Source organism: Brachyistius frenatus, unplaced genomic scaffold, assembly GCF_029030835.1.
Source record: "Brachyistius frenatus isolate BFR_SWC_R1_liver_20210118 unplaced genomic scaffold, ASM2903083v1 Contig_16, whole genome shotgun sequence".
NCBI classification, from domain to species: Eukaryota; Metazoa; Chordata; class Actinopteri; family Embiotocidae; genus Brachyistius; species Brachyistius frenatus.
In genome coordinates this window covers 38,892-179,530 of record NW_027210615.1, presented here as the reverse complement: position 1 = coordinate 179,530, position 140,639 = coordinate 38,892, and the positions used below count along the sequence as shown (strand labels likewise).

The 140,639-nt window shown below is 40.3% G+C and overlaps 12 protein-coding genes and 4 non-coding genes across 19 annotated transcripts in view; 10 read left to right on the top strand and 6 right to left on the bottom strand.

Annotated features, from left to right (window-relative positions):
- LOC138618399 (piezo-type mechanosensitive ion channel component 2) overlaps positions 1–3,796 on the top strand; it is a 34,157-nt gene extending 30,361 nt beyond the window's left edge. The window contains exons 51-57 of the mRNA XM_069694138.1: positions 1–136; positions 545–637; positions 1,232–1,401; positions 1,894–2,010; positions 2,498–2,577; positions 2,795–3,017; positions 3,454–3,796. The exon at positions 1–136 is cut by the window's left edge and continues 53 nt beyond it. Coding sequence (XP_069550239.1) covers positions 1–136; positions 545–637; positions 1,232–1,401; positions 1,894–2,010; positions 2,498–2,577; positions 2,795–3,017; positions 3,454–3,709 — 1,075 coding nt within the window. The 3' untranslated portion in view covers positions 3,710–3,796. The remainder of the gene's footprint in view (positions 137–544; positions 638–1,231; positions 1,402–1,893; positions 2,011–2,497; positions 2,578–2,794; positions 3,018–3,453) is intronic.
- An 875-nt stretch (positions 3,797–4,671) lies between these two features.
- On the bottom strand, positions 4,672–6,499 carry atp5f1e (ATP synthase F1 subunit epsilon). Its single transcript, XM_069693791.1, has 3 exons — positions 6,399–6,499; positions 5,944–6,065; positions 4,672–4,852 (listed from the first exon to the last, which is right to left on the bottom strand). Coding segments are annotated over exons 1-3 (156 nt in total). The 5' UTR covers positions 6,431–6,499; the 3' UTR covers positions 4,672–4,850.
- A 1,045-nt stretch (positions 6,500–7,544) lies between these two features.
- LOC138618228 (PRELI domain containing protein 3B-like) lies at positions 7,545–13,700 on the top strand. Its single transcript, XM_069693815.1, has 6 exons — positions 7,545–7,634; positions 9,306–9,474; positions 10,387–10,476; positions 10,629–10,699; positions 10,932–11,034; positions 11,121–13,700. Exons 1-6 carry the CDS (start codon positions 7,603–7,605, stop codon positions 11,235–11,237), a joined length of 582 nt encoding a protein of 193 aa, XP_069549916.1. The 5' UTR covers positions 7,545–7,602; the 3' UTR covers positions 11,238–13,700.
- Positions 13,701–13,798: 98 nt separating this feature from the next.
- bpifcl (BPI fold containing family C, like) lies at positions 13,799–21,443 on the bottom strand. 2 transcript variants are annotated; one of them, XM_069693813.1, is made up of 16 exons: positions 21,282–21,443; positions 20,993–21,171; positions 20,725–20,836; positions 20,340–20,471; positions 19,602–19,757; positions 19,456–19,519; positions 19,267–19,327; positions 18,814–18,905; positions 18,455–18,631; positions 18,225–18,284; positions 15,336–15,503; positions 15,155–15,222; positions 15,034–15,076; positions 14,898–14,961; positions 14,532–14,608; positions 13,799–14,436 (listed from the first exon to the last, which is right to left on the bottom strand). In XM_069693813.1, the coding sequence occupies exons 2-16, from the start codon at positions 21,090–21,092 to the stop codon at positions 14,377–14,379; spliced, it is 1,434 nt and encodes a 477-aa protein (XP_069549914.1). In that variant the 5' UTR covers positions 21,093–21,171; positions 21,282–21,443; the 3' UTR covers positions 13,799–14,376. The 2 variants fall into 2 exon arrangements, with proteins under 2 accessions (XP_069549914.1, XP_069549915.1); XM_069693814.1 differs by having other exon boundaries at positions 20,993–21,132.
- A 533-nt stretch (positions 21,444–21,976) lies between these two features.
- Positions 21,977–25,569, bottom strand: LOC138618226 (vesicular inhibitory amino acid transporter-like). The gene is made up of 2 exons (XM_069693812.1): positions 24,760–25,569; positions 21,977–24,027 (listed from the first exon to the last, which is right to left on the bottom strand). The coding sequence occupies exons 1-2, from the start codon at positions 25,147–25,149 to the stop codon at positions 22,840–22,842; spliced, it is 1,578 nt and encodes a 525-aa protein (XP_069549913.1). The 5' UTR covers positions 25,150–25,569; the 3' UTR covers positions 21,977–22,839.
- A 9,098-nt stretch (positions 25,570–34,667) lies between these two features.
- actr5 (actin related protein 5) lies at positions 34,668–39,669 on the top strand. Its single transcript, XM_069693811.1, has 9 exons — positions 34,668–35,051; positions 35,686–35,924; positions 36,111–36,280; positions 36,563–36,780; positions 36,939–37,100; positions 37,722–37,826; positions 38,029–38,168; positions 38,459–38,591; positions 38,824–39,669. Exons 1-9 carry the CDS (start codon positions 34,668–34,670, stop codon positions 39,145–39,147), a joined length of 1,875 nt encoding a protein of 624 aa, XP_069549912.1. The 3' UTR covers positions 39,148–39,669.
- Positions 39,670–45,278: 5,609 nt separating this feature from the next.
- Positions 45,279–50,655, top strand: ndufa4l2a (NDUFA4 mitochondrial complex associated like 2a). Its single transcript, XM_069693808.1, has 4 exons — positions 45,279–45,458; positions 48,412–48,497; positions 49,400–49,460; positions 49,614–50,655. The coding sequence occupies exons 1-4, from the start codon at positions 45,417–45,419 to the stop codon at positions 49,668–49,670; spliced, it is 246 nt and encodes an 81-aa protein (XP_069549909.1). The 5' UTR covers positions 45,279–45,416; the 3' UTR covers positions 49,671–50,655.
- Positions 50,656–53,167: 2,512 nt separating this feature from the next.
- LOC138618223 (serine hydroxymethyltransferase, mitochondrial-like) lies at positions 53,168–62,757 on the bottom strand. The gene is made up of 12 exons (XM_069693809.1): positions 62,642–62,757; positions 61,391–61,588; positions 59,530–59,609; positions 58,493–58,693; positions 57,237–57,318; positions 56,983–57,105; positions 56,622–56,761; positions 56,232–56,394; positions 55,943–56,042; positions 55,337–55,492; positions 54,960–55,067; positions 53,168–54,668 (listed from the first exon to the last, which is right to left on the bottom strand). The coding sequence occupies exons 1-12, from the start codon at positions 62,672–62,674 to the stop codon at positions 54,541–54,543; spliced, it is 1,512 nt and encodes a 503-aa protein (XP_069549910.1). The 5' UTR covers positions 62,675–62,757; the 3' UTR covers positions 53,168–54,540.
- A 618-nt stretch (positions 62,758–63,375) lies between these two features.
- Positions 63,376–68,193, bottom strand: LOC138618224 (neurexophilin-2-like). The gene is made up of 2 exons (XM_069693810.1): positions 68,031–68,193; positions 63,376–64,221 (listed from the first exon to the last, which is right to left on the bottom strand). The coding sequence occupies exons 1-2, from the start codon at positions 68,106–68,108 to the stop codon at positions 63,379–63,381; spliced, it is 921 nt and encodes a 306-aa protein (XP_069549911.1). The 5' UTR covers positions 68,109–68,193; the 3' UTR covers positions 63,376–63,378.
- A 1,527-nt stretch (positions 68,194–69,720) lies between these two features.
- Positions 69,721–69,839, top strand: LOC138618409 (U5 spliceosomal RNA). The gene has a single exon (XR_011310726.1). It is a non-coding gene; the product is annotated as a U5 spliceosomal RNA (small nuclear RNA).
- A 1,216-nt stretch (positions 69,840–71,055) lies between these two features.
- On the top strand, positions 71,056–71,174 carry LOC138618408 (U5 spliceosomal RNA). The gene has a single exon (XR_011310725.1). It is a non-coding gene; the product is annotated as a U5 spliceosomal RNA (small nuclear RNA).
- Positions 71,175–72,388: 1,214 nt separating this feature from the next.
- On the top strand, positions 72,389–72,505 carry LOC138618413 (U5 spliceosomal RNA). Its single transcript, XR_011310729.1, has one exon. It is a non-coding gene; the product is annotated as a U5 spliceosomal RNA (small nuclear RNA).
- Positions 72,506–72,948: 443 nt separating this feature from the next.
- LOC138618411 (U5 spliceosomal RNA) lies at positions 72,949–73,065 on the top strand. Its single transcript, XR_011310728.1, has one exon. It is a non-coding gene; the product is annotated as a U5 spliceosomal RNA (small nuclear RNA).
- Positions 73,066–77,019: 3,954 nt separating this feature from the next.
- stac3 (SH3 and cysteine rich domain 3) lies at positions 77,020–82,850 on the bottom strand. Of its 2 annotated transcripts, none has more exons than XM_069693806.1 (13): positions 82,516–82,850; positions 81,584–81,623; positions 80,979–81,057; positions 80,286–80,442; positions 80,096–80,193; positions 79,857–79,917; positions 79,108–79,205; positions 78,854–78,920; positions 78,553–78,602; positions 78,344–78,426; positions 78,141–78,192; positions 77,907–78,044; positions 77,020–77,643 (listed from the first exon to the last, which is right to left on the bottom strand). In XM_069693806.1, exons 2-13 carry the CDS (start codon positions 81,589–81,591, stop codon positions 77,536–77,538), a joined length of 999 nt encoding a protein of 332 aa, XP_069549907.1. In that variant the 5' UTR covers positions 81,592–81,623; positions 82,516–82,850; the 3' UTR covers positions 77,020–77,535. The 2 variants fall into 2 exon arrangements, with proteins under 2 accessions (XP_069549907.1, XP_069549908.1); XM_069693807.1 differs by having other exon boundaries at positions 82,655–82,850.
- Positions 82,851–84,052: 1,202 nt separating this feature from the next.
- On the top strand, positions 84,053–100,524 carry mbd6 (methyl-CpG binding domain protein 6). 2 transcript variants are annotated; one of them, XM_069693804.1, is made up of 13 exons: positions 84,053–84,285; positions 85,253–85,470; positions 86,595–86,734; positions 87,850–87,952; positions 88,448–88,619; positions 90,152–92,530; positions 93,003–94,018; positions 94,595–94,703; positions 95,332–95,477; positions 96,452–97,219; positions 97,394–97,446; positions 97,910–97,976; positions 99,008–100,524. In XM_069693804.1, the coding sequence occupies exons 3-13, from the start codon at positions 86,619–86,621 to the stop codon at positions 99,014–99,016; spliced, it is 4,938 nt and encodes a 1,645-aa protein (XP_069549905.1). In that variant the 5' UTR covers positions 84,053–84,285; positions 85,253–85,470; positions 86,595–86,618; the 3' UTR covers positions 99,017–100,524. The 2 variants fall into 2 exon arrangements, with proteins under 2 accessions (XP_069549905.1, XP_069549904.1); XM_069693803.1 differs by having other exon boundaries at positions 99,004–100,524.
- A 1,148-nt stretch (positions 100,525–101,672) lies between these two features.
- Positions 101,673–124,083, top strand: kif5aa (kinesin family member 5A, a). The gene is made up of 29 exons (XM_069693805.1): positions 101,673–102,283; positions 107,317–107,404; positions 107,493–107,566; positions 108,017–108,121; positions 108,312–108,360; positions 108,507–108,562; positions 108,681–108,768; positions 112,558–112,682; positions 112,900–113,004; positions 113,890–114,038; positions 114,962–115,110; positions 115,244–115,422; positions 115,605–115,673; positions 115,801–116,007; positions 116,650–116,796; positions 116,941–117,129; positions 117,297–117,414; positions 117,531–117,592; positions 117,922–118,031; positions 118,236–118,337; positions 118,627–118,687; positions 118,781–118,852; positions 119,107–119,211; positions 119,604–119,820; positions 119,969–120,143; positions 120,245–120,324; positions 120,529–120,568; positions 120,924–121,009; positions 121,410–124,083. Exons 1-28 carry the CDS (start codon positions 102,155–102,157, stop codon positions 121,000–121,002), a joined length of 3,129 nt encoding a protein of 1,042 aa, XP_069549906.1. The 5' UTR covers positions 101,673–102,154; the 3' UTR covers positions 121,003–121,009; positions 121,410–124,083.
- Positions 124,084–140,639: the final 16,556 nt, after the last annotated feature.

The window sequence follows — 140,639 nt, the reverse complement described above, 5'->3', positions numbered from 1 at the left end:
GGGAGGATTCATCATCTTTGCTCTCATCAGCATCATCTGGTTCCCGCTCCTCTTCATGTCATTGGTCCAGTCAGCAGCCGGAGTGACCAATCAGCCAGTGGACGTCTCCATCCAGCTCAGCATCGCAGGATACGAGGTCAGGGCGGATAAAAGTACAACACACTTTGTGTTAACTTTGATATTTCAACTTTTAGTGTTTGTGTGCCTGCATGCTAAAACACTGAAGCTAGCTGGTTGCTAATATTAATATAAAAATGCAGGCTTCTTTCTAAAGTGAAACAGCATAGTATAAACTTACAAACGATAAAAGAATGCAGATGTGATGTCCTGTCCTGCGTTCGTCATGTTCATCATTTAACACAACAAACACGTTTTATTTTGTCCCCAACCAGAAAATAAAGCAGCCACTTTATTTCAGTAGTACCATGGTTTAGTGACATTTTTCCTAACTGCGTTCAGGTCAGCATCTGTTTCTGCAATGGATGTTTTATCGTGAGGAGTTATATGTATTTATTCTCCAGTGTTTCTTTGTGTGTGTTCACAGCCTCTGTTCAGCATGAGTGCCCAAGAGCAGAACTTGGTTCCATACACAGAAGCTGGATTCAACAGACTCACCAAAGTTTATGCGACTCATCCAGTGAGACACTTTATTTTACTGTAAAAACAACAAAATCATCTAGATCTGAGACAAATATTTAATTCAACTGCTCATCAATCTTTAAAAAGAACCACAGATTTATCATAAAAATAACTGTCTTAATCATAATCCTGGCTATGACCACAAGGAGGAGCACCTCTTATTCACTACCAACCGCTACCAGCACAACTCAGCAGAAAACTGCTTGGCCTACTTAATGTCCAAAGATACAATTGGCCTTTTGCCAAAATGTGATTTTCTATACTTTCTTACAACAAATTAAGTTAAAGATTATTACAATGAAATGAATATAATATTTAAGTATGTACAGTATACTTGCAAGTATAAACAATATAAATTATCCAGATGTCTTACACAGATCTGATTTGGACCACTTTAACTCATTAAGATGTGCATTTCATATCACCTCCATGATATATGAACACAAGTTTGCTGACAGAAATATTGTTAGTTATCTCATGACTTGTGGAGTCATAACTGCCCTAATATCAAACATGTTAAGTGTCTCTTTAGAACACTGCAGTGCATTTAGTGAGGATATATCATCCTATACTCTCTCTTTCTCTCTTCCAGTCTGCCATGCAGTTCATAATGAACTATGTAGCGGATGACATTGTTGTTGCTAAGATCAAGAGTGATGCCAGTCTGCTGTGGAGCATCAGCCCGGCCAGTCGAACGGCCATGATACAGGAGCTCAGCAACTCCTCTTACATATACATGACTTTACGCTGGACGCTGCTCAGGTCAGTCTGAACTGTGTGCGTGCGTGCGTGTGTGTGCACGCGCGCGCGTGTATTTAACATACAAATTCCCAGAACAGGTTCTTCTCTTCTTTTTTATTCTGCTTTGTGTTTTGATCAATTTGTCGAACCAAAGAAAGGAAAACTAATTTTCTTCAAAGTACTTTTACTCATAAAGATACAGATAAATAGTTAATGTGTGAACGGATATGAACAGTTGTACATGGAGTCCACATACTGTGTATGAATGTGTGTATATGTGTATAATACTGTCACACTCATCTCATGGAGTTTCAGATATGTAGTAATCCTGCTCCTACTATACAATCCTCGTCACTGTTGCCACAGAAACAAAGTTTATTTTTGTCAATAATCTTTATATGAATCTCTGTTCAGTAACTGCATTTTGAAATCATTTGGCAGCTCTTTGCATCGAAGCACACTGCACTGAACAAACTTCGGCGCATGTGACATGCTCCCTCCTTCTCTCCTCAGGAACGCGTCCATATCGATGAATGCAGAGACGGTGGGAGAACACACGGTGAAGTTTGAGGACAAGGCCTTGAGGGAAGCGATCGTCCAAATGCTGAAAGGCAACAGCAGCAAGCCTGTGTGAGTGTCAGTCGATATATATATATATATATATAAACAAACGTGCTAGAAAGGGCTTCAGTTAAGATCAACTCATGTATACACAAATTGTTGTGAGCCCAGCTGCAGCTCATCTGTCTGGCTATGCTGGGTGAAGCAGTTATGGCTCGATCTTCGGCTGCATTTATGCCGCTATTGATTTGTCTAGCTGTACTGTAACTATTTCAACCTACGGTGCTTCTATGAAACATGTGTTACTATTACAGCACAGAAAGGTCAAAGTGTTGTAACTGCACCGACCTGCACTGGTCACATTCAGTGGTTTTCTACTAAATGAACCTTGTCTTGTATTATATCCTAATACAGCTCAGACCTTTACCATAGATCACAGGGAAAGACATTTTATTGAAAAGGAATATAAAACTTAATGTGAGGATACACAGACATAGTCTCCCCCCTAAAAAATTTTTTAATAAATGGTGTTGAACAAACCTTTTCTGTCCTGCAGGATCATTCATTCTCTGCTGCCAAAGTTCCTCAGGGGTCGCAAAGGACCAGAGTCCAAAATGGCAACCAGGATGAGTGTAGGTTAGTTACTGTTTGTTATACTGTACATCGACCGTATTGTAGATTATTTTTCTATTTAACTGTATTTTACTTATAATATCCAAAGGAATCCATCTTTGTTTAAAGGCTTCAGTGAGTTCTGGGATGTAGAAATGATCAGCTGATCAAAGTGATCGGCCCTTTTCCTCTCATTACTGTGTAAAACACTCTGATTTAACCGCAGCATGTCTTCCCTCAGAGTGGTCGGACCGCCCAGACCTCCAGGCGCTAGCTTTCTTCAGGCCCATGTCAATCAAACTTCAGCAGGTCAACGGGACGTCAGATGATGAGGCAGGCCAGTGGTGGGTGGTGGAGGAGTGCTCGCCAGTTCTCACCTTCGAGCACAAGTGTCACAGCATCGAGATCGTGGTGATCAGTGATAAAGTCAGCCCCGCCAGTCTGGGCTTCCTGGCTGGACACGGGTAGGTGACAAGACCTGCACTTTGTGAGGAAATCATTCTTCTCATGAGTGTGTCATTTAAACACTACCCGCAAGTACAGTGAAAAGTGTTCAGACTGGTGTGCATGCTGTCGTTCACTACTGTGGTTTGCAGTGGCCAAACTTTAGATTTTAAACATTCAACTGTAAAACTGGAGAGCTGTTGATACTCTTCTAGACGTCAGTGGATTATTGTAGTTACTGTTTTTATATTTGGAAAGACATTTATCTTTTGAGGTTTTAATGTGACTTTCTTTGAACATTTCAAACGGATGTTTTTGAGAGCATTGTAGTGATCTCTTATGTGTTCACATTAAGTAAAAAAAGAAACAAAAAACTGGAGATTGTCTCACTGCAGGGAAATTGTCATATCTCCCTTAGAGACTTATTTGACCTTGTATACTCTTTCTTCACCGCAGTATTGTAGGCCTCTACATGTCAGTGGTGCTGGTCATCGGGAAGTTTGTTAGGGAATTCTTCAACGGGATCTCCCGGTCCATCATGTTCGAGGAGCTACCGTGCGTGGACAGAGTCCTGAAGCTCTGCACTGACATTTTTGTGGTCCGAGAGACGGGAGAGATGGAGCTGGAGGAGACGCTGTTTGAGAAACTCATCTTCCTCTACCGATCGCCGGAGACCATGATCAAGATGACCAGAGAGAAGAAAGACAGCTAAGGGCTTAGTGACATGTCAAGGTGTCCAGAGAACTCCTGTCACTCTAAAAGGATGTATTCACGCAAATAAAACACAAATGGAGCAGGATGGACTTCTGATTAGAGAATGAATTAGTTGTAATCATGAACCATGCTGAAGGGCCCCTGATTAGGATTTTAAAACCCTCTTAAACACTGACACTAATCTTGACCTTGACCTTCATGCACAAGGCAAGCAGAGAACATTTCATACTTTGTTCAGTAAATCATTGCTGATATAAAATAAGTCTGTTTTAGTTTAGTTAAGTTAGTATTAATGCTAAAACATGACCTTACTTTCCCTGATTGGATTAGGAACTGATTAGGCTTAGGTAGATACATCATTACTGAAGGATTCATTTTCCTGATGTGTCAGTTAAAAGACATTTCAACACCAAAACAGCAAAATGAAAATTAATTTCTTTAAAGGCCCATATACAGACAAATCCTTTTAACAGTAACATGTTACAATAGTTTGAGACATTTGACCACGACCCCATTTGATTTTTTATTTTATTCACTTTATTAATCCCCGAGGGGAAATTTCTTCTTTTTTAATTTAATTTAATCTAAACTGTGGTTAAATGAGTTAAAAGTCCCTGCCAGTTGTTATTGGCTATATTTATTTGATGAATTTTCGCCCCACTGGGCAATGCATGCATTTCTAATGGTTTTTCATTCAGGTTCTTACTGTTGTAAAATAGACATCTCATTCTTAGAATGTTATTGGATAATAAATCATTGATATAATCATGGATCAGCACACAACACACACCTCTGTAAATACCATGTGACTATGTAGACTACCGCATCAATTTATTTATATCAAAATAAAAGTTGTTGGACAAAACTATGTCAGAGTCTCATTCTGCAGTACTATAAATACTATTCACCAACAAGGCAATAACACAAGGAAACAGAATATATTTCCGATATCCATCTTTAATACAACTTTAATTACAAATCAAAGGGAAAACAAATGCAGTATTATTCAGGTCCCCAGTCTTTATAACACAACATCACGATGTTATCCAGCATTTCTTTCCTTCTCCATGTTGTGTGGGACAGGACGGTGACAGGACATCACAACCCCAGGAAAAATGATCTACATCACGGTCTCAACATCCTGAAGAGAAAACAGAGCAGAAGGATACAAACATCACTGAACATATCCACATGAACATTAATTTAGCTACTTTCATGTTTTGTTACATCCACCAGGTGACGACACCAACAGATACAGAAACTAACAAACAGTAAGTGTTACTCTGCTTTTTAAAAATTACTTTTTCATTAAAAAAAAAAAAAGGATGACTTTATAAAATTTTAGGAGTTTCCCAAGATGAAAAAAAACATTTGCATTTTATTCCAGGAGAATTAGTCTAATTTGTAAAGATTAGAAATCTGGTTTTAGTGCTGACCTCACCTCCCGTAGACACAGACAGTTGATACTATTTTGGTTCAGAAAGTCTTGTTCGATGACAAACAACAACTCTAACATCTATGATTTTTATCCAAGTTCAGTAAATAGTAAATCACTTAGTCTAAACAGACCTGGAGAAGATGACTATTTACCAAAGTCTCCTTTGAGTGTACAAACTTTCATTCACCTACAGCATGTATTCATTCATTCATTTAACAAATCAGACCTTTACAACTGGAGGAAAAAAACAGCCAGCACCTGCTGAAGTCTGCCACAACAGATGAAAGGCAATTAATTAATTTAAGAACCATGTCAAAATGTTTTGGTCATTTCAAATTAAGATTACTTTATATTTGCATTCCAGATAGTATTTTATTATTATTATTATTATTATTATTATTATTATTGACAAGTGGAGTTACTTTGCTGAAGATTTAAAAAAAAAAAAAATTTAGGAACACCTTCAGGAATCTGAGGCATTATGTATAACTGTATATTGTTATATAACAAACAAACTCGCATACCAAGTAGTTCCTCCAATATGGTGCTTAACTATCTTTGTGTAACAGTAATTATAACCCAATATATCAACACAGCAGTCTAAAGGGGGCCATCCAGCATGATAAATAATGTCCCTCTGACTCTATGTTTGATCAACTGTTGTCCCAGCCCTGTGAGGCTGAAGTGAAACCCTCCTCACGTCTTCCTCTCCTTGGTCGTACACGCTGCCAGGGGGGCATTACTCGTGATCAGAGGATGCTGCGTCGGTAATGAAAGCTGTTTGAGGAACTCACATGCTGTTTTGGGCTTGAGGACTTTGACGCTGGCTTCTGCGGCTTTTACTGCTTCGGTTTTGAACTGCGGCTTGAGCGCAGCGCGCACCGCTCCTGCGCAGATAGCAGAGAAGCGGATGTAGCTGCGGGAAGGACACACTTGTTATAGCCGCATGCTAAAGAACAAGCAGCACTGACAATGACTACACTGGAAAAGACAAGCACAGCCACTTCTTTAATAATAATATTATTAGAAAGGTTCCCATATTGTGCAGTTATTGTCTAACCGTTAAGTTGCTGGAAAAGCTAAAAGGAAGCCAACTAGCTATGTAGCTCTGGGAAGGATTGAATGACAAGGACATCACAAACACGTGGGAGAGGATTCAGTTATTATAACAAATCCTGACGCAAATGATACAGTCAACATTTAGCACAATGCCTTCTCTGTAAGTACATATTTATCTAGATTTTGTTACCTCAGGCCTGCCTGTCTCCAGTACGCAACCATCTTGACTGTGTTGTAGCTTCAAGGACAGTGCGGGCGTGTACGTGATGACGACATTTGAGAGACGCTCAGTATTTTCCCCACCCAATAAGAACGACGCTTGTTCATGATTGACAGCCAGGCGGTAACTTGCCCCGCCCCCGAAGGAACAGCGCGACCTCTCAAAAACGCAGACAAACTGCTGTGAATCACAATCCTGCGGATGACCGGGATATTTATTGAGCCCATTCAAACACAACGAAGGCTGACTAAAGTGCCACACATTCAAACAATCAGATCGATTTTAACGGGAGAGGAAATAAGCAAATAAAAACACAATTAAATGAAAAAAACAAACTAAACTAAACTAAAGCAGACACATGAGGATGTACAAGATTTGAACACTGGTTGAAAACGTGATCAGTGAAACAGGGCTGCCCCATTCAAACATTTATTCACAAACAACAACAACATTTTGAAATGAATACTGCATAGTTCTCCTATACTTAGGGGGAATTTGGTTGTTTGACTTGGAGTGATGCTGCTGATAATATTAATGTCCTGTAGGTATTTATTCGGTTGGATTATCGGGTGTGTGAAGCCAACCCCCTAAAAATCCCGCTTTTGGTAAATTTGGATTTACTTTGAAGTAGATTTAGATATTATTTTGTTAATTTACTGGGTTAGTATTACAGCTATTTTGAATATATGTAATTGAAATGAATAGACTCCAAAACCACAACTACAACTACTTTATATGACTACTTTACTATTGTAGTAAATACATATCGGCAGCTTGAAATGTAGAGTGGAGATGCATAGATCTAAAACTGAGAAAAAAATGTGATCCAGTAAAATACACATTTATTTCTTACACATTTAGGCCTTTTCAAAGATGATAAAAAGGCTTGGATCTAAAAACAGTAACTTTTGCTGCCAATTAAATGTTGTAGACTCAATTGCCCAATATTTATGAAAAAACATCTAACCAAAATGTCTCAAAAACATAGACTGTATAAATAAAGATTTTGTTTGGACCAATAATCGATGGTGCAGTACCGGCCTCCACCAGCGGGGGGTGCTCGCTGCTGAGACTCCATGAAGACTTTCTTCTTCAGCCTCGACTTCCTTCCTCACGTCGGTCACGCTGTCATTAAGTCGCCGGCTCCCGGGCCCTGACGGAAAAGCCTGCTAAAATGAAGATCTGGGCGTCAGAGCACATTTTCAAGTGAGTATTTCCCGATGTGTGACGATGTCTTAAACATATAAATAACCGACTTCCTCCCAGTTTACGTGGTTCTCTGGTGCTATCCGCTGTTAGCAGCCGGTTAGGTAACTTAGCACAAACATTTTCCGTTATGTAAGACTCCATATTTAATAAGTGACCTCTAATTTTTCCCTCTTCTGTTTGAGGTTTTCAACATTGTTGTGTTTTTGTGTATTTTTTTTTTGTACCAGAAATGAGCTGCTGGTTCGACCCGTTAACTTTTGAGGTTAGCTGTGTGCTGCTAACCTCCAGGCTAACTTCGGGTACCGGATGCTGTGGTTGGCTCTCACCTCGGTGCATCATTTTGAAAGGCTTTATTTTGAAAGGCTTTATTTTGAAAGGCTTTATTACAACAGATGCGCGTGCTTTTCACGTGTCTTGCTCTAATCACGGGGATGGGATGATCTGCTCTGCGATGTCAACGCGCCGAGCCGCAGATATTCTCCTTCATCGACCTGTCATCCTGCCCGTCGGACAGTCACACATGCTTCACAAGGGTCGGCATGCTTTTGTCCGCCTCTGGAGGTTTTCAGATGAACCTGTGGTGGTGATGAGAGTCCGGAGGAGGCGTTCCTCCTCCTGCATGTCTGCAGCTGTTCAGTCCTCCATTGTTGTTCTGCTTCAGTCAGTTTTAGAAAAATCTTTTTTGGTAAATTGCAATGTCACAGACAGTATGGCCTCCAAATATGCTCTTCATGGGGGTCCTTTTCTTCAACATACGGTGTAATCTTACAAATGTACGTGTCACATTTGACCAGGCATTGCACGATAATTAACATATAAAAATCACTGACCCATACATGCTATTTCATTTGTGAATCATTGACAAATTCTGGGTTGTCAAGTTGACCATCCATGCTTTTATATTGTCCCGGCTAGATGAATGTAATTCCCTTTTCACCTGCATCAGAAATTCCTCCCTGGACCATCTACAAACGGTCCTTAAGGGACAACAAGGCTGTTAACCAGGTCCAGCAGAACAACTCGCATTACAGCGGTCTTATTTTCTTTATGTTGGCTTAGTTTCCCATCAAGATACGGACTAGTTTAAGGTTCCTATCTTGCTAAGACAAGAACATTAGACTTAAACAAAAGTTGATCATGTCTTTGAAGTTGTTGCCTCGACACTGTAACGCTCTTCCAATTTATCTGCTGTCTCGGTTAATGTTTTGAAAAACCCGCGAAGACTCATTTATTCAAGTCATATTCGAGTTCTATTGTTACTGCCGTTTCTTTTTTGCTGTCTTTATAATGGATGAAACACAATCATGGTGATTTACTATTTTTAAGTGGTGTCTGCATGACGCAAATAGAGAGAAGTTATTAGTTTTTTTGCAATATTTTGCTCGGTTTACCGACAGCATACGAAGTTATCTTGCTCAGTGGGGAAAATTGATTTCCAGGGTTTCATTCATTCAACATTTTGTCATGTGTATTTTAGGAATGTATTCTGTTTAATTGTTGAGATTAGAAAACCAGATACTAAAAAAAGGGTTTTGTGTGAGTTGAGGAAACCGTACTGTGTCACAGCCAGCTAACATTTAGTCATTTTCATCTTCAGTATTTAGCCAGAATGTTAAATGGCCTTTTTGAATGTGCTGTTTTTAAATGTTGATATTGTTTTTTTAACAGCCACCCATGGGAGACGGTGACCAAGGCGGCGATGCAGAAGTACCCCAACCCCATGAACCCCAGTGTGTTTGGTGTGGACGTCCTGGACAGAAGTGTGGACACAGAGGGACGGTTACACAGCACCAGACTGCTCAGCACAGAGTGGGGGCTCCCAGCCATGGCAAAGTCTGTAAGTTAGAGGATGAGAGAAAAACTCCAGCTGTAGGATTTTGAATTGCAATCATTGGCCAGTTTATTAGGTACACCTTGCTATCAATGGGTTGGACCACCGTTTGATTTCAGAACTGCCTAATCCTCCGGGGCATCGATTCAATAAGGGGCTGCAAACATACCTCTGAGATTTTGGTCCGTATTGACATGATAGCATCACACTGTTGCTGCAGATTTGCTGGCAGCACCTTCATGATGTGAATCTCCTGTTCCACCTCAAATGTGCTCTGTTGGACTGAGATTTGGTGACTGTTGAGGCCATTTGAGTACAGAGAACTCAGAAACAGAGTCTCATCAGACCAGCCAACATTTTTCCGTCAACATCTTCGACTGCTGAATGTTGGCGAGCCTGTTCCATCTCCAGCCTCAGTTTCCTGCTCTTAGCTGACACGAGCGGGACTCTGTTGTTTTCCGCTGCTGCAGCTCATCTGCTTCAAGGTTTGACGTGTTGCGCAATCAAAGATGCTCTTCTGCATACTTTCACTGTAATGAGATGTTATTTGAGTTGCTGTTGCCTTTCTATCAGTCAGGCCGTTCTTCTCTGCCATCTGCCATCAAAAAGGCATTTTCACCCAGACAAACATCATTCATTGGATGTATTTTATTTTTCGGACCATTCTCTGAACTCTAGGGATGGGTTTGCGTGGAAATCCCTTTAGAGCAACCCTTTTTGAAATGCACTCACCAGCCCGTCTGGCACAAACAACCATGTCATGTTCAAAATCCCTTCTGATGTGTCGTTGCCTAAATGCACGAGTTTCTGCCACGTGATTGGCTGATTAGATATTTGCTTTAACGAGCAGTTGAACAGGTGTTCCTAATCAAGTGTTTTTCCTTTGTATCCAGCCTGAGTTGTGTCCTTTTCCTGCAGATGATTGGGGTAACAAGATCATGCACATACGTTCAGGAACACTCAGTCGTAGACCCCAAACAGAAGACCTTCGAGCTCAAATCTACAAACGTGAGTACAACTGACAAATACCACTTTTAAGAAGCTTGATACTCATATTAGGTGATACGTGCTCTTCAGTTGGAGCAGCATCTCTTAAATGAAATGTGAACACTGTAAGTGTTGTAAAAAAGGCTAATTCTAACTTTATTTTGTCCCTCCAGATCTCCTTCACTAACCTGGTGTCTGTGGACGAGAAGTTGACGTACAAGCCTCATCCACAAGACCCACAAAAGTAAATGACCCAATTTTTCTTTTATAAATGTCAAATGTCTCTTGCGTATATTTTTTTTTTTACTATTATTTTGTAATTCTGTCCTAGATGTGTCCGCTCGGACCTGATTATTCTGGGTTGAAGTTAAATTGCTAAAGATTATTGATGGTATTTTAGTTTTACTTGATGATGGAGTGGAACAGATGAAACGGCCTTTATTGACCGTTTGTGACCTGTGTGATTGTGTCTTCAGGACGGTGCTGACACAGGAGGCTCTGATCAGTGTGAAAGGTATCAGTCTGAGCAGCTACCTCGAGGGTCTCATGGCCAAAACCATTTCTGTCAACGCCGGCAAGGTGAAACTGCCTTTAAAATCTCCTTTTGAAAATATGGCCTCTTCTCATAACAAAATCCCTGTCGCTAACGCTTGTGTCCGTGTCAGGGCCGGGAGGCGATGGAGTGGGTCATCAGACGATTAAACACTGAGATCGAGGAGCTGGCAGCCACCGCTCGAGGTTCCATGCGCGTTCCCATGGCAGCAGCCGTTGCAGACAAATGATAGAGGCCTTCTCCGCTGCTTATTATACCATCATGAACCGATGGACTTCTCAGACTTTTTCCCCTTAAAGGGGATCTCTCACCTCATCTGCCAACACAGCCTAATGACCACAGCCCCATCAATATGCCCTACGTATGTATGTTTGTGAGTGTTTGTCACAAGAACACAGTTTGTCCTTCGTCAGTAGTCTGCGCTGACAAGTCTTTTTTTAAACTTGATGCTGCAGGCAGTGACGGGGAGCGTTGAGCTGATGACAGTTTAAAAACACAAAAAGGGTTGAATTGGACAGCACTTGAAGCTCATCGGACTCAGTCTTGTGATGTGAAAGATCTTTTCTTTTCTCTTTTTATTCACACTGTGCCTCCACATCATTTCATCTTATCTTTCCCTCTCCTCTTCCTCCTTTCATCATTGTTTCCAAATCCTGTGGTGACTACAGATAAAATGGCATCACGTACATCTCTGGACGGAGAACTGAACAAAATATCTCAAAGCCAAATGCCACCAATGCAGACGAACTCTTAGAAAATATAGAAGTAAGTTGCAAACTATATCAGCTGTCCATAATGTGACATTTAAAGCAGCGGGATTTTTTTTTTTTTCTCTCTCCATTGTCATGGAAGGTCACTTCCTGGGCAACGTGTATTTCTTTGAAAGGTGTCTTAAGTATTTGTGTCACGCTGAAAGAGCTTGAAACGGGGCAAATTCTCTAGAAACTTAAGCTGAGCTTTGTGGTCAGCAATTCCTTTTTTGGTAATCTCATAAATCCCTCCAGGACCTTTTAGGGCCGAGACTTGGCTTTGAAGTTGTCGGGCTTCTCCTCACCTTTGACCTTTACTGGATCGTTTTTGTTTTTCAAATGTAGAAATGAGTTGTGCTGCTCAGAGAAAGTAGAACTCGGGTCTTCTGGCCAGATCTTGGTGCCAGTTTGTGATGTACGTGCATGGTGCAGGATCACGATCAGTTTTCTTACTGTATGATCCAAAAGGTGCAGGTGCAGGTCTAAAGCTGTCCGTACTACAGGAGCAGAGGATGCTGATCAAGTTTTGTACTGCAAATAAGGCTTTTTTTCGACTTGTTATTTGACATAGAAGCATTTTATCAAGTGGAGCAGTGTTTTAGATAAATTTGCCTTTGTTGGTACCTTTTTGATGTTGAACTACTAATCTATATATATATATATCTATATATAGATAGATATCTATATAGATGTCTATATAGATCTATGTATATAGATATATATATATATGTCTTGTCATTCTGGTCTTTGGTTTAAAAAAACAACAAAAAAAAACGTTATTTCCTGAAGTCTCTGTTATCATTTTTCTTACAGTGATGATGTTCGGTGTAGTTAAATGTTACAGTATAAGAATGTGAATACTTGAATGTTTAACTTATTTTCAGCATGTGAAGTGGCAGAAAGTCCTTGAAGGGTGCCAATTTAAAAAAATTAATGGATATATAAATAAGTAAAGTGTCGTGAATGCTCACCAGTGTTGCAGGAGGAGCCCTGCAGGGTTACGTTCAGGGTCACTGACTGTGTCGGCATGAGATGTAGAAATAACGGTACCATTTTAGTACCCCAAAACACTTGATATTAACTTAATTTGGGAACATGAAGAAACCCACTCTGTGCATTCTGACCACTTCATCTTACTGTCTTCAGATATTGTTATTTATGTTATTGGTGAATACCGACAAAGGCTGTTAAACTGATTTTTAAAAGCTGTTAGCTTGTGGTGTTTTGCAAGTAGCAGTGCAGTTTTTATACCCCATAGAGGACTCGGGTGCTACATAGTTGACCTTGGTTCAGTGTCCTATTAATTTATCCAAACCCATATTATAACCCTGTAACACTTGTTTGATCTTCTTTCTCTTCTTCCTCTTAATATAAAAACTAATGAGGACAGTGCTACAATACCACATCATGTTCCAGGACCTTTTTAAGGCACCAGCTTGGCTTTAAAGTTGTCAGGCTTCTCTTCACCTTCTTGAGGAGGTTCTTTGTGGCTTGACTCTGAACTTTACAGTAATAGGGTTTGTGGTACAACTAAAGCTACTTTACAGTGTTAAACTGTCCCCTAACAGCACCACGAGTCTTCCAGGATGCTCCACAGTCAGAAGATCTCTGTATCTACAGGACACCGGCCTCTTTCACATCTGCTTCCAGTTGAACTGATCTTGTTCATAACCCTCTGTTCTGTTTAATGTGTTGTCCAGCTGAGGATGGTTGTGTCTAAAGTCGGTCCTGGTCCGATCAGCCGGTCCAGAATCCACGCAGAGTCCAGTTTCATGAACAAAGTGTGATGTTTTTCTATGGGGGACATTTTAAGACCAGTGGCTGTAAATAGGCTTGTATTTATACTTTGGTGGTGTTACATTCCAAGAATGTGAACATGTAACAGAAACTAAAAAGCGCACACCGATAGATTTCAAAATAAAGAGATGTCATTGTTTCATGAATTATGATGGTGATTGAGTTTTTTTTTTTTTTTTTTTTTTTTTTTTTAAGTGTATCAAAGTTCAAGTAATTTAAATTCAGTACAAGTCAAATCCTGCCCCCTCCATTATTTTGCACACTGCTACAGTACACAGTTATACGCATATTTTTTAAACTAAACCCTGGCGGTGGTATAAACAGTCGCACACAGCATGCTCGAGCAATGCCTCATTTTTCTAGCAACAACAGGTCAGACGCATTTCTAAGAAAATCAAAACGAATATATTCAGACTATTTTACTGTATAGGTGGAAATGTATTTCAAAATAATTCTTCTGAAGATGATGTTTTTGAACCTTTACTCAGGGAAGGCTTACTATATATCAATAAGAGTCTGGAAATGTTTGCAAAAATATTGTATTTTATTCATTATTACGAAGATTTTTTTTATTTAAGACAGGATACATTCACTGTAAGCATTTATTAATTTGAAGTACAGATTTAATATTTGTTAATTGGACGTGTGTGTAGATGTGTAAATTAAGTCTGAATTTTATTTGTATATTTTATCTACAGCCCAGGCTTGGGTAGATTTTTTTAATCGTCAGTGCTTTTGCTATGTGGGACATATTAAAATACATTCAGTTTGTTTACAGTCCGAGTCTGAACTGAGACAAACAACTCTGATGTTTGGTGTCTGTTAGTTGAAGCTTCTGTCCGTTAGCAGGAACTCTGCATCTGAAGAGATGGCAATAAATCCCTGTATGGAATTAAGACAAAAGTTAGCACGCGGATGTTTTGTACTCTTAAACAAAATCTCATTTAATTAATGTGTACTCTTGTGATGATACTGACCTGCTCCATCTTCAGAACTGAGTTGACCAGCTGTGCATATTTCATTCTGGGTAAAATGATACCTTTTCCCAGTTTTTCTGAAATAGAAAAGTACGTAGGACAAGGATGAAGTAGAGCACACATTTCATCCAGCTACCATCCAGTATGTCAGATCGGTATGTATTTATGCACTCATACTCTGGGGAAAAAGCTTTGTGTCCTTCTGTGCTGCTTTGGTTTACTGTGAAGGTGATCGGGAGTGGATTCATATGTACAACTTTGCAACTAGTCTTTCCAGAGAAAGGAATTTTAGTAGAGAACTGGGTGGTGACTGAAGTAGAAAACAGAAATGAGAACTGAACCCAAAAAGATGCTGCATACACTCACCGTTTAGTTTAATCAAGACGAACATCTTCATCCCTCCCTTTACCATGACCTCCAAAGCATCAGTCTGCAAAGAGAAACATGCTGTGCACTGTGGTCGATCTAAAATGAGATGTATCTTCTGTTATGTGTCATTTACCTTAAAGGTTCCCACTTCACTCGCTGCCAGGGTCAGAGTAACACTGAAAGAAAGCATTACTTTAAGTTGGAGTTGGTAAACTCATGCTCAGCTGTGCATTTTAAACCATTTCATTGCTTACTTATCCATCGTCATGGAGCCCTTCAGTGTTTCACCAGTAATCCACATTTTGCCACTGAATTTTAAGTCCTGGGGAAAAAAAAGATTTAAATTAGAGCTGCAACAAGTGACTATTAGAAAAAGGTACATGTACTGTGTTCATTCTGGCCCATAGTGAAAGGCCAGGAAACAAAGGTACTTACAACATTGAGCGTGAACAGTGGGATCTGAGTACCATTTGGCTCCATGGCAATGGCCTTCACAACACTCTGGACGTCGAGTTTAACAGCACCAGGCTGGAAGGAAAATATTGGAGCCTCTTTGCAATAAATCTTCAGATTCATCAGCAGACCTGGAAACATCTTGGGAAGCTGCAGGGAGGAAAAAAAATTCCTGGTAATCATCGGTCTAAAGATACCTACTGTACTGTGGCATTATTAAGATTTGCAAATCTTAAACTGTTCACATGATTTGTTTTTAATTGTGGAGTGGGGTTTGTTACAGTTAATATAGGATTACTGGTTGGCTATATACTCTACCATAAGTCATATACTCACAAGTTTTCCATCAGTCATAAACAATACTTGTCAGAATTAATTGCTCAATACATTTTCCTGTATCCTTTCAGACTTCATAGGAAAAAAGGCAGTGAAGCGGCAGAGAAAGGAAAATGTGTTTTCTTCAACAGTCAGCCAAGGCAGTGAGAAGTACGCCTGCAGGGTGCTGCAGCACCTCCTAGCGGTTAGTAGAGGACCTGCAGGTCCACAACTATTAAGTTAAACTATTCAATGAAAAAGTTCTGTTCATTTTTTGTTGGTTATGTTCCTATCCAAAACCTATTCTGATTTCAGTGAGTTGTTACTGGTGGATATTTTCAAATATTTTACGTTAAAGGTCAGACTGACCGCTCAAAGGTCGGAGGTTACTTGCGCGGCAGCACAGCAAAATGGTGGCGCAAAAGCGGTTTTGTTTATGGAGCCATCAAAAAGAACAAAACAACACTTGACAGCAGGAGCTGACAGACCAGTAACCTCTGCAAACTGTTAGCCAGTAAGAGAGCAAGAAGCAAACATTTAGGAGGCTGGCGTAGAGGAGGAAGCGAATGCTAACGGAGGCCGAGTGCAACGAGCTAAGAAGGTTTAGTAAGTTCATTTATGTTGGACTGTTATAACAACAGCAACTGAAATTCAAAGTAAAGTGCTTCACTAAGGCATGAAAGGACATTAACCCCTCAGAGACCGGCCAACGTTACTGTCTGTCAGACGCTTAAGATGGTCTGTGGTCGGCCTCTAAGGGGTCAAGGTGTAAAAACACAACAAATAAATTAAACAGAATCGAGAAATAGGAAAGTAAAACAGGGATCGGATGCCTCGTACAGAAGACTTAAATACCTCATTAGCCTATTATGAAGTTTAACTATGTCAGTAATCGATACTCTTATATTCAAGATATTTTGTCCATCTGTCTTTCAGAACAGTCACTGCACAGCTGCTGTTGTATCACGTTTGTGTTTACGTTGTGTATGATTGTGGTCATAGCCTGGTTTGTGAGTAAATAACAGTGTATGTGGTTGCTGTTTTATCATCCATGTTTTCTTGTGTAAATCTGGTCCCCAGATGTTGTTTTGGTACGTGTGTGTGTGTTGCCTATATTTTGTGCAATTTTTCTTACGTGATTGTTTTTCCTTTTTAAAGACAATTATATATAAATTGTCATTTATATATATATATATATATATTTATTTTTTTTACATACATGTGGATGATGCATATTGCATCACGCTTGCAGCAGTCCCCTCTTAAAACATGCTCCCTCTGCGATGCAGTCAACATCGCAGTTTGTCTCTTGGTAGCAGCAACGATTCTCTATTTTGTTTGCAATCTTTCTCTTGTCGAACAAAATTTTTCTGATTACAGTACCTCTGTAGTTTATCTGATTTTAATTGCTAAATGCTTATAAATGTTTTCTTAGTAAAGAATTTATTTCTTTTTAATCATTATGTAAAAATGTACAAAACAAAAGCCCAATAGAAGAAGTTGAGTTCATAAGATAAATAAAACAGGAAGTGGAAACTAGGGTTTGTGCAGAAATGAAAAGATCAGACTGAAAGAAGCTTTGACAGCTGTGGTTGTGTGTCTGTTAACGTGACATTAGGAACGTCAGGTTTTCCTCGACTGGTTTCTGCTCCCTGCGCAGCACTGAGACTGCTCTGGTCACTAATGACTTTCTGCTTGCAGACGACACTGGCCTTTACTCCGTTTTAATTCTGCTTGATCTCAGCTCAGTCGTTGACACAGTGGACCATAATGTCTTAGTCAGTCATCCGAAGAAGCACGTCGGCATCAGTGATGATGAGGCTTTGGTGTTCTGAAAATAAATCCTTGACCAGGCTTGGGAGAGACTTGTTGTGTGGAAATTAGGTGTTATGTGTGTTTTTTTTTTTGTTTTTTTTAAAGTTCCAATGTAGCCTCATAGACACTCAGAGAACAATGTAATGGATTTCCCAAAGAATCATCTGTTCTCATAGAGCCAAAGGACCAGACACAAAAGATCACTTTCTACTACACGGATCCTGTGGACTCGTCGGTTTGGGGGCAGCACATTCTGCATTTGGTTAAGATATCGGTGAAGAGGATTTTCTTTATTGTGTTCCTGTTCTGTAACTGAGACATGGACGAAATACTTGCTGTCTGCCGCCATATGTACAGAATACTTGAACAACAACCTGTAGGTTTTGTGTGATGAGGAGGATTTCCATGGCCACGTGACTTAGCAGCTTTAATTATGATTATGTTTTATGTCTTAATGTAGATTTTTGATGGCTGTAGATTTTAAATGATCATATATTAGAATTATAATGTGATGCTGGTTGATTTTATTGATGATGTTTAATACTGTTGCCATGTGAACCACAACGCAGTCAGGCAGCCGTTGGAGGAATTTGAGGGATGATCTCCTTTTCAGGGCTGTTTTCTTAATCAAGTATTCTTCTGTCAGATCTGTGAGCGTCACATAAAGCACTGTACAGACACAGTGAGGTGATACAACCTCCTCAGTGTTGCCACATGTAACCTTGACACAGACAAACTTACCTGAGGAATCACCTGTCCCATGTAGCTGGTATTCAGTCGTAAGGGAAAACGTGGAGGTATCTGAGACAATAAAACATTTCTTAAGCATACATTGTTCAGGGAAGACAACGATCAATATTTAACCCTAATGTGGTGCATAAATGGACTGTTTTGATTACAAAGCTGTTCAGAACTAAAACTGTCTTGCTTTCTGCTCATCCATTTCTGCTCATCCTTCTCGGTGCACTTACCATGCTGTCATTGATGAGGACCTGAAGCAGCCCAGCTGAGTAGTATCCATAGGAGGCGGAGTTCAGAGTGAAATCAGACAGGCCCATTGACAGCATGTAGGATGGCTGCTCAGGCATGGTGAAGGGCTGGGCCTCAAAGGGAGGGCTCATATGAGTTTTGATACTGTAGAACTCCCCCTTTAAATAAAGAGTTGCACGGGATCAATTACAGATATTGATTACTTTTTGTTTGTTCCTAATCATTTTCACATGTTTTGTCACAAGATGACGTTATAGATTACGGATGTTATATAGGTATGCAGATGTGTATATCTGTCCAAAGGTCAGCGGATGTCCAGCCTGTATGTGTGTATCCTTACCTTAAGGCCCAGATTCAGACTTGAAGCATCAATGACAGGTAGGCCGGTGAGAGCAAGGTCAAGAGTAAGAACTTGATCCACATCAAAGGAAACTGAATGGAAAACAATTAATTTGTGTTACCCATTCATAAAAATGAAATCCTGATAGTTGTAACATGTCTCATTCAACTGGTATATAAACCAACCAGCCACAACATTTAAACCACTGAGAGGTGAAGCATTAAGTATAATACAACAGCCCAGCAATAAATCCCTTTATGAGGATTATAATGTTCAGTTATTATTCAATCTGATTGAAAGTGGTGTTCACTGATTTTATTAGGTCATTGTGCAGACTATAATTTGTGATGCCGTTGACCTGGACTGCATTATACTGAGAGGTGTTCCTCATATTTTGTCCCTCCATTTAAATGAATTGTGTTGACTAAATATTAGGGGATTTTGATGTTATACCGTTCATGAACTGTAGATGGTACTCCAACCTGTCAATGAATTCACGCACAGCAGGGCAGATCTAAAGAGGAAACCAGACAATGTCCTGTAATATTCACCGCTGAGTATCTTTGCAATGTTTCACCAGAGATGAGCATAAAGAGAAAGTCTCTTCTGATACATATGACAAAGATGTAGAGAAACACTCACTTTGATCTGTATTTCACTTCTGATATGTCCCTTGAAATGGTCCACAAAAGGCTGGAAAATCCAACTATTAACAAATGAAAATGCTTGGCTTATATTCTGACATCATAATTACCCCTCTGCATGTCTCTTTCTCTTTTCTACTGTACCTGGCTCCACCATGGAACTGGATGTCCACATCTCCAACCTGAGCGTCGCAGCTGACACTGGAGACAGACAGGTGTCCGTCGGGATCTCTGCCCAGCTCCACTACAGAGGTGACATCCATACTAAATATAGCCATATCAAATTGTCCCCCATCATCTCTGGAAAAAAAACAAAAAAAACAGCACAAAGACAGTGAACGATGGTGAAAATGTATTCATACAAAAATTGCCTCCAAAGCTACAGAACCCTATGTCACATGTTAAACCACTGAACACTGTTCATTTCTTAAACTTATAACAAATCATACACAGTGTTTATTTTAGATTATACCTCAATATGAGCCTCTTTTATTAGAGAATAGTCTGTTTTTCTTATTTTCTTACTAATAGTTAAACTATTCAGGGAAGTTCAGATTGCAGACCTAATAATACCCCCAGTTCGCTGTTGCTTTGATGTTTAATCATTAGTTATAAACAGATCAAAAACGTGGCATAAAAAAAGCAATGGGAAAGGACAAGGAGACAACAAAATCACAGATGACAACAAAGTATGCGCCAGTACAGTTTTCAGATGCTTTATGCATACTGATCACGTGACTTTCTTGCTGGCGGTAACAAACCACTGATCACTGTCTCCACAGCTACTATATTCTGGGTAATCTGACTGATTTGATTAAAGATAACATGGCATGTTCTGGTTCGAGGTGTTTACAGACACGCCAGAGATTAGGGAACACTCACATTATGCCAAAGTGTGTCATCCACCCGCCATTTAGTGCAACACTGAGGCCTGACATGGAGGCTTTGAATCCTGTGTTGTTCTGAAAGAACTCAACAGAAGGCTCTGGAAAGTCACACTTTGTTATGGTGATCCTTGAACACACGGAGAGACAGAAAACAGATTTAACACGTGAAGTCACAGATCTGAGTCGTGTAAATAGGTCATATTATTAAAATCCAGTATACGCATACTGCTGCTGACTTCAATTGCTAAATTATTTTAACAAGATTATTCACCCTGTTGTTCAAAGTATTCACGCTTATAAAAATTTAATCTTGAACTGGGATATGAATTTGTGAACGAATTTGGAACCAAGAACATCCATAACATGAAGTGTAATCCTACCCTGTTAGTGTGTAGTCTATGCTGCCAATGTAGATGTTAATTTCACCGCTGATGTCAGGAAGAGTTACTTTATCCAACTTCTCCTGAATCCATCCTGCGCCTGCGTGCTTCCCTGCAACAAACGGTACGTCAATAAAGTTCTGGTTGTGAATGAAACTTGTATCATCATACAGTTGGGTACTTTATGAAAAGGCTCCTATAAATACAAATAAACCAAAAAACCCTGCAAAGTCATTTGTTAAAAGACTTATATCTCATGTTGTCTTACCATATTGAAGCCCTTTGTTGGTCAGGATGAATTGTATCGCAGGATTTTCTCCATGGGTACAAGAGAGGAGTGCGAGCAGCGCTACCACTGATGGGAGCATTTTGCAGGATCCTCTCTGGTGCAGAAGCAGCACTACTGCACTGAACAGAGCGTTTCAACAGAAATGTAACCGTGGAACTCTGCAAAGTCAAAGAACCACTGAGACATTCACTTTTTAGTACAAACCATATATTCTAAAATCAAACATCCCGTTCACAATACGCCTGTTTAGTGACGTTATGTTGCATACCTGATACGCAGGGTGAATTAGGAAAACTGAGTAGAACGAGAGCTCCTGAAGTTTGTTCTACTGGTGAACGTGGATCTTCTCTGCTTCTCTGTGCCGTGTATCTGCTGTAGATCTAATTTCCTGAGAAGTGAAACTGCACTGACATCTGATAATGGTTGAAGAAAGACTGTGTGTGTGTGTGTGTGTGTGTGTGTGTGTGTGTGTGTGTGTGTGTGTGTGTGTGTGTGTGTGTGTGTGTGTGTGTGTGTGTGTGTGTGTGTGTGTGTGTGTGTGTGTGTGTGTGTGTGTGCGCTCATTCTGAGAATAGAAGCAAGTTACGGTTTACTAACTTATAAAAGGAAGTGAGAAATGTCTCATGACTTTCAGAGTAATTGGCTTTAAAGTTTCAGAGAGGCAGACGTGTGAGATCAAGACTCACCAAGTCAGTACATGACTTCAAAAATATCGAGCTGACTACTGCAGGGCCACATTTTTTTCACAGTATGCTACAAAGTGTTTTGGAGGACTTGCACCCTGTCAAGAGTTATTGAAACTGCAAAATGGATATACATGCTTTGCAGCTGGAAGCTCAAGTCTTCTTTCTGAATGTTCATCTGGACGAAAGAGGAAGCTTAAATTAGGGAAGTTTAACAAAGATCAGAAAAATAAAAAACAATCAATCATCCCTTGAGCAAGGAAACATTAAAATCACCAGCCATAAAATATTTGATTTATTTATCTCTTAATTTCAACAAATACTCTTTATCTCACACACCATGATTAGTTCCATTAAATCACAATTAACAAGTTCAGTAGGAACATAATATTATCAGACAGACATATATATATATATTTTTTTTTTCATATAACACAATTAGGACCCACTTGCTTGCACTTGAATTCACTTCATCCAGAATGACACTTGAAACACCGAGAAAACAAAACGAGCCAACAAAGACTATAGGCATAAGAATAAAACAAAAACCACACACACAAAACCAATTGAAAAGAATAGTTCTGTTCAAACCACTACACATAAGTTATTCATGGTTTATAAAGCACCATCTGATTTGATGGGTGCCTTTTGTCTTATATTTTCGCTGGAGTGGGATTAATGATATCTAGCAGCTCAAAAACCAACAATAACATATTCACTCCATTTGTTTTTCACATATTTCATTCCCCAGATATAAACACATACACACTCACAGTTAGACCCATGACGGGCATTTTCACTGGCTCTTTGCATGAAGACTGATACCTGGACAAGCTTTTTAATGCCCGCATCATATTTATAATCACCTCCTGTCATGCGGAGGCGGTGTTCCTCTGTCCACTTAATAAAACACGGTTTCTGGAATGAGTAGACTACTTTACACTATGACTGTAGAGTTTATTATTGCACATTATCACGAAGGCAAAATAAAAAGATGTACATTTCACACAAATAATCCTCCTCATGAGCTTTTATGTCACGTGGTCGATGTGATGTTTTCGTGTAAGGTCTGCGTCATGGCAGCCCTGGCTGAGCGCGGCGTTTTACGACATCACCAATCAATAGAGGTCATCTCTGAAGCTCTCAGTCGTGGATATTGTACCTGAACGCCTCAATGAGCCCTTCAATCGAGTGAATTAAGCCAGATATGGCGCATATGCCCCCGATAACAAAAATGGCAACGTCGAAGAAGACGTGGTGCCACAGGAGATTTCTCCACTGGAGCTTTAGGTGGAAGAGGCTAGGCAAGAGGAAGCACAGGCCGGCGCCGGTCAGACTCCCAGTTAAACCCATAAGGAGGGCAAAATGGGGGACGAACACAGCCATGAGCAGGGTGAAGACTACCAGGCCTATTCGGAGGCCCAGACCCCATGATTTCAACTGCCCACCAGGGCCGTAGCAGTCTGGAAAGAGGGCCCTCCCGCCCTCCTGGAACAGTGATTTCTCCAGGACTTCAACTGCAGCGAAGAACGGCAGCGGGTAAGATAACAGCGCCTTGGAGACGAGGAAGAGGTTCACCACAGCCCGGATGGTGGAAGGCAGGTTATCCGTGATGACCTCCTTCGTGGTGTCTGCCCATGTCAAGTAGGCCACCAGGGCGAAGAGGCCCTTGAGGACGCAGGCAGCGATGTGAGTCCAGTCCATCATGCAGTGGAACTCACTGGGCTTCTGCATGTTTCCCTCCAGGGAGGGGAGGAAGATCTGGGAGGTGTAGCTGAACACGATGATGCCGATTGAAATGGGGAATTTCTTCACGTCGATGTAAAACTTAACCTTCTCCCAGGCCCACTCGCGCGCCCTGGAGAGGCAGTAGGCAATCACGAGGACGTTGATGATGAAGTGTGCCACTGTGCAGAGCAAGCTGAACTTGGACACGGCCTTGAGGTTCTTCAGGAACGCGCACGGCAGGAGCGCGGCCGTGGCCACCACAGACCAGGCTTTCTGGGAGACGGGAAACCCCGGGAAACTGTTGTACATCAGGTTGCCGCTGACCACAACGTAAAGAATACAGGTCATGACCAGCTCGATGATCTGAGCCACGTTCACGACGTGGCCGCCCAGCGCTGGGAAGCGCGGCGCGCAGCAGGCGTTGGCGATGTCCACGTAGGAGTCCCTCACGCGCACTTTGATGCCGTCCTCGTTGTCCTCGTACAGACACGAGATGAGGATTTTGCCGGTGTAGCAACATACCACGGCCGCGAAGATAATGAGGAAGAGGCCGAGGTAGCCGCCGTGGAGGATGGCGTACGGCAGGCCGAGGACGAACATGCCCTGCGGACAGAGGAGCGTGGTTGAGTGGTAATGGACGAGGCCCACATCGCAGTGACAGGCCGAGATAACCCAGGCATGCAATGACAGCCCCGCACAGCTCACATCTTACATAATAACACCAACAAATGATATCCTGAGCATTAACGCATAATTGTGTGGTTTATTGTTCCCAATGTCTGCAGCGCATTGATTCTCTCATTCGCTGGGCCTTTAAAAAGCCGTCCGTTCGCTTGCGCAGACTTTAGATCAAATTATAGCGTTGAAAAGACGATTTAAAAACGATTTTGTAAAATCCGTTTGATTAAAACTTTAATTTGATGGCGACGCTGATAAGCACGTGAGTGCCTTTCAGCCTCAGGGCTATCAAAGTCAAACAGGCCCTGCCTGCAGCTCCACTGATAAAAAGATTTGAATAAATAAATTCCTTACAAAGGATTTGCCCCCCAAAGCAGGCTTAATCGTTGAATTAAAACCTGCATTTAATTATAATGCAGGCCTACTAATAGGCCACATTTAAAAGCTCAATATTTTTTTTTTCAGCAAAAATAAAGATGATTTTTCTAATCTCAGATCGTGTGTAAATATGCGCATCCCCAGAGCACTCTGTCTCCTGGACCTAAAATATTAAACGGTGAATCAGAAAATCTTCAAGGTGACTTTTTGTCCAGTTGCAGGCCTGCTGCATGCAGCATGCTATTTTTGCACTCATAAAAGTAATCAAATTAATCCTACCTGAATGGCGTTGGTGACGTTCCAGCCAGCTTCCCATGTCGTGATTTTTGGCTTATCCTCGTCCAGCGAGCCTCCTGTCTTCAGGGAGGGCCTCGGGCCGGTGCCGTCCCTCTGGTAGTGGCTGTCCCCCTCCAGCTCCCCCTCTCCCTCCCCCTCCCCCTCCATGTGTCCCCCTTCCTCCTCTCCCTGAAGGACATCCATTTGCATTCCTTGTCTGTAGTCATAATCCAAGTCGTCGCACTCGGCGAATCCCAAACCCTCCTCGTCCGTGGCGGCCTGGAAGCCCAGACGGGCGAACACCCCGCTGACCTTGGCCTGAGATTTGTTGGACACCGTGTGGGCCGCATTGGTCAGTTTGTTGGTGAGCTTGTGTCGGATTAGGTGAGCCATCTTTATGCGGGAGAAATTCGTTCTTCAGTTAAAAAAGATTTTGCCGAGTAAAAAGCGCAGGTACAGATGCATGCAGGGTGATTTCTTTGCTCTGGAGCTGCTACAGTGAAACCATGCCTGTTGCCTCTTAGATGTCGTCGCAAAGTAAGCACCGTTTCACACTGACCGTTAAAAATCCTCAGCCTCTTTTCTTGGTTTGCTCATCCATATTACTCCCACAAAAACATTCCTTGGCTTCTGCCTCAACGAAGAAACGCCCCCCCAACAAACAACAAATATGTCCTCATTTGTCTTAAAACGAACAATGTGGCATTTTTTTTTCCAGGCAATCTTCTCAGTTTGGAGTCCCGTCGGTGACAGCGCGAGCGCAGGAATCTCTGCATCACCCAGAGAGAGGAGCGTGCACGTGTCCGCATAGAGTGCCAGTGTAATGGGCTCGCGCGCGGCAGAGCTGTCACGGGTGGCAGAGAGAGAGAGAGAAGGAGAGAGAGAGAATGACTCTCCACGGGAGTTTACCGGCGGAGTGATCACGCGGATAAAACGGTCAGGCCGTTTAAAGGCAGCAGTGTTACAGGATCGGCCATGACATCACACATGAATGAAAACACCAAACATGTCACCTGCTTTCACGCTGCATTCTGTCAACAGGTTCCATCAACAGACAGAAGGCGTCATGCGCGTCTCCTGAATAAATGTTTTATCAAAACTACTGCATTAATTCATTAACATATATTGAATTAGAAACTATATTTTAAATGTTTACATCGGTCTACAATTGTTTTTGCATTACCTGCAATTCCGCATTTACTATTAACACCATACATAAAGGAGCCATGCAGCCACGGGCCGATAATAATAATAATAATAATAATAATAATATCGTCGATTGTGTAAAATCAGTCCTTTTTTTTGTGCAGAACGCAGCGTAACCTACTCCGAGGCTGCGCACAGTCACAGACACACACGTCTGTTTTTGTTTTTTTCTGTATAGAGGTAAAAGGCCTTGTGTTTCACGGAATTGTTTTTTCAAAATTATAGCATTCTTGCCTACAGACAATATTTTAATGAATTTCCCCAAAACGTTTTTTTTTTCTACATAATAAAAGCGAAATTAGAGTCAAAAATATAACTGAAATATTTCCACATAAAACATTTAAAACAAATTCAGAATGATTAAATGAATGGTGTAGGCCTGCTGTTTGCTAATATCTGCGTGTTTGTTTGGATGTTTTCCAGCATGTATGCAGCCACAGATTTTATGTTTCCTGCTCATTTAACAGCTTGATTCCAGATGAGCATGTTCAGCCGGCTGTGCAGGATGCAACTCGTTGATGATGTGATGCGCGTCGTGCAGCTGGCCTGCAGAGCACCGACAGCACCACGGACAGCTCCTGAAACACAAACACTCCTCCTCAGCCTCCTCTAATTTTAACACACCATGCAATTCCGCTTATATTAATTATTGTCTTTTACTGGGCGACATTTAAAGATATTGACAAAAGGGGGAAAAAAAGATGCGGGAGTTATTTCTTCCCCACCTCAGCTCTAATCCTTGGGAATTACGAAGTACTTCGATTTTGCCTCCGTATCTGCTGTGACACGGCTGAGCAAAACTGTCATCCATTTTTTTTTTTTTTTTTTTTTGTAGCCTGCTTGCAGAAATGTAGCCCACTGTGGCAGGAAGGCTGGAAAACCGAAGCATTTCTCTCTCATTCCTGCTTAAAAAAAAAAAAAAAATCGCAAAAATGTGAATTAAGTAAACATTTTTTTCTAAGGCTCATTAAAATGATCCAAAAAGGATGAAGAAATGCGAGCCAATATTTTACGACCAACATTGTAAGACAAAAAAAAAGAAATAACAGACGAGAGGTCTAAATTTAGAAAGCAGCCAGAGGACAGAGAAAGTTCCGCATATTTTCATGCTTGGCTTGGGCTGCTTTGCCAGCTGCTATTTGTGATCATGCCAGCACAGTGTTTGTTAGTGGAGTGTGTCTCATCCGTGTCTGAGGGTATGTGCGTGTGTCTCTGTGTGTGTGTAGGACGGTGAGGAACTCGGGAGAGTCCTTGAGGCATCTCTCCCTCCCCCATCACATGCACAGTCCCCGGGCTAATGCTGGGACAGAGGTTCGGCTGCAAATGTCACAGGCGCGCAACACGAAAGCCAAAACACGCAGCTTCATCCGAAATCTGCAAAAACGCAACTGTCTCCAAATCCGGGGAGGAATGTGATATTAAACAAAGACATGCAAAAATAATGAAATATAAAACGAATCTGAAACAACTTAACGTTGGAAAAAAAATATACAGCAGGCTGCATTAAATTCTCTCCAACATGATAGATTTCTAAGCTACTTTCTCATGACAAAATGGGTTTTCAGTCAGCTTTTCTTTTTTTTTTTTCTTCAGAAGACTTTAAGATTGGTTGCTGGGGCGACCAGTTTAGCTTTTAAGGCTACAAAGAGAAGGATTAATTCAGCCTCCGTGTGTGTGTTTATGACTGAGAGACTGCAAGAGAGAGACACTCAGAAAGGGGAGTGTATGCTTGCAGCAGATTCATTGTGTGTGTGTGTGTGTGTGTGTGTGTGTGTGTGTGTGTGTGTGTGTGTGTGTGTGTGTGTGTGTGTGTGTGTGTGTGTGTGTGTGTGTGTGTGTGTGTGTGTGTGTGTGTGTGTGTGAGTGTGTAGGCCTGAAATACGGAGAGGCTTATAGCCTCGTCTAACAGCCATGCAGTGCTGACTGGGAGCAATAATCTCTGATAGTTGCCATGGCCACAGTAATTGAACAGGGTGTGTGCATGTTGAGATTTGAAGGAAAAGAGATGCTCTCAAAACACATTTCGCACGGTTTTTTTTTTTTCTTAATGCCTTTATAGAGGGAGAGTTAAACGCATTTAAGCCAATCCATATTTTTTTTCTGACTGTAGCCTAAAGCCTCCTGTTGTGAAAATGTGTTTTTTCATAGGCTAACAGAACATTTTGTTCGCATTTGCATTAAATCTGGATCAGGTAGGCTGACGTGCTGATTGGCTGATGTTGACCATCGTGTTTTCAAAATACTTAAATCCTGGAAATATTAGGGCTTCGTACAAGAATGAATTGTTTAAAATTACAAGTCGGACACCTCAACTTATTTTAGTCATTTTACTTCATCATGTTGCTGTCACGCCACCTATAGGTGAATTAAAATAACATTTTGCAGGATATTTTGCAGTTACGCGCAAATCATCTAAATTTGGTTTGTTACATTGTTAAACATATTCCTACATTTAAAAAAAAAAAAGGGTATTTTTTTTAATTTGTCACAGCAGGAGGTAGGCCTAAATTAAATCAATTATGGCTGAAATAAATTTTGCTGTTTCAGTTTTAGGGTCCTGGGGTTTTGCACGTTGGCTCGTTGCCATACAGTTTTGGCTTAATGGGATATTTAAAGAAAACAAAAGCATCAATTATTTCACCCGGTTCTTTTCCCCAGTGCGTGAAAAAAATACCGTTTTGTTAAAGCTGATGGTGTCAAAGAGATGCGTCTAAAAAACACGCGCACATTGTGCCAGATGTCTTGTAACAATCACCGTAACAGGAGGAGGTCAACCCAGGACTGACACCTGGGAGACAGGTGTTAGAGGACATGGCAAAGCAAAAGTAAATGTGGATTTCTTAAGTAATTTACGTGACGTAACTAACGCAGATCAAGCAGTATTAGTTCCTAAACCGAAACAAACGGCAACCACGTTACATTTAGCACAAACCGTCATCTTTTCTCAACCACGTGCCTTTTTGTTGTTTGGGTTTGAAAGAATAACCTACTAATGGGGTTTCAGTATTTTGTTTAAGTTTTATACACTCAACAATTAACTGTTTATTTAAAAACAAAACAAGCAAAAAAGGATCATTTTTAGACATATTGGTGATGGAAAATAATTTTTGGCTGTAGTTTTCTAAGATGGGGTAATACAAAAATTCCCAAGGTTTTTGTAGTTGAATACTTTATCTGACAACAAACAAACTTTACAACAAATAAGCTCAATGTAAACAATAATGAACCGAAGACTGGGGCCACAAGATAGACAGTCAAAGACCCGCTGTTGATTTTCTGATTCATTTTCAATAATATTGCTACATAGACTTGTAGGCCGTAGCCATTGGTGATCTGGCTTTTCATTTTTACATAATAACTTTGGATTTAGTCAGTTGAAATGATAAGTATTGCCAGTAGAATTCTTCAGGTGCAGCTCAGCTAAACATTAATTCTCCACACAGGTCTTTGTTTGTTGATTTCATATAAAACAAAAAGCCTGTAAAAGTATGCCCACGATGGTGTTAAAAACTCTGATGATCCATGTAGAAGATGGAAGATGGCAAATATAACACTATCTAACACAAGCTTGGCTTCCCCAAACATAATAAAGATTAGGACATAAACCAGTATTGCTAGTCTAAACTCTCATACTGTCATCTTTGCTCCCACAGAATGTTTTTTTAATGTAATCTGTAGCCTCACAAGACATTAGTGGTTTGTGATGATCAGTGACTTTGAATGTAGCTAAAAGTAAGTTATTGCTGTAGTAAAGCTAGTTAGCCAGGCATGCTAAATGCATCTTATTGAGCTGAGTTTTGGCAATGTTGGTCATGTTAATAGTTAATAGTTAATAGCTGATTAGATTTGAAATGTCCATCACTAACAGATATCACTCTCAAACTCTTAAAATCCTCAGTATTACTCTTATTTGAACCACACTCAATTTGTTATGTGGCTGATCAGGCCTTTCATGCTTGGTAGCTATCATTGGACAGTTGCAGTTCAGAGGCAGGGTTTAGGGAGAACAGCCTGCTCAATCAGCCAGGGTAATCAACCACACCTGTGTGTGATGCAGGGAACAAACCTACTCCGTTTCAAATTTTTGATTTCTAAAGACAGTGGATGGACATATTAGAAATACATTTTACACACACACTGTCTCACACATGCACACACACAGACACATACATGAATGCATGAATAGTGACAGGTGCACAAACACATTAATCACTCTGTGGCCCAAAAAGATCTGCTGGGCTTACAGGGCCAAAGTCTGAAGAGAGTGGTAGTGACAGACGCAGTGAGTGAGTGTGTGTGTGTGTGTGTGTGTGTGTGTGTGTGTGTGTGTGTGTGTGTGTGTGTGTGTGTGTGTGTGTGTGTGTGTGTGTGTGTGTGTGTTTTCAGCATGTGTGACGAGAGAGAGAAAAAGACAAAGAGACTGAGTTTACAGTGCGTGCGTGTCTGTCTCTGTCTCTGTGTGTGTGTGTGTGTGTGTGTGTGTGTGTGTGTGTGTGTGTGTGTGTGTGTGTGTGTGTGTGTGTGTGTGTGTGCGTGTGTGTGTGCGCGCAGGCGTGACAGGGTGCAGAGGAGAGTCGTGGAGGTTGCAGGGGGTTTTGTCCGCAGTGTGGCTCTGATATATCAGAAGTGCTCAGAGTCAGGGTTGTTACATAAACTGGGCTCTCCTCGTCCTTCCTTCATTCCTTCATACACACAGAAACGCACCAGCGTCGCCATTATTTCAAAGGACATTACAATTATGACATTAATTTCCCAGAGATTTACCCTGGCTATAATCATAATCCCTACTCGCCTACACCTACCCCACCCTAATCTTAATGTTCTCCTAAATTTAAACACAACATTTTTTGGATTTAGCCTACAATATGGAACTTGCATTTTGTAGCCAAAAGAGAGTCGAATCCCCAAAATGTGACTACAAATACAGATTCATGCGTGCACACACACACACACACTGTGACAGCTGTCACCACGTGCACACACATTGTACGATTGTTGTCTTCCTACAAATGAATGCCACAGTGCAAAGTGCCCACTTGATCTTGAGAGTGTTAATCTGTAACCAATCTGTCCACTGTAAATAGCACTTAAGACTAAATGATTAAATTACGTATTAGATAAACAATGTAGAACATGAAGTAGTGATAAAGTTTGCTTTGGCAATACTTTACTTAATTATGATCTTGCCAGGAAAAACACACCTTTGATTGCTAATCCTATTGCGACATCATAATGACACAAGACAGCATGTTAAATGACAAAAAGCAATGCCCTGTGTTTCTAGTATTTGCACTGATGTTAACAAAAGAAAGTTCTGCGTTGTCAGGACAACTGAATACAAATGCCGTGACTCATTATCACACACATAATCGTCACGGGCAGATGTTTTTCCCTTCTACACGTTGTGCAAGAAAACAGCATGTTGACACTGAGAAGTCTGTTTCTGTCTGCACAAAACAGCATTTGAACAGCAGCTGAAAACCCTCAAAATGCTGTACCACTCCAAAATAAATGAACAAATAGGACATTGAATAATTATAACGTAACAAATTAAAATACATTTCTAAATCATCTAATAATTTGTAAACATTTAACATTTTTACCCTATCTAAGATAGTTCCCCCTCTGTTCCCTCCCTGTCAGTGGGAACCAGCAGTCTGTTCATTCCTCCACAAAATGGAGGCTACTTGGCATCACGCGTGGCAGTCCCAGAGTGCTTGTAGCCCATTAGTTCCCCTGTGCCTCATCACCGCTGCCTAGATGACAAGCACAACAAGCAGAGGGCTGCAAGCACTGTGCACGGACATCGGCACGATGTCACGTCTTGTCTCCGAGGAGGACTGAACGCCACCGTATGTGTGTGTGTGTTTGAAAGGAGAAAAGCAAGTGTAATTATTTGAGTTTCTGGCTGTATGTGCATGCATGTGTGTGTGTGTGTGTGTGTGTGTGTGTGTGTGTGTGTGTGTGTGTGTGTGTGTGTGTGTGTGTGTGTGTGTGTGTGTGTGTGTGTGTGTGTGTGTGTGTGTGTGTGTGTGTGTGTGTGTGTGTGTGTGTGTGTGTGTGTGTGTGTGTGTGTGTGTGTGTGTGTGTGTGTGTGTGTGTGTGTGTGTGTCTTACCACTGGGTATGTAACCATGTGTGTGTGTGTTTGAGAGGTTGAGGTGACCCAGATCTGCTTATTAGCATCAGGAGGAGGGGGATGGCAGTCACTTAGAGCTTTGTGCCTGAGCAGTGAACTGTGCTCGTGCTTCAGTGACGCACCATCATGCTTCATACTGTAACCCCCCACCTCCCAACACACACACACACACACACACACACACACACACACACACACACACACACACACACACACACACACACACACACACACACACACACACACACACACACACACACACACACACACACACACACACACTCCTTCCTTCATCCATTTCATCTTCTGCTCCCAAACATCTCTGCTGTCCAGGAAATAAACCCATCCAAAAAACAGAAAATGTAATCTTTCTACATTCTCTTGTAGGCGAAAGAAAGGCAAAAATAAAGGCAGTATTATAAATGCATAAATCATAAATAAGATAATCAAAATAGTATAAATCAAATGTTTATGAATAAATAGGACTGTTTGCTATTTTCCTACATTTAAATATAGGAGTAGATTAAATGTCAATGAAGATGTCAATGTCATCTCTTGGATTTTGATTATAATTCAAACGTTCTCTATGGTGACAGTGGCTTTGTAAAGATGGCTCTGCATAATCATTTTTGCAGCATTGAAGGGGCTTAACTGTTTAACCAGCTTGTGTGCAATCTAAAGTATTTCAATTTGCAGATACAGTATGCACGGGCTAAAACCTGAGTAGATATTGTAGTTAGGAAAACAAATTAACCTGATTTTTGATTTGTAGAAATAGGTGGACACAAAAAATAAAAACATGTTTTTGCGAGAAAAAAAGATAATTCACACAAACTGCTACTTCCACTTTAATGCAGCAAATCAGGCTTTATGGTTTTTAAGTACAGAAAGCTACATGGGACTTTTTTTTTTTTTTTTTTTTTTATCAGCAGCAACATTTTCCTATTTTGTTCCTATTTGTTCATTGGAGGACTTCACTGCACTTTAAACCACATCCATTTGACAATATATTATTAATCTGTTATTAATAATTCATCATTACAAATGAGTTTAGGGCTGTTCAATTTACTTTACACATTCAGGATAACTAAAATACAAATTGTGTTAGACGTCCAGCATGTGCACTGACTGGCTGATCTGAATGGAGGCCGACTGGGACGTACAGCAGCTCTCATGTGCAGGTGTCCCACATAACCAGCTGAGGCTTCGCCCGGTCAGCTGAGAGTAACAGGACGGCAGACAGAAAGAAACCAGGGATCTCAGGGCCTCAGGGAACATGACTGTTTACATGGTTTCAGTTGCGGTTCGGATCGGCAGAATAACCAGTTGACCCCAAATTTGAGGTAATGAGTGACAGTAAAAAAGATGTCAGTGAGAGTTGTAACATTTATTGTAGTTTGAGTAGAGATTCAAAATGTCTCTCTCGATAAATGGTTGGCTAATTTGATGACTGCATCATCCAACATAATTAAAGGAGTCTACACTACAATTTAAAATCACATTCTTATAGCAAAGTGTGGCTGCCAAGCATGAGTTTGGACCGACTGGCCAAATAATAAAGTGGTACGATTTAAGAGGGAAAGTAAAAAAAAAAAGAGTATTATTCCGAATCAAATATCAATACATTTTTTTCGACACAGAATTTTTTTTTTCACTATTATTAGACGTGACAATTCTATACTTGTATATGTGCCTTAAACGATAATTAGACTATCTGAGAGTTTGTCTGCCAATAATTCACAAATATACCCATCTCATGTCTGTCTCATCCCACAGGAATTTAGTGTAGTGTGACCTCTGGTGGTAAAAGGTCGAACTATTTTTAAAATTCACCTTTACTGTAAATCTTATGATATACCAGTGTATATAATATATATAAATAACGTATACACTGTATATAAAGCCTTGGTTGAAGGGTAGACAAAGTGAATATTAAGCTGAAAGTTAAAAAAAAATTATTAAATAATAAAATGTTGGAAACGTTTTGTTTGCCACACTTGTATTATTTGTAAAAAGTAAAAACAAAACGTATTTAGTCAAAACGTCTATAGTATATCCATCCCTTATCTATACCCGCTTTATCCTGAACAGGGTCACGGAGGGGCTGCAGCCTATCCCAGCTCACTTTGGGCGGAGGCAGGTTGCACCTCGGACAGGTCGCCAGTCCATCACAGGGCCAACACATAGAGACAGACACAAACAAAGACCATTCATGCTCTCATTCACCCCTAAGGGCAATTTACAGAATCACCAATTAACCTCACATGCATGTTTTTGGATGGTGGGAGGAAACCAGAGTACCCGGAGAGAACCCAGGCAGGCACAGGGAGAATATGTAAACTCCTCACAGACCGGCCCAGGCCGGGATCAAACCCAGAACCTCCTCGCTGTGAGGCGTCTATAGTATATATGTTTGCTTACTTTTGCTTAAGAGCTACGCCGATTGATTTTTCTGCACAATACCGTTGGCGGATTCAATCGATTGAATGATTAAAAACTGCTGGGAACTGTGTGTCGGAGACAGCAAGCCTCCACCCGGCTGTATTTTGTAGTGACACATATCCAAAATGGCGTCCAAAGAGAAACCGGTATGCCAAATCTTCTCGTTTCAGGACACTAAAACGTCCCCTGACACACTTTTTGAGCTCCCCGCACAGTGTTTAAGCCCCACACCGGTCCCGATAGTGCTAGATAACGGCTCTTTCCAGACGCGTGCCGGCTGGGCAGCTTCAGGGGCGGAGTTGGACTCTCCGCAGCTGCTCTTCAGGTCGGTGGCGGCGCGCAGCAGAGGGGCTGCACGCAGCGAGACCCAGATCGGTAACGACATCCCGAACCTGGAGCCGCTGCGGTGGCTGCTGAAGAGCCAGTTCGACAGGAACGTGGTGGTCAACTTCGAGATCCAGGAGCTCATCTTCGACTATGTGTTCACACACCTGGGCATCGCTTCAGAGGTCAGTGGTGGACGGTGTGATGCGTCGCCCATTTCAAATATTAAGACAGCTGTGGTACTATGTTTCTTTACTTTTCCCATTAACAACTCCTTAAACAGAGCAGGAAAGTTAGTGCTAGTTGTAAAAAGGTAGTATAAGTTTTAAAACCATTTGACATACTATTGATTTTATTTCTTAAAGTCCCCCGATGTGCAAAATTGTTTTTATTGTTTAATTGTTTTACTGTGCGTGTATGTTCAAAAGTGTTTGACGACCCTCAACACTGTTTCAAAATGACATGATAACTGATTTCATTGTAATTGATGTTTTATTCATTGAGAGTAACTGTCTATAATAATGTAAACTGATTAATCACCAGAAGTCAGAATAACACTCCTTATCTGGAGTGTTTGGTATCTCCAGATAAGGAGAGGCGTCATCTTCATCCTTGAGACCCGGTACAACAACACAGAATAAAACAAAGATATTCAAAGGAGCTGAAATGTGTGTTTGTGTTCAGTGCTGAATTAAAGTATTATAGGATTCATGACAGTAATGCATTCTGGTAATATTTTTCCATTATTGTTTTATATTTAATTAACTCATAATGATAACCATATAATAAACAAGCCTCACTTTCCCAATGCTTTTGTAGGGAAGCATCGAACACCCCATTGTGCTGACCGAGGCGCCCTGCAACCCGCTGCAGTGCCGGCAGATGATGTCAGAGTTGCTGTTTGAGTGCTACGGCGTCCCGTACGTCTCCTACGGCGTGGATGGCTTGTACAGTCTCTTCCACAATAACACTCAGAGGAACCTGCAGCGACCACACACGGGTATCGTTCTGTCCTCAGGTTACCACTGCTCACACATCCTGCCTGTTATCAACGGCAGGTGAGGACCAACAGACAAAGACAACTGCTTCTGTGTTGTATTTATCCTTTCAAAGTTTGTATTATAACGTTGTTATGATCTATACTATTTGTCCTTCTTCCCTAAATGTTTTGACACTTTTTAAAATCGATCATCAGACACTTGGTTCTGCAGTCAGTTTAGTTTTGATATGTTTTTTTATTTGAGGTTGGATGCAGTTAACTGTAAGCGTGTGAACGTGGCCGGGAGCCAGGCAGCGTCTTACCTGCAGCGCCTTCTGCAGCTCAAGTACCCAGGTCACCTTGCTGCCGTCACACTCAACCGCATGGAGGAGCTGCTACATGAACACAGTTACACTGCTGTTGATTATCATGAAGGTACAGTATGTCAGTACAAGCATGAATGTGTACATTTGTTGATGCATATCTCAAGACAGGTTTACAACTCAAATAATTTGCAGCATCAAATACATGTTTTAGTTTTTGAGCAGCTGAAATAACATCAACAAACTGCACACATATATTAATGTTCTCCTCCTGGCTGGTAGAGAAAGAGGTGTTTGTTAATAGAAGGAGCTAGAAGAAATCACAGACTTGCAATTATCCTCTTTCTTCATTCCTTCTTTTCATTTCTTTGTATTTCCTCCTCGTTTTCCACAGAGCTGGAAAAGTGGCGCAGCCCTGAGTTTTACGAGCGGGAAGTTCACCGTATGCAGCTTCCCTTTTCGGGTAAGGTGCCGGGCGGCTGTGTGAGCGTGGAGGAGAGGCAGGAGAGACGAGCCCAGCAGCTTCGACGACTTCAGGAGATTAATGCTCGCCGCCGGGAGGAGAAGCTGCAGCAGGACCAGGAGAGGTTGGACAGACTCATGGAAGTACAGGCAAGGAACCTACTCTCCTTTACAAAGAAAAACTCTGAGAAGACAAATCGTTCTTCTAGGAATTCAGATGTTACCGTTTCTACTGTAGCAGGATCTATAAAACTGTATTTTTCAGTATGATATTCGATTGTAAAACACTGATCGTTTTGTGTGTGCAGGAGCTGTTGGAGGACGGCCTGTTGGATCAGTTTCACAAGAGTCTGGTGGAGCTCAACATGGACTCAGCTGAGGAGCTGCAGTCCTACATCAACAAACTGCAGCTGGCTGTGGAGCAGGGCAGACAGAAACTGCTGCACGACGGAGCAGAGGGAAAGACGGAGGTAGGTGCTGCTCGACCAAACTTTCAAAATAGAATTAGAAAGTCTTGACTTGTTATTCTGCAATTTGCTGTGTTCACATTTTCACAATTTGGATCGTCAAAAAGAGGTAAAAGATTCCCTCGGTAGCACAGCAGTTAATGCAAAGAGATGCACAGATTATATCTGTTCTTTGTTGAGTGGTTGATATGAGGTTACTCTTAAAACCCTTTTTTGAAATTTAAGATGAATTAATCTATTAATTATTATGATGGATTCTAGATTATATATATATTTATATATATTTATATATATATATATATATATACAACCTGTGTTTAAGATGGTTTCTATGTGTGTACTGTACTTAGATAAAACCTAGCTATGTAAATGCTTCAGATGATAACAGTAAGGAGGAAACCAAGTGGTGAAACTACATGCTACTCTCTTAAAAAAAATGACGGTAACTGATCAACTTGGAAGCCACTGAGCTGAAGTCAAATTCAAATGATCCAATAATTAATTAGGAGGACGTGTCATTGCCATGACTGTGCTGTGGGGCTCTACAGGATCTGTCCTTGTGTGCTGAGCCTGTTGCACTACAGCTGACATGAAGCCTGAGGCTGATCTGTCGCTCTCTGCCAGGTGTCTGAGCTGGAGCAGCCGATGGACGAGGGAGATGGAGTGGCGCTGATGGATTCTGACTTCCCTGAGGACACACTGCCAGAAAAACCTGCTAATGTGGTTCAGGTAGTGGCACAGGGACTCTGGGACTTTTCCAATAGATATTTAGAGCCTTATTAATGCTGCGCAGGCAATTACCTGATACAGTAATATGGTATGTGATAGAATGTGTGAGAAAACTTTTCGTCCGGTTTTCGGTTTTTGTGCTTAACTTTTCTAATGAAACATTTCGTGTCAATACTTGTCATAACTTTGATCCTTTCTCCAGCCCATGTTCAACATGGCGGAGTACCACCAGCTGTTTGTGGGGACGGAGCGTCTGCGGTGTCCAGAGATCCTGTTCCAGCCCTCGCTGACAGGAGAGGACCAGATGGGACTGATGGAGACGCTGCAGTATGTCCTAGCCAGGTAACGACACAAAATAACAGGTGCACACACAACCAACAAGCACACATACTGTATGCATGTACAGTAAGGTGTGTGTGTGTGTGTGTGTATATATATATATTATTTATATATATATATAAATAAATAATGTATAGGTATACATATAACTTCTCGCTAATAAAATCATGCAGATACACAGATAACACAAATCCTCTCCACATCTCTCTTTGACTTTATCACACAAACAGGACATTATGTTTTATATACTCTGATATATTCATGTTTTCTTACTTCCTCTCTGCCACCAACAGGTATACTCTAGAGCAGCAGGAGGCGCTGGTGAGCAATGTGTTTCTGACAGGAGGGAACATGCAGTACCCTGGGATGAGGGAGCGGGTGGAGAGAGAGCTGCTGGCCATGAGGCCCTTCCAGTCACACTTCAAGGTACAGCCAAAATGCAATTCATGTTACACAAAATTAATACATAATCACCACCTTGATATACTAACACACAAACATACAGGTGGAAAAGCCGAGTTTATCAAGAAGTCAAGTGAAAAGTAAAAATGTGAATTAAGAGAAAATCTAAACTCCAGAGATAAACTACCCAAATCATTTTCAGATAGGTGGTTTAGATAATCTGGAGGTAACATCCTACAATTAAACTCCTGCACAGGTAACCATGGCATCTCAGCCGGCCCTGGACGCCTGGTATGGAGCCCGAGACTGGGCGTTGGCTCATCCACCTGGAGGAGCAGCAGAGGGCTGGATCAGCAGGCAGGACTATGAGGAGAAAGGAGGCGAGTATCTGAGTGAGCACTGTGCTTCTAATGTCTTCATTCCCATGAAGATCGCTAAACCAGTTCCTGCTCGCCCTGCTGAGCCCTCCGTTACCACACAGACATCTACAGGTGCTTCTGCTGCCATCACCACGGTTACATCTGCTCTAACCACCTCCTCCTCTACTGCTGCGGCTGATGTCACCATGGTTACCACCTAAACAGATCTCAGAAATCACCCGTGTCTGATGTTCACTGAATTCCAGAAATGATTTTGGAAGGCTGGTCCTGTCATGCTTTTCAACGAACAGCTGTGAACCGGTTCTTTTTGATCAGAGGTGAATTGTGCTGAAGACGTTGGTGTTTGATTCTGAGGGGCAGAAAATAAACCTCCATGTTTATTGATGAGGTTTCAGAGAGATGGAAGCTGTCCTGCCACAACACAATTGTAACGATACAACAGTTTATGCGCAGAATTATAAGATGCAGTGGCAGTAACTGTTTTCATCTTTTCATACTCTCTGGTTTTGAGTTTTGAGAGTGCTCAAGAATCCTGTGACTTTTGTAATTTTGTAACTGTTGCAAAATGTTTATTTTATTTTCATTACGCTTGGCGAAAGCACAAGAGACTGTTCATATTGAATAGTCATCAAATTATGAAGTTAAAGTTCTAGTGGGAATATTTTGTGTAATATTGTGTACATAGAATTTCTTGTTTCTGTTTTAAAAAAAATATATTTTCACTTGTGGAAACATCTGCTTGATTTTTATTGATTTACAAGAGGAGGAAAAAGTCAGGAAGCTGTCTGATGCCACTTGTTAAATATGAACCAATCTCTTAAAGTAGTAGTTAAAATTCGGGTTCTCTCACTAAAGTTCAATTTGAAATGATTTATATGGTCTCTTCATTCTAATTATGCACACACATATTTCTTCGCTTACCTGAAGTTCTGTCATTACATGTAGATTTTCATAGATTTATTAACTGTCCAGCTTTTATCAATCTATATTTTTTTCACAAACCACAAGTCCCTGTTACTTTATATTATGTTTTTTAATTTAATCTAATATAATTTAAGATTTTCAGATTTAATCTAAATAATGCCCATTCTATTTCCCAAAACTAATTTCAAATTACACCACAAAGATATTCAATTACAAACACTGTATTGTATGTAAAACATAAAAAGACCAGGACCAGAGAATGTTTTGCCAATAAATTCCTTAAATGATTGGTCTGTTGTCAAAATAGATGTTTAATCAATGAAATAACCCTTTCAGTATCTCTCTGGAGAATCTAAACAGCATGCAATCCCCCTTTTGATATTAATATTTCTTCTGAAGAAAGTATTTGAGAACTCTCAGACACATCGTATCTAAAAACCTGGATAAAAAAATAAATAAAAATGCATGACTGAGTATTAAAAGGATTTTGGGATAAAGATGAACGCACCTTTAAATGCAGAAAGGATAATTGGGTATTGTACTACACTGTTGCACCACTAGATGGCGCAGATTAACACTAAATCAAATCATTGCGTCTTCATTATTTTACAGTAATTTCCTAACCTCAGTATCTAGTCATTTCTAGTCGAGTTTTTTTAAAGCCCAGTTTATGCAGTCTCTCAGAGCTGCTCTGACAGCCTGTCTAGAGGAGTCACATTCTCAATAATTCTTCAATAAAAATATTTTTTAGTGAAAGCCAATTGAACAAAATGCACTTTATGTTTATCCTACTGACTGTAAAGTCGCAGTTTAATCAGCCTAATGTTCATAAGAACATGTGACAGTGGGTGAATCTTAGTCTCGTCCATAGTAACAACATGTTTTTAACCCCAACATTCATCTAATCTTCAGATAATGAATCTGTCTGAAAAGCAGTCACCTGTGTTGCAGGTGTGCAGCCTGCATTGTTCCTTGTTGGTCCTCATTATTAACTCGGCTGCCCTCACTATTATTGCCCTACAACATTATTACGTGGTGTTAAACTGCCACAGTTCAAGGTTCAAACCGTCGCCAAGCTTGTTCTGCTTTTCCTCAAGCAGCAGTTTAAACAAATAACACACACACACACATACAGCTAATCAAACCCAGCACAGGCCTGTGACTGCATGGGGATTGGCTTAAATTTAACAAGAAGGATTAAAGAGGAAATACAAGGCGATCCTTTATGTTTAAAAGCTAGTAACTAGGATTTATTACTATGGCAACGCTGTGTTTCTGCATGGCTTTCCTAATGATGTTTAGGGAATGAGAACAACAGATAATGGGTGTTTTCTCCTTTTCTTTAATAATCATGCTAAAGAACTCCATGGTGTGGGTTTTGGTTTGTGTAACACCTTAAACAAGCAGGTGAATGACGTCTGCCTGATTTGAGTTTTAAAAAAAATACAAAGACATATTTGGTATTTACAGTATTGATCTTCCACCAATTGATTCTTCTGAGCCCTTCAGGATACGCCTCAGTACAAATTCAGCAACAACAAAAAATAAATATGTAGGTGGTCAGGGTGCCCACTTTTATCTGTCTCCATACGTGCTCTCGCCTCCCCGTGTTCACCCCTACCAGACATCTCTGTGTGTGTGTGTGTGTGTGTGTGTGTGTGTGTGTGTGTGTGTGTGTGTGTGTGTGTGTGTGTGTGTGTGTGTGTGTGTGTGTGTGTGTGTGTGTGTGTGTGTGTGTGTGTGTGTGTGTGTGTGAGTGTGTGAGTGTGAGTGTGTGTGTGAGTGTGTGTGCAGTCACCAGCGTGCCAGATGTCAGCGATGCCCTGCTTGGGCCAATAAGCGTCTTCATTAGATGGGATTTCTAAATAAATTGTCTACCAAACAGCTCAAGGGTACTGTAGGTACACCATGCAGATCTTGTGTATTTTTAAACATGCCTGCTCTCTATTGGACCCTGTTTGTGCCACAGCCTTGGCCAGTGTCCAATTAGGAGGATTTATCTGTGAGCTGCAGTGTTGAAGGTCAGCAGGAACACCAGGCAGGGCTGCGCTCATGTCACAGTCCTGTGGTGGAAGGGAGGAAAAAATAATGACCTGGAGTTGGAGGTGTGACAGGTGCACAATGATGTTTATTTTAATGGCCGGACAATCTCGTTTTATTTTTACTGTGTAAAACTGATCACGACACAAATTCTCAATAAATCTCAGAGCAGAGAGTTTTCATGGTTGCACCGAGTAAAGTAGTCTTGTAGCAGAATTTCCTGTTAGCCTGGTAACAAAAGGTATAATCCAGTTAACTGTAAGTCTGTAAATCTTTTTTTTTTTGCCATTTCTCCCTATGATTCCTGTCTCTGTTCAGTCTGAGCCAAAATTTTGGAAGACAACTGCAAACATTTATAGTGTGGAAGTGGAGTGGTCGTAGCTTAAATTTACGAGGGATCTTTTCATGTGACGCTCCTTGCATATGAAAAACACTGTGTGTATCCTGTTAAAAATATTGTAAGTAAAAAAAAATTGCTGTTGCTTTAACAGTGTCATGACGTCAAGCAATTTTCAAGGGTCCACAGACTAATTTAAAAGTGTGTACTACACCTGCTAGTCCACTAAAGGTCCGTATACTAGTGTCACAGACATATAAAAGTGGCCGTAGATTCCTGGTCTAAGAACTGAGGCCAATGCTGAAGTGCCTTAAACTGCAATACCAGCGAGTGACGCTAGGGGGTAGCTCCAAAAAGACTCAGGCTCCATAGACTTACATTCAACTTCTATCATAAAATACAAAGTCAATCATTTATTTTCATTTTTTTTTCAGTGATTATGGTGTCAGTGGCTAAAGTCACTCCTTATTATTATTTTTTATGTTGGTCCTTCCTCAATTTTCTTAACTATCAAGCTGTAGTTTCAAAAAACTGTCAAACATTTCATCCTCTACAGAAATGTTGGTGTCCATCCAGCCAGAGGAACTTTGTGTTACTCGCAGTGAGAGGCTCATACAGCAGCACGGGCAGCATCAACATTATAAGCTGACTGACCCTAACAGACTTGATATTTCCTGCCTGGACAGAGAACATAAACAGTTTGTGAGCAGCTGCTGTCTAACGGTCAATTGATATGTCTGTGGTGTTTATTTATTTTGGCTATATTGGGGATTATTGTATAAGAAGATTGTACTGAAAACCAGCATGTTTGTAGATGTAAAAGGTGGTTATAAAAGATTGTATTTTCCATTACAAAGAATAGAGGGTGTTGTGACCTTGTACTAATTACAAATGATCCCACCAATAACAGGTAACAAAAACAAATATTTAAGAAATTATGTGTTTAATATGTATTTGGTTTAACAGGGGAAGGTTGATTGTGCTGCAGGAGCTCTTTGAGAAGTTTTTGGATGTTATAATACTTTCTTTATCATTGAAAACCTGTCACGGTTGGACTCCTTTGTAAGCGACTTGAACCCAACTTCAAACTGTTCAAAGTCGTCCTTTCAAGGCAGCAGCAGATACAGTGAGTGCTATAATCTTAAAAGTGAATCTATCACTTTAAATCAGCTGTAAAATGCTCTGATAATTGTTGTTATTTATCCAGTGAATGGCCCACCTGGCTACACTGAATAGAAACAAACACACACGCACACAATGTTTCCATCTAATCAGGTGACAATGACTTCTATTCACAATCATTATTTGCTTAACGCAAACCTTGATTCCAACCTTAACCTAAACCTAACCCTCCCCTAAAGTTAAAACAAGTCTATCTTAGACTGACATATGCTCTAACACACACACACACACACACACACACACACACACACACACACACACACACACACACACACACACACACACACACACACACACACACACACACACACACACACACACACACACACACACACACTATTCTTTGACAGGAGGAACCTGGGCCCTGTCTCACTGGGATTTATTACCTTCTGCTGACACCTTGTCTGAAGCTGGTGACATCATTATAATGAATCTCTGCTGTTATGGAAAACCTTGTGGCTCCAGTACATGCTCATTGTTTTTATCCAATGCCTCTCTCAGTTTGTACCATACTGTATATTGTTCCTAGAATAGTCCTCATGTGACTTTATTAACAGACATCAGTTGGGGGCAGGAACGTAGTGGGCTGGGACCAAACATCTAAAGCCTTCATGCATCAAATTGGATTGTATTTGTTGTCACTTCCAATTAAACTGGAGAGCAGAGAATCAGAGACACAGGTCCATGAAGCAGACTGGGAGGTTGTCTATTGATAAACAAAAGCACAGTGTTTTTTTATGTAACATTACAGCCACACGTACGTGTGTTACTCTTCTACTGTCAGTATCAATCACTACACAAATAAATTATTTGTAATGTGGTTGCACTGACCTCTGTTTCATGCTTCATCACTTTTGGGGTCGAGAGAGATTGTTCACTAAAAGCTTTAATGTGAAGGTGAATTTTGTTTGAATTTTGTATTTGACCCTCTCAGATGAGGATGTACAGCTGGGTTAAGAGCCGATGGTCATCCTGAGCCAATCTTTTCTTGGTCAAACCACATTTGAAGCAATATCTGAGACAGTTTTCTTTCCTTTACTCATTTTTTATACATCAGCTGCATTAAACTAAAACTTTTTTTTTCAATTAAAGGTCATAAAGCTGAGTTGCCATGTTTCCAAATGTTCATTGTCCATTTAGTTCTTTAATGGTGCTGATTGTTCTTGTGAGAAGTCCTTAAAAGGATCAAACATGGTAATTGAGTGTCTTTGACTTTTGTGGCCAAGATAATTGCCTGAAGAATTAACTCCAAGAAGTGTTTATGAAGAGGACGTAACATTAATACATCACAAAACAACACATCTGTCAAGTTTGTGTCAATTTTTTACCTTTTAAATGTATAACTTATCCAGTTTTTAATGTTGACAACAGTTTGCTGAACTTTATTTTTCTGAAACAAATCCCAGAAGAATGATGCTCATCATGTGGGTGTTGGGGTTGAGGAACTGATAAGGATCCATATGCACAGATGTTCCCCAGTGGCTTTTAAAAGGACACGGTGTTTGTATGCTTTTCCACTTCCTGTAGTCGGCTCCCAGAAGACCAAAAAGTCTTCAAACTCAGTGAAGGAAATGGTGGAGAAAAAAACCTGTGAGTTCTCTGTAGGATTTGAGTGAGTGAACACCCTGATATGACCATCATGTGTCTTTGATCTCGATATTAAATGAACAATTACAGGGATGAAACTTTGTCTTTTGAATATAAACTGTTACACAGTGTCCAGCACAGTGTAATCACCCAACAGGGGAACAGCAGTGGCTATAATCAGATGTAAATGACCTCTTTCTCTCTTTCTCCCCCCTACCCTCCCTCCTCCCTCCTCTCTCCTCTCTCCTCACTCCACATGCAGAGAGCAACAGATCTAAATCCTGTGTGTGGACGGCTGAGCAGACCTTGTGGTTGTTGATGACAAGGGCCTGAAATATTGACTCTGAATCACTTGATTTCATGCATTGTTCCTTGATTTTTCTATAAACTGGTGCCATCATGTTGCGGACAGCAGTAGAGCATGCTAAGAAGCACCCTGGTGTAAGTAACTTTTATTTGTTTACTCTTTAGTTTCATGTTTTGACCAGCCATGTTCAAAGTTTTTTAATTTGCAGCTAATATTTTAGTAGTAACTCAACAATGTCTCAGCGTTGTCCAATTTCCTGAATATTTCTTATGAAAATATTTATTTTAAATAACCGAGCAGAAATTTGTTGAAGTGAAAATTATTCTGATTTACTTCACTGAATAAATTTATCATTTTGACAGCTCTGTTATCTGTAATATTTATCAAATACTACAAACTCAGAGTAGCATATTTTGGTTTTCTATGATGTATAAAGTGCAAATAGTTTCACAATAAAATCACAGAAAATATATTGATTGATTTACTGAATAGCTCCATGGAAATGTTACACAATATTCTAATATATTTATCCTAATATGTTAAAAATCCTCCCCTCTACTAGTAATGAACTTTTACACCTGCAGTGTTTGTAGAGTGCTGGTAAATGAATTGGTCAAAGCCAGGGATGTGATCAGAAGTCTAATTTGGTCTCATCTAATCTTATCTTTGCTCTAATTGAGTAGGTTAAGTTGCTCCAGTGACTCGTTTTAAAGTCAAACCAAACTAAGAGAAAAGCTTAACACTTCAAAAACACATCCATTACTTCTCCAAACTTCCTAAATCTAAACTGACAAAATCTCAGCAGTTAGGAAAGGAGTAGTTGGAATGAAATACATTTTAAAATATGAGTTGTCGCTACAGGGGAGGGGATTATTTCTGCATGTTTTAACCGGCTTAGCTGTCAGAGAGAGGACTGACAGAGTTTTAACTTCTTGTTACTGGCCTCCCAGGAGAAAGAGAGAGAGCGAGAGGAGCTGCAGGGAGGAAATCCCTATGAGACTCTACCAGAGCTCTTGATATGGTCTATCATCCTGACAGCCTCACTGAGAGACAGACAGCCAGAGAGAGAGAAAGAGAGAGAGAAGCTGTAGGGAGCAAATCCCTGAGACTCTACAAACCTCCTTGATCAAGTTACAACAGAGAGACAGATGGGCTGTTAGAGACAGTCCAAAAGTTTGAGTCCCGGAGACAGCCAGATGAATAGATAGCTAGTGAGACAGACAGACAGGAAGTCAGATAGAGACTAGCAGACAGACAGGTGGGATGTGGTGCTGAGACAGAGAGACAGACAGAAGTTTAGTTACATAGAATGAGTCCAAAACCTCTTACTTCTCAACATTTAATTTTACATGTGTCTGAATAGTCACAGAAACATTTTAGCATAAAAAAATGACTTTCGTAAATGCAGCATAAAAACGTTTCTCTTCAAAGCTCACTAACCAGATGAGAGCCATCATCATCTGTGACCGATGAAGATGAGAGCAGCAACCAGCTACTGAACATAGTTGAAAGACAGGTGCAGAAATGGTGAGGGGGTTAATGAATATTAGAAACAGTAGCTATTCTTAAAAAAAAAAGAAAAAAAAAGAAAAGAAAAGACAATTCACTATTTATCCAACTTTGCATCAAAAACACAGACAGGTAAGTGTTTCTAAATTTACAATGAACATATATGCGAACTACAGCTGTCTGATAACTGTAGTGGAGCCCAAAGTGTAAGAATTCCCTCTAAAATTTACAAGTACCTCAAACATATACTTAGTTACGTTCCACAGCCGTCTTACACACACACACACACACACACACACACACACACACACACACACACACACACACACACACACACACACACACACACACACACACACACACACACACACACACACACACACCACCGTACTGTGTGTCAGTAGGTTCATTTGGATGACGAAGAGTGACTGAACAAAAGCAGGCCACTTGTTAATTCTAAAAGCTGCTGGTGGTCACCTGCTCAGATCACTTCTGTTACACTGGATACAAACTGTAGACGACCAGGTGACATATAAGGTTTGCATTTTCTAATGAACCTAAACCAACAGTAGACAGGAAGTCTCAGCTTCTTGAAAACATAGCGAATCATTATTTGAAATCACTTAAGAGGAATTTTAGATGGGTTTCCCTTGATGTTATTATTGATGGCTGACTTGTGGTTCAGAGGAGAGTTTCTCGCCGTTGAAGAGGTTGATTCACTCAGCTTCCCTCCTCAGTTAAAAAGTGCTGCATTTGCCTTTAATTTAAAGTGCTTCTGCTTTTTTACTGAGACATTCAGCTGCATAAAGTTATGAGGCTGATGCAATGTATAATAGAAGTAACTTTCCATCATAGTAATTGCTGTTCAACTTAATGTGCAGGCTTATTCAGTATTAACAGTATTGAGTGCAAATTCTGGGAGAGTTGGCCTAATTACATTTAGAGAATGACAAGACTACACCAAGAGTTCAGTTATTTGTAAAAAAAAGGAACCAAAAACAAGCAAAAACACAAAAGAGAGTCCGAGTTAAATTGAGCTTTACGTAAGGAGGAAACAAAGTCTCCCAGTGCCCACAAGCAGTGCAATGCAATAATAAATCCAATACTCTTTCACATAGCCCACAACAGTAACACAAAAACCCAGCAGTCATCCCAGTAATTCAGTCATAGCAGTCGTTCAACAATTACTTAGAATTAGCAACACCTTTGATTATGCACTTTAACCTCTTTACTCAATTTGTTAATACATACTTGCCCCTCACTGTGCAACAACTAAATTTCTACGAGATATTAACACTGTATATAACCATCCTCAGCGTTTTTTTCTCTTTTCATGCTGGTCCAATAAAGTGGCTTTAAGCAATTTTCCAGAGTTTATTGCTCTTTCTGTAGAGAAGCAATTTTTTCCAAATCGAACTTCCTTTGCATCTTTAAACAAAAACAGTGTCCCCACTGTGTTGCAGAGGAGACAGCAGTATTTACACAAAAAATGTCTTGTATCTGTCAGTTTATGTGTGAAACATGTAAAATAACATTTAAGAAGCTTAATCATAATTGACCTTGTCTATTTCTCCTCAGCTCATCCCCCAGTTCTTCTTTATCTGTTTGGGAATGGGTGGAGCAACTTTATATTTGATGCGGTTGGCCAGAGGACCCCATGTTACGTAAGGACCTTCAAATTTCACCATTAATATGCAATAGAAATAATGTCTGTATGATTGTTAGTAAAACTATAAAAACTCACCTTTTAATGGACATCTTTAGCAGTTTACTGAAAAAACAACATACATGATCAAGGATTTAAGTAAAACCTGTTCCCATCAGTTTTTAATTAGATGAGTCACCTTGCACACAGAAACTGCTGATTAACATACTGTAATAATAGGTGTGTTTTCCCAGGTTTACACATCTGTTCTCTTTTCACAATATTCAATGATTAATGCCCCCTGAAGGATGATCACAGGATAGACTCCTAACAAGGAAATGCTCCCTTCAGACTAATTAAACTTCCTCCCTCTGTTAGTCTTAATTTGATCCTGAAATGCAGATTTGTTCATATTTTACACGCGTGTGGAGAGGAGATGAATACTTCTCAACTTTAACTCAGCAGAAGGATTTGTTTCATGATTGTTTCTGACAACACGGATCTCCGGCTTGCTTTCATCTCCCACTCGAGCCGCCTCTCGCTCGGACTTCCTCCCCTCCCGCTGCTATCCAAACTGTTGATTCATGAAACCCCAGTTACAACAGATGCAGCAAAGAGCTTTCAATAAGATCTCACAGGATGCTCCACCGTCTTGTTTATTGGCAGGTCTTTTTATTGTTTCTTTACAGCCCAGGTTATTTTTCAAGCTTGATGAAATGCTCAGAAAGAGTGTCCTGATTATGGCACACCAGGCACTCCTGTGTGAATCACAGCCTCAACTTCTGGTTGTCTTTGCTTCTTTTTATTTTATTTTGTTGAGTGTGATCGAATAAAGTGGGGATGAATGAGAGGTTTATTCATTTATATCAGATTTCCAAAGAGTCTAATATATGCCAATTGTGTGTGTGTTTGTGTGTTTAGCTGGAACAAGACCAATAACCCTGAACCATGGAATAACCTTGACCCCACATACCAGTACAAGGTAAAACAGCACACATACATGTGCTTGTACATGATAATTGGATCAGGTTTGATTGTTGATTGATTATTTGATTGATATAACATTATATACATCAGTTATTTCCTTGCACAACAGCATGAATTGAATTTGATCTTCTTCCTGCTTCCTACCCAGTTTGTTGCCATCACCACAGACTACAAAAACTTGAAGAAGGAGGGACCTGACTTCTGAATCTCACAAAGCAAAGTGTAAAAAAATACAGAAGATCCTGATCTAGGGTCAGATTCACTCCCCCCGCCCTCCCTGAAGGCCACAGTGCAGGTGGAGCATGAAAGGGATCCCAGATCAGGTTCTGTAAAAAAAAAAAAAGTATCTCGGTGATGTTTGTAAAGCTGCTGGTGACCTGCTTAATGCTTTTGGGATCGTCAGTGACTCAAACCTGAAGGCACGTAGTCATATTAAAAAATGTAGCATTTCTATATATTTAAACACTTACACAGGAGAGACATTATGTGAACATGCTCACCCTGTGCTATTTATCATGTACTGAGGAGTAATATTTTGCATTATTTAGACAGTTCTCTGTAAATCACAAGTACTTAACAATATACAGATAACCATTATACAACCATTCTGCCCTGGTTTTGAAATTTAAAAGCATACTGATTTCCATTTACTTCTGTACAGTATGACCATCAATTAGGAGACTTTCAAAATCTGATTCAGGAGTCTGCAAGATCTGTTTTTTCATGCTGCACAGAAGTCCGTTGAGCATGAACAAAAAAAAATACATCTAAAGATCTAAAAGTTTATAAATCTGTATCCAGAAATGGTTCAGCATGAATTTAAAACATTTGCAGTTAAGGAGCTACAACCTACAAACACTCTGGTTTGCTTCTTTTGTCTGAAGGTTAAACAGAAAATGGTGTTGTCTCTCTCTGCAGCTGAAAGCTTTGAACGTTTTTCCATATATTCTGCAAGTGAGGAGCTTTAACTATATCAGCTTTTCATTAGATCACACTAGCCTGCTGTGCTGCATCATATTGAAGGTCAAATTAATGTTATTAACCAGCCTGCGTTTATTTCTTCATAACTGTCACATGATTGTAAGTTTAGCAGCCACTAAATTCAGCAATGACTGTGTAAGTTATGGAAAAAAAGCAGAGACACTTTAAATAAACTGGATTATTTCAATTAATAAACTGTCTCACTCATGTTTGGAGGAGAGCTTTTTTGCCACTCTGCACACACACACACACACACACACACACACACACACACACACACACACACACACACACACACACACACACACACACACACACACACACACACACACACACACACACACACACACACACACACACACACACACACACACACACACGTGATTTTCCTCAAACACCTGCATGGATCTGAGTCAGATACACATCTTTTTCCACATAAGTCTATGCAGTCAGTAGCTCTAATGGAGCAGATCCATCTGTTGGCAGTGCAGCTGTCACTCTGCAGCCTGATGTGGTGCCTCTATAACCACATTTAATGTGTGTTGGTTTGTGTGTGTACCAGTGTGTGTGACAGCAGCAGGGTGTCTTTGATCAGTGGTAGCAGTGGCAGGATGTTGAACACTCAGCCTCCTGCCCGGCGTTGATGTATGACAACAGAATACAGTGTGTACAACCTGAGCATGCTCACCACACACACACAGTCATGTTTACATCAATTTACATTCATTTTCTGGAGACTTAGCCTAACCCCTAAACCTTAGACCAACATTAAATAAACCTTAAACCAAGTCTTCATACTAAATTAGATGATTCACGTTAACAAGCTTTTTGTTACAAGTACACACACACACAGACACTCCTTGTACCACAGTTTCTTCATACTGCAGACATAAATATGTCCTAAAACACTGCAGTATGAACAGATGGATGAAGTACAAACTTGTTCTCTGATTGACTTTAAGATAACATTTACTCTGTTGACCCCTTGTTGGAGAAACTGCACTTGAGTGACACAACATAATACTATCATTCATGGGTTTGAATACATTCAAAACAAAATCCAATGTAAATATTATTCAATATTTTTTTTTTTTAAATATAAAAATACATTATAAACCTGTAACTAACCGAGGACCTCTCTGGAGACAAAAGGATTTTTCAACCCTTAACTTGTGACTTTTTGTCCTGTGGTGCCCGTCTGCTACCCCCTCCTATTTTTGCTTTTAATTTACTGCCTCAGTAACTTTATTGCTAGTTCACGAGGATAAAAAAAAAAAGTATATACCTTTTTTTTTTTAACAAGATCTCTCAGTTTTCTTGAGTAAAAATGAGACTCTCCTGCAGTTCTCTGCACTCTGACTCCCCTTCATCTCAGTGTCGGCTGTGTGTTCCTCCTAGTAATATAACTAAAAGAGGCAATGAAGGAGGAACAAAGAATAGTGAACATTTAAAAATCCTCCTTCTGACCACTACAAGGACTGCTGTGCCAATAAGGTTAGTGACCCGAAGCGATGGAACATGAGGGTCAAATGATTTCCCTCACAGAGTCTTAAAAGCCTTAAAAATAACACACACAGGAGCTGCCAGGTCATGAGAAAGAGGCACATAGATGAAGCGGTATTTGTGTTGTGATGCTGCAAGTCTGTACGTGTGAGTGTCTGCGTGTCCTGAGGTTTGTTTGTGTGCGTTTTCTGATGGCAAAGCTGAGAACATCCCGGACCTTTGACCTGTGATTCAGCTGCTACGGCCTCTACAGAGAGGACACATTCCTCTGGCAGAAACTGAAGCAGTAGCAACTTGACCCCCCAAAAATTAGGAGGCAGACTGAAAAGAAGTCTGAGTCAAAACAAAAGCCCTTTCAGTTTTTCAGTGAAGTAAATATTAAATGCTCCAATAGGCAGCAGCAGCAGCAGCAGCAGCAGCAGTGCTTCATGTTCCAAATTCGTTCCGTGCTTCTTTATAAATCACTTTGTTTCGCTGAGGAAAATCCCCTCAAAATGATAAATAAACACATCAAAATAAAAATAAAAACAAAGTTTATAATTCCATTTCTTTTCTGGTTTTATGTGTCTGGGAGTATTATGATCTGACTGCAGCCATTTGAGAAACATTTGCTGAGGAAGCGTTTAAATGAGCAGGAATGCCACTTCCGATGGTTTATTGAGGACAGTGAGGGATTCAGTTGTTATATAACGTGCTCATCTTCTCATGTACATAATGAGCTGTCTGTTTACTGGCATTATGCAATGTGGAGTCGCAGGATGACATAAAGAGACGTCGACGTCCGGCTAGTTTATAACAGGTACAGTCTGCTTGTTGGTCATGTAACAGTCATGAAACACCATCATCTGTCCTGTGGAGAAGTCAGACTAGACAAAGCAGTTGTCTGAAGGGCGCTGAAACCGTTCCAGCCAAAGTTTTTCAGCGCGTGAAGCTCTGACTCCAGCTGTCTGCCTGTCAGATCTCCGTCACTGTCTCGTCTCAGCTTTTATTCTCTTTTTCTTTTTTCCTGATGTTGACAGCGAGAGGAAATGACCGGAGGAAATTCCAGCAGCTTAAAAGGAATCGGTGTTTATAAAAACTGCAGCCCCTCCCCTGTAAACAGAAATCCTCCTCCTCTCTACCTTACATCACAACAGGTTTTCATACCACAGTTAGAACAATACAATGAAGTTCAATAAATATACATATAAAACATAAATATTGGAAAATTCAGCAGGCTTGTAAACATTCAGGATCCGTTTTTATTGCAGTTAAGATCTCTCGCATATATATTACACATTCTTCAGAAATCCTTTACGAAACAAATCAAAGTGAAGACACAGAAGCTGGCATTATCACACATAAATAATCCTAAATATCAAAGATTGAAAATGTTCGTGCTGCTGAATTGTTTCCCCTCTTTGCGTTTGGCGTTTTGTGGATGTAGACTGAACCCAAACGCAGCTGCTGAGAGTTTCCCAGGATGTGGGACAAAGCCTGACGTTGATAAGAGCTCTCAGACTGGCTTAGTCACAAAACGTCAAGATACCTCAAACACTCAAGGTCCTTCACGGCTTTGGGCAACAAACAGAAGTCCCGTCTTAGTCGAAAACATCTCATGGAAAGTACAGCTGCTGTAGAGGATGTGCATTATGTGCAACATTTGTAAACACTTAAAGTTTCTATTTAAACCTATCTTTCTTGGAAATGATCACTATTATCAACCTCAATATCTCCTGCCTGTACAAAAACAAATTAGTCTTCACGTCTAGTATGTTTAAACATAATTTTTCAGAAGTGTAATAAATTGTTCCACTAAACAGGTTGCTCATACAACTGGCTGACATTTCTGAAAATCATCTCATTACTGTGGTCTTGGTAACCTTATTTAGCATTTATGAGCAGTATATCAAAGGTAACAAATGTTTATAACACTATGACATAGCCATAAAGACTGTTTAATTATTTATTATTGTGCAGTATTTGTCAACAACTTCTTCTTTGAGGACATTATTTATTTTTACAACTAAACGTTATCATTCAATATGTGTTTATACACCATTCACTAATTAGGATGCCTCAGAGGAGTTATACAACATAATAAAGACTTAGCTTATATCTGCTACAGTTATAGTTTGGTTAAAACCATTTATGAAATCTTTACTGCTTAGAGATGCTAAATACCAGGCGTTTAACTGTTGTGAATAAACAGTGCGATGTAGAGTAATTACATTAACTATTATTTCTATTGTTACAGCCATCACAAAATAACTAATGTGCGATAATGGGATTATTTCACTGTTTTATCATTTCTAGAAATTTGTATGATCTGACTTTATAAACTTTTTATTAATCAGGATTTTATATATTTACATCATTTTACATGTCATTTTGTAGATATGATGCCTTCACTTGACATGAAAGTGTGACTGTGCAGAAATGACCAGTGATGCTGCACAGTGACCAAACTGTAACTGACAACATACTGAAACAATGCTTGTTACAATGGCAACATAGTCAAAAATATATATGCATAAGACTGTTACATTACAGCTCTGGAGAGGATATGTCTTCGATCTGATGGGTTGACAACCTTTCTGTTGGGGGTGTTTTTAGTGGTCAGTGAATCCCGGCATGGGGAAGGGTCTGGCGAATAGCTCCACCCGCTGGCGTAGCTCTGCGATGTGCGACACCGTGTCTGGGTCCTCCAGCAGGAAGCACTTGAAGCTAGCCAGGTTTCCTTTTGGGAGACAGAGAAAGCAAAAAATACATAACCATACTGCTGTTCTGCACCCCCTTCCCAGCTAATCAATTTTGTCTTGGTTCTTAGCTGCAAGCAAATTAATGAACTTTATGTACTTTTTTTACACACATCATTCTGGGTTCAACTGGGTCAACAAGCATTAGAAATTATATTAGAGACTAACAACATGTCCCGATGGTGTGTTGAAGAGTATATAAAACTCCAAACTTTACCACTCTCCCTTGTTAAAGCTAAAGTTTACACTAAACAAACACAAAACTTTCTCACCAGTCTTCTTTTTCACATCCAGTGCAATCTGAATCCCTTCATCAATGAAGTCCACAACCTTTTCAAAGTCTGCCTCCTTCAACTGTCGAGAGGTCAGAGCTGGAGTTCCTGTAAGAAAGTGGCGACAGATAAAACAACAGATGGACATATATTAATTTGATCACCGTTGATACAGAGGTCGAGATCGATGCGTTTGAGAGACTGACTGACAGACCGATTGACACAGAGACAAATATAAAGACAAACATAATCAAACACAGACACAGACAGTATCATACAGGGTGGAACACTGACTGGCTGTCCGTCCAAACCACCTGCTGTCCTGCAGATCTTTACCATGAACACTACATTTTAATATCAGCACAAGCTTTACATACCGAGTCTGAGTCCCCCTGGCGTGAGGGCGCTCTTGTCTCCGGGGCAGGTGTTCTTGTTGGCGGTGATAGACACCAGCTCCAGGACACGCTCAGCTCGAGCACCGTCCATCCCACGGGGTCGAAGGTCAACCAAGACCAGGTGGTTGTCTGTTCCACCTGAGAGGAGGAGGAGGAGGAGGAGAGATTTACTGTTTGTGTTTTGTTTATGGTAAAGATGGTAAGATAAATGATTAGTTCCCTTCACGCTCCACTCAAACCATTGTGAGTGGAGATAATGTCATGCAGACAATGATAAAAACTATCATTGCGATCTTAAAATTCCTCTCAATATTCACTTCTTTCCATTCAGTTGTCAAGTGAAGGGTAAGTGAACTTTTCCAAAGTCATAACAACAGAATGCAAATTAAGTTGGAGCAAATGACAAGTGATCCAAAAGCAACTGCAGAGGTAGAAATGCAATTGAAGTTTCGATGCTGAATCGAATTTCATTATAGGAGAAACAATACAAAAACATTGTTATGCACAATACGTTTAATTGTATAAAATTATATGTAATTTGATAAAAAAAATTAAAAAAAAATTGTGCATTTTATCATGAAAAACCACCTGACACCAGAGTGTAGCCTTTCTTCAGCAGAGCGTTCGCCATGGCCTTGGAGTTCAGCAGCACTTGAGCGATGTACTGTTTGAACATGAGAGTGGTGGCCTGCAGAGACAGAAAATATGCTGTGTGAAAGAGAAAGACCGTATCAGGATACTTCAGATGACAACCACTGACTGGAGGACTCGTTTGTTGTATGAGCTTCTGAAATAAAGCTGGTGATCAAAATGTTCTGCAGGGTGTTAATTTTGCGTGCTGTTTTTGAATGTTGATGAATAAAATGAGTATCTGGACCTGTTTGAGGGCGACGGCCACACCGGCAATGGCATGGTTGTGAGGTCCGCCCTGAAGTGACGGGAACACGGCAAAGTTCACCCTGTCCTGGAGGTCATAGAGCACCTCTTGGCCTTTCTTATCCACAGACCGCACACCTTTCCGGTAGAAGATCAGGCCAGCCCTGCAGAGCGGAGAGAGGAAGCCAAATGCAAACTTTTACTGAACAGTAAACTGTCTGGTTTAATATGTAACAACAAACAACATCACATCCAAAATACTTGCATTCAATAAACTCTATTTTTTTTATAGGACTTACTGAACAGTAAAATAAACACTTTAACTACTGAATTGACTGCTATCAACAACACTCTGTGATATGTTAACATTGATTCGTATCCTGACCCTCACCTTGCTCCCCGCAGGGACTTATGGGTCGTGGAGGTGACCAGGTCGGCGTGCTGAAAAGGAGAGGGAGCAGCTCCAGTTGCAACCAGGCCGCTGATGTGAGCCATGTCTGCCAGCAGGTACGCGTTCAGCTCCTCACACAGCTGAAACACACAGTCAGACTCATTATGTGACAAACATAATTCCCATGTTGTTGAAATACAGTTTAATTGTTAACACTTATCATTTTCCTTACGTTTCCAATTTTTATTGCCCGTGTATTTGCTATTCTTGCTTTAACAACTGAGTTTACAGCTATTACAATGTTTTTAGTGCGTGTGCTTTAGTGTAGAAATTCATGGTCATATTTCCAGAAAAGAGGCACCTTCTTCATGCGAGAATAATCGATGAGGCGAGCGTAAGCGCTGGTTCCTGCTATGATGAGTCTGGGTCTGAACAGGCGGGCCGTCTTCTCCAGCTGGTCGTAATCTATCTGACCTGTTTGGGGCTGAGATAACAGTCAGGGATAGAAGGAAGTGTTCACAGTCTCATATATTTTTATCTGGACAATTCTTCTCCTTTTCAGAAAAACTTTTTAAACAGAAGTATAGTTCAAACCAAACTTGCCAATCTACTCACATTCAGCTTGTAAGGCATCGATTCAAAGTAGATGGAGGTGGCTGAAATTCTCTTGGTGTCTGTCATGTAGCCGTGGGTGAGGCTCAAATGTGATGAAATAGAAAAAGTACATTTATAACTTTTATGGTAAATTGCACATCCCAAAAGCTAAGCAGGTGCTTCAGAAACAATTTATCTTCCATATGACTGGGATATTTATGTAATGATATTTGGTAAAGAATAATTGATGTGAAATGGACTTCAGTATTAGTCACCCTGCATCTTTCCTTTATTCTCCACCTTCTTGTTTAGTTGAATTCATCTGATCATGCAAAGACCACATCTTCCTTAAATTATATTATGTTGATCTTCTGAGAAGATTTTTTTTTTCATGCTGTTACCTCATATCACTATATTATACTGCTATTTATTGTCATATGCTAAAATATGAAATATTTTGCAGAAATTTATATAAAAATAAAACCGTTCTCTCCTACTGTACCTCTACTAACTCCCACACAGCCATCATAGCCATTTCGTGCAGTGTCTGTCATATAGAACTTGCAGGTCTTCAGCTATCACTTATGAAACTCAGCTTGAAAAACATAGTTAACATTTCCCCATTTTCTATGCTTGTAGTTCAAATGCAAACTATTTCAAAGAGGATGAATTCATGTGACAACTCCAGACTGTGAGACTAACATTTTGTCATTTACATTAATGCCTCTTGATGTTAAGTCCCAAAACAACATCCATTTCAATGTGGGGAAAAAGTTCAAACCACACAGACAAAATCAAACCATGTCATGGCACATCTCACAAAACTGCAGTGACAAATGATGCATTAGCTGTCTGATAATGTCACAACATGTCAACATGATATGGCAGAAGAACTTGTTAAATTTTTTAACAACATCCCTTTTGTTATTATCTGGCAATTCATACTTCTATTATGTTTAAAAGGTTAAATGTTCATCTAAGAATTATAAGTATGTGTTATTTTATGATTAGCCGAAATTGCTATCTATTTATTAATCTAAATTTGAACAAACCATCAAAATTAAGAGAGCGAATGGCAGGAATTATAATTTTTTTTCCTCCAAAAGATTTTGCAATTCATTTGTTTTGATTATCTTGGTAATTTTTTAACATATTTATGATTCATGATCTAATTACTGGTTGTTGGATTATCAGTTGTTGTGCAGACGACGAAACAAGGGTGCAGGACTTCTGTTTGAGCGTCTCTGGCTTGATCAGATGTTAAAATATTCACTTACTGTCCTCCATCAGGCAGATCCAGGCCCATGATGCGGTCATGTGGCTGCAGTACGGAGGTGTAGGCTGCAAAGTTAGCAGGAGATCCAGAGTACGGCTGGACGTTAACACCCCACAGATTTGGGTCCAGACCAAAGGCGGTGAGCGCTCGCTTCTGACACAGCAGCTCAATCTGGTCTACAATCTCTGCACCTCCATAGTACCTGAGTAACAACAAAAAACACAAATTAAGATTTGAAAGGGTGATATCATAGAGTATCGCACTGTATCATCCTGGATTGCATCATATCATACTGAATCATATAATTTTGTGTTGGTATTGCTTTTAGTATTTGTATTTCATGTTTATTATATCATAATTAATGTTTTGCATCATATTGTATCATATCAGTCTTTACTGCGCTGTATAGTATTGCATATTTGCAACCTTTTTAGTAATATTGTATCGTACTGTACTGTATCATAATGTATGATATGGTATGGTATGGTATGGTATGGTATGGTATGGTATGGTATGGTATGGTATGGTATGGTATGGTATGGTATGGTATGGTATGGTATGGTATGGTATGGTATGGTATGGTATGGTATAATGTGGTATGGTATTATATTTTAGTCCTTCATTTTATATTGTATTGTATCGTATTTCATTATATGGAATCATATCGTATTATATTGCATTATATTGTATTTCATCATATCATGTTGTATCGAATCTTATTCCTTTGTATTGTATCATATGCCATCATATTCTATCCTATTATATTGCATCGTATGGCATTGTATTGTATCTCATCATATTGTATTGTATGGTTTTTCATTGTATCGTATCATATTGTATCTTTTCGTATGGTGTGGTAAGGTATTGTACAAATGTACATATAAGCACATATACTCTAGTCTGTGACCTTCTGGTCTCAAGCTGTCTTCACCAAATTTTTTTAAAGGAAACTTCACAAAACTGTGCGCTTGGGCATCTGAAAATTGTTTGAATGATTATGACAGTAAATTGTAGAAAGGACATTAACTGTGTAGTTACCTTTGTCCTGGGTAGCCCTCAGAGTATTTGTTGTTCAGACAGGAGCCCTGTGCCTCCAGTGCTGCACGGCTGCAGAAGTTCTGACAGGACAAACAAACACAGTGTCAAAATCCACACACAGAACTTTTTTATTTATTGTGGTTATATATTCACAGCCCTGTCACTATCTAAATATAACCTTTATTTACTGGGAGAAGGGTGACAGAAAACCCCTGCTCAGGTTTAAACTTAAGTTATTCAGTATGCACTTATTTGAACAACAAGCATTTCTCTTGCAAATACAAATTACAACAACAACAACAATAATAGTTAAAGCCATTTAAATCTGTGGAATAAATCTTACAAAATGTTCATCGCAGCATTTTCTGTAAGCTAAAAAGATGATTCAAATGAGCTTATCTCACAATATTAGTGTATTAGAGGTAATATAGTCAAATTAAAAGACGAATATAACAGAATCTAACAAGTACTGAATCCCTGTGGAGCTCAGCACTGTGTCAAATGTCACAGGAGAGATGGAGCTGCAGAAAATGAAATGAATGTAAATGAAGTTTTCTCCCTGTCTTCGTCTCTTTTTTTCTCCCACTCTCACTTCAGATCATTTTCTCTCCCTCTCTCCCTCTCTCGGTCCTCCTCAGCCGCCCCCTCTGCCTTGTTATTAGACTAAACCTGTCACTGTTCTGGGATCTCTCAATCATTCCAGTGGGGTTTTAAACCGGTCCCCCATGTGACATAAATCTCTTTTTATGACATTTCAAAACACTTTCTTGACACACACAAACACTGCATTTACACAATCACTCCTCCTTCCATATTTCAACTTAAAATGTGGAGATCAGTTGAAGAAATCAGTGAAAGAACCAAATGGGATCATTTGACTGTGTTTCTGAAGAAAAAAAAAACAGTAGCACTCCACTGGGAGTCGGCCTGCAGCGACGAATGACTGCCGGCACATGAACAAGATGAAAATCTTTCAGATGTCATCGTGACTGGTAGTGCTGTGGATTCATAATTGCTGGAGAATAAAAAAATGAAAGCTTCCTTCTTTTCCCACAGCTTCCACTTAGATGAAATCAGCCACTTGCAAGGGGGGTAAAAAGCAAAAGAAGCTCCAGGACTCTGAAGAAAACAGTTAAATTCAAGAAACTCCAACTGTGGTGACTTGTGGTTTCTCTGCAGGAGGAGGCACTTCCTCAGTTAAAGTTGTTTTTCCGGCTTTGTATCTCATACTGCAAATCTTTAACATCTCTGTCCACATAACGCACAGAGGATAATTAACAACAGCTTCTCGTCCCTTTTATTTGCTGCTATCCTGCAGAAGGTACAAACTCAGTGCAGTATTGAAGGTTTGAAGGCATTGTGAATGTCTTCCATGAACATGAAGATCCTAAACAGTTTTCCACCGCAACTGACAGTTGATGAGTTGAGATCTAAATGTGAAACATATGCGTAAAGCATAATGAGACTCCTGTTTGTCGTTTGGCTTCTACAGCTTCATGTAAGAATAATAAGTAGGAGGAAAAGAGGAAATCCCCCTGAGACACTAAATAAGCTTTCATTGGCTGTTTATGTGTCAAAACACACCTGTTTTTCCTGAACTAATTTCACACATAGTGTGACGCAAGACACCAAGCAAATATTGAAACAGTTACTGTGGATTATACTCAGCAGACTGCGGGTCATGGTTTATCACAGTTTACATAAAACCTGCATTTGAATGTTGTTTTTGCATTTAGGGTAAATGAAGGAAAATGGGTGAAGGTGCAGAAAATGTAGTGTAACCTTTTTTAACCTGTTTTTTTTCTTTATTATGATGCTTTGATCACTTCCGTCTCCCTCAAACTTTATATTTGGGTCTTACCTCTGACGCGATGAGCTCCAGTCCCCGACACTGCCTGTCCTTCTCCTGCTGCAGGAGACTCCACATCTCTGGGTCGTCCTGGGCCAGGCTCTCCTGTCCCGTCCAGCCGCTGGCGCTGCTGCTGAGGCCTCGTCTGCATGAGTCCACTGGGATCTGCCCATCTCTGCCCACACATCCTGAAACCCGGAGGCAGAGTGGCTGCAGCGTGGGGTGGAGGATGAGCACACAAGAATCAGTTCAGTCAACGACAATATGTCCACTTCTTCAATAATTACTGTGAATCACTAAATTAAATGTAAAACTGTGTGGGAAGAGCCTGGAGAGATCACATTGTACTTCTTCCAACTTGCAGTTCTTAACAATCCGCAGTAGTTAATAGAAACCTCTTGAGGAGACAAACACTAAGTCACAGGATGTGATGCAACTCTCCATTGTGCTTTAAATTGTCTGCGCAGAGTAAAAAAAAAAAAGTTTCTGAGGGGTTCTTTTGTTGTTGTTGTTGTCCAAGATTGCTCCTTTAGAGTCTTTTGAAACACTCATGAACAGTAAGCCTGTGCAAAAACACTTTCATCACTCAAAATTATAATACTTTGCACCAGGGTTTTGGAAACAGGGGAGTTAGAATAATGTGTCTTTTGATGTTCTAAACAATCCATTAAATGAAAGGCAGTGAAAAACCAAAATGTGCTATTCAATGGAGCAGTTATGGAAAACCTTGGACATGAAAAGTGTATGTGGGCTGGCCAGACATGCAGTGACTTAGTTATCAGGGTCTTGTTTGTTGAAGCCAGCTTGTAGCTGCATGATAGTTATGTAACTATCTGTTACTTTGGCCTAATAGACACATTACTGTTTAAGCATAAATATATGTTGAAGTAAGCCTCCTTTCATCTTTTGTATTCATTATGTTTTCTAAGCCTTGAGTATAATAAGTCTTGCATAAAACACAGACTGTACAGTCAACTTTCCTTCAATAACAAAACATATTCTGGAGCAAACAGTCATTTGCCTTTCTCTCATGAACTGACAAACTGCAACTACAACAGAAAACCGTACATCTTCACCCCAGAGATTTCTGTCAGGATTGAAGTGACCTGAGGTGACAAGCTGCCCTAGTTTGCAGCAATAAGTGACTCAGTTGCAACTGCTCTTAAATACAGGAAAATAAGATATTCTACTGCAAATACAAAGCACCTGTGTGCTATTTTAAAATGTTCAGAGTTGAATAAATTATTATACAAAGGTACTTACCCATAATGTTTGCCGTAATGACAGGGAGAGCATGTCTGTGACAGCTTAGAGCTTGGGAAAACAGAAAACTTCAAAGGTACAAAGGGTGAATTCAAAATCTTATTGGAAGGGAGCCAGGGACATGCGTACTGTGTGTCACTGATAAAAGGGACCAGTACAGTGAATCATCGGTTTCATTTCACCCTGTATCAGTTCTTAAAGAGCAGATATCTAATCAGTCACAGCGACCATACAATAAATAGACAAGGAATTAATTTTATGGTCCAAAAAAAAGCACTTGAAGTTAGTCTGTGTTTTCTAAAAACCTACAAATTAATCTGTCCCTAAACGTGTACAACATACACAATATTTTGTTTTATTTAGCAATGAGTCCAGAAATTATAAATAGGTTAAGAAATAAATAGTATTCATAACATTTTGGATCTATTAATGCATATTCAAAAAAGACAAAAACACTACACAAACTGACAATATGAATGAAGTCAGTATTATTTTATAATGTGTCACTTTTGGGGGATGAGTATACTTTCTATCAGCACAAAGCTCATGTTTTAAGATTCATCATTGACCAGTTATTTTCGCTCAAACTGCACTCACTGACAGGTTGAAAATGTATTCTTATGTTGAAAGTGTCTAAAACAGTTATCTTTAATCTATTTTGAAAATTAAACACATGATTTTGAAGAATGTATGAAAAGTCAGTGATTGATTTCTCAGTTTCAGCGTTTCAGAGTCCGTCATCCAAAGTGCTGCTGGGTCTGCTCCGTCTGAAAGTTGTGGTCCGGGCAAACTTTTTGCACCAGCCTGTAATCCGTGCCGGTGAAAGCGATAAAGATGCATATAACCTTGAAGGGTTTGGCACAGATCCAGGCTGCCTGGGACTGCGTGTTCTCTGAGTAGCAGGTCTGGCCCGGGTCGTACATGCAGGGCTTGGTCTTCTTGGACCGGTTGGTTCTCTGGTACTCGATCCGGCAGTTGAGTTCGGTCACCATCATCATGTCCTGCTGATGCTTCTGCTGTTCTGGAGGAGTGGAACTGGTGGACTGAGGGGGGCTCGGGAGCTGGGATGTTAGATCCGGAAGCAGGACTGAGTTCTTGGTATGAGCGCTATGAGCTGCAGGATCCAGAACCTCCCATCCTACAGCTTTGGAGGGTGGGACGATGCTGACGGATATGTTCCCCAGACGGGATGAGTTGTGGCGGAAGTAGACACTGAACGTTCCATTGATGTGGTCCACGATCTTCCCCGTCACCAGGAGGCTGAACTTCACTGTTTTCACATTGAAGTAAAAATCACCCCAGCCCAGGATCTTCTTGGCCTTTGGGGATGTTTTAGCAGGAGGTTTGGATTTTGGTGAAGGGCGGTACAGATACTGGTCCAGGGCTTGTGAGAAGTTCTGAGGCCAACCATAAGGGCCGAGCGAGCCATAGGCAGGTGTTTTATGTTTGGTGGAGATGATTTGTAAGTCTTTGGAGATATGTTTAACTTTCAACGCTGCTCCTCCAGCATCTCCTCTTCTTCCTTCCTCCTCTCCCCATTGTTGCCTCTGAAAGTCCAGCGGCTTGGCTTTTTCTTGGACCTGCACAGAGAGCAACACAAAAATGTATGAAAATTTGATGGAGTCTTTTCACACGATTACAAGAAGAAGGCTATTTCCTCATTTACATGCATTCCTGGTGGTGACCTACCATGCATATTGTTTTGTTTTTTTTATTTGGAAATTTTAAGACATTGTCTCTGAAATCTTTAAATCTACTTTAAAACAATGGAGGTGCTTTCACATCAAATTTTATATCCATGAAGTGTCCATGTTAGTCTAGATAACTTAAAAGTTTTCAGTAGAGCTGCTTTTAACCAAAGAAATGTTGCCTATTAAAACTGTAATTAGAACTACAGGGATTTTCCCAACCAGTCAAGTTGCAGCTTACATTCATGATATCTCAAAGAGAGAGAAATATCTCAAAACCTGACCGAGCACATAGGATGTGATTGTGAATGGTTGTCTGTCTTTGTGTGTTGGCCCTGTGTTGGACTGGTGACCTGTTCTGGATGTACCCCACCTTCATGACCCTCTTCAGGATAAAACAGGTATAGATAATGGCTAGATGGTTGGATTGACATTTCATGTTTAGGTTTTGGGGTGTCCACTAATTACATCTGTATCTGTATGATCTACAGTATCTCATAGAAGAAATAAACTCACCAACAGCTTAAAGGCTTTCCATCAAAGCTGAAGTTCGATGTCTTCCAAAGTTACCGTTGAAAAAAAATAATATAGATATATATATATATATTTCTGTACTGGCTGAGAAAATTATAACACTGTGAACAACACTCTGGCTGTGTTTATATCATTAAACAATCATAATATAACTGACAATTTGAAAATCTCTATCATATTAACTCTAAACACAGTAAATACAGTATTGCAGGATTTTGTTTGTGTATGTACTGTAGAAAGTGATGGGACAGATGAGAGACAAACTAGCATTGACCGCCAGGATGACCAAAAATGAAGGGCAGTTTGACTGAGGCTACGCTACACAGCAGCAGATAATCAATTCAGATAATTATTCTGCATCATGTTGGGTCCTAGCAATGAGGATGACTTGAAATTGAGTGTGATCAATAGGTTATCTCTTTCAGGCAAGGACTACAGTAACAAGGAGCGCACAAACAGCCACCCACTCATACAGCCGTTAAAATATTAATTTGGCTGTCCATCCTCACACAGCCTTTCACTCCCTTGTTCAAACTTCTCTCTTTATTGCGACCTTGATAATGGACTGAATCTACAGGCTGACCAATCAATATGTTTGGAATAGAGAGGGACGATGTCTCGGTTGAAGAATCAATTCATCACTTGATACACATCACAGTCCAAAATGTATGAAAAAGGTACAAATATGAAGTGTATTTTCTATAGTGTGCTCCCAGTGGACCAAACATGTCTCAGCTGACTCAAAAAGACTAAAAATATGTCTTTAACTTTTCTCCTCCTTCACATTCCCTTAAATATCCCAGTTTTCCCTCTTTGGATTGCAAACTGGAGATGAATAGGGGATTAAACTTTCACCTGGGTACATCTTGTAAGTTTATCATAATATTGTTTTATTCGCAAACTCTATTGTATGGTTTGTCTTCATGTACATCCAAATTGTCCTCCTCTCTATTTATATCCTTGTTGTCCTTTTTTTTGATACATACACAGTATAAAGATATAGCACACATGTGTAAATTCCTTGGCCTTTTCCTGCAATCAAACAAGTGTGTCTGGACAACCTGCAGATTATGTGCACAATTTGTGCAACACATTAACATGGTTTGCTAAGCTGCTTTACCTTCCTACAAAGTTAATGAATACTGATTACATTAATGGAAGTGCAGAGTTTATTGCAACTAATCGCTTAAATGTGTAAAATACTTCTATAAGTAGAAGTTGGTTTTGTGATAGTGATATATTTTTTTATAGCGCATAGAGCAGAAGACATGGTTAAACTCCACTAGACTGAAAAAACAGCTTTGCAGAAAAATATAAGAGGGTAACAATTAAGTGCACATTCAGATTGATCAAGCTGCTTCTTCTAAGCCAAGCAAACACCTGCTGTTGTTTCTATTAAAAGAACACAAACCCCTATAAATGTAGTCATTAGTGGGGATGTTTAGTGACTGATATTCCTGCGACTCACTGCACAGTTGACATGTACAGCTGTGAGATGTCTGAACGTAACAAATGCACAGACACAATCATGATATACTATTGTTAATCACTAACTTGAGGATAAGAACTAATTTGACAGGTAGGTGTATCCAGGTGTTACACTTTATTTTCTCCCATTAAAATCATTTTTGTGAATGCCGTGTTTGAGATGGGTTAAGTTTTGTTTTTTTATGCCACTACAGAGTTCTGACATGAGTTAAGCAAAAAGTGCTCTGCACTCATTGTTTCGGACTTAATTTCTATTTTCATAATGCGTTGAAAGGGGATGGATGTTTAGGTTTATTCTCACCCAGATTTTTCAATAAACAGCTCTCAGGATATCATTATTTCTCATCAACAAGTGGGATCCTCATCACCAACCACCCCATCTCTGTGTGCCAATCTCTGCTTTCTTCTGTAACCAAGTGAGCTCCAGCTGTGTCTATTGTTACAAGCCGAAACCTCCAGCTATGTGCTGTTCTCTCACCCACCCTAATTGGAGCCCGCAGTGTGACAGCCGTGTCACTGGCTCAGTGTCAAGATGCCAACACAGTGACTGCAACTGAGAGGTGGAGTGGATGCAAGCACAACACATGTGCTAAAGCACCTGCAGAGGCAAAAAAAAAAAAAAACCTGGAGAAACCTGAGAGGAGAGGAGTCACTGCATTTTTTTCAGGACAGAGAAAAGATTCTTGCCACTGGCTAAAAAGATCCTTAATGTGTCAGTTTTTCACAACTTAAAAATAAGGCGACAATGTTTCTTAAGCCCTGGGGTGATGAAACCTTTTCAAACTGACAAAGGCTGTGCAGTCATTTAGTTCAAGTAATAAAGCATAAAATGAGGTTGCTTTGAGGTTTTCACTCGACAACTTCAGTGTTAAAGTTACAGATGTTGCATTCGGCTGCTCATGAGTTGGGAAAGTCAAATTAAAAGACAGGAGAGCAGATCAAATTACAACTATGCCTGAGAGAGAATTACAGAGCACGAGAGTGGAACAAATTAAAATTGTGAGGGTGGTATAAATCCATTTTGTCGGAGAGCCGGCATCTAATAGAAGAGTCAACTTTGATCAAGGCTCAAGACAATCTCACGTAATGAAATAAAGCTTTCACGTTTGAATGTGGAAAATCAAATCACATCGCAAGAGATCGGTGGCCTTTTTCATCCACTCCATTCCTAAAAAAGCATCTCCGACTTTTCAATGGAGCATTTTCAAACTATGAAAGTCAGAGTTGAATCTCAAATTTAGCAGAAGTCAGTTATAGCAAGTCAATAAAGTGTTTATTGGAGTTCTCACCTTTGTCTGCAAGCAATGTTACCAATTATATTATAAAACTAGCCTAAAGTTAGGTCTAATTTCAACACTGCACAATTACTCAGGTGATAGAAACCTCAAACACAGAGCCAACACATCTTTTCATTAAGAAACAGCTGAAACAGCTAAAACAAAGCTTGATCGTGCAACAGTGCTGCATTATGATGAACCATGTCTGAGCCACAACAGGAGGGAATATGAGATGGATTCTTTGACAAGATTTAAATTACAATGTACTTGTTTCATTAATCAGCAACACACATACGGGCTACATAAATCTGCAAGGAACTGATGGTCGCTGGTGCCACTACAACAACACTATGAGTTGATAATGAGCCTCAGGAGCAGAGGCTGCTCTCTAATCTTACTCACCGATGAAGGAAGGAGCCATAGACAGGTGATGGCAAAGTTCAAACAGAGAGCCCTCATTTTGCGGCAGTGTTTCTCCATCCAGCAAGCCGGATCGTCTTAGAGGCAATCTGCCCGAGCAATTTACTGAGTTAAAGCTGACTCTCACTTCCAAAGTAGAGAAGACATTCGGCAGTGAGAAACTCAAAAATCCCCAAGATCTGGAGTGAACACTCGGCTCAGCTCTCCCTCCCACCGTCTCGCTCTCTCCCGCTGTTTTTTCTTTCACTGTCAACCTCTCAACACACTCACGCACACGCACACACACACACACACACACACACACACACACACACACACACACACACACACACACACACACACACACACACACACACACACACACACACACAAAACTCGATTCACATGATCAAAAAAATAAAGCACATCGTCTGTATAATTGTGCTCAGTAAAAAAAAAAAAAACTCAAGGGGAAACAATTCAAATTGGTTGTAGGCTAATTAAAAAAGAATGTTGCATTGGAAATATTCACACACAGACACACACACACACACACACACACACACACACACAGACACACATACACACCTCACTTGCCTCCCTGCTCATTTTCACCACCTGGCCGGCCCTTATTATGACTCATCAACCCGGGGAAAGGTGCTCTGAGGCAGGCACAGTTTGACAGCCCTCCGCGCTGTCCCTGGTGTCCCCGCATACTTTAGCCACGGGGAGGCTGACAAAATGACAAGGGCTATCTCTGGGAAATGTAAAAAATTACTGACAACTGGTGAGATTCCCTGCCTCAGTCTATCAGCGGAATTTCAAGCCAAGAAATCACTGCAAGCAGTATCTGACCAGATACATTGTCTTAAATAAAGAACCATAATGACAGTTTGTGTAAATACCCACAGTGTCATGATTTTCTGTGTTCAACTTCAACTTTTTCAATTGATCACTCAACAGTAAATCAATTCAGGTTTGTTCAACTTCGAAACATAAATTCCCCTGCTGCCTTAAAAATAAGTTAACTGGACCTAGGTTGAGCAGTTAGTTCAAAGTCATCTCATGTGGAAAGTACAGAGTTCACACCAAAGACTGTAGATGGCACTGTGGCCTTTTGGCTGTCCCCAAACTGAGAGGTGTTACAGAGGAGATGACACCAGAGAAAAACACAAATTGAAGAGCCTTCCTGGTGACAGATTCGTCTGTTTCCACAAGTGACATTTGTTTGTTTAAAATAGATCAATATTCTTAAATTGTTATTTCAGTTTGAAATTGGTCGGTCTTGTCGCTGTCTCCACTCCCATCTGAATTATTTCTAAATTAAATTAAATAATGCCTAAAAGAGATACACTGCAGTAAGAGACCGGTGCAGAATCAGTTGCAGTAAGTTTATGTGGCCGCTAGAACACGCAAAAAATAAACCAACATGATTTGATCACAACACAGTGAACCTCATATCTTATCATGACATGACTCTCTGGATAGACTGAAATACAGACTTTGACCTCAGTTTTGAGGCTTCAAGTTTCATGCAAAATTATTAGATTCTGATCAGAGACATAAAGAAAAAAAATCTTCTCGGGTCATGTCTATTTTTCACAATCCTTAGTGCAGGGAAGGTACAGTGAGCTGTAAATTATGATGTTAAGGTGAGGAATTGGGTTGGTCTGGACATTTGCTGCAGTCATACACTCTTGGTTCTCTTAAAATCTTATAAATCTTTTGCCTTTTACTAAAGATTTCTGTGGGGAGGAAACAGCTAGAGGTTGACTTCATTTTTAATCCACTTTATGGTACTCCATATCATTGTACTTAATGAAAACAACAACAGAAAATAAAAGACAAGCCCCCAAAATCCCAGTCAGTATGATCTCCAAATTAAATTGTGGTAGTGGGGCATGGTTTGGGTCAGCTGCAGGAGGGACTGATTGGGGGAGTGGTTCAGGCAATGGTGGCAGGAAGAGGCTTAATTAGTGCTGCTGCATTCAGTCACTGATTGTCTCACTCTCCATAAAAGACATGAGTAGGACACCAGACCGGAGGAAAACCTGCAGACACGAGCAGCAGAGTGGACGCAACAAACGCTGGGTGTGTGCTCGGAGGCATGACAGGAGAGCACACCGCTTGTGACCAATCAAGCATTGTTGAACTGTACTGGAGCTTTTTTGGTGTCTTTTATGTGGTGAGAACCCACCGTGGTAGCACAGAACTGTTATAGAAATTAAGTACTCTTTCTCTTGAAGAGACAATACAATGCAGTTAACAGACAGGTATTGTATTGTTTGCAGTAAATGCATGTGGCCCCTCAAGAGTCAATAAAATGCAAAGAAAAATATAAAGAAGGAGAAAAATAAAAATTTAAATGGAAATGTTTAACTGTTTTCTAATATATAACATTTTGGGGAAATTAAAAATAATAAAATAATGCATTGGCCAAGCACACAGAATTTAATTTTCTCTCGCCCAAAATGTCTTGAGGTCAAGACTGGCACCTGCACCTTGTGGCCCAGCTATGGATTCTGAAGATCCTGAAGACTCAAACAAATCCAACAAAACCGGTCACACCAGAGCTATAGAGATCTACACTGATCCTCACCATCAGGTCTCTGTTCAAAAACAGTAATAAATAGGTGTCACATTGCTAAAAACCGAAGTGCGTTTAATGTAACTAAACGTCAAGGGTTTGACACGGCCAAAGCGGAATCTCATCCAGCACATTGCCAACTAACATCAGAGTATAATGCTGCTACATAAGACCAACTGTGTTAATGAAGACTAGTTACTTGTCAATGGCTTTGACCTCATAACCTTCACAGGTCATAACAAACACGGCATCACCTTCAAAACCGAACAGGGAATAAATGCAACACCAAAACCTTTTGATTTCCAAAACAAATGATCTGCCTGTAGACATTAGGAGAGAAGAGTTGCGAATAAATTCTACATTGATCATTTTTCAGTGAACCGTGAGTGATAATCTTAAGGCGAGGAATGGGTCGGTGTCTGAAGTCAGCTGAGGTCATACACTCTCGTTTCTCTACAAAACAAACAAATCTTTTGCCTTTTACTAAAGATTTCTGTGGAGAGGAAACAGCTAGAGGTTGACTTCATTTTTAATCCACTTTATGGTACTCCATATCATTGTACTTAATGAAAACAACAACAGAAAATAAAAGACAAGCCCCCAAAATCCCAGTCAGTATGATCTCCAAATTAAATTGTGGTAGTGGGGCATGGTTTGGGTCAGCTGCAGGAGGGACTGATTGGGGGAGTGGTTCAGGCAATGGTGGCAGGAAGAGGCTTAATTAGTGCTGCTGCATTCAGTCACTGATTGTCTCACTCTCCATAAAAGACATGAGTAGGACACCAGACCGGAGGAAAACCTGCAGACACGAGCAGCAGAGTGGACGCAACAAACGCTGGGTGTGTGCTCGGAGGCATGACAGGAGAGCACACCGCTTGTGACCAATCAAGCATTGTTGAACTGTACTGGAGCTTTTTTGGTGTCTTTTATGTGGTGAGAACCCACCGTGGTAGCACAGAACTGTTATAGAAATTAAGTACTCTTTCTCTTGAAGAGACAATACAATGCAGTTAACAGACAGGTATTGTATTGTTTGCAGTAAATGCATGTGGCCCCTCAAGAGTCAATAAAATGCAAAGAAAAATATAAAGAAGGAGAAAAATAAAAATTTAAATGGAAATGTTTAACTGTTTTCTAATATATAACATTTTGGGGAAATTAAAAATAATAAAATAATGCATTGGCCAAGCACACAGAATTTAATTTTCTCTCGCCCAAAATGTCTTGAGGTCAAGACTGGCACCTGCACCTTGTGGCCCAGCTATGGATTCTGAAGATCCTGAAGACTCAAACAAATCCAACAAAACCGGTCACACCAGAGCTATAGAGATCTACACTGATCCTCACCATCAGGTCTCTGTTCAAAAACAGTAATAAATAGGTGTCACATTGCTAAAAACCGAAGTGCGTTTAATGTAACTAAACGTCAAGGGTTTGACACGGCCAAAGCGGAATCTCATCCAGCACATTGCCAACTAACATCAGAGTATAATGCTGCTACATAAGACCAACTGTGTTAATGAAGACTAGTTACTTGTCAATGGCTTTGACCTCATAACCTTCACAGGTCATAACAAACACGGCATCACCTTCAAAACCGAACAGGGAATAAATGCAACACCAAAACCTTTTGATTTCCAAAACAAATGATCTGCCTGTAGACATTAGGAGAGAAGAGTTGCGAATAAATTCTACATTGATCATTTTTCAGTGAACCGTGAGTGATAATCTTAAGGCGAGGAATGGGTCGGTGTCTGAAGTCAGCTGAGGTCATACACTCTCGTTTCTCTACAAAACAAACAAATCTTTTGCCTTTTACTAAAGATTTCTGTGGAGAGGAACACTAAGAGTTTCACTAAAATTTTTTGATTGCCTAGCACTTTGCTGGACTTCTCATTGCTGTGACAAAGTTAAATCAATCTGGAGATACTTTATTGTGCAATCCCAATCCATGTGGTTTCCCCCCTTCGCCCCAACAAGAACTAATAAATGTTGAAAAAACATCAAAGGGTAAAGAGCATACATTTGTGTTTACTAGTAAATATGCTTTTTTTGAAATTAATATTCTTCTTCATTACAGTCAAACTTAAAAATAGGGGCGGGGTGATGATTATTATTTTCCCAGAATGCTCGGTACAGTGGAGGCATTTACATGCTAAATTGTTAACATTTATCTCCCCCACAAAGTTTGGTACGGATTGTTAGTGATCTTTGTGGTAAAATATTTTTGATGCTGTGGTACAAGTAAATTCTACATTGATCATTTTTCAGTGAACCGTGAGTGATAATCTTAAGGCGAGGAATGGGTCGGTGTCTGAAGTCAGCTGAGGTCATACACTCTCGTTTCTCTACAAAACAAACAAATCTTTTGCCTTTTACTAAAGATTTCTGTGGAGAGGAACACTAAGAGTTTCTCTAAAATTTTTTGATTGCCTAGCACTTTGCTGGGCTTCCCATTGCTGTGACAAAGTTAAATCAATTTTGAATTCCATGGTTTTGCAACACCAAAAGCTAGTGATTTCCAAAACAGATTAGCTGCCTGTAGACTTTAGGAGAGAAGAGTTGCAAATAAATTAGTTGTTACTTGTACAAGAGCCATTCAAATGAAGAACAAAGTACAGAAGAAAAAAAACAGCAAATAACATCACCACTTTTTTCTAACATAATATAATCTTTTGCTGAAATGCAAAAGAAAATGTTTTCATCACAGCGGCACTCAAAAAACAGGGGCGAGGTCATTGTCGTTATTTTAACAACTGTGTCACATGAAAGAATATTTGCTACAGTGACTTGATTATATACTTTCAAATAGAGCACTATGCCATGGTATCCTTGACAATTATTGCAGAAAAAATAGAAACATCTTGCTTGCCATCAGTAACCAGGCTGGACTGAAGAACTGACTGGACTGAAAGTACCAGCTCTTTTACTTGGTGAAGTAAAATGTGGCCAACTACACCACTTTGAAGGGACTGGTTTGCTTCAGTGTACTTGTAAGTTTTCGTCATGCCATCATCTACTCCGAGAACTAGCACAAAATAATTGAAAATATCCCCTTTAGATAATTCAGGAAACTTCCCCATGTCATCGTCCCGTCACTAAATGCAATCTTTGAAGGGTGCAACACAGTTACATCATCTGTGCGCTGCAGCGTCTAAAATCTATTCTCCCATGTGTTGACAACGTTCTTCATTTCTGTTAATTTGATCAAACAAACTGCATAATGGTGTAAATCAGCTAATATTCATCAAGAATTAGCTTTGTGTTTTAGCACTGTTCAACTTCCTCTTTCCCCCGGCGTTTGAACCGGAAAGTCGTAACACAATAGTGTCCAAACCGGAAGTGGGGATACAATGTAAATGGCGGGGCTACATAGGGTGAATTACTAAAGATTTCTGTGGAGAGGAACAGTAAGAGTCTGGCTTAAATTATGATGTCCTGCATCTTGTGGGGTTTGCTTATCTTATAAAAAAAAAAGGTAATTTGATTAAGAGATGCAAGAAAGGTCCTTACAATTGATTAAATTTGTGGGAGTGGCTGCTCCATTGATGGATAATATTGAACTCAGACTATAATGGTGGTGTATGATTATCCATGTATTGTTTGTGACCTGAGGAACACAATGATTTCATAACAGACTGTTTAAAATTGATATTTGTCACTGTCTCAACCTGAAACCCTCGTCTGAATGATCTCCAAATCAAATTAAAAATAGTTCGCTGCAGTAAAACATGACAGGTATGGAATCAGTTGTAGTAATTGTGTGTGGCCACTAGAGTGCGCTCAACATTAACCAACGAGGTATCAGAAGCGCACAAAGAATTTTGACTTGACTTTGAAGAAGATGAGATCTGTTGACCAGAGAAAGAGCAAATTATGTCAAGCAAGTAACAATAATGAATGCTGATGATGTTGTAAGGACTTAAGACTTAACTGAGTGTGACAACGCTGCTGCTGCTGCTGCTGCTGCGAGCGATCAGCAACAACATGTGGGGGACACAACCAGCGAAAAATCTGTGGAAGATTAAAAAGGCTATTTGAAAATTGCCTGCAATGATGATATGACCAAGATGGTTTGCAAGAGATGTAAGAAAGTTGTTAGTAGAGGCATTACACACTTCCCACAGACATTCAATGCAGCAACAAAGTACCAGAACTTTATCAAAGATTCAAAACTAAAGTGAAAAAGCAACTTGAAAACATTGAAGCCAATCTTGTGCATTTCACAGCTGATATCTGTACCAGAAAGTTCTCTGCCTCTCTTACAGGACATTGGATGGTGGGGCTGTGACACATCAAGGTATCCTTGTGTTGCTTAATATAAATGTCACACTCCAGCAGGAGTGTTACAACATCTACAGCAGCTTGTTGAAAAGCAGCAAAGTATGGTCCCATACTATGGTCCCCCTTTGTCACAACACATACAATTTGGTGACAGCAATGTCAGACAGTGGCTGTGAGCACATTAGATGCATGGCTCACTCCCTTGATTGTAACAGGTGCTATTGAAGAGTGCCATGGTGTGGTCGGTGTAATCAACACTGTGAGACAAATTACCAACACTGCACATTTGTCAAACAGATAAACTGCATGAGATTTAGAATCAGTGTGGCCTGGCTGTGGCTGCATTAATCTGTGATGTACCAACCAGAAACAGTGTTAATCATGCTGGAGCAGAGGGCTCTTATCACCTTGTCTGCACATCAGTGGACTTTAATGAAGGCCATAATCAAAGTTGAGGAAGAAACACACTCAGTATAATGACACATCTATTTCCACTGAGTTCATGCTGATTTCTGGCCGCCAAAGCTGCACGGACTGAATTTATAGCAAATAAGGACATGTTAGAGACTTGCAAAATATTGGCTGACACAGCAGATGCCATAAAGCCACTCTCTTGTACCCCAGATGTAAAATCCCGTTCATGGTACTGCTCAATGAGCTGGACTTTGAAGAGTCAGTGGAGGTTGAGGGTTTGTTGGAGCGGGACAGCATACCTTCAGCAGCTGACGCTGGCTCTTCATCAGGTGGGGCGGTAGAATCAGTTGGCACCAGCACCAAGCCAACTAGCTTTTTTTGCGGAGCAGTGGAGAGTCTCACTGCAAATAATGCAACAGCTCTGTCAAAGTCGTCAGGTTTAGTGGAGACGTATATAGCAGAGAACAGCACACAGTCACTGACCTCTGGCCCAGTGAGTTCAATCTTGTCAGCAAACATGGCACAATATCTTGCACTGGCTCAAGTGGCAATTACATTTGGCCTGCCCACCAAAAAGTGTCTCCTCTGAGAGGCTCTAGAGCACAGGAGAAGATGTTGTTGCTCCGGATAACAGACTTCTCCCTGTTTGAATGAATGTCTCTTATTGTGTGTCTTGTCTTGCAGGTTCTGAACCCTTCATTCAGAGATGTTACTCTGTTTGACATGACGTTTCACCTTAAGTAGGGCAAAAACAAAAATTAATCTGGGGTTTAGTGTCCTTTTATATGTAAAAGTTTAAAACATGTTTAAAATGTTGTATACAAATGTTTAAGTGTTAGGCTTTCGGTATTTAATATTAAGAACCACCTCAGTCTAGAGTGGAATTATATTCTACATGCTCCCAAAAACGTTTAATTAACTGTCCTGCACACCTCATCATCAGACACACTGCACTGGATCTTGAGAGGGTCTCTTTCTAGCACATTTAACTTTTATCTTCATTTGTTATAGTTATTCATACAGTTGTAAATAATGTAGAAAGTCAACAAGAACTTCCCTCTGTGTGTTTGCACAGGAACCCCAATGGCTTTTATTATTACCCAGTCAACACACAATGTAGAATAGTATATTTTGAATTAATGTAATGTGGTAGAAGTGGTAGTAAATTTATGTGTGCGCGTGTGTGTGTGTCACTATATTGCACGTATGCAAGATTGCTTATTGCAAATCTTCAGCTCCTATCTTAATCTGTGACTAAGGTGAGGTTAACCTTTTTGGTGTTTTAAGTTGGTGTTTTTGCTTTTTTGGAGACATTCTAAAGAAAGTTTCACAGCCAGGTTTTTAAGTGCACTTTGGGTTTAATATTTTAAACATTGAGGCTAAAGCATTACGCTAATTTGCTAATTTTATCAGCAGTTAATGTTGCAAACATTTGAAGCAGTGAACGGTGTTGGGTTTTTTTGGGGTTTTTTTTTTACAATGTTTTTCATACAGCCTCAGTTTATCAGAGTCACATATGTGATTTATGTACAAGCCCAATTGGCTTTGCACTTTTGACTTATAAGTTAACATAAAGTTACTGTATGTACATGTTGAAATGGCTTTTACACCTCTATTTATGCAACTATAGAGGATCTAAAGAGCCTTATACACAATAAAAAGCAATTCATTAAATGTTTTGTAGACAATAATTCAATTTACAATATATATATTATTTTTTTTAATTGATTGATTAAGTAAATGCCATGCAAAATATTTGATTCACAGATCATCCCTAAATGCTCCTATCACTACTTATCTCTCAATGAGAGTTTTTTTTTATACGGCATTCAACTAAAATGCTGTAAACCCTCAAAACCCAGGGGTACAGGTCCACTTCTTATAAAAACTGTTTTGTCCGATTGATTTAGAAATAAATTTGTTTAATCTTTGCATCGGACCATTTGTAATACTATGGTATTCACAACAAAGCCAATGCATCACCGATCTATTAATGTAGGTATTAAAGAAACACTCTTTCGAATCCTTAATTTGTCAGAGGGAACTAAAACTTCACAGCATAACATATTCTGCTGTGATGGACTCATTAATAAATGTAAATTTTCTGTAGATAGCAGATGTAGAAAATGTCGGAAACATCGAGACAATTTTCTGAACAACGATGTGTCCAGTTGATGTTGATATTCAGTGTGTTGCAGCCTTTTTTGTTGCACATCCTGGTGTTTATGTCACAGTGATCTCCTGCAGAAGATCAGCGGGGAAATAGCCCAGCTTGCGTCCAGTGCTGACCTTCAAGTAGCCACCTTTCTCATCTCCTTTCTTCACCACAATCTGAAACACAGTGACAACATAAAAACCTGGCATCAGTAGGAACTTCATACATTTATGAATGTCTTGAATTGAAGCACCATTTCATGTGCCGATATTTATCTCTATAGATAAATTATAGGCAGGTATGAGATCTGTTCAACCTTATTAGAGGGCCACAGAAGCACCAACACATGAAAAAAATATTATACTTTTTTTTTTTACAAAATCTGATTAGGAAATTAATGCATGTTGTTTAATTACATATTTAGCATGATTTAAGTTACCTGATCTTTCTTAAGTGTAATTTGTCCCATCTCTCTGTTCCCTACAAAGGAGCGGGTCACCTTGAAAACTCTCTCTGATGCGCGAACCTTTATGAGGTAATTGGTGGGGAAGTATCCTGTCTTCTCCCCCATCTTTCCCTGAAAATACAGTGAACAGACTTTGAGTTCATCCTCCGCAGTGACATAAATAGAAACACCATATTTACAACTTGAGTAATCAAGTGTTAAACTCACCCTCCACCACTCTTCATTGGAGTCATCCAGTACTGTGATCCGATCACCAGGGCTAATACACAAACACATAGGCAATGTCTTTTATTGCTGCCTTTTTGTTCACATAATCAAAAGTAAAATAGATTCAATTTATAAATCAATGAATAAATGCATTATAGTGTATGTTATCATTGTGAAGTATTGTTTGTGTCTTAAAAACGCACTGGAAGTCAAGGTCATCTTTCTCAATGGCCTTGAAGCGGTACAGGGCCAGGTAATAGTGGGACTGGGAGAATGTGCCCTTACTCTGTTGGCAGAACAGCACAGATGCTACATTATATGACAAATTATATTGATTTAAAACAAAAACATGTTCACAAATGTTGTTACTTTGAAAAACATGGCTGCTTGAGCTGTGATGTTTTTACCTTACCTTGTCATCTGCTTTGTGTTCTCCTTTGTCCTTTTTATCATCAGGCTTCCCTGTTTCAACATCAAACATAAGGATCAACAACACTCTCCTGAGTAACTTAGAAATGGAGAACAAATCATTTCATGTCATCTTCACGTCATCTTCATGTCAGGTATGTAGCAATTTGGATTTGTGTTTGCACAAATTTTGTGTTTTCTTTGAATGTTTATTGTTTGAATTTCTACTTATTGCAAGGATTTATGATCATAACAAACATTGTATACCACAGAAAACACGTGACCATCAATTAGTTCATTTCTACCTTCTCCGCCTTCCTCATTCTCTTTGGGCTGCTGGTTCTCCTCTTCCTCCTCCTCCATCATCATAATCTAGAGGACACAGCACTGTTAAAATCAGCACTGTACGCAAATCTCATAGTTTAGATTATACTCTCTCTCCAACACTGCATTTGCTTGAATACACAATGTCTAAATTCATTGCTTGGCATTAGGGACTAAAATTCTTAGTACTGTATTTCTGAAATTCATGTTTTGATTCAAAGTATAAAAAACACACATTTTTCTGGTCTTTCTCGTTCTTTTTGCGCTCCTTATTTGCCATGATGACGCCGACCCTCAGGGTGTCAAACACAGGGTCGTTCCGGTTTGGGTTGTCTGGTAAAGGACAGTGGAATAATTAAATGACAATTTGAAAAATATTCTGCAGTGATCATTTCAAAACATTATTATGTAATATAACAGTAGCTGAAGCTCTGATTTGAGAAATACTAAATCCATGTCCTCGCAAATGCACCTCCAACCTATACCAAATATCAATTGTAATGGTATTTGTGTTGGAGGATTTAATGCATTTTTATTTTATTCGTAAGCCGTAAGATAAATGTCTGGACCCACTTAAAAGCTTTTAAGCTTAAAAGTAACACAATATGGAGAGGAAGGGTTTTTGCTGGATAATGATATTTAATTTATTTGTTTCTATTGTTTGTCAAATTCATTTTTCAACATGGATGTCAAAATGCTATTTTTAAATCTGATCTACACAACCCTCTCTTTGCATTATTTTGCTGCCTAAAAGTAGTCAATTTAAACATATTGAATTTAAAAATATTAAATATATATTAATATTGAAAGCATTATGAAAATACTGAAATATACCTTATAAAATACTTAAAGTGTTCACGATTATAGGTGCTATTAAAGAAACAGAAGACATGCTTAGTGTCTCCTTTAATGGTATCAGAATATCAGGTAAAAAAGCGTTGCTATGAAATAGAGATATTGTGATTCAAGGTTAATTAGACTCACTGGGATCTGGTTGGTCACTGCCATACAGGGGGGAGCTGTAGGCCCTTCTGAAACCAGGTGGCTACAAGGAACAAACAGAGAACTTCATATTTGAAAATTTTTAACCATTTTTGTAAGGATTATCTGTCTGTCTCAAGGCATAGTAATGGACATCTGCATAGATTGTTGTGGCTGATTACACTGTATATACTACATAGTCTGTATATAGTTTCAATCCCAGTCGACAACAGCAAACTCACAATTTTTCCAAAGCACCTCTGGAACTCGACATAAGACTGACATGAATGGTGGATGTTGGTCTTGCAGTTTTTACACCTCAGAGCGAATTTGTTGTTCACTGGAAGATGAGCAAGGGAATATCAGTCGGGCCAATCAGAAACATAGAAGAATAAAATAACCAGGTATTATGTATAGAAAACCAACACATACAGACGATCATGCGAGCACAGACGTCACAGAACTTGGGTTTCTTGCAGTAGTGGTCCTTGAACTTGTGGGGTTTGTCGTTGATCCGGACAACATTATCTGAAGGAGGCTCTGGTTCCTTCTCCTCCACCTCCACCTCCTCCTCATATATGAAATAGACCTGGGGACACAAAGGGCATGTCTCAGACAATCAATAAGATACACATTCCTGAAGCAATGCTTTGATGTATCGCCTGCAGCCTTCTCTGCTGAAGAGAAGGAATTTGATAATGTGAACTCAGTTTGTGTGAATACTCGTCATACGACAAAAAAGTGTTGTTAAAGTGTTTGAATTTCAACTGCCAATCTTCCCTGTGTATCATAGTCATAAAGAAAGGGGCAGTAATGAAATGTTAAATATTTTATGTCGAGTTGTTTTACTCTCCTTGCTTACATACTTACTGTATACCTATCCTTATTTTCTACATTTTACCATCTTAAGAATCAGATTTCTAACCAAACCTACAGTGATCGTCCCTCACAGCTCAACCAGCGGGGTTGCTTTATCCCACGCGGTTATAAAAAACAGAGATACTTAAGTCCGAGCTCATATTTTTTCCAATTGACGCTGGGATCCTGTCTCAGCTGGTGGCTATTTTAAACAGCCTGGGAATGGCGCTGCTAATAGTGGGGGGTTGACATGGTGCTGTCACTCACAGTGTCTCCGTCCTCCTTCACTACATTGTCAGGAGCTGGAGGATTGTCATGGATATCCACCGAATGTTTGTCATCCTCCCTAACACACACACACACACACACACACACACACACACACACACACACACACACACACACACACACACACACACACACACACACACACACACACACACACACACACACACATACAGAAAAAAAAGCACAAAGGCATGAGGAAGATCAAACTGCACAGGCGCATATTGATGTGAAGTTATTTTTTCGAGACATAGTTTCAACTTTTGATTTCAGATGTGACCTCTTGTCACTTAGTAACTAAAGCATGACATTTAAACATATAAATTGCTAAAGTGAGGATTAAAAGGTTTTCACATTATCACTTAATGGAGTGATTAGATGCAACTGACATGCTTTGTGCCAATATTAAATTGCCATTCCTCCTCAAAACAATGCAGTGTTGATTATTTATTCAGGGAGAGTCCTATGGTACAAGCTCTTAAATGAACATGGAGCTACTTTATCATTATTATACAGCTTCCTTGGGCAGGTGATATAGATTTTTTTTATTGATAGGTGATTGTATTGATTTCAAGAATTATACTCACTGATCCATGTTGTGATGATGACAATGTCAAGACCACCCACCTAGACAGAAGTCACAGTTAGTTTTATTGTTGTTGACTTTTCTGAAAGATTTTGAGACACCAAATCAGTTTGCAATAATCTTAGCCAATATTTCTTGGGGGGAAGATGCACAGTATTTAGGTTTTAAACTAACTTGTTTGCTCAAAAGCAACTAATACGCTTCTTTATAACTCTCACATTTTGAATAATTAGTCTCTTCTGTTAACTATTATGTCCCATTGTCGGCAGAGTCAATATGTTTAATAAACCAAATACAAATTCTTGACATTGTAGGAGACAACTGAATGAAATGCAGTCGGCAGAAAATAAGCCTGCCCTCTATTTGGCATTCATTGAAAATGTATCAAAATATAGTATTTTGGTTCAATAAGAACTTCTACACCGGAATATCGGACAAAAACGTCTTGTCAAAAAGAGAAATGTTAGATGGCATCTAAATTTCAGACACATAAACTAGATTGTACAAACAAGGAGTTTTCTGCCTACACATGTGAGAACACAACAGACACACAGAATGTATTTCTGTGTCTGAATGAAAAGAAGTTACATGTAGCTAAGCACTTGCATACTCACTCACACAAACACACAGTGTTTTAGTGCACTTGTCTGCTTGACCCAAACTATTCTGGGGTTGTGAAATTCAATCTTATAGCAGCTAAATATGGGTGCCTCAGCTAGTCAGGAAAAAAAGAGCAGAATTCTAGAAAGTATTACTGAAACAGTATTACTGTAAAAAGGCAAAAACTTTCTCAGAGTTGTTGTATAACTCAGCTTGTATTTTAACTTCCTCACTGATATTAATTCAAATAAACTGGCTGACTTTGACACTGCTGTCATGCAAACACCTTTTGCATTAAAACCACCTGGACTTTAAACTGCAAAATAAGCCTACCTTTTTTCCAAATTTGTGCAGATCACACAGAGGAAATTACAAGTGCAGCGTGTTGGGGAATCTCTATGAAAGGGTCCTTCACCAGCTGGTAATGACTGGAGCGCTGTATGGTCAGTGTCGAACAAACCGGCCAACCAACCTGCCTGCTCACTTCAGGCCCCCAGGATGCTTTATCGACAGTCGCACAGTCTGGTCCCCTTTCAGTCCCTCTATTTTCTCTTCAGGTGATTTCCAAAGTGATCGTAGGCTCAGAGTGTGAGCATATATCTGTATTTGTGTATCTATGATTTTGTGCATGTGTTTGTGTGCATGCCAGGCTGAGAACTCCTATGTCAAGCTGACAGTTTGCGACAGCTGCGGACTTAGCACCGATGACGAGGGGAAATCAGATACTTTCTCTCCCTCTGTCTTCATTTGACACATATACACACATCTTTTCCCCTGTCCCACTTGTTCACAGACAACAGAAACACATACCTACAGAGGTACGCTCAGACATTCCTACTACTCTTTGTCCTGACGTTTCCTCTCCATGTTGGATTAAATGTGTATATTTGAATTACCATGAACTTGCAGCTGTGTGGGCAGAACCATAACCCATTGAAGACACTGGGGTCATGTCCTCAGTCATATGTTGCACATTTGGATGCACAAAGGGGACTTCCAGGCCTGATTACATTTTGAACATTCCTTTATTGAAACTGTAAAAATAGAAATACAAGCACATCAATTTAACATGGCTTCAACACAGCTGTCTGTTTTTCTGAGCTTTAGAGATGAATAGTTCTCCCAGCAGTGCTCCAAACATATGACGATCTTATAGAATATGACACATTGCTGTAGATTAAACAAAAAAACTGTAAAGTCATTAAAATGCACACAAATGCAGCAGAGATATGAATCCAAAACATCATGTACAATAATAAATCACTGGCATGGAACATTTAGACTTTTGATACTTTCAGTAAATGTTGTTGATAATATTTATGTATTTTTACATAAGTAAGGATTTGAATGCAGGACTTTTACTTTCAGTGGAGTATTTTTTTTATATAGTGTAGTAGACTATTATTACTTTTCCTACTTGAGTAGTTCTTCCATCATTGGGAGTTATGCAATAAACATAATAAAAAGGCAAACATGTAACATTGAGGTACACGAGAAATCAGTTTGCAGCAGAGGTTACTGGGTAGCGCTCTACAATGGGCTCTACATTAATAGATGATATGCTTTAAAATACATCTCAATAGATTTTCTATGTCTTACAATGGACTTTTGTAGCTAAATGTAAGTAATACGTGTTATTGGGTCCAAAATTCAGCTCAGAGGAGTGGACGTAAATCCAGTATTGTTAACTGCAGTCATGCATCCCGGGCCTATTATTATTCTGTCATTATCATGTCCTCTATCAAGGAGCTCCACACTGCACTCATGTCTGTCTGGCACACTACAAAGGTCCCGTTGCATGTCGGGTACAATATTCCCTGAGCACCAATTGCGCATGCCCGACAGAAAACTCCATTATTTTTTTTTTTGCTTGGAATTTGTACGAGAAAAAAAAAAAAAGAAAAAAAAAAAAAAAAAAAAAGAAAACAGTGAGCAACTGTGACTTGGGGATTACATGGGTCGTTATGGTTGTCGGAATACATCTGGACGCTACACGGTTTAGCCGAACACAGACCGAAGCGACGGCCGGGTAGCTGCAGACCGGGAGCGGGACATCGGGACATCGGGACATCCTCCGGTCTCGTCGGGACTCTCCACAATCAAGTACATTTCAGACACTTAGCTCTGCTCGTTAGCCTAGCTGGTAGCGTTAGCCCCGAGATCCCAGGCGCAGTAAAATGAAGCCTTATTGCTCTTTGTTTATACAAAAAAATCGGACCGGCAGACGTTGCGCAACCGCCGGGAGCTCGATCGCCCGCGCCGATACGTTATTTGGATGACGTAATTATTCGTTTCACGTCATTTATTAAACTATCCCGTCGTTTTCAAAACATTCTCCGGCTAGTCCGCTAGCCGCTAGCCAGCTAACTCTTGATTCTCCCGCGAGCCAGAAGAGCGGAGACTCTCCAGGAAACTTCTCCAGCGAGGAGCCCGACAAACACAGGTCGGCGGTCCCGCTCGGACCCACCTCGGGAAACGGGGACCGATCATTCAGTGGAACCTGGAGATTGAATCCGCAGAGTTTTTGGTTTTTTTTTTAAATTTTTTATTATGATTATTATTTCCCCCCCGGAGGAGTGTTTCGGGCACGGGGTCGTTTCTTGGTACCGCAGCTAACACGCAAGAGTTTCGCGTCGGTGTGTTTCGTGCGCCTGACAGCTGTCACGACAGCAGCACAAAGTAGGGTAGCTCGTAGCTTAGCTGCTAGCCTGGGTGCTAGCCGCCGTGCAGTTAAGGGCATAATGGTCCGCGGCTGCACGTTGCATATATGTTGAACCTGGCTCAGATACGAGCACCGTTAAAGTTTAATTTCAGTCTCCTGTCTTGTCTCCTTGTTGGAAAGCCAGCTGCTCCTATTGTAGCTAAACATCCTGTAAACCCCAGGCCTACCTAAACACACCCTCCTACTTCAAAGTAACCACAGCTTGTTCCAAACTTGCATTCATTTTAAGAGACTAAGGCATCTGTCGTGCTCACTTTTAAGTGCGCTTCTATTGCAGGAGATTGCATGACTTATTTACTGTGGTTGTGCTTGCCAGATTACATAATCCACCTCCACTTTCCTTTGCAGGCTCTCCGTCTGCATCCAAGCCCCTATTCTGATGTGAACGGAACAAATCTGTAGGAGTCATCCTGTAAGTGGAGAATCTGCCTCATAGCTGAAGAAAGTCCAGGTGTTTGGACGAGTCAGGTTTTACTGGCGGTCTGTGTGCTTCTAACCCACCAGCATGTACATTGGACAGTGGATACCGTAGCCAAAACAGATCCTGGCTTCCCAAAGATGACAAGGTAAGTGGCATGTTATTCTTCAGTTTGTCTATTTATTACATTAACTTGACAATACACCAAATTATTTTTGTTTTGCTGTGACCACACCCAGTGATCATATGTTTACATCACATTGAGAGTTTTAAATGTTATTCTGTAGGAGCTTACATTGTCAGGAGCACAGACTAAATGTGTTGCACTCTGCCAGACCTTTTTTCAGTGTGTAGAAAGCTGCTGGAAAGCAAAGTTTCAGAAACTGACCTTAAATTAGTGCAAAAAAAAAAAAATTCAAATTACAGACCTTCGTATTTGCATTCTTCACGCTTCTGTCAAACCTAGGCGGATTTCATCATGGGGCCAGGGCGACATTTTTTATATTTAATGTTTGACATTGATATTTGGTGTTGTGATATGTTTAATGCGATCCACACTTTGGTCATGCAGGTTGCATTAATAAAAACACTGATATCCCGACTACTTCACTGTAGAGACATTCGTTCATCCATTTTATGCATGCATGTGTTTACTTATTTAGTAACTCACAATGAAGCTCAACAAACTACTTTGATACATGCGACAAACTTGAGTTGCATGTGTGCATACATTTTTAAAAGAAGTTCAGCCGGGGTGGGAGCCTTTGCTGACTTTGTCTGGGCCATAATGATAAACTTGACTATTTTGAAGCTTTGTAACAAACTTGATCGTTTTAAGTAGTGGAAAAGTGTCATACAAAAATTTGTTTTAAATGCGATGCTGAGAATGAAGTAAAATTTAGTGTTAGATACTTAGAGTTAGATATCTTTTGTCCATAACTTAAAAATGAACTCAAAAAAACAGGTTAGACGATGAGATTGTAAAGTATTTTCTTCCAAAAGGAGTATGTAATATTCCACTTTTTACTGAACTGGGTTGAGAGCAAAAATGTGCAGGAGTGTATACAACATGAGCTAAAATGGCATTAGCAGCAGAGTCCTGGGTTTGAATCTCGGCCTGCCGGACATTTAGTGCATGTCATTCCTGCGCTCTCTCTCTCTCTCTCCACATTTCCTGTCTTTTTCGCAAGTGCATTGTCAAATAAAGTCATTAATGAAAAAAAAAACATCCTTAATAAGAAAGATGTGACAACACTTTGCTGCTTTTCTAAGGTGCTGGCAGGCCGCAGCTACAAAATGATGGGAGGCAGTGAGACTGTCAGTGGGGACAAGGATGGGGTCCACACTGCTGCAATACACGTCCCCATCGGCTGGCAGAGGAGAGTGGAAGGAGGGCAGGTGATCTATGTCAGGTGGGTTGGTTCAATTGAACAGAAAACATATGTAGACTTATTGCAGATGTTTATTAATATTTTGGAAGCAAATTTTGAAGCTCTGTTAATGAATGTGTCTGTATCATCGCAAACATTTATTCTGGACAAATAAGAATAAGAACGCCTGGTTTGCCAACTCATTTGAAGGAATGATACCCTGAAAGATGATTATAGCACTTTTGGATGTGTTTTTGAAATTGACATTTTTTCCCAAGAAACATCTCAAAGACAAGAAGGTGTTCTTCAGGCACTTTTATGCACGGCAAGTAGAGGAGATGTATAAAAAGTCTTTATTTAGTCAAGTATATTCATGAAAGCGCCAACCCTTTTGTCCACACCGGCTCTTTGTTAGGGTGGAAAAATAATAAAAGAAACTAATATGCTTAATTAAATTAGGCCTTTTATACATCCTGCTCTCCTTGCTCTGCTGAAGAGAAGCGTTTTCTTTTTCTTTGTTGTGTTCAGTCTTTGATCTTCACCAATCAGTACCATGATTCGCTGCATGTGTAACACAGGATTTCCCTGTGCCTTAACATGACATATTAAAGATGAAATTGCACTGTTTTTGTGAATGCGGTATGGGTTGCATCTGAAGTACTTATTTTTTAAGGAAGCTGTAGCCTGCGTATTCTATATTGCAGTCAGAGTTTGTTTTTTCAAGGTACATCATGAGAAAAGCTGCAACAAAATCAATCATTTTTAATCGCGTTAACCAAAAAAAAAACCCAAAAAAAACACCTAAAGGGAATGTAACAACAGATCATTTAGATGTTGGCCTCAACCTTGATTCGTAATAAGCCAATAAAATTGTTCATCAAACTAGGAACCGCACTATTAGTTTCTTCAAAAAGACATAAAAGCAGATGATAAGACGGATTGGACATGGAGTTGAGATCACAGTCAAATATACTAACGTGTAATATGTCATAAGGCTAGTTTGTTATGGGCATCGTGGAATTTGGTTTTGTTACATCACTTTAGTTGTTCAATTTCATATAGTTTTGCAGCTGTATTACAGCAACACAACACAACAAAACTCAACATCTTTTAGTCAGTGGACGCAATAACAACTTGTCGCTGCCTTGTTCCCATAGTCCCAGTGGTACTGCCCTATCCACTCTGGACGAGGTCAAGACCTATCTGTTGACTGATGGCACCTGTAAATGTGGTCTCGAGTGCCCACTCATCATCCATAAGGTAAAGCCTGTATAATGTGTGCGTGTGTGTGCGTGTGTGTGTGTGAGTGATTGTGAGAGAGAGTGTGTGTGTGTGTGTGTGTGTGTGTGTGTGTGTGTGTGTGTGTGTGTGTGTGTGTGTGTGTGTGTGTGTGTGTGTGTGTGTGTGTGTGTGTGTGTGAGTATATTAAAATACACAAAAATACCTAATTTTCTTGGGGCTTTTGAGTTTACAATTTGATTCACTTCTCTAATGAGTGCATGTGAAAACAGCTACTTTCAAGACAGTTGATGACAAACTTGCACTTCACATGCACACATTTAAAGAACATGGTGACGGCCTTTTATCCTCTTTAAACTCTCTTTACCTACGCAGCAGGATAGTTTTAATTACTTTTACTCAGTATGCATCCATACAGGAGTGTAAAATACCGGCACCGTTGGCCTCCTTTGTCCAAAATATGATTACAAATGTATACATTGACCTCTGTCTAAACCTCAATTATGTATTATACAGGTTTTCAACTTCACTGTGGGTGTGAAGGTGGAACAGCACAGCCAGCCTTTAGGCAAAGCAGAGCAAGACATGACCAAACTGTGTAATCACCGCAGGAAAGTGGTGGCCATGGCTGCTCTGTGTCGGAGTATGCAGGCCTCACAGCTGCCCTTTGCCAACTTTCATCATCCAGGTAAATTTTGAAGCAATGAGACACACTAGACATTAGACAAGATACTTCTGTATCTGTGTCTGTTCAGATAAACAACAGATAAAGTGCTGTGAATTGGCATCATTTTTTCCAAACTAATTTCTACACTTACTTAAAAAGGTTCATGTAGGAAAGATACATTTTATTTTGGTCTGCATGAGGTCGCTCTGTAAGGTGTAGCCAATTCACCTCTGTTGGGTTTGAACAAAGTCTGCACTTTTTTTCACAAAAGGTTGAGAGTGTTGTGTTGTCAGTAGTGACCTCATGCGAAGGGCTGCAGTGAGGCAAAGATCTCACAGGTGCTGCAGAACCCAACCCAAATGTATTCTGTGTGTGGGCGTGCACGGTCAGTATACTCATCATCATGGGATGAATTAGAGATGAAATTGAATTTATGAAAGCACGGGAATTTGTTATTATCAGCTCTAACCATGTATTTAAATACAAAGTCTGCCGGTAAACCATATGCCTCAAACTACATTTCTCTCTAACATCTTTCTGTCTGCGATCTCTTTCTTTCCTTCTTCCTTGTTTCAATCATTAACTGGCATAATTGTATATTTGTACAAACAGGAAGGAACGTCAGATAAATGCTGGCAAAATCCACAAGGTTTTGATACAGTTTTTATTTATTCAGCTTTGAGCAAAACCTTTAAAAAAGCTTCGTGTGTGTTTGTTTTCCTTGTTGGAATGACGAGACAGATTAGCAGTAGAAACATTGTCGATCAGATGTGTGATTGTGAGACGGAACTAGGAGAAGCATGAGAAGACTGGTTCTTGTAAATCCTGTGTCAGCAGGTGGGAAGGGGTTTAAAGAAACTATCTCTGTGCAGACCTTTTCCTCATATGTGTTGGTCAGTGCAGCAGCTGTCAGTCATTTAAAATGTAAAGAACTGTAGTGTACACTAAAATGTTTTGTCCCTGTTGATATTTTAATAGTAGTGACATGCCTCCATGTTAGCAGACATTCAGCAAAAATGACAAGTTGCGGTTTCCTGATGCTGTGCTTCCTCCACCGTGTTGTCCTGCTGCATTTTATATCCATCAGAATATTTAAGCTATTGTTTTTCCTCATAAGCCTGTTTATAATTTGACAAATCTATGTCAAGACACAATTACCTTTAACTTATTTGTTTGTTTTGTTTCAATATCTTCGGTTATCTTGCAGATGTGCATGTAGTTAACTCAGTTTTTCCATGCAGTATTGGAAAATAACAAGCATGTTATCACTTCTTTTCATGTGGATGTGAAAGGTGTGGTGAAACTGTTGTGTTTTAGCACAGTATCAGAATTAGAATTTCACAAACTGTTAGATATTAACTGGATGGTTTCAGTCTATTCTGCTGATGTTTGGTTATATAGGTTGGAATTATAAGACCATGCATTGCTATAAGATTACACACCGTTATGATGTCAAGCCTTAACATTCCAATATCAGGATGCTTTGCTGACCATTGAATTATAACAGATTTCCTTCCCAGTAATTAGCTGTGTATTTGTGTCCCCACACCCAGAGGTGAGCAGTCGAGTGGACGGCCGTGATCCAAAGGGAGAACCAACGGACCGCGAAGAAGAGGACCGTGGCATTTACTATCCAAAACTCCATCTGGTCCCAGCTCGACCCCACAACAACCTCCACCCGAACCCCTGTGCAAGCCCCAAATCCTCCCACCAGTTTACTTGCCCTTACAATGGTTCCTCCCCTGTCCTTCACACAAGCACGAACTCTCACCATCCCTTAGATGCTTTAAGAAGACTTCACCATCCTCCTCTCCCAGCATCCTCCACCTCTTCCTCTAGCACTTCATTCCCATCTTACAGCACTGCCCAGAGGTCACCCCGTACCCCCACAGCACAGAATATCAGTCAAGGTCAAAGAACACCCAAAACCCCGGAGACACCTGGCTCTCCTCGGTTAGGACCCCTCTCTTCACCTCCTCCCTGTTCCCCTGGAGGATTAAGAGGAGCACAGATTCACACTCATCATCCTCACGCTGTCATTGTGGGAGGCTCTCCCCTCTCGCCGTCTCCCTCCCTTTCTCCCTCTGTCCACAACATGTGTGTGTCTCCACACCAGCGGACCCGCCACCCCTCAGCCTCTCCTTCCTCTCTGTCTGAGCAGGGAGGAGGCTCGACAGCAGCTGAAGGAGGAGGGCTGATAGGAAGTAACTTGCCACAGAGGAGGAAATCCGCCTCTTCCTCACCACACTCTCCACTCCCTGGTGGTTCCCCAAACCCTAGCCCCCATTTCCCCAAGTACAAGCTGGAAGACATCTTGGAGCAGTTTAAGAACTCAGGCAACAGCAGCACTAATAACCACCACCTCTTAAACCCAACTAATCCCTCTTTACTGACCAACCAAAGCAGTAGTAATACTCATGCTTTCTCCTCGAAGCTCTCAAAGAGTACCATGACTCTGACCTCCAGCACAGGACCACCAGGTTTTGGGTTGAACTCAGCAGGGCCCTCTAGTTTACCTCTGGGGCCATTTTTGAACCACCAACATAGCCATCAGGGCAAGTTGCCACACCCAGCTTCTTTCCCTGCGAGTAGCCTGCTCTCTGCAGCTGCCAAGGCTCAGTTGGCTAACCAGATAACCCAGGGCCAGAGCGCAAATGCGGCCAGCAACCCAGGGAGCTTGCCGTGTTCTCTGGAGGTTTTGAAAGAGGCACAACAGCAACAGTCATCAAAGGTAACAAACAGCACTTTACACAACAGCCACTCTCCCTCCTCCATCGCCTCTACTAGGCTTCCCCATCCCTCCCTAGCAGCAACTTCCGCTGTTCTCTTTCCTCCATCCCACTCTCTCGTCCAGTCCCTGGCTTCCTCCTCACCCCACCTGCCTCCCACATCAGAGCGCAATGCGTCGCACAGGAAGAGGCAGCGACGATCTCCCACAGTGCTCAGCATGCTAAGAGACACCCAGCAGCTGGCTAATGGGCCACGGAAGGCTCCACCAGAAGACACAGTTTCTGCTACAGTTATCAACCTTTCCTCCTCTTCCTTCCCCTCCTCCTCGCACTCCTCCTCTACCTCAGCTGTGCAGAATGCTGTCATGTTGGATAACCATCATCAAGTCCTCCCCGGGCAGATGCCCAGGCTCCCTGCTCCTCGACCAACAGCACACCTTTCAAGGCCTTCTCGGCCAAACGAGGCGCTGGATTTCACTACAGGCCCGACAGCTACATCTCTTGGCTTGGATCCTCCAAACCAGCCTTTGTCTGCTCTGTTACACCTGCTCAGTGTGCAAAATGCACAGGCCACAGCCTCAGCATCCAACTCCGCCTTAGCTCAGTCAGGATCTGTGTCTGTTGAAGGAGGTGGGCACACTAATAAACACAGCCCCAGACTTTCACCCTCTTCTCCGGCTCTTCATCCTCATGTCAGGCACCCGCAGACTCGATCCCCGTGGCGAACAGATAACACTAATTGTCTACCCTTGGTGCCCCAGACACTTTCTCCGCCTCCCACCTCCTCTCAGTTTCAATCTCATCCTCAGTCTACTAAATCAAGTCCTGTACAAAGAGATTCCCCTTATGCAGTGCAGCCCAACTCTAATTTATCTTTCCACCACAACAGCAGCCCATCTCAGCAGACGTCACGGTCTCCCTTTGACAAGCATCAACCAACTGATAATCACATTCCTGCAACAGACTCACCACAGGGCACTGTGGGAACGGAGATTGGTAGTAACAGCGTATCAACATCTGTGGACCTGAGTCACACTCAAGCCGGTGTTTCCATAGGGATGTCCACTTCCCCGAAGCCTCTTGATCTTAGCAACCATGTCTTGGCCCTTCTCGCAGCATCCTCAACCGGGTCCCAGGGAGAGAGCAACTCCTCCAGCCGTACCACTGATGTTGAGATGTCTTCCCCAGGAAATCATACTGCAGGTCAGGATAATTTTCTCTCTTTTAAGTCTTAGAGATGTAACCTAAACTGTTGACAGTATACTGATGTAATACGGTTTCTAGAGCTTGGCGAAGCACAGAAAACGAACCCACATAGATATTGAAATTCTCATTGACTTTTGCTCATTCATGTCTGATTAACGTGTGATATATCTGTGACCATAGTTTCCCCCTTTAAATCATGGTTTACCGATTATTGTATCTTTGAGGATAGTTAAGAGCAAGAGATGCAGATTTGTTCCTCCTTAATGGATGAATCACATGTTAATTTCTGTTACTGTTAACTTGTAAATTGAATGTAGTTTTGTAATTAATTGTCAATGCTCGATGCCGTGCTTCACTCAACACTGCACTCATATACTGTAAAACGGTGCATAGTGTCTGGCCCTAGAATTAGTTTATTGATTGATAAGTCGGCCTGAATAGAGGTGATTGAGCCGTGTCTTTCCCACAGGACCAGAAGATCTGGGATATGAGGACCCAAAAGTCTCCACATTGACCAAACCTCCGGCAGCCACCAGTCCCGGGCTCACCGTGTCCTCCCGCCAAGGAGAGGATCGCAGTCCCCCAACCCCTTCAGCTGTGGGTGACTCAACCGCTTCCTTACCTCTGGCAGAGGCTTTCCCCTTCATGAACCAAGAGCAGCTGCTTCAGCTGCTGTCATCCACAGGAGGTCTACCTTCTCTCCTGGACCCCACGGTCCTCGCTTCATTGTCCCTAGGGGGGCTGTGGTTGGGTGGGCAACAAGCACAGATACCCCCTGCCAATGTTACACCACAACCACCGCAGAATCTTGCAGAGCAGCAGCAATCAGAGCAGCAGCATCAGTTACTGTTACAACAACAAGACGCACAGCAGCAAAACCAAGATCAACAACAGAAGCAACAACAGATGAACAACAATCCGCTGTTTCCCTTGTTGCCCTTGTTGAGTGGTGCCCAAGGGGAGATGCCTCTGAACCTTTTGGGCCTGCTGAACCCGCTCCCAGCACCAAGTTCAGGCCCTTCTGCAGGACAGGAAGCCGATTTAACAGAAAAACCAAGCCTTCAGGCTCTGCTCATGGCCTCCTTGTTGCTCGGGCAACAGCATGCCTCTTTGTTACCTCTGTCTGCATTGGGCCAATTGAGCCAGGTCAGCTTGGAAGTTCCTATTCAGCAGTCACAGCAGATCCCCACCACACTGGAGGGGCTCACTCTGGATAAGACCTCTGGCCTCCTGGATCCATCCACCCTAACGGGGCAGGGGCTCCTGGAAGTTGCCCAGAGTCTTCTTCCCATTCCTGCAGGAGCTGAGGGTTCGATCCAAGCCCTGCAGTCTCTGCTCCTCCCCACCACTCTTCCTCCTCCCCATGCAGCCTTCCTGCCCCTCAGCCCTGCCCTGCTTACTGCTGCCCTGAGCTCTGCTGAGCTCCACCCTCCTCCCAACTCCCAGTTAGCTCCTGCACAGCAAACCCAACATACCCAACCTCAGGTAGGGTGTCTATCTCTCACACCTCTTTCCTTGATATTATCCTTGTATCCCTAGAAAAACCTATAAGCTCGTTTCCTTAACTGCTCCATTGTTTTCCCTCCATTAGTTTCCAACTTCTTAAAAAAACTAGCATAAACAAATTTTTAAATGAAGCCCTTGTCAGAGTATTTGTGTCTGGGTTGGTTTCAGGTTTTCTATTTTAATGAACTTGAAATGTGATTGCTCAAGTTTTTGGAAACATGACATTTTTTTAATTATTATTTTTAAATTTTAAGTTATATCGTATTTTACAGTTCAAATACAAATCAGTATAGATATAATTACTGAACATACCCAACCCATCTGCCAGCGCCGCACAGCATCAACCAAAAGAAAGAAAAAAAAGAAAGACATCAGTGGCAATTTGAAAAGGAGGGCTTTGTTCATTATTCAATTTTATTTTGCATTTTAGAAGAATTGGGATGTGTCTTGTCACCCTGTATTTCTCCAACCCACCTGTTTTTTTCTTTGACTATTTTGTAATTTGTTTGCCTAAAACTCTAAAGCTCTCCTCCTCTCCTCCGCCCTGCTCGGTAGGTACCTACTGATGCTGGTGTTGACACGCTCATCCCCGTATCGCTCCAAGGCAAAGACAATTCCATCCTCCAACAGTTATTGCCCACTTTACTTAACCCTGCTATATTAGGTGAGTTATTGCCCAACGTGAATCATACAACCTTCTCAGGATTAAATTCCTAATGTCAGAAATGAAGTGAAATATCGGTTGCAGTAATAAAACTTTCAACACGTTTCCAATCTGTGGTGGAAAAACCAGGAATTTTTTTTAGCAGTTTTCCAGCTCTGAAAAATTACAGAACAATTTAGATAAGTAGTAAAATGTCCTGAAAAAGAAAGTCGTGTAGTCCTGGAAAATACCTTTTGTTGTGGTTTGTGGTTTTCAATCAAAGATTGCAGCTGACATTACAGCAATGTTCAGGGAATAAACATTGAACGGGAATGAACAATTGAAGAGTTTAGAGCTGCTCTTGGTCATGTTTTTGCTCACATCCTGAATGATGTCAGATTCACTGCCAAATCAGGTATTTTGATCACAACAGTCACAAACACTTTTTTTTTTTTTTTTTTTTTTTTTTTTTACTCTGGAGGGACTGATCAATAGGGTGGTTTTCATAGACAATGTAGCACTAATATATACCAGCATTATGTGACTGAAAATGACTCCTTGAAATGAGGGTGAAACCGGTTTAAATACTGCAGGGGTTCTGCAGCAGTAAGACAGTGTATCAGTGCATCTTTAAATTGTGTCTTTGCAGGAGATCTTGCCAGCATCACTGGCCTCCATAACATGGTGGGGATTGGAGCAGGTTCTATCCTCCTACCCCCAGTCCAGGCCTCTGCATTGGGAATGCCTCTGCTGCAGGGCCCTGATGGAGCCATTAACTTACTCAACAACATACAGGTCGGTAACTGGCACGCAGCTTTGAGGAGAATGCATGAGAAATGGTATACTTCTTTACTCTGTTTTTTTCAGCATCAGCCTGATTGTGCTGCAGCGCTGCTCTCCCCTGTGACAGCTTGGCTCTTAACTGCAAGCATTTTAATGCGTATGCCAATAGAAATTATGTGTAAATATGGCTGTTTTTGTCCTCAATGGTATGAATGAGTTATGAATTTAGACACCAGGATTGGAAAAATGATGTTCCATGGATTCACTAAACTTTGACTCTCTTTCTCATTAGTACAGAGCAGTGTACAAACCCTTCAGGTAGCAGCTTCTTTAGCTCGCACAGACCATCACACTTCCTTTAGTAACTTGAAGAAATACAATGTGTCTGGTTAGAGCAGTCTCTTCTTCCAGTGTCACTTAATGCTCAGACAAAGATTGTTTATGAAGTAGAAGAACCACCCACTGTGCAAATGTGACTGAACTCAGTGTTGTTGTTGTTTTTTTTTTTATTCCCAACAAGTTTAACAGACATCTTCTGTCTTGCTGATCATGTCACGTTAGTTCTAAGAGTTGTGTTATGTTAAGATGTCATAGCTCATAGATGTCATAGATTTAAAGCCAGACCTTCACTATTTGGATCAAGTAGGTTGTGAAAAATGGTGACCTGTTTTTTCAGTTATTATTATGTGTTAGTTATCAACATTAAGGTTAATACAAGTATTGGATCAGACGCAGTATCAGAGGATGTTGAAGGATTTAAATCTGGATCATGATATTCCTAATTTTTACTTTTTTCTGTTTTTTAAATTGTCTGTGGTTCATTATAGAATTTGAATGTACTCTATGTTTTGTATATGTATAATGTATGTATAGTATATGTTGAAATGTGGGTAACTGGCTTGAGGATACTTTTCCATCAAGGAGAAAACACATTTTTCGATCTTCTTGAACATGGCATTTTTTCCCCCCTTCCTTTTTTCCTCCAGCTAAACCTTGCACCGCCCTCAGAAGGAGAGAAGCCAGTCTCATTGCAGGAAACCCAAAGCCCTGCCCCACAGGAAGACATACCAGCCAGTCAAATCATTCCCGAAGTGGTCCCGAGTCCTGTTCCAGGTCTAGCTCCAGCTCCTGCCCAAGAATCCACCCCACCCACTCAGCGAGGACCTGAGGGCAGGTCAGTTATTGATCCTTACACCTCTTTCATGGACACGATTTATACCTCCTTCCTTCAAGTCAGTGCTAAAGAGCAGGAAGACGGGGCCCACTTGGGGCCATCTGACCCCACTTCACCCTTCTGTGCCTTACCGCCGGTTTCTTTCCCCGTGGAGCACCATACCCCGTCCACTTCTGTCCCAACTCTGCCGCAGGCAAGTGCCCCAGTCTCCCTTAGTCCACGTCGGGCTTGTTCCCTCCGCAATCCAGACTTATCCCGACTCAGCCTGGAAGCGGCAGCCCATTCCCCAGCACAGGGGACTCCCAAACCCACTGAGGACAGGTCTGCGTCACCCTTACCAAGGAAATCAGTCATGGTGGAGGGACATACCCACCCGGAGCCTCCTCTGCCACCCATATACTTGGAGGAGGCCAAGACGGACTGTACTGGGCCTGCTGCAGCTGTGTGCCCGTATGTGGAGGCAGGGGTGGATAGACAGGGGCATCTACCCCATGCAGGATACCGCAGTCCAAGGGATGGATGCAGTGGGAGGCCCAGTGAGGAGACAGCGGGGACATTGCTGCACAGCAAACAGGGAATGGTGAGTGTCTTAGTTCTCTGTTTCCTTCCATCTCAGAGTAAAGGATTTATTTAAGTGGGTCAGCTTCATCCTCCAGCTTAGACACCAAAATGTAGACTTTGGTAAAGACTTTAGTAAAGGAAAGCTTAAATGTAAGTTACTGATGTAGTTTAATTTCTGGTTCTACTTCCCAAGGCTCAAGCAGAAGCAGTGGGTGGAGCCAGAAAAGGAAGGAAAAGGAAACAAACGTAAGTTGCTCTTTTGACGTTTCATTTCTCAGACGTGCTTTAGACAGGGCATCGCCTGGAGAAATCAATTCCAGTAGCTCAGATAAGCTTTTTGTTTGGCTAATGTTTCATAACAACTGTCCTGTCAGGTTTATGCAATTCAATTAAAGGGGCTTTATTGGCATGAAAGTAAAAAAAAAGAAAATGATGCCAAATCATTAAACTACAGCTTGTCCAAATCTTTGAAAATCACATAATATCAATAATGTGAATTGTAACCACATTTGGCTGTATTTTAATTGTGTGTGTGTGTGTGTGTGTGTGTGTGTGTGTGTGTGTGTGTGTGTGTGTGTGTGTGTGTGTGTGTGTGTGTGTGTGTGTGTGTGTGTGTGTGTGTGTGTGTGTGTGTGTGTGTGTGTGTGTGTGTGGACACACATCCTTTGGCTGTACGTTATTGAATACTAATGTGCTTTTAATCTATCAGGCTACAGAATGTGTTGGAAGACTTCAGAGACATGGACGCTACAGCACTAGAGGAAACCAAGGCTACAGTAAGACCCAGCTCCCCCTCACTAACTTACAGATCTATTGTTTTAATTATCTGAAGCTGTGGTTGTGGATCATCTCTCACTGGCAGTAGTGGCTCGTTTTTCCATTAGTTGCTGGAATTTGCTGTTTTTGCTTTCCAGCAGCCTGACATGTTTTCAGCCGGGCTTGCGGTCGACCTCGTGATCGCTCGCCATGAGGTTCACATTTGTGGTTTTGAGTGAAATATCTCAACAACTACTGTATCCGCCTTTGCTTGCCTTCTTGGCAAAAGTTAGCATGCTAACACGCCAAACCAAGACACTGAATGAGTATACCTGATAACATCAACTTGTTAGCATTTAGCTCAGCACAGCCTCACAAAGCTACTAGCGAGGCTGTAGAGCACCAAGAGCATCAAACTAACGTTATCCGGTGTGACATTTTTAATATCTTCAAACAGTTTCTGTCCGACTCTCTTTAGATAATTAATAGACACAAGTTATGGTGATTGAAAGTGTTTTAAGCACGGAAAATGTAATTAAATGAAGAAGTATTTGAAATAACAATGTCACCATGAGGTCCATTTAGTTGAACATTAATTTAGGAGCTTTCAGTCATGTGACATGATCTTCATCAGCTGATTGAGCTGCCCAGCTGTAACAGTGTTGTAGACAATCATATTTCCCTTTTTTTCTGAACATTTTAAGAACTTCTGTTGGCTCAATCAGGTTCGAAGTTTATTCTTGATCTTCAAAGCAGCAGTTAAGAAAAAACGTTTTAAATGGTTTGTTCAGGTTCCTCAATAGTGAGAACTTTACACTGAATCTGTGCAACCTTGAGGGGCAGTGCTCTGCTTCTTACGCTGAACTGTTACTCTGTGAAGGATTTGCTAAAGAGAAATGTTTCTGTTCCAGTCTGGGAATCTGGGAACGATTGTGCAGTTCTGACTGCAGTGGTAAAGTCATTCTGCCACAGGCGGGACAAATGAAATGAGCCTGATGTGACTTCTAAGCTCTCTCTCTCTCTCTCTCTCTCTCTCTCTTGTTCCAGACAGCTCTGCTGAAGCCGGAGAGGTCAGTGCGGGGCAGGAGGCGACGAGGTGCCCGGTCTCAAAGACAGTGATTGGTGGAGGATGCTGTCAGTCAGAGCTGTTCACCAATGAAAGGCGGCCACACGCCTCTCTCTACCCATCCATCTCTCCACCCTCATCACTACTGTTTAGACCTTTTTTTTGTTGTTTTGAAGAAGAAGAAAAAAAATCAACTGCACTAATATGATGCTGTTGTCATGTCAACCATTGTTATGGCAACCACTATGAAAAAAATACATAGGAGAAAGATCTAGTCAGAATTTATTTTTTTTGAAAAGTGAAAAAAAAAAAAAAAACAGTTGGAGAGATTTTGTGGATCCTTTTTCACTTAGATTTACTCTTAGGTTGAGGTCACAGAATGATGGTTGCTTGACATTGTGATCAAAAATCTGTCAGTTAGGTTGGTGTTAGAGTTTTATCAGAGAAAACGTAAAAAATAACAAGCGAGTACTGTTTTCTTCTCATCAGTGTGTTACTGTGAGTCAGGATAAAGCCCATCTACTTGAACGATGCTCTCTGTTAAAAGTGCGTCTGTACACGTGCGGATAAGTGTGTCCTTTTGTGTATGTGTGAGTGTGTGTTGGACAACAGTGCTGTTGCTGAGCCCCTGCTGTCCGACCGTTTGTCAAATATATTTTTGTTTCCGTTAACGGGACCCTGTCTGTTAGTAAGATAGAGGTATCCTTGCGGTTGTAGTTTGGCGACAGCGGTGAAGCGCTCCTACGGTTTTCAGAAGGTGCTGAAAGAGAATTGAAGAAGGAAAAGACTTGATTTCCCCCCCCCCCACCCTATAAAATAACCTTTATATGGGACAAGCCAAGATCATTACATGGTTCACCCCAACAGGTTTCTTAGTCAGTTTACATCAACCACTGACCACTGAGGAAATTTGTTTTTCAGTAGATGTTTTCTTCATTGGTTTCCACACTAAAACATGAACTTGAAGTTATTTTTTCAGGTCATGGAGTCATGTTATATAACATGTCAGGGTTTCCCAACTTATCACGAACATTTTCACATATGAATCTGACCCAATGGAGGTTTTTGACATTCAAGATTCACAACAAATCTTCTCACATTTTGGCGACCCATTCACATGCTGCGTTTGTCTCCTAGAAGAATTACAAGTAGCTCTGGTGTGATGGGGACTATTTAAAATAAGACCCACTCATCATTAACACCACCCAGCCATGAGACAAAAGTCTAGCAAACATTTGCAGGAACGCGGAGTTTATAGAAAGTACTATATGTCCTTTAAATGGTTGAATGGATGACTGGAATACTTTAAACACAGAGAGCGATGATGTCTTGCATAGATCTGTCGAGTCCGTGTGTTACTGTGGATTTGGAGTGATATCCTCTCTCTGTCTGCTCATATCACTGTTTGAGCTCTCCTCCACACACTGCCCCGCCCCAAGAATACTGGCATCTCTAGCTGTATTTAAAAAAATTAAAAAAAAAAAAAAAAAGATTAAAGAAAAGTGAAAAATAAAGCAGATTATGCAATTTCTACACTTGGAGATTTGTACATATGTACAGTTAATGTGTTTTATTTTGATTTTATATTGTTAGAGAAAGACGAGAGAAAAGAATTGTGAATTTTTCTGGGAATTGTAATTAAGTATTTTTCTCATTCTACCCCTTGCTTTCAATACTTATGTTTAAAAAGACGATTAAATTGTGGACTGTAGCTTTCTTTTTTTATATGGGAGTCATTTTTTTTTATTTAATATTAAACTATTTACAGAAAATGTACCTTGTGTGGATTTCTGTTTAGAATGAGCAAATTCATGTTGCAGTTAATATAAATATTCCTTCAGCTCTCACACAAGTAAGTATTATTTTAAATTTTTTATTTAAGTGATAACTCCAGAAATAGCCTCAGATTTGCACCTCATTTACGTGATTAAAAATGACAGTTTTTAAAAAAAAAAAAAAAAAATAAGTTGAAAGGAGAGACTATAGATCCAATTAGGATTGAATATTTTTGTTTAATTGTGAACTATATAGTGTAACTAGTCTGCATTTACTAAATATCCAGACTTTTTCTAAACATTTTCTGTTAAAAATATGCGCTCAATAAACCTTTTTTATATAGTAAACGTTTTGACTTGTAAAAGAAAAAAAAATCATGCAATGGTTTTCAATTACACCTGTGTTTTTCTGCTATGACGAGCCATAGTGTTGTGAAAGGTCTAAGTGCTTTCCAGACTGCGTTTGCAATGTTAATTATATATATTAATATATTTTTTTAATGGGTATGGTAATGTGTTGCCAGTCTTGACATTGTGCTGCATCATCTTATCTCTTCAAACGCTGTAATGCTCCTTCAAGGTGAGGCTCTCACTTATCTTTAAATCGATAGTTTCCTCTGCCTTCCCATAATGGTTTGTTTCCTGCAGTCAGGCACCGGAGCAGAGCCAAAGTTTGGCTGTGATGAGATGGTTTACAGAAACTAATACTGTTATTCCTCTGTTTAGATGTGACGCTGCACTATGGGGCCCAGCCTGGTTTCCGCCTTCGTGTGCTGGGCTGAGGATGCTGAAGCTGTGGGTACCACTTTAAAGAGGCGGATGCAGACCACGCCCTTTCGCCAAACACCAACAGAGGGCGCTGTGGCGACCAAAGCAGGCCGATCAGCAGCAGCTTTACCTCACTGCCCTTCCAGCAGCATCTCACCTTCAACCGGCCTGACGCACATCTACCGCCGCTCCTGAAAGAGAAAAGAAAGAGCACCAAGACAGACCGACGGCAACAAATAAACCACTCGGGGAGAGCGATCAACATCAGAGCCGACTGCTTTAATGATGTAGGGAATCGCCTTGCGGTTTGACATCTAATTTAGCCTGCCCGCCTCACTGCGACACGGAAACACCGTCCAGCTGCGCACAAAATAAATCGCAGCTTCTTTGGGCTTGTCAGGATAAAAGTGTCCAACCTCTCCGCCGTCCTCAAGAGTCCTCCAGACGGAAAAGGACGACGTCTCCGCGCATCCCTCTTCGCTTGTTTTTGACGGTCAGATCAGGCCCCGATCAGCGTCTGATCGCCTGCAGCCTCAGCAGCATCTTCCCTCTCAGCAGAAAGCAGCATCCCCCTCCTTGAATCTGCGCAATGGCCGATGTCCCAGCGGAGTGCAACATAAAAGTGCTATGTCGCTTTCGTCCCCTCAACCAGTCGGAGATCGTACGTGGGGACCAATTTATACCCAAATTCCAAGGAGACGACACTGTCGCCGTCGGGGTGAGTGAAGGGGGCGCTTTGTTGTGCACGCAGGCCCGCCATCAATAAATCATCAGCTGGACCCATCTGTTTGGGTTGAAGGCAGGGACACACGATAGTCTGTGCAGCTCAGGGAGACATCACACCTTAGACACCAAACCTGTCTTTATTCTGAACATGACAAAGCACAAATACACTGTATGTAGATAATGTTGTTGAAATGCGCACACTGGCCTCCTGCATCATCTGACGGAGGTCTGCGCTGTGCAGCTGGAGGATAAAACATGTCCAGCCCGAGACTTTATTATCATTAAACATATATGACACTTTTGTTAAGAAACATGTTTACATAACATATTTTAAACAGTATGCTTATGTATTTTTCTATAGGCCTTTATTATGGCCCTCCATTTATTATGGACCTACATGAATAATCACAGCACACATAAATCTAATAAAAACCTATAGCTGTGAATATTAATTAATGTAAATGAATGTGAAATTTTGCAGAGGCTCGTGATTGGTTAATTCATTTAGTCTGATTGCTTTCACTAATTGGCCTCATTTACATATCCTTATTTCTGCCATGAAGGAGGCAGAATTGTCTCTTCTTTTTTTTTACTTTTTTTTTTTTTTTTTTTTTTTTTACAAGAAATACAATTTTATTTAGCTATTGTGGATTTATTCCTCATGAAGACACGGGTCCAGAGGTGAAGCCTACTGTTGATCTTTGTAGTAGATGTTGGAGTTTGGAGACAGATGGGGGCTGGTAATCAGGGTGGAACCCAAGCTGATTATGCAGCATGTCTTGTTTACTCTGAGGTTTAGTTTACGTTTGTTAAGATTCAGGATGGATAGAGTCATAAACACAGAGTACATAATTTAGTGGATAATTTAGTTAAATTTTAAACGTTGAACAGCTGTAAGCCTGTTTTCACTTCAATTTCTGGCAATCATAAAAAAAGGTCATATCAAACACTGGAAAATACTCATCTGTGTTATTACAGTATAATTGGATTATTGAATTGGTAGTTTCTGATACAAATCAAATTATTTAAAGAAACTTGTGATATCTTGTGCCAATTTTCAGGATTTTTAGGGCAGCAATCTGCCTCATTCATTGTGAAAAATACTTTGAAGAAAGAGACTTGTGATGTAGAAAAAACTTGAAATAAGTTGTCTTAGAAATGGTTTTGGTCTTAGAAACAGAAATAATCCAGCCGCACTGGCAGATTTTTGTCTTTTTTTTTTTTTTTTTAATAGTTATTTAGTTGTAGTAGTTTATTTATAGACAAAAAGGGTTTAATGAAATTAAAGTTTTGCTGCATATAGATGTCTCATAGAATAGAAAACTTGGCCATTGCTATGTTATTATTGATTCATCCCTTTTCCAGCTCTAAATCTCATCAGTTTAATGGAGGCCAAATAAAAAGCCATAAACTTGTAGATCAATTTAATCAATTCTTAATCCACACATCAACTTAAAAAAATATGAACAGCTATTCATACAAGTTAGATTTGTAACACAATTTTATCAATTTCAGTCACATCTTTGCTTTTATGTGTTGCTTTTGGCATTTTATTCTTGACCAATTATCTCAAGTCTGAAGAAAATGTTAAGAAACACGACAATAGAGTTCATGACGACCACACAACGGGTCAAAAAGAAGAGGAAAAGTCTGTTTTTGGCTAATATAATGTGCAGACAGAGGAGGAGTCATCATGAAACTCTCCAGCGTTAATGGAAATATCTCACCCTGACCTTCCTCTCTCATCTCAGCATGACGCCATACAGTAGAGTCAGAAACTGATCTCCCCGATTGCCTAAAGAGAGGATCAATAATCATTCAGTGAGCTCATGCATCACTGACTGACCTGCTTTCTCTTCTCTCTGGCTCCACCTGTCTGTCTTAGAATATTTCTCACATTCTCGTCACGTTGCTGTTTCGTTCTCAGTTTGTTGTCGTTGCTTTTGTAACTCTCCTCTTTCCGTTGCTCATCCATCAACATTTTTACGTGTCTTTGTGTGCCTCCTACGTCTCTCCCTCCCTCTCTTGTTCTTTGACTGAATGTCTCTGAGAAATCACTCTGGCATGGAGGCGGTCTGCAGATGAGTCAATTTGTTAATGACATTTAATACGGCTCATGTTCTGGCAGCTCACATTATTGTGTTGCATTGTGGGCTCTGTATCAGATGGGACGGTGACATTCAGGAGTTTAACAGCCTCGTGAACAAAATTGGGAACAAAATTTGAAATAAAGAAAATACATTCTTGTGGATTTATGATCCAACATGTAATGACAACTGGTCCAAAATACAACGCCAAACTCAAAGACAGTAAAATGTATATGTTTCAAATCTTTAGTGCTAAATATGGCCGTAATGCACTTTCTGCTGAGCTTTGTATTAATTTAAAATTCAGAAAACATTACACAAGAGCCTTATCTGTCTGTTTTACTGGCTTTGTTTCTTCTAGTGTACGCACAAGCCGATTTTCAATATATTAAGTGCTGAAATTTTGTGTGGCAGCAGAAAGACGCTAAAGATCTCTACTCTATCATAACTATCTGTTCAAACTAACATGGGAGTCAATGTATTTTCTTTGAGTGTTTGTTTAAAGCTGCACTGTGGAACTTCTTCCAGTGAGAGTAATTACAAAAACCCTGTCAACGTCTGCTTACATCATAGGCTTCGCCGTAGCGTGTTTTGTCACTAATGTCGCAGCTATAAAGTTGTGTAAACATTTTGGATAAATTAAATAAGTGGCATCCCAGCCAATTTGATACATTTGGTCTGATAACATTTGGAAAGTCTAAAGTAGCTGCATAATTGAGTTTTTTTTAATACCCATTCAAATTAGCATAGGGCTAAACCAGAAGTTAACTGGCTTGGTTTGCTGAAGTCTCTATTGTGCCTGCTGTGCCCATAGAGCATGCCCAGTATGAATTTATTTGGCCAGCGTTGGAATGTCTCACGGGACACCAGATTGAAAACTCTGTATACTATAACTTATTTGGCAAGGGCTTGAGTGTAATGCATGTTCACTTGTATACTTGTATGTGAAAGTCCTACACTGTAAATTTAATGAATTAAAGAATTAAAATTTAATTTTAATTCTGAGAAGCCACCAAAACATTTCTAAGATTCCAAACAAATGGACATCTACTATTTTACTGAACAGAAAAATTTGACATTTGAACATTTTTCATCAGAATGTTTTGGCACATGTGTTGTGCAGTTAGTTGGGAAGCGAACAAAATTTGATCGAATTTTGTGCTAAACAGGTAAACATTTCCTCACAAAGACTGGAAGCAGTTCAAACAGCAAGCTCTGTCAAAACATTAAAAGTCAACTCCACAGAGGCTCCAGGAAATCACTGCACCTTGCCAAAAAATAGTACAGTTTGTTATCATAACCCCCTTAAAACCAAAACTGTTCATGTTTACATTTCAGTTTTTGTATATATTAAAGATACAAGATTAAAACATGATAACTGGCGAGCTTTAGAAGTGCTAGTTGGCAGATTTTGGTCCAGATTTTTTAAGAAGCCTGGCCAACTGTTTTTCCCTGTTTCCAGTCTTTGGCTAATGTAGTGGTCTGGCTGTAGCTTCATATTTATCACAGGGTATGTGTAACAACTCATGGTGAGAATATGAACAGAAAACCTGGAAGTATGTTTCCATTTTTCAGAAAGCCTGAAAGAAATCTTTTAGAAAACCCTGAGTTACAGATGCTAATAAAACAGAAGCTCGATAGGAGTGACAAGCTTCAGACAAGCTTGCTGATAGCACTTTGCTGTATGCATGGTCGTTAATGAAAGGCTCCGTTGCCATGTTAGATGTCTAACTAGTTCAGGAAAAGGAGTGTTTTATTAACCATGGCCAGTTATCTGACAAAGGTCTGGATGAAATATGTCTCTGACTAGAGAAGTACAGCAGAGATGGCTCCCTCACTCTGCTGATTTCATCTTCTCTTGTTGTGGACTTATCGTCAATAAGATGAAAAGCTGGATTGTACAAACCAACAGCAAAACTCCATCTACTGAAGCATTTTCTGCACACCTGCATGTTCAGTTTGCTGTATTGCTTTTTTAATATACATTCCATATCAATACATTCTTGTGTTTTCACCTGTGCTGATGAATTACTTGGTCCTCTAAGGCTTCTCTTTTAATCGTCTAACCTCTTTGGGATAAATAAATTATCATTTAGAAAAAAAGAAAAAAAAAACTTTTTTTTTTTTTAGCTGGTTGCTCACTGATTAAATGTAAATGGCTGCAAATTTCATGCCAATTTGTTTTGTTTATGATCCATGTCACATATTAGGACCATTAATCACAGAAAATCTACCCAAAGAATCGGCTTCAATTTATTCTTCATTGTATCCGGAGGCACTTTTTAATGAGTACTATCTGAGACATTTACTAAATGTTAAAGGACAGATTTTTTTTTTGGTTTTAATATCAAGTCAAGTTGATTTTAAATAACATGAATAAAAACAAATTCAGAGCAATTCTGTGCAGCATACACCCTGTTGGATTATGTGTCATTAGTCTTGGTGTTTGGGTTTTGACAGAGACAACAGCAGTATGTTGTGTTGTACAGTAACAATAAGATGTTTTTCTGAGACGGGTGACATGTGGAGGTATAAAAATGTCCCATTTCAAATGAGCATATATCATGCGTTGTCCGGGACATGAGGATGAGTCAGTTCATTTCAAGCATCACATATTTGAGTCATTAACGGATCCGTCACAGGGCTGACATCATTTCCTAAAGATTACGCTGATGAGTAGCTGGTGGACAAGAGATTCACCTGCGTTCATTTTCAAAACATTTGTTAAAGCTTGTGTTAGATAATACTTTTAATTATGAATTAATCACTAAAGGCCATTTTTTGATTGATTGTCCTTAATACTCCTGTGCCAGTTATTTCCCCTCAATTATTTTGAATCATTACTTAAAAAAATGTGGTCAAAATTTGTAGATAGAAAACCTTTTTACTGCTAATGACATCTCATTAACTGTTTTTTTTTTGTTCCTGGTCCTCACAGGGGAAGTCCTACGTGTTTGATCGAGTGTTTCCGACCAACACCACCCAGGAGCAGGTTTACAACACCTGCGCCAAGCAGATTGTTAAGGGTATGGGCGAACAGATGAACACATTAGAATACTTCAAATTACTGAAAAGTAGGTGCTGTGGTCTTATTTGTTGTTCTTTTTCTCACAGATGTGCTCTATGGATACAATGGTACTATCTTCGCATATGGACAAACCTCCTCCGGGAAGACTCACACTATGGAGGTACAGGTTTCAGTTCAAGAAACAGTTACTTCGAATTAACTCTCATTTTATCCAAACAATCTAGTATGGAAAACAATACACTGCCGACCTTTCCCTTTTGCTTCAGTGGCTGTTTTTTGTCCCGTTGTAGTGAATTCTGAGTCTTTGTTAGAAGTTTATAGAACAATGATTTTATATTACAATTTTGTTCCATTATTTTTATGACAAAGATACATTTCATTGTCCCTCCAACTTATGTAATCTGGTGGCAGGTATCACAGAGTGTTGTAATGGCACTGTTTGATCTATATTTTGTCTGCCAATGCTCTTATTGTCCTTAATTTTAGAGAGAGATATTTTCTGGGAATTTTAAGCAATTACTTCATGAAAGATTTGCATTAACCTTTGACCCTGGATAGCTATGACAATCTCAAACCTAATTCTACCTTTGTCTGTAACTTTTTGTTGCAGGGCAAGCTGCATGACCCTCACCAGATGGGTATCATTCCTCGCATCGCTGAGGACATTTTCAACCACATCTTCGCAATGGACGAAAACCTTGAATTCCACATCAAGGTTCAATATTTGACGCGTCACATCAGATGATGTCTTGTTTTGCATTATGTTTTCTATGTTACACTGTGTTGGGCTTCATTCGGACTTGGCCCATTTTTACTGTTCTGGCATCTGCTGTTTCTCCATACAAACACACATTTAACTTTCATCTTATATTGGTTTCATGTTTTTGTTTTCTATTCTTCAACAGGTTTCCTACTTTGAAATCTACATGGACAAAATCCGTGATCTTCTGGACGGTTAGTGCTTAAAAAAAAAATTCTCAACCGGTATTATGGTTTGCTACTGTGATGCACATACTAATGCAGCACCACGGTTAACTCTGCATGTTGTTTTGGTGAGTTTTAAAATACTAAACATTATGTTGATGTTTCTCTATTTTTAGTGACAAAGACTAACCTGGCTGTCCATGAGGATAAGAACAGGGTGCCATACGTCAAGGTTTGTGACAGTAGTGCTTTACAAGTTTTCCTTTGGGGTGAACATCTGTCTGTGGGGTGCATCAGGTCAATGAGAAGTCTGTCTCATATTCTTCCTCTCCGACCCTCCCCCTCCACAGGGATGCACTGAGCGCTTTGTCTCCAGCCCTGATGAAGTTATGGATGTGATTGATGAAGGCAAATCCAACCGCCATGTTGCTGTGACCAGTGAGTCTTTAGCTTTGATAATTTGTTTCATGAATATCATGATTCCTGCCAAATGTTTGTATGTAGTTATTACTACCAATACAACCCAAAAGACAAATCCTTACTGTGTAACATGTTGCTCTTCTCAATAATGAAATCTTCTTTCCACTCTCGGAGCACCAGTTCTCTTTTCTCACTGTTGCCAACATTATCACTCACGAATTGTTCGTGATGCATGAAGTGACAGCTGAGTTCATGCAGCCCGTTACTGTGCCTTGTTATGTAATCTGTGTTACTGCGAACCATTACTTTGAAGCGTCATTAATTGTCATAAAAATAAATAAGATTCTGTCAGGTGTAGTTCATTGTAATGTATAGTTTAGTGATGCTTTAAAAGCATCTCTGCCCGCAGCCATTATTTCAATAAAGTCATTCTTAGTAACGAACACATAGATCTCCTGCTCTCTGCTCGTCTAATAATTCAGAGTCAGACAGTGCAATTTTCAGTAAACTGGCACCAGTCTGCTTTAATAAATGCAATAAAACCTCACAAACACTAGAAATAAAAGCTCCATGATCCTGCACTTTGTTTTGGCCTCGGTGCTGCTGACTCACTACTCTGTGGTCCAGTAATAACACTGGAGGAGACTAATGACTCCACTACTGCAGGTTTTCAGGTCAGGGGGATAGTTTGGCCTCATAATACAAAACATCACTGCACTGTAAAAAGAAAATTTTCCAAATAAAGGAGCTGAAAAATAACATAGCACCTTATAATAATACAAATCTTGCAATAATGTTAACAATTGTCTTATTAGCAAGTAGAAGTGCTCGACTTTGGTTTCATATCATAATTTAGTTGGAGTTATACTAATTTAGTTTCAAATACTACTGTAAAGATGGATTTCATTTTGCAGCAGAGGTATTTAAAAAACACAATAAATAAGCTCCTCTGAGAAATATCTGAGTCACAACCAGTGCAGTATATTCATTTATTGTTTTGTGTTTTTTCTGTGAGTCTTGTGCTGACTCATGGTGCTGAAGTCAACTGCAGACTGAAGTAAAAAGGAGCAGATGAGCTTTGAGATCCAGTGTTCAACAAAAATACCAGCACTGCCTCACTGTAATAAATCTCTAACTGCACAGACCATTCTGCAGAGTTAATGGATTTTGGGTCTCAGGGCTAAGAGAGTGCTTGCTTGCCTTCACGCACGACTTTCTGTGACATTTTTGATTTAGTCTTTTTCTGCAGAGATATTGGCTCAAATTTGTATTTATTATCCATCGCACAGTTGCTATGCTGCAGGACTTGAACTTTTGCATGTGTATCCATGAAGATAAATGTGACTGACACTGTTAAAGTGTTGCCTAAATAAGACATAAACTGAATGACCCATCATGTGTTACAGTCATCAAGAGTCTAATAAGTTAGGGATAAAAGCAGTCATACATAGTTATTTCATCGAAATGAATTAGTTAATAAAAAATACATAAGGTTTAATTTCCAAACTTTCACAAGGGAAAATTCATACAGATAAATTCCCCCTTGTAAAACAGAAACTAGAATGTAGTTAATCTACTATTATTATTATTATTATTATTATTATTATTATTATTATTATTACAAACACAGCCAATCATCCAGTAAATTTGGCTGCAAAGAAGTCATATTTTATTAAATATTTAATATGAGAATGAAATCTGGTTAATTACAATTAGGCTGTACCTCCACATATTTAATAGCTTGTCCATTAACATTCCTGCTTCTCAGTCTGACTCCTTAATTACTTGAATCCCTGCAGTCAATCTTCCTGTTGGAGGAAATTTGATGGTGTCAGCCTGCAGGTACTGAGCCAGCGAGATGAGTCACAGGGCAGAGTGACACTCACATTCAACATAGAGTACATTAAATTCATAATCTGTGAAAATGAATACAAAGGATACAAATTTTGAAAAAGAACCTTTCTAGCTACTAAATCTTCAAATTAAACAACAGACAACAAATGAATCTCAGTTAGTATTTTTCTTTGCTTTTCTAATGGATTTACATTATAAATACTTGTAAACACAAGAATATGTGAGAGACCGAGAAGCACAAACATGCTAAATCTTCATTTAGAAATAGAATTCTTCTTTTACCTTGTTAATAGACCTGATAACAGAAAATATGCACCTGATGTCAGTTTGGGTTTAGTCCTCTCAAAATCTTATGTAAGGTAGATAAAACTTAAAAGTTTCTGATTTATATTTATATAAATATAATATAAATTTATAATAAGTTATAAATCTCTATGAATTTTTTTTTTTTTTTTTAATGAAAACATCATAATTAACTGGAGTGTTATATTGGCTGTGAGCTGTGTGTGCAAAGATTGATGTTTCAACCCCGTAACAGCTCTGCTGTCAGCAGCCTGAATATGTTGAAGGACAATTCTGCTGCTGCATTTTAAATGGCATCAGTCCAGTCTGAATCATCATTTGGAAACATAAAGCCTCACAATTCAAACGATTACCACAAAAACAGCAGCAGCAGAGACAGCAGTAGTTCCTCTTCGGTAGTAAGAATGTGTACACAGCAAAATCGATGTTTCTTATCTTTTCCGTCGTCTGTTGGGAAACATACTGTTGAGCGAACAATGATGAAAATGCTTCCTCGATTTTAATCATTTTTAGTGGGTGGATGTTAAAGGCTTAAATCATCCAGCCATTGAGCTGATGATGATGCAAAGCTTCTTAATTGTAAAGACCTGACAATTTAAATTTACATTTCATCCGATCAAACAGAATGATTGGACACAGCAGTGGATGAGATTTGCTGAACGCTGTCCTCCTGAGCAGCACAGCGTTGTGTTTCCTGTCGATGCCTGCTGACTCACTGTGCTGCAGAACGGTGTGCTGATAGCAGCCGAATGGCCGACACTCTGCAGACACTGAGCTGATGCCCTCAGATATCATCTGCAGAGAAACCTGAACTTATTGTCTGAGAGGAGGTCCAATGAAGAGCAGCACTTAGATCAGTGCTCTTTGTCCTCTGTTCAGTGTGAAATGCTGACATCATCCTGCTGCAGTAGAGGCTAAACGATGTGAAACATTTCAAATCCATCCTTATTATTACCTTTAATGTATATGTTAGTTCCAGTGCGGTAAAGGAAAACTCCATCAATTTTACACAACCAAGTGTCTTTACAGGTCTGGGGAAGTAGCAAAACAAAACTGTTAAACTATTTTCTCCAGAGGGAGTTGTTTAAAATCCAATTTTAAAAAATGCCTTGGTGATGTCACCTGAGTCTGCCTCGGCTGGTAAGACTACATGTTTAAAAATGAAAACAAATCAGCGTGGGGTCGTAAAAGAGAAGTGAGCTTAGCAGACCTCTGTAGTCCATTCTTCATCACAGCTCAATGCTAGAAACTTGAAGCTACATCAGGTGCTATTAACATGAAAATCACCAGGATTGAAGATTTCAAGTTACAGGATAGTTTCTCTTTACTTTACTTTTTCTTTAAAATTACTTCTTTCTTTGTACAGAGACAAAAAAATAAATGTTTAAAAAAATAGCTAGCGCATATTTTTCAGTCATGTTGTTTCTTAAAGAATAATTCTGATAAGGACTTATTTGTGAGCAAAAACGGATTGATCTTTTAGCAGCTGCTTTAACATATGTTTACAAATTTAATAATAAAATAAATATTTAAAAAATTCTGAGACCTTTAATCAACCATTAACCAGACCCAGTCTGTTTCTACACTTAAGCTGTAATATATGGTTTTATTCACTCCACTGACTGTTGTGTGGCCCTTGCGTTTGTGCAGACATGAACGAGCACAGCTCTCGCAGCCACAGCATCTTCCTGATCAACATCAAACAGGAGCATGTGGAGACTGAGCAGAAGCTGTGTGGGAAACTCTACCTGGTGGATCTGGCTGGCAGTGAGAAGGTAGGAAAAAAGATGGCTTAAAAATCAATGACAAATCAACTGCTTTAAATCAATAACTGATGTTGATACATTATACTGTCTATACTGTACACTGTGTGTCATCACACTTTTAGTCCTTGGTTAAACTTACAGGCACAGACACATTTCCTGTGTTTGTCATCAGGCTCTTCATCTCTCGATTTGATCTCACCAGCCCCTGTCTCTTTCTTTATTCCAGGTCAGTAAGACCGGAGCTGCAGGTGCCGTCCTGGATGAGGCTAAAAATATCAACAAGTCTCTTTCTGCTCTGGGAAACGTTATCTCTGCCTTGGCTGAGGGAACGGTGAGCTTCTGTTACCCTACTTTCTTCTATTTCCTTCAGAATGTGCACCTCTAAAATAATAGTTTGGGATTTACAGAATCATTGGTCGACAAAATGGTAAAGTGGCAAAAATATGGTTGTATTTTTACATTGGTTTTCTCTTTTAAAATCAGTGTTAAATTTAAGCATCATTGTGACTTTGATTCATATTAAAGGAGCTGATATAAGTCACTATTAAGATGATAAAAAAATATTCAAGTTTTCTACAAGGGAAACTCACTATTTTGTTGAATTGTTGAGCTCCAAATAAATCAGAACATGTTTAATTTTCATTACTACAATTGGAAGTGCCCTGTTTACCTCTAGGTTCAGAAAGCAAATAACATTCCTCTCTAATTTCTAACGCATATGTACACCAGCTGTGTGTCCTCTACCCGCACACTTTGTTCCTTTCCGTCAACTCCACAGATTTGGCCAAGAAATACCGGATTCATCCCTGCCAGTTATCAGATTAGTTGGATGCAGCACAATCAATCTGCCATGTTTGACAACTGTTCTGGGCTTCATTTAGAGTTCAAACTACAAACTTTGGGAGAATGGGAACGTGTGAAGTTTTGCTGACAATAATCTGCTGATGAATCTCTGCAGTACAAAAAAAAAAAGTACAAAATCAGGAAGCAAATGAACCATACCGCAGACATTTATTTCACTTCGGGATGCTTGATTGTCTCTTAATCTTTTTGTCTCTCTTTTCTGACTTCTTTTTTTTGTCACTCCTGCTTCCTCTAATCATCTTCCTTTCTGATTTTGTCCCATTTGCCTGTCTCTTCTTCCTCACTGCTTTTTCTCTCATTATCATTATCTTCCCTCCCCACCCCTCCTCTCCTCTTCCTCTGCGTCCTGCAGAAAACTCACGTGCCATACCGTGATAGCAAAATGACCCGCATCCTGCAGGATTCCCTCGGTGGGAACTGTCGCACCACCATGTTCATCTGCTGCTCTCCCTCCAGCTACAATGATGCTGAGACCAAATCGACTCTGATGTTTGGACAACGGTAGATACAGGCAATGCACCTTTGGAAAGGAATCATGCTAAATATTTTAATATTTGTACACAAAGCGGGAAAAACAACAAAACATGTTTTGTTTTTACATGCTGCCATTTATTTAGCAGTGCGATTTTACAGTATTTGCGTCTCAAAAGCAGGATGTACTTCGGATCTGGTCTCCTTAAATTGAAATATGTTAGAGGCAGATGTTTACTGACACTGCCCACTTGACATTCACATTGATGTTTTACTGTATGAGGAGTAATACCGGGAGGAGCTCATATCTTTTTGAGTGAGACCAAGTCAAAATGTTTGTACAATAGACACATCAGTGGATAAAGTCAATGCAACTTTGAAATCATATAATAATATAAACATACAATAATTTAACTCTTTAATTAGAAGAAAACCAGAAAATGTGTTTACATTGCTTTCACATTTTTTTAGCCAGGGAGTTTATCCTTTAAAATCAGGGCTATTAGCTATTTTTTGAATGACCTAAAACAAAAGCAAGCAAACAAACAAACAAACAAGGCAGATGCTCACTAACACCGTCCACTCAACTACATCGCACTTATTTGCTCATTCATTTTGAGGAAACATTATTCTTTCTCCTGGGGGTTGAGAATACGGGGGAAATATTATCTTTTGAAGTCAGGAAAGGTCTCAGGACTAAACTATTTCCTGGTATATAAAAAATAAAATCAGCCATAATAGATTGCTCTTTTAATAGTAGCTTCCTCTCAAACTTAAATGTCAAGTGAAATTGGAGCTATAATACAAACATTAAGCTGTTTCAGACTAATTCCTCAGAAGAACTGTTGATCAAACATGAACACAAAACATCATCAACACTTATCTTAATCACTAAAAAACAGATTCATGTTTTTTCCCCTGTGTCTCTGTGGCTTTGCTTTTTTCTGTTACAGTGCCAAGACCATCAGGAACACCGCCTCCATCAACCTGGAGCTGACGGCCGAGCAGTGGAAGAAGAAGTACGAGAAGGAGAAGGAGAAGAACAAGACTCTGAAGGAAACTGTTCAGAAGCTGGAGACCGAGCTCAATCGCTGGAGAAATGGTGAGATTCAACATTTTTCAACCAGTTGACTTCCAGCAGGAGCCTTGTTTTTGGCTGCACAACAAATACAAAACTGCAAATTTCTGACATGTTTGTTTCTCTGCCATCCTTGTCCGTTCACTCCTCCTCTCAGGAGAGGACGTGCCTGAGACTGAGCGTACCACGGCGGACATTGTGCCCCGTTTTGAGACTGTGGAGGAGCGTCCCATTTTGGACAATGACACCTCCTCTATTGTGGTCCGTATTTCTGAGGAGGAGCGGCAGAAGTACGAGGAGGAGATCCGCAAGCTGTACAAGCAGCTGGATGACAAGGTTCAAACACAATTCTAGTTTCCACTTGTTTTGCATTGTGTCATTGCAGATGTTGATTTGATTATCAAACATTTTACTTCCCTTCTTACTGGTGTTTAACATTTAATTATGGATCTATAAATAGGAGATTATCATGAACGGAGGAAATGGTTCATATTTATGACAATATAACCTTTATGCAGGACGATGAGATCAACCTGCAGTGCCAGTTGGTGGAGAAACTGAAGCAGCAGATGATGGACCAGGACGAGGTGAGAGCACACAAACAAATACACACTTTCCTGTGGTAAAGACAACACCTAATAAGTCTACATTTAAGTTTAACACCACGAAATTCACTTTTTCTCCCTTTCTCTTTTCTTCCTTTCCTCCATTCAGCTGCTGGCTTCATCAAGGGGTGATGGAGACAAGGTCCAGGCTGAACTCGGGAGGCTGCAGGTAGAGAGTGACTGCGCCAAGGCCGAGGTGAAGGAGGTGCTGCAGGCTCTGGAGGAACTGGCCATCAACTATGACCAGAAGAGCCAGGAGGTGGAGGAGAAAGGCCTGCAGAACCAGCTGCTGGCCGACCAACTGGCCCAGAAAATGGTACATTTCGAAAGGAGCGGTGTGAACGGGAGACTAAGACAGAGTGGGAGATAAAATCAGAAACAGGAGGGGGAACAGAAGGATTCACTGGCTTGCTTCTTGTACCACAGAGACAAGCACCTGTTGTAGCAGCACAGTTTCCATGAGTGGAAAATGCTGCAAGAATTATATGGCAATCAGATAGTGTTTGATTGAATGCCAGGGTGAATGAAAAAAAAAATGTGATAAGTAGAAAAGAAAAGATTTACATTTTTCCTGTTATGGCCAGATTCTTCTACAGTTTGTTTGATTTAAAAAAATAAAAAATAAAAACCTGGCATTTGAACAAATTTAGATGACATGTACACTGATTTTGTAAATCTAGTCCTGAATAACTGGTGGCACTACAGTAATGTGATGAATTCAAATGGTCATAATTCAGTAGTCATGAGTATGACATGTGGATATCTAGCATATTTCCTCTCTACACAAAAACTTAATCTAAACATTCTCCTAAAATCCATCTGTTAATGTGTCATTTGTGTATTTTTAATGGAAATCTCGATACAAATTTAATATTTTCTGGTGGAGGAAAATATTTGTTCTGTCTTAGTGCTCAGATGCTGCTTTTCAAGCCTCACTCTCTTTCTCTCTTTCTTACAGGCCAGTCTGATGGAGCTGGAGGCAGAGCTGTCTCGTATGCAGGAGGTGAGCGGTCAGCAGAGGAAACGCATCGCTGACGTCCTCAACGGGCTCATGAGGGACCTCAGCGAGTTCAGCACCATCGTGGGCAATGGGGAGATAAAGCTGGTGAGTAGGACCACAGTTTGGAGAACATAACTAAACAAGAACCGGGGTGCATGTTCCTATTAAATATCCTGCATCCTGTTGTGTTTCACATGACTGATGGAGAAACTCTGCAGGAGACAGTAATGTTTTTTCTCATATCCTTAGCCGGTGGAGATCAGCGGCGCAATCGAGGAGGAGTTTACTGTGGCTCGCCTCTACATCAGCAAGATCAAGTCGGAGGTGAAGAGCATGGTGAAGCGCTGCCGCCAGCTGGAGAACATGCAGCTGGAGTGCCACCGCAAGATGGAGGAGACCGGGCGGGAGCTGTCCTCCTGCCAGCTCCTCATCTCTCAGGTAAGGGATGGAGGGAGAGAGACAGGAAGGGATGTGGCACTGTGAAATAAGGTGAAGGGGTGTAGCTGTTGAAGGATACATGTGTATGTGGGCAGGAGTTAAAAAAAGAAACTGCCTGGTGATGGTCGGGTTTTTACGCCTCCGATGTTGTGCGTGTATTTGTACAGCATGAGGCTAAGATCCGCTCTCTGACGGAGTACATGCAGAGCGTGGAGCAGAAGAAGAGGCTGCTGGAGGAGAGCCACGACTCCCTGAGCGAGGAGCTGGCCAAGCTGCAAGACCAGGGTAACATGCACACAGTACACGTTCACAGAAAAACACTGACGCCAAAATATTTGTTATGAGAGAAAAGGATTGCCTCAAGCTGTTGTACAGGTTGTAACTCTTCTTTCTTCTTCCAGATAACTCCCTGGTTGAGGAGAAGGACGGAGAGAAGGGAGAGACTGAGGATGGAAGTCTGAAGGTAAGAAGCCTCTAAAGGCCATTTGTAGTGTAGTACACCGACTTAAAGTCTGATTTGTGCATCATGTCACCGCAGGCTAGAACACATGCAAAGTACATGTCATTCTAGTCTGAATCTTTTGTGCCATTTTATTCTTTGTGTTTCAGTTAAATCATCCCTTTATAGAGTTACACGATAGACTGTGTTCAAAAGTGGCTTTTTATTTGAGTTATTTTCCAGTTTCTAATGAAAAGATACGAGAAAAACTTAAGAGTATTTTCTTCTGCAGAGTTTCTCCATCAGACAGCATATTTTAGGAGACAATGTGTGTTTGGCCTTTTCATTTCCAGAAAGCTCTTCGTCAGCAGGGAGAGTCTCACCGCGGCCTCCATCACAAGCAGCTGGCCCGCCTGCGGGATGAGATCAATGAGAAGCAGAGAGTCATTGATGAACTCACTGAGTGCGTGGTCATCTTAATTTGTTTTTTCCTTTTAGAAAAAAGATACCATAGATGTGATTGTTTCTTATTGTTAATGCTTTTATTTATGTACAAAAATGTACTTTTACATATGAAATGAGGCACTTTGCTGTATATTAATTTATGTAATTTCTTCCCCTCCTCTTTTCCTGACTGATCATGTCTACTGTTACTTCACACCTCCAGTTGTAACTCCAAGCTGGAGCTGGAGCTGGCTCAGGTTCGCGCGGACTTTGAACGTCTGAAGAGTCAGGACAGCACCAAGAGTGAGCGCCTGGAGGAGCTCTCGTAAGTGTTTGGGAGGTGGATATTCTCCTTCTGGACTCATCAGTGAGGTTGAAACAAAGTCCTGAATATAGAGATCATAATGTGTGGGATGAAATGAGTGGTTTGGTGGCATTTTGTATAATTATTTCAAATAGAGGATTTAAAATATTAAGGGACAGAGTTGATACAGTCCAGCCTCACTTCTCTTAAATTCCAGCAGAGGGCGCTCAAGGCAGCACCTAGATATTGCAATTTTCTGTTTCCACAAATATTGTCTTATTTACAATGATGCTCTTTCTGTTTCTGACAGATTCCTGCATGAGCGCCATGAGCAGACCAAACAGGACTTGAAGGGTCTGGAGGAGACCGTCGTGAGTAAAACAGACTCCTCTATCCATCTTCCTAATATTTCACATCATGCAGCGTCGTCTCCCTAACCTCCTCTCCATCTGTCTGTCCGCCAGGCCCGTGAACTCCAGACCCTCCACAACCTGCGCAAGCTGTTCGTTCAAGACCTCACGTCGCGGGTTAAAAGAGTGAGTCAAGGAATTCTTGTTTTTTAATCCAGTTATGGAGTATTAAGGAATCTGAGACCTGATAAATCTTAGTGGGAATATTAATAACATCCTCAATCACTCTAAACCTCATAAGGTTTTGTATCATGTATGAAGAAATTCACTATTTCTGTACACTACATCCAGTGGAAAGGTGTAAACAATAGAAAATATCTTCCTCTTCCCTGCTTTCTCTTTTATTTTCTCATCGTCCTGCTTCGTCGTCTCTTCTGCAGAGTTCCGAAATGGAACCTGATGATAGCGGGGGGTCTTGCACCCAGAAGCAGAAGATTTCCTTTCTTGAGAATAACTTGGACCAACTTACAAAGGTTCACAAACAGGTGAGAAACACAAAGTGAGAGCAGCTATACTGTAACTTTTAGTGATGCTGACATGGGCCATAGATTGAATTGTATAAGATCCCAAGATGTTTTCGTAACAGAAATACAGAACATTTGATGGATAATTTCCATTTTACTTGCACAAGCTACACACCCAGGCCCACAATCAATACATATGGGAAAAACTATTATTTAGAAAATGTTTCAAGTCCTGTAACTGCAGTTTGTTCAAAACACACAATTTGTGATGTAAGTAAATTATGTACTTCCACAATACACTTTTTCCCTGTGGTTGGTCAAGATGAAGACAAAGTTGAAAGTGTTTGGACTAAGTGTGGTGTTTGGCTATATATTTTCCCCCTCTTCTCTTTCTTTTTCTCTTTTCGCTCCAGCTGGTTCGTGACAATGCAGATCTGCGTTGTGAGCTTCCAAAGCTGGAGAAACGTCTTCGGTCTACTGCTGAGAGAGTTAAGGCCCTGGAGACTGCACTGAAGGATGCCAAGGAGGGCGCCATGATGGACCGTCGCCGTTACCAGCAGGAAGTCGACCGCATCAAAGGCGCCATGAGGGCCAAGAACGCCCTGAGGCGCCCCCATGCAGCACAGATCGGTACTGCACTGAATCTTTTCCTTGATGCTCTTGTTTGTGTCGTTATTGGGGAATTTATGTAAAATGTATTTTGAGCTATTTGACCTAAAGCAAACAGTGACCCAGTTTCCTTCCTGTTGTACCTCACATCACTTTATCATCCTGACAGCCAAGCCGGTGAGACCAAAGCAGCTGCCTGTTTGCTCTCCTACCAACCCATTCTACACCTACATCCGTGCCACCGAACAAGCCAACACCTACAGCAATGCCCTCTTCCAGGGCAACATGACACAGCAGAGCTCCGCCACCGCCAGCAGCAACCCCAACTCTGTCCAGAGCAACACGTGAGTTTAAATCCTTTCTTTTACCTCACAGGTGATCTTCACCGACAGGAGTGGAGTTTAATTGTGTATGTTTATGTTTTTCTCTGTGGTGTTTTACACAGAGTTTCCACAGCACTGGGCTACAGAGCAGGAAGATATAATGGAGACACACTGGAGTCCTACCCACTCAACATCGACAACGGTAAGTGTAAGAACACACACGTAAACCCATACCTGTTTATAGACTGAAATCCCTGATAGCGTTCTTTTATCGTGTGAGATGTCAGTATTCCTTGTTTAAGTTTTGATGATGATATGTATTATTGTATCAGCAAATCAATCAGTGAAAGTAATAGTTTATCTAGTATTCATCAATGAAATTAAACTATTGTTTTGTTTCCAACAGGTAACAACGTCAGTGAAACCAGAGACATCAATGATAACAGGTGAGGATGTTCGGTGCAGTTAAAAGTAAACAGAAAGCTTGAGCTGCTTTTTGTTTCTTGCTACTTTAACTTTGTTAAAACTAGATTCGAGCAAATATGTATTAAACATTTCACAGTGATTTTACTTCTGCAAGAGTAAAGAAAGAGAAAGTGAATTTGTGTTGAAGCCTTTGGATTCAAATGGAAAGAAAAAATAATTCTATCCATGTTGTTTTCAATTTAATTGTTCAAATTTGGCTGCTACACTTCATCATGCTGATATTAAATAAAGTGTCCAGTAGGAGTGATAGACATTAAATCAGAATGATATAGTTGGTTGTGTACAGTGTTGTGTTTTATGTGTCTGTATTAACAGGAGTGACGTTCACTGTGGCAGCGAGGTGGATGATTCAAACAGGCACTACATCATTCAGCAGGAAACTGCTGCAAGTTAATGCCATGGTAACCAACAAAGTACACTGAGTCATACATACACACCTTTGTGCTTCTATGTTTGTGACATTGTCAAATTTTTGAAAAATACAGCTTGTAAATGAAATGGTAAAACAAATTTAAAATAAATAAGTGAATGAGGTTTGTGGCATAGGCGCTGATGCCAAGCAAAAAACAGACCTCCCTGCAAATGTACTTTTTAAACGCTTTGTTATGAATTGAAAACCAGCGACCTCCTGGAAGTTAAGGAAAATCTGTTTTCAAACTAATTTCTGAAATGAGTGTCAATAAATACAAATCATACTTGATGTTACGTGATTAAAACAACAAAGCCATCAGAGAGGTGATACATAATCATAGATTTCTGTGTCTGTCTAAATGATGACTTCTTTTTATTGTCTCTTTGCAGAAGATGACCAAACACTGTACCCATCCAAGGACCCTCTCCTCCCATTTGCATGCAGCCTGTCTCCCCATCCCTCCACTGCATCACCAATGATGACGAAGATCTGTAGCCCTGTAGTCTTCTAATTAGATGAGGCCCCTCCTGCTCCTACAGTGACCACGCTTGCCCTCAGGTTTGTGGTTCAGTCCCTTCCAGTTCAGTCACTGCTGGGAGTAAATTGAATCAGATTTTTTTGTAATTACAAAATGCCCACTAACTCAACTCATTGATCCCCCGGCCAGTCACTCTGTCACCATGATATCACTGATGTTGATTACCTCCTGCGGTGGTTGAACTGAAACGGGGCTGACCCCATCCCTGACCACTTAGTACACACACTTTGTAAATAATAGTGCTGTATACTCCAGTAGAGGTTTTTGACCAGCAACTGTTTGTGTGAATGCACAGCCTTCCCCGTCCCCTGCACACATCTTCTTAAGGGCATCATGTGGATGACATACTGTAGGCAGACATGACCTTTTTCTCTGTCGTAAATAAGAGTGTAGTGAGTAACACCAGCTTGTAACGGAAGACCTACACTCTGCGTGCATGTCGCTTAGCGGGTTAGCTTTCAAATCTTTGCATGTGTCATGATTCCAGTCGGGGGCTGGTATGCTGTGAGTGGAGTCTGATCGACTTCGACAGATGTCAGAGAGAGAGATGTTTTCCCTTTATCCTGATCCTAGTCTCAGTGCTTTAGATTTCTCATTTTAAGGTAAATTTGAGACTGTGTTGTTGTGACTTAAAACACAGGAAAAACAACAAAAACAACATCTGGATCTTTAATTTTAATTTTAAGTCAAAGAGGAGATAAATAATATGTCAAAGGAAATCCAGCCCGAGCTTTGTGGCCTGTATCGAGGAAATCTTTTGTATTTGCTTTGATACTGTGATGTTGCAGCTGTATGATGCCATTGTGCATTTTAGGTATTGCGGCTCACATCCACTTAATGTGACCCCTATCCAGCATTGCACCTTGTGAGTCTTCTTACCAAGCCTTAACAAGAACTGATTTCTCTCACTCAAACTAACACGCTGTCATTTGCATACATTTGTAAGTACTACCTCTAGAGCTTCTTATTATATACGCTTACTACAGTATACTAAGATATCAACCTTTCAGATGCTGAATAAGAGCTGATCTTTCTACATAAAATTGCAACATAAGAACACAAATACCTGTAAGTAGATTCAAATGCTCTTTTTTAGAGCTGTAGTAATCTTCTCCTGCAAGTTCAACACAGTTTCCTTTTCCACCGTATATATACCAGATCAGAGCTGGTGCAAAGAAACATACATTCTTAAACTTTTACCACTGAAATTATGATGTCGTCCTCTGTGTCCTGAGTTAAAGCTACAGTTTACATACGTCCCCTGCCCTGTCTAAATTGAAAGAAAAGTCATATCTCAGAACTTTTTAAGGCTGTATGGATGCTATTTGGTGGTTTGGTGTTTTGGTTCATTGCCATCAAAAGTCCAGTGGTTTGGGAGTTTCTGCAGGTGAGTCCCCAGCTGAGCAGCCAGCAGTCTGGGACACTTTGACATAAGCTTGTTGTCAAGTTGTGCTGTTATTCTTCTGTGACAAATCCTGACCAGCCAATCAGGATAGAAGAAAGCAGCACATCGTAGATGGGTGATGAATAAATGGATTTGTTGGCACTGAGGTGAATCACTGAATTAAAGGACAGATTAGAGCAAACGTCTGTAGCAAAATAACCAACCATCTTTTGCAAGAACAATTATAAAGAAAGTTGAGTTCTTCGTGGATGTGATCTGACACTTCAAAGATTAATGGAGCATCTGTCACCATTTACATTATAAAATGTAAAATTTTATACTTAAAAATACTTATTTATGTAAAGTTTGGTGCATTGTATATTGCATAACTAGACTTGTTTTCAGTGTAAATCAGTCCAAGCAAGACCCCAGTATATAAAGTGTACAATCCTATCTATTTGTGTGATTTTTAGCAGCCTCATTCATTACAGCACCACCCAGCTGGATGCTCTTACTGGCATTAACAACATCTCAGGGCTTCACATTCACAGTCATAGCAACGACGGGCCGCCACCATTAAAACTACGTGATTGCCAATGAACAATCAGGTTGGTGTGTCCTCTTCAAGGCTGAGCAAAGGAGTGGGATGACAAATCTAATATTACAGGAAAACAATGTACATATATATCACTTCCATTGTAGCACATGACATCTAAAATGAAATAATCTCTCAGCTGCACCTGGTCAGACCCTACTGTACGTGTCCAAACAAACCCTCTATTTGACATCATGTTTTAAGTGTAATGAATCCAAATTAGAGGGGAGTGTGTACTATATTGTCACCTGCTGTTACACTGTCTGATTTCAACATATCTAAAATACATGTGCTATATATTGTTAATCTTGTAAGTAAAATAGCGTGCCATGACATCGTAAGAAGCAAAAGAAAGGTGCACGCTAACTTTGTTCAGAGAAATGTTTGTTTTATTTATTTCTGTATGCCTATACTGTAGCGCCAACATGGTTATGTGAAGAATCACCGTGCAAAATCTTCTGTATATATATATAGACTCATCACTATGCTGTACTGTATGTGAACCACTGTGTTGTAGTAAAAAGTTCAATAAACTTGTAGAAAGGAGTTTGTTGGAGGGAATCATTTGGGTCCAGAAAATTGTTTGAATGTCATGGATGATATTTCAGTTAGAGTGGGATAAAAGACATGCATCTGATGTGGATGAATGAGGCGACCCCACACTGACAGATGAAAATGGCTTCATCTAGTGGATGGAAATGGAACTCATAACACTGATGGAGGTTTAATTGAATGAAAAACGACTTTATTTTCGTGACTGTCGCTGTTCTTTCAGCACAGCTTTTCTGAGAAGAAGCAGCTGCACCAGCAGATGGAATAAAAGTGTAAAAAGGGAAAAATTCCCCACACAACACAACTGTATTAAGCACTATGGTGTGAAAACTGGACTGTGGTCAGTGACTGCTGGTGAGTTGCATGTATGTTGGGTTCTCTGTTGTTATTACAACCTCTGATCTAAATAGGAAATTAATTTTAAAACTATGCTATGAAAAGACCCTTTGCCAAAAAGTGCGTAATGAAAATGAAGTTAGTTAATGGAGATTAATAAGATTCAAGGAGTAAACAGTAAAACTAAGATATTAAGATATAGTGCTACTTTGTATGAGCTATAGTTTGTCACCCACATTTCAAAAATGTTATTGAAATGAAGTAAGCCCACTCAGCAGTGGGACTTCCTTTGTGTCCTTCTTATAATAAGCTGCTCTTCATCGTTCCCATGAGAAAGGAAGCAGTGATGTAAACAACAGTGGCATGTGAAGCATCTTCAAACTGTACTGTGGGATGTGAGTGATGTACTTATAATTGAACACCTTGTGTTCATAGGGGATGATTAGGCTGAGGTGGATCAGAGCATTTAATGTGCACTGTTATGATGTTGGAAACTACTGGAAATATGTTTTTGATCAGTGTAACAAATGCAGTGCTTTCTTAGACTTACTGTGGAGCATTATTATTGTTAGACATTCATAAACTGCTGTACTTCAACTGATTGAAGTGATGCTACAATTAAAACCTTTTTGGCCCTGCTTTTTTCCAATTAAAAAAAAAAAAGTAATCTGCAAGATTATTAATTAAATTTTATTGCTACAATGTTTTCAATTTGTATTTTTGACAATTTAATGTGTGTATCAAAAGTAGTGTTTGAAGAAAAAAATAGTAGAAATAAATGAACTTTAGAAAAAAGTAAGGGCCAATACTCCCCATATTTACACGTTGGGAGTGTGTAATGGCTGGTGTCAGCAAATCAATAAGTATTACAGTTTGAATTTCTACAAGATAGGCTAACTGTGGGTGTTGCTATTCCCAACAAGAATTAATGTGATCAAGGGACAACCATTTCAATGATTAGAGTAACAAAACAATCTAGCATATGGCTGGTGTGTATGATAGCTACAGGGCTTTTAATTTTAAATGTATACAGGAAGTGGCTGTCCAATCAGTGGGACTTCAGCTGTCTCCTGATAACATCTCCAGAGAGCATAAGAAACAGTTGACAGTTAGTTTGCATTATGTAATCTAATATTAGATGGTGACATACATTCAGCAAGTACTAGAGTTGTTTGGGAGAACATGTAACACTATTAGTAATAAGTTAGTGATGGTGAGATGAAGCCTCATGAGGCATCGAACCACTTCAGCCAATTGGTTCCAGAAAGGGTTCATTTCTCGGAGCTTCATGTACACACGAAACCACCTACTGGCCAAGTGTATAATGACAGGCAGCTGTATCTGAACCACATGTGATGCATTGAATGTTTGTGTCTGTTATGGCTGTTGGGAATGACTATGAATTACAAAAATGTATGACCAAATAATTTCTGTACATAAATTATCACATATGTGCATAATAAAATATCTTTTGAATGTATTCTGTGTGTGTACATTTTCCCAAAATGGTAGTATCATATGATATGGCAGGTTGTGTAATCATGTTTTTCTGTCACTTTAGGAACATGGCATGGGCTTAAGCAGGCAGAGGACAGTGGAAGTGTTTGTGGAACTAGGAAAAGGGGACTGAATATGCTTGTGTAACTTGGACAATGATGTACAGGACAGGGGACATTTTATTCATTTTTATTCAGAAATAACAGTTTCTCAACAGTTTTTGGTTTTATGGATGTCCACATGTCTGAAGTAAGGCTAACAGCAGCCACCTTTTCCACTTTAGCCTTAGCCTTCTCCTTAGCTGACTCATACTTGGCCTCCACCATGGCCTTCAGAGCCTAAAGGAAAGAATATATAGTGCTGAACTGTGAGACACAATAAAGTACTCATTTGTTTCATGCATGCACCCATACATACCTGCCTTGTAGGGAGGACATAATTAGGATCCAGTTTGGACACAAATGCCCTGAATCCAACATCATCCACAATACTGAAGGGCTGTGTGTCCTTCACTATCATGGAGACGAGGGCTTCATCCAGCTCTTGTTTTCTGGTGGCTGGTTAAAAGAGAATAAATACAGTGTCTGTTACCTGTCTTTATTTGCACAATAAACAAAAGTGAACAGGGAAAAATTGTGATGGTGCATTTGTAATATTGTAATGACTTACCTTGGCTGGGTGAAGCTCCAGTTTCCTCCTTATTCTCATGCAAGGCACGGTAACGCCTCAGCATGGATGAGGTGTTGTTATTGTACCCCAACTCCTTGGAGCACAATAAACACCTCACCTTTGAATCAAATAAGAAACTGAAAAATACAGTTCTTGATAAGCAAACCTAATGTGTCTGAAATAGAGTTAGATATAGCTTATTAGGAGTTATCAAATCAAAGTGTTCCCATACAGGGGAAATCCTCTTCTTCCCAGCTGGCTCCATCTTATCACCTCCTTCTCTCCTCACTCTCCTAAATCTCCAAACTATCTCTCTCTCTCTCTCTCTCTCTCTCTCTCTCTCCAAACTATCCAAACTCTCAACTGACCCCAACTCTCCACCAACAACCCACATTTTGAACGGAGCCTGAGGGGTTTATATTGCCGTCAAACCTCCCGGCAACACCTGAACCACTTCCCGAAGCAGTCACGTGGTACAGCCGGCAGCGAGGCTTCGGACGTCATCATTTTTGGCTCCTCCCCTAAATGAAGCAAGCTTCGACACACGCTTCGAGGAAACGCCCCCTCCATTACTCGACACACGCTTCGAAGCGTCGGCACACCTCGTAACATCACTAGTAATAAGATGTGTTTTAAGGTTAACCTGAACTGTAGTTGCAGGTGTTTTAGCTGATTCGAGAGAAGCACGCGCCAAACTCTACTCCTTTGTGATTGGTTGTTTCGCTGTCAATCAACGGGTCTCGCAACGTAACAACAAATCACCGCAGAGCTTCCCTCCCGTTGATCCTGTGCAGCACCAGCCAAAAGATTAACAGTAGGCAGCAGTTTGCACCAAGTACAGTTGTGCAAGAAAATGTCACGTTTTGTCAAAGACTTAAAGTAATTTATAAGTCCTGATACAGCACAAGTGAGTACCTGGCAATTTGATCACAGACAGTGCAATGCTCAATTTAATTGACTGGGTGATTGATGATCCACACAAGGTCTGACATGGTTCCAAGCCAGTGTGGACACATAATGCACAGCAGTAGAAAATACATTTTTCCCTGTTCGGTTTCACCCACTTTCTAAAAGTCATTGATTTCCGCCCACTCAATGCGCATCCCCGCTGCGCGCCCCCGATGCCCCATGGATCAGACACTGGAGACTCTACGGCACCGGGAGGACGCAGCACTGCTGACCCGAACAACAGGAGTCGACAGGAGGGGACCCTCCCCACCCCCAGGTGGACACACAGATACGGACAGACAGAGCTTAAAGCCCCCGGTATCTGTCCGCGCTGCTGCAGCGTGTTTCTGCTGTCAACTCCTGCACAGCCCACAGTCTGGACAAGGGGAGCGACCTGCAAGGTAAAGAGCACCCGCATTCACTCAGCTGGTCAATTATGTGCTAATGGTCAATGACCTCTAAAATGCCACAACGGATCTTTTACGTATTTCATCTTAAAATAGTTAGAGTTGTTAAACGAATGCTGCAGTGAACAGTTTTGTGTTTGAAGTTGGTACAATAGTGACTAATGGACTTGTCACATGATGGTGCCAAGCTGAACCAACACTGTTTGCCCTTTGGCAAGTCACACACATTACAATTGATTTACAGGTCACACTTTGTAATTCATAGTGTCAATTATTGTCTTCTGTGCAGCCTGCAGGCTCTTTAGCTGAAAAACTCCAAGCTGTGCATAAATCTGCACACATCAATGGAACAGTAGAAAGAGGGCTGGGGTGGTTTTTTTTTTTAACAAAGTGCTGAAGCTGCAGAAGCCCAGTATCTTCTGACTTCTGACTTATCATATCTTAATGATTGCTAATTTATGTTGGATTTTCAAACACACACATCAGCACTCTGAGGATTGTGTTTCATTCCTTTCAAATCACTATCAAGAGGATGGATTAAGCCATGCAGCTCCTCTTTTAACCAGAAGCCAAGTTGATGATCTCTTCTGATCAAGGTCAGTTACATAAACTCAAGACTGATGATGTGATGACACACAGACACACTCACACACACAGGACGGTATGGTTAAGTGTCAGTCATGAATCAAAACTGGCGTGATTTGAAGATTTGACTCCTCTTCAGGGGGCTGACACCCAATCTTCATCATCGCATCTCATGTTATTTCAGTTGGAGAGATTTCCTACTCGATAAGATATTTCAGAAAAAAACTATTATTGTGTCTTTATCTTGTTTTTTTCCCCTGGTGGATGTGCATTAACTTATAATTTCTTGTCACATTATTCTTCAACTTTGCCAAAACACCAGGGACCAGAAATATACTGTAGTTATAGAGTGTGAGAGTGAAAGACTCGAGTTTCCAGTCAAACCAACATCAGTGTGAATTCCTTTAACTTTATTTGCATTTTCTGTTTATTTATTCACAGATATTATGTATACATGACTATTATAATACTTCTGAGACACTGAAAATAACAAGCTGTGGAACAGCCAATTAATTAATGGATAAAATCACTAACAGACAATGAAGGGCTAGTAGATCAGTGATTTTGATCAGTGAAGTCTGCATTTTTTTTTATTGTGTCAGTCAGTTCTCAGCTGAATTGAAACTGAAGAATTGTTTGTTCAGTTTTCTACAGTTGGTTTAGAATTACGGGCTAAATATTGAGCCAAAATAGCAATCGATAGATATCAAATGATTAAAAAAAAAAAAATTCTGCTACACTCATAACTGTCTCTCTTAATGTTATTCCAAGCCTTTAATGTTCAATGTTCCTCCTGTGTGACCTGAACGCGCCACTCCTGTAACCAGCTGTTACTGTCTGTCTCTGCGTCTTCTCCGCTCCGGGTCTTCTTCTTTGCTGTGTGGGCGAGGTTATAAATAAGAGGCTGGAGGTTTTTGCGAGTGTGTGTGTGTTGTTTAACCAGCTGCCGGGGAGGTTTTTTTGTCTCCTCCGAGTGCAGGTGTACTCCCCGGCCTCTAGATGCTGTTCTCGGGCCTGTTTTAAGGTTTCACCCCCTCAACCAGCACTTACCATCCGGCTTTTACCTCAAGGGCTTCAGTCTGTTTGTGTTGGGTAAGCATCACCTGCCTCCCGTTTTTAGCTTTGTGTAAAGACATTTTGGTATTTATTATTTAAAGTCTTTCCAAGTGAAGCTTAAGTAAGCTGCAGATACAGATACAGATGGAGGAAACATGACTGTGAATGTGCTTTAATTTTTTGTGCTGGTGATTTCATAGGGTTATAATTTGTCACTTTTTTTGAGATGCCAAGGCTTAAAAAGCATTTTGATAATATCCAGAAATCAGAGTTTGGGAGGATTTCCGTCTGAGTGCTGGATCCCGAGTGAGTTTTGAGAAAGTTTAGGAACCCGTATTTTGAGGTTTTCATGCTATTTCAGATCTTTGAGCAGTTGGGATAAATTATACCCTTTTAGATGTGTGTGTGCGTATGTGTGTGTTTGTGTGTTCTGGACTAGACGGAGTGGAGCATGGGAAAGTGCCCTGACTTTGCAGGGCAGACCACCAGCAGTGACAGTCACATACAGAGATTCAATTATTGACAGCTTAATATTTGCAGTATTTAACCCAGCCTGGTCTGAGTACTTGAGCACATGCAGTACATGTTTAGGTTTAGCTTAGGGTGACAGTGCTCATCCAAACTACGTCCTGTTAGGTCACGGCATTAAGCATGATTACATGCTGTTGCTCCTTTAAAAAGATCATCTTCAATCTTTAAGTTATTTAATTGAAAGAAAGAAGTGAACAAGAACAATCCAAGTCCATATAAGTCATTATGAACTCACTACAGTCACAATAAAGGGAGCGTGTGCAACTGTAACCTAAACAGCCATACATATATCATCAGAGAGACAAAATAAGAATGATATGAACAAATAGGGTTTAAAGTTCAGTCTTTTTTTTTACAAGGATCCCAGACATGAACCAACAGATGAGGTTTACCTCTAAATAAGGATCTGATTTTCTCCAGTCCCACACAAGTTAACAAAACCGTCAGCTGTTTATGTACCTTTTTGAACGTGTCCCTGAATGTCAAACTACTGCATTATTAACATAAAGGACAGAAAATATGCACCACAGGAAAATGTGCGTCTTCACCTCTTTTATAGTTTGTTGGTGATTTGATCAACAACTTTTCTTCAGGCTTGCTGTGACTTGACATTCAAGGTCAGGGCTGCATGTGAATCATGTGGGAGTCAGCATTAGACCCAGCCAGAATGAGTCAAACGTAAAGGTTCAGAAGACCTTGCCAGCAGGACAGAACTGGGTTAAGACTGTGGATTAAGAGATAAGAGTAGTTGGTCAATAATTATAGGAATATCAGAGGGACTATGAAACTTAGATTTCAGTGTTTTGCCAAATTAATGATCTGTTGCCTTCTTTTTGTGTTTGTTTTTTTTGGTCACTTCAGGTTGTCTTTGTTCATCATTAATGTCCCATCTTCTTGTTATGCCTTGCTGACTGTTTTGTTTGTTCACACAGTTACTGTAAGCATCATGTTTCAGTCTCAAACACATACACACACCTCCATGAGAACAATATGTTTGAAAAGTCCAGTCAGTACATTGTGAGTGACCCAAACAGCTCAGGGTGATTTACGACCAGCAGGGTCAACCCCAGAGAAGGCGGGGAGGGGTCACGCAGTCAGTTGGACGGCCAAAATAGACGCCTCTCCTTCTCTCCCCCGCTGGGTCAATTTGTCTCTCTCAACTCAGAGCTGTCGCTGTAAACCAAGTGTTAAATCACGCAGCTCACATCTATGAGTAAGACTGTTAAAGGGCTCTGACTGTTTGAGTTTTTCTGGAGCTCAGTATCGGTGTGGTGCTGTAATATTAGCATCCAATGGAATACCGAACAGTTTTGTCTGTCACATGGGTGTCACGAATGTAATGAGGATGTTCCTGCCGAGCCTGTCTGCACTTTTGTAAAGTTGGTCAGTGTATGTATAGGTGTTTCTCCAGCCCGATTATAGTGTTGCTGTGGAATTGTATTTACTCTTCTAGAAAATACACACCAGCATCCAGCCTGGGTGGAGGGGAGGAGGGGCAAGCAGGTGGTGATCATCACCGCTTAGTGCTTAAGTAGTCAGGAACTTGTAAAGTCAACACACCCCAAAATATACTTTTCTTTAAACCTTGATGGCCCTTATTAAAGAACACAGGTGAAATTATTTATCAGGGTCTTAGTTTATGAAGAAATGGAGATGAGTATGGTGATTATTGTTTTTTATGGCAGACAGCATATTTTTACATAAATATTGTAGTCATTTCGATAAATATAATATAAAGTATCTATCTATTTAAGAAAATACATTGTTTGTAGTCAAATAACTGCCCACCACTACTACACCACCTAAGCCCTGCAGAAACCAGAGAACATCATGTGGTTTACGTTACAGGTACTGCAGCTCAAGGCTCTTTCACATTGGATTCAAGAATCAGTTGTGGTTGTTGCTGCAACAGCTGAGTGAATTTTACAGGAGAGAAACCACAGGGTTTCTTGCCAGTTTATTCGTTCTCCACTGACCACAGATTACAGATAAAGATGCACAAAAACAGGAATGAAAACCCTCTGTTGGTATTTTGGAGACTTGAGAGTCTTTTCTTTTTGTTTTCCTTCTCTTCTCTTCTCTTCTCTTCTCTTCTCTTCTCTTCTCTTCTCTTCTCTTCTCTTCTCTTCTCTTCTCTTCTCTTCTCTTCTCTTCTCTTCTCTTCTCTTCTCTTCTCTTTAAATTATAATATCAATATTGCTGTCAAATAAACCATAAAGATGCCATGAATCAAATAGGTTACAGGTTGTAGAGTTCAGATCACAGCAGAAGGTATGTTGCTCAATCAGCTTTTATTGTGAAAATAAAACTGCAAGAATCTGCATCTTTATGCCAAAGTTATTTAACAGTATTACTACAGCATATATGATGTTAATAAGGCTGATGAGACTATAGTAAGGTAAAGTAATTTCTTTTTATTTTCATAAACATGTAGACATGCATGTTTTATCATTAAAAGGCTTAACCATGTTAGCATTTATTTTACTCATATCAGCTCTGCACGGACAGGTTTAGAGGTATTGAGCCATGTTGATTAAGCAAATGAATGCCAACCCATCCAGGATCATGGCACTGATGGGCTGTTTCATGGGTCTGAATGAATCTAATAAGAAGTGGAGGAGACACAGTTAAGTTTAAATTGTTTAAATAGCTCAGAAAATTTAGAAAAGATATTCTCTGAAAAAGAGCACCATGTCAAAATTTTTAATTGTTACTTAATTTAGTAGCTGACTGAAATCTACATCAGCTGATTTGATGTTTGCTAATGTGGGTTTTCACTCTTGAAAATAAGCTTGTCTCGCACCAGAATTGCTCCTGCATCCCAAGGACTTCATAAAAAAAGGTTTAAAAAACACTGAAGCAGCCGATAGGCCGTATAACTGTCAATTGTAAGAACTTCCAGTGCAGCCCAGCCCTGACCCCCTCTTGCTCGTTGGAGGAAATGCATCTGCAGCTATGTTAACTGCTCTACAGAATGGTAATGAGGTGCTATCTGTTTAAGCCTGAGCTTCGGACGTGCATGCTCAAAGTGCTGAGGATACTGGATGCAAAAATAGAAGGCCAAAGCCTGAGGCGCATTTGTTTCCATCACTGGCTGGGATTAGCAGCTTCTAAACACACCATTCCATTAAAGCTATTGTAGCAGCATACACCGACTCATGAACGTGCACCTGGGCTTGTTTTATTGGCTGTTTTTATATGTCTGCAGCTGTCAATACTGCACAGACATTCACGGTGAGGATGAATAGAACGATGACAGGGGAGACTGCGGATGCAAACCAAACACGACCTGCAGATACTTTTTAGGGTATGTTTTATCCCTTGAGACATGTCGGACAGTAAGCCTTGAAAATCCAGACTATATTTTCCAAGTTTAGCATCATCTGTGAGAGTCACTGAAAATCAATCTGTTGAATGAATAAATACATGCAAGATTTCTCTGTGAGATGTCCACTACATGAGAGGAGTGTCCAAGGCATCACATCGCCACTTTAAATTCCTGTTTTATGTCAACATCTGTTCAGATTAAGATGATTTCTCACTATAAATTTATTGAGAAAATAATTTGACTTATAGTTCAGGAGATTTTTGGTTTCCAGTCTGAAAACTGAGAGCAAAGACCAGCCAGCAGTGTGTTTGTCCAGTGAGACATTAATATCTGAATGAAGAAGAGAACTGTCACTCATATATTGACAGTCTAAAACTACAAGGTGTTTGATCTTTGGCCGATCTGGACACGGTATGCCAGTCATGATTTTATTTGTTGAAAAACAGATTCACTGGTTAGTCCATAAAACATCAGAAAATAGTGAAAAATGCCCATCACAGTGTTTCATCTGACCAACAGCCCCAAACTTAAGTTATAGTTCTTGTTACTTGCAGCCATAGTGGAAGGTCTGTAATGATAATTGTTCTTTCATTTTCCATATTTGAATGGTCATTAAAAATGTTTACTTCTGAAATACAAAACATAGCCCCAAACATAAACTCATTCATTTACTATTACAAGAAACAAATTCTATAAGGTGCCTATAATTTTGCAGATTATGACAAATCTAGAGCAAAGCAGCTCAGCGTGACAAAGCAACACACTGTAGTGATTTCACTTTTATGTCATTGGTGATCCTCATCTCATCCTCACAGAGCAGCCTCACCCTCCCTGTTCACTGTCTACGTGTATCACAGTGAGGTAGCTATCATCCTCTGCATGAGTGAATACTTAGGTTCTCACACACACACACACACATACACACATGTACACACGCACACACAATTTTGTGGATATTGTTAAACATTCATTTTCAACGTTGGTTCAGTGCAGATTGTAATTCACAATGCCGACCTGACAAAGAAGCTGCAGGGGGAGGGGCAGAGATTTAGGATTAAGTCAAATGTCTGTTTTATAATATGTGGTGGTGGTGGGGTTGAGTAAGAAAGGGATTTTGAAAGAGAGAGAGTTGAGGACAAGGGCGACAAGGCCTTGTCTGTGACCAGTTGAATCAACAGCTTCCCTCCTCTGGCTAGGACACACTCACTCTGCTCATGCTTAATACCACAGACATGCTGTCTCACTCACACACTCACACACACACACACACACACACACACACACACACACACACACACACACACACACACACACACACACACACACACACACACACACACACACACACACACACACACACACACACACACACACACACACAGACACAGAGCCTGCCTCCTGCCACTTTTTCCTCCCATTCTCCCTCTCTCTGTCTTTCTGTGTCCCTTTATGACTTCTGCACATTTGCCTTGTCCCCCAGTAGATTCAGTGCACTAGCAGAGCCTGGAGGAGGCCCACAGAGAGAGAGAGAGAGAGGGGGGGGGGGGCTGAGCCGGAGGAAACAATGAGTGAGTGAGTGAGTGAGAGAGAGAGAGGCAGAGCCCGAGGAAAACAATGATAGCTGCACTCTATGAGAACAAAAGCAAAACAACATCAACATGCATGTTTGTCCTCTGGCTTGTTCTCATCTTCTGAAGTGGAGGCAGAGGGCATGCGACTCTCAGATACCTTAGGATGAACAAGTCGTTCTCTGGCAGGGTAAGACACAGCTGATGTTTCCTTCTTACTGGTGCATCACATGAGGGCTAATGTGATTGTTGTTGTTTTTTAAACTCTTGGGGTATGACACTGATAATTTATTAAGCTAATTTGCTAAAAACTGTCTTTTGTGGGCAAATGACATTTGAGGATTTTTTTTTTCTCTTTGCTTTATATAAATGTAAATTTTATATATCTGGGTTTTGAACTGCTGGTCCAACAAAATAATCAATTTAAATACTTTAGGAGCTTGTGATGGGCATATTTCACTTTTGTCTGACACTATGTAAACTAAACAATGTATTGATCACAAACATAATCGACAGACAAGTCAACAATTACAGTTATTATTAGTTGCAGCCATAGTGTAAGTTCTTAAATGATAGTTATTTTAAAACCATTTTTTTGGGGGAATATAAACACTTTTTTTTTTTAACTCTTCTTTATTTTTCAATATATTAATGGTAAAGTTCAGAAATACGAACACAAGCAGCTGTTAAAGAATCTAAATAGTACGTAGTATATCCTGAAATGAATGAAACCCAGATTTAGATTTGTGCCTGCTCTATGCTACATGCTAATTGCAACCCAGGTTGTGGCCTTTTGGATGAACTGAGATGGGTGCTGGAAAAGCTCCGGAGGAATGTGCTGCATTGATTTAGTCTGGGTCAGAGAGAGAGAGAAACACACCTGTCAGTCTTTCTCTCTCTTTGTCTCCGCTCTGACGTGACCAGGTCAAACATACAGAGATGGGATATTCTTGCCACTGTTTCACAACAGCTGCTGTCTGTATGATGTTTCACCCACGAGCACTGCTGCTTCCATTTGAGCACTTTTTCTTCCCTTCTCACGTCTTCACCTCTCCTCCTCAATGTCTCGTCTCCAGTTTCAACTCCCCTCACCAAAATATCGTAAATCTGTTCTTGGGATGAAGAACCATACCAGAGTGTCTCTGTGAAAAACGGTGACTTGGTTCTTGTCCTTCAGCTGAAGTTCCTGACCTTTTGACTTTATTCGTGATGTACCAGTGAGTAGTTTAAATGAGTGTAATATGATGTTTTGTTAGTATGCATGGCTCCTGAAAGGTCATTTACAGTGGGTACGGAAAGTATTCAGACCCCTTTAAATGTTTCACTCTTTGTTTCATTGCAGCCATTTGCTAAAATCAAAAAAGTTCATTTTATTTCTCACTAATGTACACTCAGCACCCCATCTTGACAGAAAAAAACAGAAATGTAGAAAGGTGTAGAAAGCTACTAGAAAATGTAGGTGTGTGCCTTTCCTAATCAAGTCCAATCAGTTTAATTAAACACAGTTGGACTCCAATGAAGGAGTAGAACCATCTCAAGGAGGATCAGAAGAAATGGACAGCATGTGAGTTAAATATGAGTGTCACAGCAAAGGGTCTGAATACTTATGACCATGTGATATTTCAGTTTTTCTTTTTTAATAAATTTGCACAAATTTCTACATTTCTGTTTTTTTCTGTCAAGATGGGGTGCTGAGTGTACATTAATGAGAAATAAAATATGAACTTTTTTGATTTTAGCAAATGGCTGCAATGAAACAAAGAGTGAAACATTTAAAGGGGTCTGAATACTTTCCGTACCCACTGTATTTTGGCATCTCAGAGTGTCCATAGCTGTCCTCTGTCATTGTCACACTGAATTATATTCTTTATCTTTGTTTCCCTCAGAGCAGCTATATCTCCTCTCTTCCTTCATCCCTTCATATTGTCAGATCCACTTTCTCAGTTTGTCCTCACCATGGTCTTGTGACAGGAAGAGCGAGGCGTGGTAGTTTTGCTGCCACAGTGACAGCATTGAGTATAACCAACTGTGCCGTTGTAACTTTGATGATGTTTACCAGATAGTGAGCCCTCTGGGAAACTGTCTCCTGATTTAAGAGTTTGTACATAATGGTGAAAAACCAAAAGCTGAATCGTGTTTTTTCTTGTTAACTCTTCGACGGGGCCACAAAGCTGCTAATATGTGCTGCTGTGGTGGTATTAATTAAAACAGGGGTCTCCAAGGTATAAGTCTGCATGTGTGTTATAAGATGTATTTATATCTGTTTATGTCAAGTCTGTTACAAAAACAGTGTGGTATCTCAGAAGCCATGCTGGGTGTCCCATCAGCCACCCATTATTAATCTTAAAAGGAAAATTCACCACTTTTTATCTGAATGTCCATTCAGGGTTGATGTTATCAATAGAAGCAACATATTCCTCAGTGTGTGCTTTATTGACAAAGAAAGTTGAGTTTTTCTGCTAGTGGAGCTGTGCCGAAAGTGCCCTTATGTATGGGATGCATTGCATGTGAGCATGTGAGTACCTTTTGCCAAGTCTCTATCATTTAATCGAGGGGATTTATTGAATAATTTTCACGCAATATATGAATAGGTAGTGTTGTATCATTCCATGCACATAACACAACCTATTCATATATTTTGTGAAAGTTATTCAATAAATCTCCTTGATTTTACCAAATTGTTGTCATAGTAATATGTTTCTGACAGATCAAAAGATTAGATTTCTTGAATGGGAAGTCATGTTCAAATTTATGTTGACTGATCACTATTTGTGTTAAAATAATATTTCCTCCAAAAGGACTGGTGCCCATCAAAAAGGAAAATTAAGATTGATCGTGGCATAACGCTACACCTTGGAGCACCCATTCAGCAAAATCATAATAATCAGTCAGGTGATATTGTTTGCAGGAAGGTTTTCATTTATAGATGGATCCATCCATCCATCCATCCATCGATCGATCGATCGATCCCCAAGGGGAAATTCTTTGAAAAAAAGGTACTGGTACTGATCATATACTGCAACATTACCAGCTGTTGTAAACCGCTTATCCAACATTGCTGTGTGACACCGCCCTCGCCCACTGTGTTGACCTAAAGATAGTGTTAACATACATAAAAGTTACAGCAACTTGTAGTTTCATGGCGAGATGCTCAAAATGGCCGCCACGCCACAGGCACACTATTGGACGAAAAATTCCTTTGATAACTTTTCATCTCCCAGGTGTTAAGATAGGACAGACAAAACTTCAGGTTTTCAGGTCGGTACGTCAAAGTCTGTAGGAAGAGTTAGTTAAAATTCAACAGGAGCGATTCGCCAAAGATGGCGACTAAATTCAAAATGGCAGACTTCCTGTCTAGTTGAGATCATGCTGCCAAGAGACTTTTTTGTACATCTTGATGTGACACATATCCAAAAATGTTGGCGCAGATAGGTGAAACTAGATGCCAGGGCTGCAGTTTATGCGAGCCATTTGGCCACGCCCACTCGCAAAACACATAACAGATGTATCGTCTTACCATGCCGGATGTATGTGCCACATTTTATGAGGTTTCAAGTATCCTTTGACCTTAAATATCGACTTCCTGTGTCACAGCGAAACATCAAACTTTGCCACATCACCATGGCTCCTCAATATATCATCAACCACATGTTTAGGCTATTCTGACCCGAATTTAGGTTCATGTAATCCAGGGGTGTCCAAACTTTTTGCAAAGAGGGCCAAATTTGATAAAGTGAAGATGCCCGGGGGCCAATAGTTCCTTCTGACATTTTTTTAACCACAAACGTTACATGACAAAACCACACTGTTATAAAACAATTTTCATTGTCACAATTACCTTTATTTTTCAAATGACAATGTAACCAAATATAAGCCACTCAGGCAGATGTGAACAACTCTAAAAACACAATTCTGCCTTTCATTCAGTCAGATAACATTGAACAAACTGTATAGAATACCTTCAATTTCCATGAGTTAAATATCTTTGCCTCATGAACATTTTAAACAGGAGTTATAAGTAATGCAAAGTGGTCTGTTACCATTAAACTTTAAAACAAGTGAATTTTGCCTTTGTCTTTTACAAGATCTTTCAGAAAGCAATAGTTTGTGTCACATCTACAGGTACATAACATCAACAGTTATAACACATATCTTATTCAAGAGTTTAATAACATAAGTGCCATAAGTCCAAGTGCATTAGTGTGCTTTAGGCTTTTCACTGTTAATAGTGACAGATGTTACCGTTCAAAACACTCAATTTCAGATTGATCAAGGAACAGATAACTTGCTGACACTGATGTCACACATTCATAAATTCTTGCTTCTTCTCGGGGCAAATGTTCTCCACCATTTTTATGACAGTCTTTGATGAACGCACCTTCAGTAAAAGGTTTGCCATGTTTAGCTATTAACATGGCCACTTTGTAGCTGGCTTTTGTTCTGTTTTCCTTTGACTCAGAGGCCTGCGTGAAGAATCTCTGTTGTGATGCCAGAGCAGCTTGGAGTTGCTTCACTTTTTCAGCGCGGCCTCTCCCTGTTAGCTTGCCGTACGTTGTAGCATGTTTAGTCTCGTAGTGTCTCTTTACGCTGAAATCCTTAAACAAGGCAACTGCCTCTTTACAAATTAGACAAACACAATTGCCTCGATTTTCAGTGAAGAAGTATTGTAATTCCCACCGCTCTTGAAAGCGGCGGCCCTCACTGTCAATTTTTCTCTTTTTTTTTTTGAGAAGGGTTCGCAGCACTGATGCAGAGCCAGATAGCATTAGAACGGTGCTGCCACCGTGTGGTGAAAGGAGGAATTACATCTTTACATTTGTATGATTTATTTATTCTGACAGAGCTAGCGAGCCATAACTAACACATTATAAGACCGAAGCTGCGGGCCGTATGAAATCTGACGGCCCACGGGCCGGACTTTGGACATGCCTGATGTAATCAAACAGCTCGACATAGCATGTGAAAGTATGAAAAGTGTCATTTCCAGTTGCCACCAGGGGGTGCTATGACTGAGTGAATTTTACCATAGAGGTGTCTTCAGGGCAGGACTGTTATCATACATGTAACGTTTGGAGAAGGTCGGTCCATGTACAACTTGTAGTTTCATGGCGAGACGCTCAAAATGGCTGCCACGCCACAGGCACACCCATCGACAAAAACAAATTATTTTGATAACTTTTCATCCCAAACATGTTAAGAGTGAACTGACTCAATTTCAAGTTGGTCCGACAAAATCTCACTGGAGTTTTTCAAAAGGAGGAGTTCAACAAAGTACAACATGTGCGAATGGCCAAAAATGGCGACTAAATTCAAAATGGCAGACTTCGTGTTGAGTTTACGTAATGGTGCAATGTAACTTTTTTGTACGTCTAGGTGTGATACACATGTCCACCAAGCCTTGTGCATGTCGGTAAATGTAGCCGCTGGGGCATCTCTTCAGGGGGCGCCAGCAAGCCATTTGGCAACACCCACTCGCGACTCCACTAGAATAAAACATTTTTTGCCGGGAGAGATGTGTGTACCAACTTTCATGAGTTTTTTAATATGATAAAGCCTCCAAAAAGGCAAATCATTTGTAAGAACAAGGACCGAAAAAAAAAAATTCCTTGGATAACAATAGGGCTT

Excerpts from the sequence above, each read along its gene's own strand:
- kif5aa (XM_069693805.1), top strand. The coding sequence starts at position 102,155 with ATGGCCGATGTCCCAGCGGAGTGCAACATAAAAGTGCTATGTCGCTTT. Across the intron at positions 108,122-108,311 it reads ACCTTGAATTCCACATCAAG|GTTTCCTACTTTGAAATCTA; the intron begins GTTCAATATTTG and ends ATTCTTCAACAG. Across the intron at positions 118,688-118,780 it reads AGGGTCTGGAGGAGACCGTC|GCCCGTGAACTCCAGACCCT; the intron begins GTGAGTAAAACA and ends TCTGTCCGCCAG.
- bpifcl (XM_069693813.1), bottom strand. The coding sequence starts at position 21,092 with ATGCTCCCATCAGTGGTAGCGCTGCTCGCACTCCTCTCTTGTACCCAT. Across the intron at positions 18,906-19,266 it reads CCATCTACAGTTCATGAACG|TTTCCTTTGATGTGGATCAA; the intron begins GTATAACATCAA and ends TTTTCCATTCAG. Across the intron at positions 14,962-15,033 it reads GTGAAGTGGGAACCTTTAAG|ACTGATGCTTTGGAGGTCAT; the intron begins GTAAATGACACA and ends TTCTCTTTGCAG.
- stac3 (XM_069693806.1), bottom strand. Across the intron at positions 78,921-79,107 it reads ACGAGAAAGACCAGAAAAAT|ATTATGATGATGGAGGAGGA; the intron begins GTGTGTTTTTTA and ends TGTGTCCTCTAG. Across the intron at positions 77,644-77,906 it reads TTACACTTAAGAAAGATCAG|ATTGTGGTGAAGAAAGGAGA; the intron begins GTAACTTAAATC and ends ACTGTGTTTCAG.
- mbd6 (XM_069693803.1), top strand. The coding sequence starts at position 86,619 with ATGATGGGAGGCAGTGAGACTGTCAGTGGGGACAAGGATGGGGTCCAC. Across the intron at positions 88,620-90,151 it reads TGCCAACTTTCATCATCCAG|AGGTGAGCAGTCGAGTGGAC; the intron begins GTAAATTTTGAA and ends CCCCACACCCAG. Across the intron at positions 97,220-97,393 it reads TGCACAGCAAACAGGGAATG|GCTCAAGCAGAAGCAGTGGG; the intron begins GTGAGTGTCTTA and ends CTACTTCCCAAG.
- LOC138618223 (XM_069693809.1), bottom strand. The coding sequence starts at position 62,674 with ATGCTCTCCCTGTCATTACGGCAAACATTATGG. Across the intron at positions 55,493-55,942 it reads AGGCTACACTCTGGTGTCAG|GTGGAACAGACAACCACCTG; the intron begins GTGGTTTTTCAT and ends TCCTCCTCTCAG. Across the intron at positions 55,068-55,336 it reads GCCAGGGGGACTCAGACTCG|GAACTCCAGCTCTGACCTCT; the intron begins GTATGTAAAGCT and ends ACTTTCTTACAG.
- atp5f1e (XM_069693791.1), bottom strand. The coding sequence starts at position 6,430 with ATGGTTGCGTACTGGAGACAGGCAGGCCTGAG. Across the intron at positions 6,066-6,398 it reads TGGAGACAGGCAGGCCTGAG|CTACATCCGCTTCTCTGCTA; the intron begins GTAACAAAATCT and ends TCCTTCCCGCAG.
- actr5 (XM_069693811.1), top strand. The coding sequence starts at position 34,668 with ATGGCGTCCAAAGAGAAACCGGTATGCCAAATCTTCTCGTTTCAGGAC. Across the intron at positions 35,925-36,110 it reads CTGCCTGTTATCAACGGCAG|GTTGGATGCAGTTAACTGTA; the intron begins GTGAGGACCAAC and ends TTTTTATTTGAG. Across the intron at positions 36,781-36,938 it reads ACAGACTCATGGAAGTACAG|GAGCTGTTGGAGGACGGCCT; the intron begins GCAAGGAACCTA and ends TTGTGTGTGCAG.
- LOC138618226 (XM_069693812.1), bottom strand. The coding sequence starts at position 25,149 with ATGGCTCACCTAATCCGACACAAGCTCACCAACAAACTGACCAATGCG. Across the intron at positions 24,028-24,759 it reads ACGTCACCAACGCCATTCAG|GGCATGTTCGTCCTCGGCCT; the intron begins GTAGGATTAATT and ends CTCTGTCCGCAG.
- ndufa4l2a (XM_069693808.1), top strand. The coding sequence starts at position 45,417 with ATGTTGCGGACAGCAGTAGAGCATGCTAAGAAGCACCCTGGT. Across the intron at positions 45,459-48,411 it reads ATGCTAAGAAGCACCCTGGT|CTCATCCCCCAGTTCTTCTT; the intron begins GTAAGTAACTTT and ends ATTTCTCCTCAG. Across the intron at positions 48,498-49,399 it reads GCCAGAGGACCCCATGTTAC|CTGGAACAAGACCAATAACC; the intron begins GTAAGGACCTTC and ends TTGTGTGTTTAG.
- LOC138618224 (XM_069693810.1), bottom strand. The coding sequence starts at position 68,108 with ATGGAGAAACACTGCCGCAAAATGAGGGCTCTCTGTTTGAACTTTGCC. Across the intron at positions 64,222-68,030 it reads TATGGCTCCTTCCTTCATCG|GTCCAAGAAAAAGCCAAGCC; the intron begins GTGAGTAAGATT and ends CTCTCTGTGCAG.
- LOC138618228 (XM_069693815.1), top strand. The coding sequence starts at position 7,603 with ATGAAGATCTGGGCGTCAGAGCACATTTTCAA. Across the intron at positions 7,635-9,305 it reads GCGTCAGAGCACATTTTCAA|CCACCCATGGGAGACGGTGA; the intron begins GTGAGTATTTCC and ends TTTTTTTAACAG. Across the intron at positions 10,477-10,628 it reads TCGAGCTCAAATCTACAAAC|ATCTCCTTCACTAACCTGGT; the intron begins GTGAGTACAACT and ends TTGTCCCTCCAG.